The sequence below is a fragment of the Strongylocentrotus purpuratus genome, unplaced genomic scaffold, assembly GCF_000002235.5.
Source record: "Strongylocentrotus purpuratus isolate Spur 01 unplaced genomic scaffold, Spur_5.0 spur5_scaffold_4, whole genome shotgun sequence".
Classification (NCBI taxonomy): domain Eukaryota; kingdom Metazoa; phylum Echinodermata; class Echinoidea; order Camarodonta; family Strongylocentrotidae; genus Strongylocentrotus; species Strongylocentrotus purpuratus.
Genome location: NW_022145610.1, coordinates 32,410,718 through 32,520,452, shown reverse-complemented (window position 1 = coordinate 32,520,452; position 109,735 = coordinate 32,410,718). Strand labels below are relative to the sequence as shown.

At 37.2% G+C, this 109,735-nt stretch overlaps 1 protein-coding gene across 1 annotated transcript; it reads right to left on the bottom strand.

Annotated features, from left to right (window-relative positions):
* Nucleotides 1-19,566: 19,566 nt before the first annotated feature.
* LOC591493 lies at nucleotides 19,567-76,207 on the bottom strand. Its single transcript, XM_030997083.1, has 41 exons — nucleotides 75,921-76,207; nucleotides 74,879-75,093; nucleotides 72,578-72,754; nucleotides 71,040-71,213; nucleotides 68,560-68,778; nucleotides 67,644-67,881; nucleotides 66,787-66,942; nucleotides 65,771-65,887; nucleotides 64,301-64,506; nucleotides 63,614-63,704; nucleotides 62,730-62,933; nucleotides 62,037-62,150; nucleotides 60,142-60,390; nucleotides 58,948-59,136; nucleotides 57,932-58,116; nucleotides 57,005-57,188; nucleotides 56,294-56,419; nucleotides 55,367-55,462; nucleotides 54,389-54,520; nucleotides 52,424-52,552; nucleotides 51,536-51,639; nucleotides 50,526-50,742; nucleotides 49,735-49,857; nucleotides 47,722-47,844; nucleotides 46,904-47,029; nucleotides 45,988-46,119; nucleotides 45,215-45,274; nucleotides 44,965-45,024; nucleotides 44,555-44,614; nucleotides 44,287-44,346; nucleotides 43,712-43,771; nucleotides 43,244-43,303; nucleotides 42,031-42,090; nucleotides 40,986-41,045; nucleotides 39,472-39,578; nucleotides 27,480-27,702; nucleotides 26,981-27,019; nucleotides 25,553-25,688; nucleotides 23,416-23,578; nucleotides 22,677-22,721; nucleotides 19,567-21,154 (listed from the first exon to the last, which is right to left on the bottom strand). The coding sequence occupies exons 1-41, from the start codon at nucleotides 75,925-75,927 to the stop codon at nucleotides 21,122-21,124; spliced, it is 5,259 nt and encodes a 1,752-aa protein (XP_030852943.1). The 5' UTR covers nucleotides 75,928-76,207; the 3' UTR covers nucleotides 19,567-21,121.
* Nucleotides 76,208-109,735: the final 33,528 nt, after the last annotated feature.

The following is a 109,735-nucleotide window of genomic DNA, read 5'->3' as shown; positions in this document are numbered from 1 at the left end:
GTCATTTAGAGTGTGGTATTTAATTAATGGTAAAATAAGAGATTCACTTAGAAATTTTGCTCTGAACTAGCACAGTCTTCATATTAAGTCCATTTTCGCTGCGCGTGTGCTTTCCAAGATCGCTTAGCGCATCGATTTCCCCCACGTCCGCATTATGCCTTTATAACCCGTAACATTTCTGAAACGCAAAGAGTTGGCATTGGGCGCTCGTCGGGATAATATCTATTTAGTCTCTCCCTGGAAATTCCCCCCCCCCCCCAAAGGACTTAACTTGGAATTGGGCGCTCGAATGTCGGAACCACACACAAGCTCTCTCTCCCTCCCTGGAAATTCTCCCATCTAAGGAACTACACGTATTTACAACTGGAATATGAAGGTACAGAACCAAGTCGACGCTGGAATTCAGATGCTGGAATTAATATGCCATTATTATTACGCAGGAATATGCTAAGTCCACCTCTTCCCATATGATGCTATAGAATTAAACTAAGACGGAAAACTCCCAAGTCCCATAAATCCCAATGAATCATTGCCCTTCACTTTATTACATGTATTCGAATATAAGAACGACAATCATATAAATTCATTAAGTATAACTATGAGCACAAGGTATTTGTGACAGTGGTGATATAAAGATGTAAATATTTGAAGTACATGCATTAATAAAAGTTGACCATTTACTTTTGTCTTGAAACTTATGAGTCTATAAACACTTTGTCTTTCTTCTTAACTGGTACTCCGTCATAGTCGTATATTTCGACGAAACGAACTTAAATAAGTATTGTAGCTTCCCCCGTCTTTCCTCTAATAAAATATAAGACCTAATTTACTTTAACCGCTCGGACATCGTAAATAAGATGTCGGCTGACGAATATCCTGACAGATATAAAGAATCAGTTTTCCCAGCTGGGAATGAGAATAATCCCGACGTAGAGGTCGAGGTTAAAGACGGAGGCGGGGGCGGCCGCCACAATAGGTTATACAGTAAACCAATGCGCAAATATTTTAGCCCGCTCAGAAGAGTCAATGGGATTTGTGTGTAATTTGGCGGGCGATATAGGTTATACAGTAATCCAATGGACAAATATTTTAGCCCGCTCAGAAAAGTCAATGGCAAAATGCGTGTTAAACCAATGAGAAATAATATAGTGCCAGTTGTAATTTACATCGCGCATCAGCTATTGTAATTTACATCGAGCATCGTGTATAAGAAATTATTAACCGTATCAGACATCTGAGCAGGGCAATTTTTAAATGGTATTGCCCTCAAGGTTTTGATGGATAAGTCAACAAAATTACAATAAGTTAGTCCGCGCAGAAAAGTCAATGGGATTTTGTGTGTAATTTGGCGGGCAATATAGGTTATATAGAAAACCAATGCGCAAATATTTTACCCCGCTCAGAAGAGTCAATGGGATTTGTGTGTAATTTGGCGGGCAATATAGGTTATACAGTAAGTCAATGGACAAATATTTTAGCCCGCTCTGAAAAGTCAATGGCAAAATGCGTGTTAAACTAGTGCGCAATAATGTAGTGCCAGTTGTAATTTACATCGCGCATCAGCTATTGTAATTTACATCGCGCATCGTGTATTAGAAAATGCGCACTTTGCGCGAACTCCATTGTGACGTAACAATCACACCCTAGGCAAACTGTTTGCAGTGTATCGAAAATCTGTCAAACACTGGATGAACAGTGCTGGTTTGACAATGTTTTTGCAACTTCTAATGCTAGGAAACCCTGTGTAGCCTACATAATTTAAGAGTATAAGATTTTTTTTTCTCTTTAACCTCAATCAGAGGAACTTTATTATTCAAATTGACATTCCTTTTTGTTTCTTTTCCTTCAAATAAACAAATTCAACTCATATACAATCATAAACAAATAAAATATTGCAACGTCCCATTAGTTTGTTCATGAGTACATCTGTTTTCGTTGTCTACAGCATCTCAATTAATTTCTGTACCATATTGTTATTTTCTCTTTTAATACTTTTACAGTTCAAATAAAATGTCAACTCATATTTAAGACTACGATATAGAGTTCTCGCATGTGTTCTATTAAATGATTGTAAATTCTTTATGTGGTTTCTATATATTACATACTCAGCAAAATTTATTATTAAATTTACTAAATGACAAATTGAGTTTTCAACTTCATAACCAAGTATTAAAATCTGTTCAGTCATCTGAATATTTAGACCACATAAATTGAAGATTACACCTGAAACAATTCTCCAAAACAATCTTACGTTTTCACACTCCAACATCATATGCTTAGTGGTTTCTGGCGTATTACATATCTCACATGTATTATAATCTAAGATCTTCCATTTGCATAAATTGTATCGTGATGGTAAAATCATATGCAAAAGTTTAAAGTTAAATTCTCTGATTTTATTATTCCGTACAACATGAAATTTAAACTGTAGAACAGATGACCAATTAAAATCCGCATGTAAGTGTAGTCGTTGTTGCCATGCGTTTAAAATATATGGTTTTTTCTTATTTTTTTGCACAATCAGTGAATATATTATTTTCGTATTAAGTTTTGACAAATCTATCATATCCCCTGTCGAAATCTCAATGGTCTGTAAATCAATTACTTCATCACGTTCTACATCTTGTGATTTACGCAACCATACCAAGGGGAAAGCCCTTTTCAACATAGCAAACTTAAAAGCAAATAACATTTTGGGTAACCCATATCTTTGGGCAGTTTCGTCAGAGTTTTTCCATCGACCGTCATTAAGAACATGGTGTACTCTTTTTATTCCTCCTCTCTCCCACACCTTAAAATGAAGCATTCGGTTCCTTATTTTAATATTACTATTATTCCATAGTATCGTTCTCATTATGTTATTCGTCCCCTCAATATTTACATATTTTAGTTCAGACCATGTACAAAGCAAATCAAAGTAAAAATATGGCAAATTTGCTGTTTTACATAATTTTTCCATGTCTTTCTTGTGACAGTTAAATTCTAAACATAAGGGTATTCCCCCAACCTTGTCAATCCAATAGGAAAACAATGTTTTCCATGAGGTATTTTGACAGTTCAAATATTTCATTATCCATGAAAGACGCAATGCACTAACTCTAGCTTCCAGATCAATCATTCCCAACCCCCCACTTGTAACATCATTAATACAAATATTTCTTCTTATTTTTTCTGTTTTTGAGCGCCACAAAAAGGAGTATAATAACTTATTAATTCTTTTGATGGCATCTTTGGGTGCTGGAACAGCAGTAGCCACATATACTATTTGTGATGCAGCTAGCATCTTTATAACTGTGATTTTCCCGTAGTACGTCAGATGACGCATTTTCCACAAATCTAAAATTCTTTTAATCTTGTCAATTTTTTCTTCCCAATTTAGTGTTTCTACTTCTTTTATATTCATCCCTACATAAATCCCAAGAAATTTAAATGGATCGTTTGAAAAAGCCAATCCTTCAATTTCATTTGCATCACATCTTTGTGAAAGCTGCATTATTTTCGATTTATCCCAATTCACCAAAATACCAGCATATCTGCCAATTTTTTTTATTTCGTCCATTGCATGTCTCACTGACGCAAGTGAACTGAGTGTCATTACCGTGTCGTCTGCATATTGTGCAATTTTAATTTCTGTTTCAAGTCCTTCATGATTTTTATCTAGAACTTGTATACCTTTAATATCTTTATTTTGATTCACCTTTAGCGCTAAGATTTCTGCAGTAATAATAAATAACAATGCTGATAGTGGGCATCCTTGCCTTACACCTTTCTCAATTGTGAAATTTTCTGAGAGCCATCCATAATTCATAACACTACCACATGCATTGTGATATAGTGTGCGAATCCATTTTATATATGTATCTTTGAACCCAAATATTTCCAACGTTTTAAAAAGAAAAGAATGATTAACATTGTCAAAAGCTTAAGAGTATAAGATAGTAAGAGTTTCTTGTTTGCTCTAGATGTCTGATGTGGTTAATAATAGTAATATTGACTGCCTAATTCAGGGCAATACGACTTGTCATATATCACCCTCACCTTCGGTTCGGGCGATATATGTCGTATTGCCCAGAAGGCAGTCAATATTACTTAAATGCGCACTTTGCGCGAACTCTTTGTGACGTAACAATCACACCCTAGGCAAACTGTTTGCAGTGTATCGAAAATCTGTCAAACACTGGATGAACAGTGCTGGTTTGACAATGTTTTTGCAACTTTTAATGCTAGGAGACCCTGTGTAGCCTACATAATTTAAGAGTATAAGATAGTAAGAGTTTCTTGTTTGCTCTAGATGTCTGATGTGGTTAATAATAGTAATACTGACTGCCTAATTCAGGGCAATACGACTTGTCATATATCATCCTCACCTTCGGTTCGGGCGATATATGTCGTATTGCCCAGAAGGCAGTCAATATTACTTAATTGACATGTGAAAAAGGCTAGGTTCTTTGAAAGCAATACCTATTATAGAGTAAACATGTACATCCAATAGTTAAAGTTTGTAGGCCATAGCTGTCACTTTATTATATGTTGCATAATTCTATCATAAAATTGATATTTTCTTCGTTTTTGGTTAATATAAAGCAAGGAAACATTCAATCAAGCCTGATTGGCAAACGAAAAGACTAGCTTCTTCAAAAGCAAAGCTATTGGAGATACAATGTCATCACATAATACAATTGTGTAGGCCAGAGTATTGATGGTCAGATTATGTCCTATATACATGGATCACCAAAATAGATGCTTTTTGCCAAAGTCGTAAGGTTTCCTATTCATGATCTTTGCACTATACTCCTGAAAATATAGGGATATACAATGAATTATTCTCTGTGTTTGTTTAACAAAAATAGTATGAGTTAGCATATGGTAAGTGTTTAGGCCTACTTCAAGTTCGGAGAGGTAAACTACCGATCTTGTCTGTCGCGGCTAGGATTTGAACCCTGAACCATTTGATCCACAGCCCCGGCGACGTAACCACTTGCCCACGATACCTCAAAATTACACTGCCCCATAGTGCGTGGGCGCGTTACGTGGATAGGTAGGGGATGTGTATTTGTGTTTTTAGTGCTTGTAGGAACAAACGTCTGACTGCATCGTTCTGTTATCCACATATATGAGACCGACCTTCCTACATACGGGACTTGGGATCTAATTCGGATCGTTCCATGGACGGACCAGGGAAACGGCCACTAGTCAAGATTGACTTATAGGTTCCTCCTATTTTAAGGCACCCTTTATATAATAAAGCGTATCCGGACACCTACCCCCTGGACATCCACCCCCCTGATAACCACCCCAGTCACCTACCCCCTAGGACAACTAACCCCTATGGCAACCACCCTCCAGGACGACTACCCCCAGGACAACTACCCCCGGACAACTAACCCCAGACAACTACCCCTAGGGCAGCTACCCCCAGACAACTACCCCTAGGATAGTTGTCCGGGGAGTAGTTGTCCTAGAGGATGGTTGTCGTAGGGGGTAGTTGTCCGGGGTAGTTTTCCGGGGGTTAGTTGTCCTATAGGGTGTAGTTGTCCGAGGGGTAGTTGTCCTGGGGTAGTTGTCCGGGATGTACTTGTCCTGGGGGAAGTGGTCCTAGAGGGTGGTTATTAGGGGGTGGATGTCCAGGGGGTAGGTGTCCTAGAACCATAGTAAAGACATTTGTGATAGGAATCTACAGTGCTTCACATTAAAACTTTTTTTATTTTTTTATTTGAGGTCACTACTTGACAACGTGAATTCATCGTAAATTTTTATAAAATAGGTTCAAGATCTCATTTAACTTTTTGAAAGTGAAACGTAGTTTTATTCCTCACCCCAGTCACACCGCCAGACCAACTCCAAACCGACCAAAATCCGACACAATTTTGACCGGGAATTTTGGCCAGTCGGTGTAAGGTCTATTTTGCTGGTGTCGATCTCTTCGGTGGACTTGAATATCTATCCTGCTTAAAGTGTACCAATCACAAGAACAAATGTTGCTCCGTTTGTTAAGTGGTTCTGTCGTTATAATGCCTATTAGCTTTGAATATTTCTTCGATAAAGAGATATTGCAGTTCAAATAACACTCTCAATTTACAAGCAAAGAATGACACACAAATATCCCCCTTTTGACACAGGGGTAAAATTCTTTAAAGCTCGTTAGTTTAAATTAAGAGCTTTAAACTAATCAGCTTTAGATACAACATCATTCACACACAGGAAATTTCGGTGCGGTCGTTCGAGATTCACTGCTAAACGCTCAGTAGGGTGTAGTGATCATAATTTGTTTTCTCGTATTTGACCTCGAAAATGTGAAAATCGTGCCGACCAATATCTCGCTCAGGGGGGGGGGGGGGGGGGGGGTAGTGGAGCATCACTTTTATGGGTATATGACCCCTAAAATGTGGAAATCGAGCCTACCGATATCTCGTTCAGTGGGGGGGGGGGGGGGGGGGGGGGGTAGTATGCATAATTGTTTTTGGTATTTGACCCCGAAAACCTTTTTTTTAATTTTTGTTTTATTAACCCCCCAAAAAAAAACCCAGGGGGGGGCCCGGGCCTGTCGGCCCCCCCCCCCCCCCCCCGTGGATCCGCGCCTGTTCGTATCTGCAGCCTGCTCTGACCGGCGTACTCTGTCCGAACATCGTATAAACGACGTTCACAAAGGTAACATTTTCTTTAAAGCTGTTTAGTAAAACAGCTTTAAACTAATCAGCTCTAGATAGTCTACGATGAATTTTATCCCTGTGTGAAAAGGCTGAATGTCATGTAAGGGTTAGGAAATCAACCTGTAGCAACCAACCTGTAGTAGAGGGCGGAGTGCTGAGACAAGCCGGTACTATATTTGCTTGTCCCTCTTAGTCTTACAGGTGAGTCGACCAAACTTGAGCCACTTTTATGATTAGTATTATAAGTATTGATATTGTTATGCTAAATATTTGTTATGTACATAATTATTTGCATTGTGTCAGAACGATTTCAGTGATTATTTTGATGTATCATGTGGGTTGATATGATTATATCGAAAGCAAGGATTTAATGTTAACATGAGTGATGATTAGCGTTATGATTTGGTATATGCATTTACATTGTAGTACATGGTCATTGAATGCGGTACCAAAATTGGGTGTAGTGCGTGCGCGCTAATGGTCTGGTCCCAGGACGAGGACCAGGACCAGGGTTAATAAGCTCTAATTTATGTGATTGAGTATAGGTCTTGGTTCAGGAACGAGGTCAGTGAGAAATATAGGGAGCATAGAAAAGAAGTGCTTATAATAGAAGTTGAGTGTTTAAAAGCATTGCATATTGATTGTATTTTGGTTGCTATTAAAAAGGATATTAATTATGTCACGTTTAACTAGTAACAGTGATGATTGAACTTTGGAATTTAGCCATTAGTGGTTTTCTAGCGCCCTCTATCATTGTACGCCTTATTTCTCATTTTGCAGATTGCTATGAAAAAATAATATTGTTGCATGTTAAATTGATATGGAATAATAAGAGTAAGAGCAGTGTTTAGGGTTAGACCAGGAGATTATTGGAGTTTGTTTGGAAGCAAGAAAAGTATGGAAGATAAATTTTTGGATTGGATTGGTTGATGAAAGTTGTATTTGATGCAGATCTAAAGAGATTTATAGTTTCCAGGATTTATCAATGTCTCTGGTCTTGGGATATTTTAAAGCAGAGGTATTTTTTCTTTGTTCCATTGTTATTATATTGTTAGTTTCATTATTCATTCTATAATATGTGCTTACTTTGAAAAGGGGGAACCAGGATAGCCCTATTTAAGTTTATGTTATTAGGATATTTGCATTGTCCTTTGTCTTAATATTACAATGTAAAAGTTAAAGGTATAGTTTATTGAACAGGAATTAAGTATTGATATATAGGTCAAGGTCATTAAACCTAGCTTGGTGTGTTGGTTTATCCAACTTTGTGAATTAGTTGCTTTACATGAGTTTTATATTGACTGTTACTTATTTGTTTAAGTATTTGGGTCAGGTATTTACCTGTGTTAAATGTTGAGAGTTTCAGCTACATTGTACTGTGGGCTGTGGCAGTTGGTTTTTAAAGGGCAAATTTACTTGTTTTATATTTTATAAATTGACATGTTAAAGATAATACAAAGTTTTGGTATGGGGTCATGAATTTGGTTCAAATGAACATATTGGAAGCATATGCGATCCTACAATATTCAGTGATCGTTGTCGTTGAAATCGAGTTTAAAGTAATGAAATTGTAAATAATACACTCTTTTTGTTGTATAGCTCCCTCTCAAGGTCAAGATATTAATTAAGCTATACAACAATATTTCTTGACTAAAATCGACCAATTTGCTATTCTCGTTTGGAAGTTATATATCACATCTACATATTCTGAGATTGTCATGGTTGCAGCTACCACTGTACGGCTGTGGGCGCTATTTGAAATTTATCAAAATTTACCGGGAGCACCGGTAAATTTTTAAATTCAATTTTTCTCGAAAGCAGAAGTGTTTTAGAGGCTAAATTTTCTAGTGCTTATAATACATCCACAGGGGCATCCAAATCTTTCCAAATTGTAAAGAATCACTATCCACCCAATTTTCAAAATTTCCCAAAACTTTGTATTACCTTTAAGGGGAATGCATGATCTCCATGATTATCAGCATTATTATGTGTCAGTTATGTGTACTGTGTCAGTTACTGGTTAATACTAATAAAGAGACTCTTTGCTTGTCCATTTACAGGATGTGTGTCATTGATTCCGAGTTCTCGACCACCTCACAGTCAGGTAAGTTTTTAAAGCTTAATTTCATACATTAATTATAGCTGTACACAAATTGTACGTCTGTGATTGGTTAATACCCTTGTAATGTAATTAAGTCATTTAATGATATCAAATAAGATATAAATTATTACAAAGAGACTACCTCGCTGCCTGAATATTCTTTTCTTTCATTTTTGTTGTTGATGAATCTCTTTGCTTTGAAATATAGAAAATCATTGATGCTATAAAAAACAATATCGTATATTGAAGTAAATACACATTACATTGGGTTTTTCGACAGCACATGCTTCTGATAACCCACGGGCATCTGCCCAATAATATAAAATAGTTTCCATTATTTCGATGGGGAATGAGTCTTTATTCCCTCTAGTCTCCGCCTCTTACGGTCGTGGGTTCATATTCAGAAGCATACGCTGTCCAAAACCCGGGAAATTCGTCGAAGAAAACGAAAGGCTTGATGCATGACTGATCGTCAACGAAGCGGAGTTAAGTCTTTTGTCAACTCTATTTGTTGCTACGGCAGGCATCCAGCGAAAACGAATTCGTTTATTCAAATTATGGAAATGCAAGCATCACTTTAAACAAACAGAACTTTGTTATTCCTTGCTCATTTGCCCTGATTAAGGTGTCAATAAACCGTGTCATATGAAAGGGCAGAAACTGAACTTTCTAGAAATGTGATTTTCTCTTTGGAATTCAGATACCGTCCGCCAAATGACTTTTTGGTTCCCTCTCTTCGAATTGCTTTTAATCACTCATGCGTGAAATATGCATCATATGAATTTTGCATCAAATGAAAGAGGAGGCACTAAGCTTTACAAATATGTGTCCTTTATTAATTATAATTGTGATGATTAAGTTATGATAAAACATCGATAATTCTCGGTTTCGTTTTTTCCGGGACGCACTGTATTATAATAACAATACCATAATGGCATTCGTAATAAGGCCCGTCTGCACTAGTTTGGCCAGGGGTATTAGACCTTCCTGCAAGGTCACCGACAGGTTATTATCTCATCAAATCAGCTCTCGATTAACGAAAGAAAAGGGGGATCATGATGGGGGACCAACATGCAACGATTAAGCATTGTCTGCTATATAGAGGGAGCAAGTAGCTATAAGTATATAAGTAGTGCAGAGGGGGCTTCAATGTTTAATTTTACTTTTTTCGTATTATGTGCATTTTTTAAATTTTTTACAATGCTTGACAAGTCTGAATCAACTCAATTCTCGTTCCTTTGCTTACATTGTTTTGTCATGAATTGAAGTCCCTTTCCTTTTTTCTCTCTTTCTCTCACCTCTCATCTTTCTCATCCCTATTTTCCCTTTTCACTCTCTTTCAAATTTTGTCTATCTTTCTCCTTTCCCTCTCCCCTCTTTCTCTATTTCACTCTTTCTTTTTCTTTCTCAATTTACTGACAAAGTGATAATCACCATGATTTTCTTTAAATATAAGGTAAGTTCATCCTTCACATTAATATATCAATTTTCAATTTTAATCGATATCATTATAATGTCTTATTTATATTAATATAACATTTTATAATTTACAATCATGTTTTTTTCCTGATGGTTTTCCTACTTTAACTTATAACTGAATATTTAAATCTACGGTTTTAATGCATTTTTATATGATACAATGTGCATTAAGTATTGTTAGTCTTCGGACTTTTTATTTGGTATATTTTTGATGAAACCAAAATCAAATTTTAAATTGATCATATTAATCACTTGAAATACCGATATTGATCGTAAGACGACAATGCGTGAATTTGAATGCACTTTAATTGAATAGAGTGATAAAATATGTAATTCAGCGGGAAAACCTATATTATCCTTATTGAATTTTGATGTGGGTAGGGTCCGTCCCAGTGTTACAAAATAACAGTTCAAAATAATACATAGAATCGTGATCTTTGCATCCTTAATTTAGGATCAAGATCTTTATTAAGAATAAGATTTGTCACATCTTTTATTTCATTCTCATCATGTTCATATCAGACCTTTGGCAGCTAGTAAGTAAAGATAAATGAGCGACCGTGCGAAGAGACGAATAAAGCAAACGAAGTGTTAAGAGAACAATGTCACAATTTACCGACATGCATACAAACAACAAACAGCAAGGTATTTTCATATCATTACTTTATTCCTCGAAATACTTGGGAATTTAATGGATTGGTTTTGAGTTGCAAACTAGCAGAATAATAACCTTTTGTGACCAAGTACTAGTAAATTTAGCCTTTGAATAAGTTTTATCCTAAGAAAGTGAAAACCAATCTCTTAAATTTACACATAAACTAGCAAATTACATCTAGACATTTATCGAATATTGAAAAGTAAAATAACAACTTTTAACTAGTATGGGTGCCTTATCTGTTTCAATGTGTATATAAATGTTATAAGCCCTTTCAAAAAGTGAACGGTACACTGTTCTATTACCTAAACCCCAAATAGATATTTAAAACTTACTTATACTTAAAGTAAGTAAGTAAAGTATACTTTACTTTAAATTAAAGTAAAGTATACATGTATAATATCAAATACAAACATATCGCACTCACTTATGGTAATATATACTCATGTATTCCAATTGCATCTGATAAGATTGTGAGGATAGTACATCATAGGTCATAGCATGTACTTCTTGGAAACTTCATCCAAATAATATAAATCCCTAGACCATCAATAGCAACCAGTTCTTTTGTTCATATATCCCAACCAGATCAATTTTTTTCACTTCAAGTTGTTGTGAGGATACAGTGCAACCTTTTTAATTAATAACACTGTTTTAACAAATTGTTAGGACATAAATGTCATTTTGCTGGTGTCCGCTTTTTTAGATTCTACTCGTTTTTAACCCTGATATAACAATGTTTCAATGTAATTCGGTTCCTGTGTACTGACTATAGCTCCCACTTCTAGTAATGCATATTCACCCAAAATATATCTTCCAACACCCATCTCTTCCATGACATACCCCTCCCCCCCCCCAATTTTTTTTTAAAAGATATATATATATATATATATATATATATATATATATAAATAAAGCAATCAATCAATAAATAAACAAAAAAATATATATCGACCATTACCTTTTATGATAGTATGTACAGATTACAATAGCACCCACTTCCAGTAATATATGTATATAATACATACATCAAATAATAAATGTTAGTCACACATTTGTAAAGCGCTTAATACTATTCTGCTATAGGAGCACTTTACATTGTAATTCACATAACACCAGTCATTGATTCAATTGCTAATCCGAACATGATGGTTCACATGCTCCACAAGTACACAATGCCAAATCTGAACCATTGAACAATTGGGTGGACAGTGGCAAATTAGTGTTTTGCCACTGGACATTAGTGCCGGACACAGTCCAGTGACGTATTCACCAGACAATGACTTTGTAATACTTGATGTGTTGAGTAAATATATGCAATTCTGGAAAAATTTGCTCCACATGACACACTGTACATTGACATATGTGATGAAACCATCTCATCCGTTCAGAGTCAAAAGGACACATAGTTGAGAGTGAAGGTGTTTTGATACATGATATATGATAGTTGAGAGTGTAGGTGTTAACACCCATTTGGCTTTCAACAAACAATGATAGGTGGGCGCTATGTACAAGGAAACTTTTGTTCAAATAAATGATATGAGAGATACAATTTTTTGTAGCATAGATATTATTCTAAATATACCAAATATACTTATTACATGTAAAATACAGCACCCAATTTCATTACGCATAATTCAGTAACAGAAGTATATAATTTATATAGCGTCTTTTCCTCTGGATAGAAGCGCTTTACTTGATGCATGTTCAATAACAATTTAGCACGAAATCATCTCAATGAATTTGATTTCAAATTCAGTCTGAATAAACAGGCAATGACAGATTTTGTTTTTGTTTTTTGGACGAGTCCTGTTCATCAACTTTGATTTCTGTCCATGTATTTAAAAGTTGTGTCAGAGCTTTTGATGATATCAGTAGTATTGGTCGTGTACCTATAAACAATTTAAAATATAGAGAGATATGGGGAGAGAGGGAGAGAGAAGGAGATAAAGAGAGGTAGAGAGAGAGAGAGAGAGGGGAGCAGTTAGTTCAAGGGCTATAAACAATTTAAAATATAGAGAGATATGGGGAGAGAGGGTGGAGAGAGAGAGAAAAGGAGAGATAGAGGGAGAGAGAGAGAAGGAGAGATATAGGGGAGAGAGAGAGAGAGAAGGAGATAAAGAGAGGTAGAGAGAGAGAGAGAGGGGAGCAGTTAGTTCAAATTTCCATGATAGAGAAAACATATAATCGAAGCCAATGTAAAACTGCTGGCATTGCATTAATTATTTTTGGCATTACTAATTCATTCAAGTTGAAGTCCCTATACGGATAGTGATTATAACTTTCAAAACAAAAATCTTTCTTTCTTAATTTTAGATTGATTTCATTCAAACTTTCACCAGTCTGCTTTAATGTTTTTTCTACTTTCTTTTAGAGTCTATTAAGTTTGGATTTTCCTCTTCTTATTTGTTCTGTAAGTCAGGTTTTTATGTAATCCTTTATTTTTTTCCATAGTACTGAATAAACCGTTAACCCATTGGATGTAAGGTTAAGTTTTTGAGGTTGACTTCATCCTAGCTATACACAAATTACATGTATTTTTTTAAAGTGATTTGTACACTTTAATTCAAAAGATAGGAAATAGATTATGACTTACCAATTCACTATTCCCTGATGGTGCCATATAAGGTCGAGTAAACCCTTCATTATAAGTTGTCTAAAATGAGAAAAAAGTGCCACAATGATTATAACAATAATAGTTATAATAATGATAATATTAATAATAATAAATATTAATGATGATATTAATACCTGTTCCCCTACCATGGCATTGACTGACCAAAGCACTAACACTATTTTCTGTCATGAGACATCATCTGACGCATTCTGATGAACAATGCCACGAAGAGGAAGAATATGAGGAAGATGATTACCACACCCCCGATGACAATGCCGGCTAGGGCTCCGTCGCTGAGGCCTGCTGACCCAACTGTGTAATGTGTGAAATAAATATCAGACTGGTTAAACTAAGAAAACTCTGCATTATGTAAAGTAATATATATAGGTTACTAAAGTGTAACAGTTATGAAAAGAAAGTTTCAACTGCATTAATGGAAGTGATTTGCTGAAGAATAAGAAACCCCCAATGCTATAATATAATACAAAAGACTTGCATAACAGTTACCTGATTGTAAAAATGCCCGTCATTTGCATACTTGGGGTAATCTAGACAGATTTACTGTAAGATTGAGAAAGTTGCATCAATATAACATATTTTGTTTTAGTACAGAAACAATTTCGGAGCGTACTGAGTTGAAAGGGCTACGAAACTTTTGTCTGGCTCCCAGTTGAAAAGGGTACCCCCCTCCCCACATACAGACACATACCACATACATCCCTCATTCATATGGAAGTTTAGACTCAATGCTCTGATATGAAATCATTTTCCTCTTAATGCCTTTTTGGATAAAGATATGATTGTGTCTGATTTGAATGAGAAACAATCCCCTTTACACTATTTAATTTCTTCTACATACATGTTTGAAAGGAAAAAAGTAATATTGAAGTTAAAAGATAGACCTACCTGAAGTGCATGTTCTTCCATCGCCGGTGTAGCCCGCGAGACATGAACACGAATAGCTGCCCACAGAGTTCGAACAAGTAGCAGATTGGGCACAAATACTTGCATCACTACACTCGTTCATATCTGACAACAGAAAGGTTAATGCATGAAGATTAATGATGGCTGGACTGACAAGACACATGGCAAAGATTCATAGAGATAGCTTTAAATACAAGATTATAGCATAGCTCTGTAACAAACCTTCCCATCGACAGTTGATTTCTTCATCATTCCTTCAGTAAAGATTGTATATTTATCAAATCTCTGATTTTTTAAATTGTCAACAAAATACATTGTCTCCCCTTTTCTCAGAAGTTGAGTTTGTTCTGTATTTGAATTAAAATCTGATTGACACAGAACACGCTATTACTATATACATAATTGGTATTAAATGATTGGATCATTTTAATGAAAATATGAATAAGGGAGTCCTATACTCTTAATGGACCTAAACAATGCCACATAATAAAAATAAATAATGAGGCGGGGATGGCTGCATCCCCCTTCAATTTGGACCAAAATTTATTTTGCCCTGTTAAAATTCAAGAGTAGCAGATCCAATGCCCTGAGAGAATGAGGCACTATTCACCCAGGAAATGAATTTATTGATGAAAATTCCTTACAAGAAGAAGAAGGAGACAGTAAGAGAGAGAGAGAGAGGGGGGGTCTTTTTCTTTTCTTTACCCCCCCCCCCCCCCATCCTTATGCGGAATGTTACTACGTCAGATCTGAACAGTCCTTAACCGGTGATCAAACTTACCTTCACATTGTCTTCCGCTATCTGGTGCAGGAGTGGTGTCTATGAACCCCTCTTGACATGCACATGAAAAACTACCCTGGGTGTTAGTGCACTCTGCATACGAGCTACAGTCGTTCAATGTGCTATTGGAGCACTCGTCAAAATCTGGAGGAAAAAAAGGCATAATTGTTATTTTAACAAACGTAATTGAGAAATTTCTAGAAACTTTAGGTAATTCATTGCTCGGCAGTCTTGACCGTATTTGAAACAGAGCATCCAGTATACCTGATATTTAATAAAATACTGTCAATTAAAACAAATAACTAAATAAACAAACAATTAATGAACCTCTTTACCCAAGACTGTGGGTCTTTATTGTTGACCACTAAATGATTCTGCTCGGTCATACAGGCTAGGTGGGGGATGCTTTCAATAGACTTAAATTTGAAAGGCCCTTTGTATCACCTCAAGCAAGAATTTATAGGGCGCTTCTATTAGATTTATAGAAGTAAAAGTTGTTTCCAGACTGAAAAGGGCTAGTACGGGACAGTAGAGAGTGAATAAAACTAGGAAGAAAATAATTGAGAATGTAAAAAAACGTTGTAAACCTGGCAATAAGAGGTTCTTGAATCCAGTTTTAAAAATGGACATGGCTTTGTGGCTACCCGCTATCGGCCGCCAGGCTACGCTGACGATTGCCAGCTACCCCCCCCCCCCAGGGTCCAGGGGGAGGGGGAAAAAACGTATAAAAACACGCCTTATTTTTTCTTTTTTGGAGATGGGCCCCCCCCCCTGGCTTTTCAAATTTTCGAAAGCCAAAAAAAAAATGAGTGCCCACTAATTAAGAGAATAGCAATAAATATGGACTTTGAGTGAGATGAAAATGGGTTTAACATCAGTTTTTCATTTTCAAAGATTTACAACAAAAAAGCAGTTGCTGGGTGTCGAACCCGATTCCTTCCAGTTACAGGGCGATTGCTTATCCACTAGACTAAAGTGTCACATTGCTAATTCCTGTATTTTTTCATACTTATACTAATTGTTGTAGATGTAGCAAAAGAAGAAAAAAAAAGCACTAGCTGGGGGTCGAACTCGATACCTTCCAGTTACCAGGCAATTGCCTATCCACTAGACTAAAGTGTCACATTGCTAATCTCAATGTATTTTTGTCATACTTATACTAATTGTTGTAGATGTAGCACAAAAAAAAAGAAAAGAGCTAGCTGGCAATAGGCCACTGCCCTCACATAGCATAATGAATAGAACACAGGTCTATTCAATTCAGTATATGCTACGAATTCTATAACGGGGCACCAATGAATAGGGAAGCTTGGCTATTCGACTTTGTTTTCAATAGCTTGCACCTGCAATGTTTGAATAGTTACGTAACAAACTACTCAGCTCTTTCTGACATGGCATCCATTAATGAATTGAAAGAAACCCCGAACCTCCCTTCATTGAGCGAATATTTTTGTCAAATGCGAAGATTACCAAAGAGGTAATAATAGCATTCCTGACATTGCGACAATGAACGCATTATGTTGATGTATTGTCCCTAAACCTACTGAAGAGGCTCTTTGTCTGGGAGGACAAGCTCTTTCAACATCCCCATAGAAAAAAATAGACTGGGGCTGCATGTAGTCTCATTTAAAGAAACGAAAACAATTTCGGGACAGTTCAAAATAATGTTGGGAAATGAAAATTAATTCAAATGATACCGTTTTAAAATGGTTTGAGGAAAAGAACCAGTAGGTAATTCATTGCTCGGCAGTCTTGACCGTATTTGAAACAGAGCATCCAGTATACCTGATATTTAATAGAATACTGTCAATTAAAACAAATAACTAAATAAACAAACAATTAATGGACCTCTTTACCCAAGACTGTGGGTCTTTATTGTTGACCACTAAATGATTCTGCTCGGTCACCCAGGCTAGCTGGGGGATGCTTTCAATAGACTTAAATTTGAAAGGCCCTTTGTATCACCTCAAGCAAGAATTTATAGGGCGCTTCTATTAGATTTATAGAAGTAAAAGTTGTTTCCAGACTGAAAAGGGCTAGTACGGGACAGTAGAGAGTGAATAAAACTAGGAAGAAAATAATTGAAAATGTAAAAAAACGTTGTAAACCTGGCAATAAGAGGTTCTTGAATCCAGTTTTAAAAATGGACATGGCTTTGTGATTGCCAGCTAGCTGACGATTGCCAGCTACCCCCCCCCCCCCCCCTAAGGGTCCAGGGGGAGGGGGGGGGCGGAAGTCCCGCCCCCTGGGAAAAAACGTATAAAAACACGCCTTATTTTTTCTTTTTTGGAGATCCCCCCCCCCTTGGCTTTTCAAATTTTCGAGGGCCAAACAAAAAATGAGTGCCCACTAATTAAGAGAATAGCAATAAATATGGACTTTGAGTGAGATGAAAATGGGTTTAACATCAGTTTTTCATTTTCAAAGATTTACAACAAAAAAGCAGTTGCTGGGTGTCGAACCCGATTCCTTCCAGTTACATGGCGATTGCCTATCCACTAGACTAAAGTGTCACATCGCTAATCTCAATGTATTTTTGTCATACTTGTACTCATTGTTGTATATGTAGCAAAAGAAAAAAAGCACTAGCTGGCAATAGGCCACTGCCCTTACATAGCATAATGAATAGAACACAGGTCTATTCAATTCAGTATATGCTACGAATTCTATAACAGGGCACCAATGAATAGGGAAGCTTGGCTATTCGACTTTGTTTTCAATAGCTTTCACCTGCAATGTTTGAATAGTTACGTAACAAACTACTCAGCTCTTTCTGACATGGCATCAATTAATAAATTGAAAGATAACCTGACCCTCCCTTCATTGAGCGAATATTTTTGTCAAATGCGAAGATTACCAAATGAGGTAATAAAAGCATTCCTGACATTGCGACAATGAACGCATTATGTTGATGTATTGTCCCTAAACCTACTGAAGAGGCTCTTTGTCCTTGTCTGGGAGGACAAGCCCCCCCCCCCCCTGGATCCGCCACTGATCTGTCACCACCTTAACCGACTACTGTGTCTTTTGTTCTGTATGCTTTCACACAATTGTCATGTTTATCTCGCCTGTAGTTAATTGAGTCTGACGTTTTGATTGGCATATTTTTCATCTGTTCTTCATTTCGTAAAAGGTAAAATGTTTGGTGACGGAAGGATTTATAGCCGGTAAACTCTTTTTCATCTCAACATCCTATGTATCTATATCCCATCCCCTCCCTCTCTCTTCCTTCTTCCCTCTAATTTCTGTCTGTCTCTATCTCTCTCTACTCGTCTCCTTTATATACCCCTCTCTCATTCTATTTTAAATCTCCCCACCTCCCCATACCACCTCTCCATCTTTCTCTCCCAATTCTTTTCGTTTTCTCTCTCTATTACACCCACTCTCAGTACCATCTCTCCCTTTCTCTCATTAAGTAATAGCTGAATTCATAAATGAACTTTTCTTTGTAACGATTTCTTTCCTCTCTCGAATATATCTTCATTCGCTGTAAATAATAATAATTTGATATGCTTGTCCGAACTGTCACACCTTTCGATTAATAAAACCGCCCTTTCCCCCAATTTCTTTTCTTCTCTCTTCACTAAAATATTTCTCTTCAAATCTTCATGACAAATTCTAACCATTAACTGTAACAACTCGCACGTTTACATGGTTAATAGCTGTTTATAATGCGCAATCAGTTTGATTTAAAATTGGCACTTTCCTAGCCAACGGTTCGCTTTAATGTATAACGTATTAAAGCGTATATGGCACCTTTGTTTGAATTATCGCGAGGATTCAAATCGAAAAGTCTTTTAATTGCAAGTTATTCTTGGTAAAAGGGTTTATTTGAAACGATGTAAGAACAAATGTAGTGACGTCACCAAGAATAATCATGAATGAAATATAGAATATCTTAGCCGAATGGGAGGATTGAAAGGATTGCTTTTTGTCTGTTAACCATGATAATGCATGACTTTGTATAATATCAACGGGACAGTGTTGAAAGAGCTTTGAGAAAATAGTGACTGATTTGGTACCACCCAAAATTAGCATTTTGTAAATCATTAAAGTTGTACAATTACACACACGCAGTCACTCACAACAACATTACTGTGGATCACTTTTACACTATAATCTGAAACACGTGCATCCTGATGCTAAATGAGTGCATTTCGACCAGGTAAGTCTGCTCCTGATCTATTCAGTGTAAAACAATGACACTTACAGAGAATGTGGAGAAATATACGTGAATGCTCTATAAATTGACTTCCTGATACATTGCATAGTCGTGAAAAATTATCAATGTCTGTATAACCATGACAACCATTCCGTAGTACAAAACTCACGTTGGAGCACAAACCAGACAATACCATATTTTAAGTATGATGCAAAATATAATCCTTTATTCGTAATCGGGAGGTCCCGGGTTCGATATGAAGTCGATGCACTGGTGCTCTTTGGTCACAAATACAAGCATACACATGCTTTCTTAGAAGTCAGGTAAAAATAAACCATCAACCTATATTAAAAAGACCATTTGTGGCAAATATAATTAGTGAAGACTGGTTGCCAAACAAAAATAAAAAATAACATCAACGACTTTCGTCCTTCTTAGGTTCTGTGCGAAGGCATTTTCTAAAGTTGTCCTGTATAATGTTTATCTTTATATTCCTGAAAAATTCAATCATAGACTACTGGATAACAACTTTCTTTGTTTAAAGTGATTAAAAATAAACAGCTGCATTTCAACTACTAATGAATCTGTAAGCCCGGTGCATTAACATTATACATGTACTACCAGATTATAAATATATATAACATGACTAGACATCGATCGTCATAGTTTTCATCCGATTATAAATATGTTAAATAAAAAAAGACAAAACCCTGTCTATCCCAAAAGCAAATATTCATTGCCTTACACATAATTATAGCAATATATATATATGAAATAAATGAATTAATTAATTATTCAGTGGAAGGTGATTTGATAATCAGATTACCCCCAAAATGCTAAAGTTAAATGACGCAAAATGAGTGTTATAAATAACAAAATAGCGCTACTTCTAGATAAAGAACAACAACAACGACTTATATACGTCTTAGGTGCTGTGCGAAGGCATTTTCTAAAGTTGTCCTAAAATATTATCTTTATACTTCTGAACCATTCATTTGTAGAATACTCGGTAACTACTTACTTTTTTTCAAAGTGTTTAAAAATAAACAGCTGCACTTAAATTACTAATACCACTGTAAGCCCAGTACATTAACATTATACACATACTACCAGATTATATGTAAATAACATAACTAGACATCGTCATAGTTTTCATCTGATTATAAATTTCTTAGCCAAAAAACAGACAAAACCCTGTCTCTCCCGAAAGTAAGTATTCATTGCCTTACATATAATTATAGTAACATATATATATATATATATATATATGAAAGAATAAATCGTTCAGTGGAAGCTGATTTGATAATCAGATTAATAAAAAAAAATGCAAATGCAAAATGAGCGATACAAGTAACAACATTACGCTACTTAAAGATAAAGTTCTGTTCTAGTCATGTGACTGGATTGTGAAAGAAAGTGTTTGATAGCGATTGGAAAAAAAAGTTATGCAGTTAGCATATAAGAATGTTATGCAGTTAGCATATAAGAATGGTGTTTTCTGTTAAGTTTTAGAATCATCAAAATGATAACAGATTGCCTCAGTATTGCTGAAAGTCCCAAAACTTTTGATTTTTTTGGTCAAAATTAGGTTGAATATTTAGGCATTTTAAATGGAATTTGTTTCAGGAGGCAATTTTTTCCATAGAATATTCCTACATACAGCTAATTAACAATTTCTTAATCTTTCCAAGAGTCTTCTGAAAAAGAAAAAAAAATCATTGATTTCCTGATTCCAGCGTCTGAAACTTTTCTTCAGTAGTAGAAAGGGTTCCGTTCAACACCGCGCTGTTAGACATGAAGGAGAAGAGATATTTAAGAACGAGAAGAAAAAAAGAAAAAGATGAAGATGAAGAAAAGGTGAAAGACGAAAAGAAAGAAGAACAAAAAAGATAAAGAGAACAAGAAGGAGAAAAATAAAAAATGGTTTAAGCACATTTAAGGTTTTTCAATTTTGTGCCATGATTACTTCTATGCCTAAAATTACTCTGCAAGTGGAAATATCCTCATAAATGATACAGACTTAAACACAGCCATTTAATAGGTTAGTTTGAAGTCAAAGTAATTTCTGCCATTGATTTTAAGTATTTTTATTACATTTTAAGATTCATGTATGCAAGGTACATGTAATTCAAGTTCATGTGCAAATTTGAATTCCAACTAATGAGTGTGTTTTTAAACTAAAATTCTATGCAACTCAGATAGTTTATCTTTGAAATAACCTATCCCAAGAACTTCAATGCCATAATTAGTGCATTCAGCCGAAAAACAATCTACTGTGAGTTGTTATGGCATTTTCATGACTGCTTGACAGCCGTTTCATCTGGAGAGACCCCAAACTTACAGCACAGTACACTTGAAAAGTCCTGGAATGATATCATCTAGCTAATGTAAAGTAAGTTAAACCTGCTTACGTTGATTTAGGCGCTTATTTTACACCAGTGCACCAGTCAATAGTCTACGTTGTCCCACATAGCTATCCGCCTATGACTATGCTATTGTCCAATTATTGCTTTGCATTGCACCTCGTTGAACCTTTAACATGATCGCGAAAAATTGAAAAAATCTACGCAAGGGCAAATTTCAATACCATTTTGTTATCCCCAATATGTCATGTTCAAATCCTTTATTGTAATGTTGGCACATTTACTGAGGGAGTCCACCCTGATATCAAGTTGGTTTTAAATAAAACAGAAACATGAGAGATACAAATTAGTGCAAGCGTGAGCAATATCTGATTAGAAATAGGAAAGTTTTTGATTTTTGAAGTTGACATCAGTGAAACACACCTTGGTAACACTGTGACGTATCTAGTGGGCCCCTCTCCAATCTTTAAAGTATAGAAAATGTTGTAAACTTTCACTTTCTTAGTTATTGATTACAGAATGGATTTGTTTTATACTGAGGATGAAAGAAAACATATTTTCAATAATTACATTTAGAATTTTCTTATAGGCAAATATAGATTCTTTTAATTTTTTAGTACAGGGCAAATAGTAGGGGAGCTCGCAAGACACTTCACAGAGTTGCCCATTTGTGTTTGATTGATCCCAGCTTCAAAATATATACATTTCTTACTTTGAATGGGAATGCGCTCAAACTTTCACTGACCTATTTCTCACGTTTTTCTGCTTCTATTAAAACCAACTTACTATCAGGGTGGACTACCCCTTCACTAGGTGATAGATAAGGCTATCGAAAAGGATGATTTTGTACAAAATTATTTGCGATCGTGTTACAGTTTACACGCAATTAGCCTCTACCAGATGATTTTTATGTAACAAGTCGATGGTGTTTCTAAGATACTCACATTGTCATCTCCTCCTACGACGTATGGTGTCTGGAATTGAATGTTCTGAAAAAAAGAAAATCACATGAAAACTTAGAAACGGCCAATCAAAGAAAAAGTAATGATCTTAAGCCTATTCTATTTACAGCTTAATGAACGTTATATTAACCATATTTCCCCCAAAACATTTAATTTTCTAGCCTATAATTTTATCCAAGGATTTGAATTCATTTTTGAATTCATTGTTTTTTATATCAATTTTCAGAGAGGTTTGCATGTATATGAAGGTAAATTTGAAATACAATTTTTTCTAGTACAGTACCGGTATACGTAATTTGAAAATGTGAAATAAAGTCAACATTCTGAATCCATAATATATATAACGTAGATAAACAGGGTAGAGCCTTAGCCTGGAGCGTGATATTCATGCAGCCCTATTTTGTATACCGACAAAAATAAGAAGAGTCAGAGCAACTTGCAATGAAGGAGTCAGAGACTAGGGGAAAGAGCATAGATTTTCTAAATTCGTTAATAATCCTATTTGTTGGTTACTTAATAAGGACTAAAGTGACTTGCATGTTATCGGCATTCACGGCCACAGTCATATGACTTGTCAGCCTATCTGCTGCTTTCACAATCTTTCCACCCAAACATTTAATTATTTAGTAAAATGTTATCCAAGTCACCCACAAGAAAAAAAAACACCTGCCATTTTCCTCTAAATTTAATTTTCTAGGAAAGAATTATCCAAGTAACTAACCTCTTGTCTGCGTTCACGGTCATGTGTGAGTCTTTCTACCACTCGGCTAACTGCAAATTCATGGCGATCGAGAGAATTATAGCTCCCCGAATCCTCCCATGGATCATCACCGTAGAAAAAAGGGGCAGGGGTTTGCCTGCTGTATGGACCATGGTACGCCTCTCTGTGAAAGGATAACAAATTGCAATAATGATAATAAAAAATAAAAATAGTAATAATAATAATAAAACTAATACTAATAATGAGAATAAAAATAATTATAATAATGATAAAACTAATACTAATAATGATGATAATAATAATAATAATAATGATAATGATAATAATATTAGATTTGTCATTTTTGGCCATTCTGAAAATAGAAAGACAAAAAAAAAAAAAATGTTATATAAATTTCCCCTAGTCCATCCCCAAGTGTGCAGGCACAGTCATAATAATAATAATAATAATAATAATAACTTTTTCTTATATAGCGCTTTTCATAAGACATTTATATCAAAGCGCTTTATAATATTGATACAATTAAAACTAGACAGAGTAATGTCAAGAGAACAAATATGAAGTGAAATTATGAAACATAAGATAACAAGGTAAGGTAACACTTTAAGAACTAGGTAACAATTTAAAAACTAGGTTGAATATGCATTTTCCATTAGGTAGGTTTTTAATTTTGATCTAAACAGAGTAATATCAGAGATGCAACGAATGGAGGCTGGAAGAGAATTCCACAAACGTGGAGCAGAGCATGAAAAGGACCTATCACCAAAGTATTTTGTTTTTGCTTTTTTAACGGTCAAGAGAGTTTGATTTCCAGAACGAAGGGGCCTATTGGGTGTGTATAATTGAATCAGTTCAGAAAGATAATTTAGGGCATGACCATGTAGAGACTTGAGGGTTAAAAGAAGAGCTTTGAACTGGACGCGAAATTGAATGGGGAGCCAATGCAATTGTTTGTTTGTTTTATTTCCGTATAAAAGACATCATGCATTCAGTAATATAATAACAAATAGAATAATGAATAACAAGATAAAATAAACGGCTGGATAGCCCATATGCCCATATGTTTAAGGGTTGGTGTAATATGGTCATGTTTTTTTGGTGAGAGAAACTAGACGTGCTGCAGAGTTTTGGATTCTTTGGAGCTTGGCCATATCTTTTTCCGGAATTCCATGGAGCAGGCTATTACAACTGTCAAGGAGTGAACTGATAAATGCGTGGACGAGGATTTCAGTGGATGACTTGGAGAGGAATTTACGAATTTTATCAATTTTTCTCAGGGCGAAGGATGCTTTACGACAGATACTATTGACATGGGGGCGCATTGAAAGGTTTTGATCAAACTTAACACCTAAGTTAACAACTGTTTTGGAGGAATTTACAACACCATTTGTTATTTGAATCGGAGGGAGTTCTATTGTATTTCTTCTTCGGTGAGAAAACAGGTGTAGCACTTCCATCTTGTTGTCGTTCAAGAGCAGAAATTTTTCAGTCAACCAGGAGCGAATGGCATGTAGAAAATTTTCCAGCTTCGGTAACATTTGAAGAATTTGCCCAGACTTAACAGTAATATATAGTTGGGTGTCGTCGGCATATATCATTGAGGAGAAACCGTGGGAATGAATGATGTCCTCTAAGGGTGACAACCCCTTGTCAACCGCTGTGCGTTACAGTGTCTGCACTGTCAGACTAGGCTGACGGCATACTGCGTAGATTCCGTACTTTAGCTGCTCCAGATCTTATTTGACAGAGTCAGAGACTAACGGAGCTAGGCTCTACGCAAGGCTCTAAGAATTGTGGTAAAGTATCACTGTGCCTGCACTGTCAGACTAGGTCGACGTCATACAGCATAGACTCCGTACTTTAGCTGCTCGGGATTGTATTTGACAGAGTCAGAGACTGGCGGAGCTAGGCTCTACTCAAGGCTCTAAGAACTGTGGTAAAGTATCACTGTGCCTGCACTGTCAGACTAGGTTGACGTCATACTGCATAGACTCCGTACTTTAACTGCTCAGGATTGTATTTGACAGAGTCAGAGACTGGCGGAGCTAGGCTCTACTCAAGGCTCTACGCACTGCGGTAAAGTATCACTGTGCCTGCAGTCCCCCACCCCCTGGATTCACAGTGGTAATTGGCTTACCCTACAGCAAACTTAGCTGCGTTCCTCCGCGATGCCTGTATCAAGAAACCACACGTGAAGACGATGATGACAAGAAGACCTGCTAACACACCTAGCACGATAGCGATAATCGCTCCATTAGACAGTCCTCGTGGCTCTGCAGCATGAGATGAAGAAATGAATAAAACTAGTTGGTGTTAATGTTTATCTTTAGATAAATTTATGAATTGTGAGTTTAAAATATCATCTTTGGATGAATTTGTCACTTCTACATGCTTTTTATGGATGAATTTGTTAGTCTTAAATCTTAATTTGAGATGAATTTATGCCCATTTTTTCATAAGATTTCTGAACAATAAAATTTTGTTTGGAAGGTTTTTTTTTACATATTTACATAGTAAACAAACAAATAAAATGGGATAGTTTCAAATTTAAATTTTTAGATGAATTTATGACCATTTTGATCAGATTTCTACACAATAAAATTAATTGTTCACGAATCAGGTGCATGGTAAATAAATAAATGAATTAATTGGAATATACAGTTTCAAAAGAGATAAATTTATGCCTATTTTGTAAAGAGTTGTTAGTTTTATTTGTATTTTAATACACAGGTTTCAATAGGATGTCCATAAATTTGTACTTAGGACAGTTTCCCTAAACGCTGCCCTATCAATAATAAGATACAATAATTGTTATAAGCTACTGAAATCCCAATGTTTGATTGGCTAAGAGCAAAATTGTCATAGAACTGAAGAATATGTTATTGATAACAATTACTAATGCTACTACTATTACTCTACTGCTACTACTAATACTACTACTGCTACTACTACATCTACTATCAATGCTACTATTACCACTTCTAACTCACTACTACTGCTACTGCTAAGACTACTACCACTACTGTTACTGTTACTAATTCTATACCAATACTACTATACTACTATTACTACTACTATATTATACTACTATTGCACTATACTATTACTACTCCTACTATACTACTACTACTAGACTACTACTGCTGCCTACTACTATCACTTTTCTCATCACCCACCTCAACTACTCCTACTGCTACTTGTACTACTACTTCTGTTTATTCTTCTTCTACTACTACTACTACTACTACCAGTTGGACTAGTAATATTGCTACTACTTCTAATACTACTACTACTGCTATGGAATGAACCCTAACATGACTCATAGAATAGTGAAAAGATGGATGTAAAAAAGAAAATAGAAGAAGAAGAAAAAGTTTAAAAAGAGGAATTGAAAAAGAGAGGATGAAATTAAGAAAAGGTAGCACAGGAAGAAGAAGGAAAATGAGGAGAAGAAGAAAAATGAGAAGGAGAAGAAGAAAATGAAGAATATGATGAAGAAGAAGAAAAATAAAAAGAAGAAAAATAGGAAGAAGAAAGCAACAACAAAAAGATGTAGAGTGCCTACCTGTTGTTGTCTCTGTTTGCATTGTAGTAGGCTCAGGAGCTGTTGAATGAAAAGAAAAAAAGGAGAAATACAATGTTTAGCATCCCCTAAGAAGCCAAGGTTCAGATAAGCTTATATATACATAAAGTTTGCTTTTTCCTTCCCTGACACAGGTGAAAAATACTTACAACACAAATAATAATAATAATAACTACTAAATAAATTTTGGCTCAAACTGGGCATTGAAATTGTCATAAGTAAAAGGTCAATGGAATCCCATTGAAACGTAACATGTGTATCTAATATCAACAGGCATTTCAATAGGATGTCGGCGAACTTGTTCTTAATTATGACGGTTTCGTGACACAATGCCCTGGCTGTTAAAGGTTCGTTCAGATATGAAGAGGTAAACCGTGGCAGTGTCTCTCAATACCATGTAAATGAATGGCAACTGCGCCCATATAGAAAGGGTAACTCCCCCAACACCATAAAGTGATGAAAAGGTACAATTCGATCTTACCATTTGAGTTGATGGCGGTTGGGAAGTATATTTCATTGTTGACTATAATGTTTCCTATATCCACCGCGGTAACGCTTCCGACATTATCCATGATGTTCTGTGCCTGGGAGGCGTCGTTAGCAGGGAAGGTCAAGTTAACATCTGCCACTACACTGCCGTTTCTGAACCGTATTACTTCGCATCTGATATCGTCACTCGTCAGCCTCCTGAAATACTCGGTCAACTGTTTAGAGAAAAGAAGAAGAAAAAACGAAAGCCATACCATAGTCAGTTAGTCACTAGCGTTTGCATTACCGATATCTCAGCAAAAAAAAAAGAAAAAAAGTATCATATTTGTTTTTACATGTATTTACTACACAGGTTGAGCTATCTTTGTCAGGGAGGAAAATCAGCTAGTTGTTTTGTTTCAATACCCTGGTTACCTAACAAGTTTTCATTTGGTCTACATGCAATTCGTCTGTAATAATAATTTTGTCAAATTATCATTTGTTCTATTGACAATTTAGGCTAATAATCATCTAGTCTAATTAGGTGATCTGTCGATATCGACAGATCACCTATTGATTTTGTTAGAATTTTCTTTATTCTTTATTTATTTTTATTTCTTCCGTACACTTTTTTGTGCACACGTTTACTCGAAATCGACATGGTCAATTTCCTTTGAATTTCTGTCAGTCATCAGGCCTTATAATTTCAAGTCTATTCAACTTTTTCAAGGTCATGGGGTCATCGTGACGTCATCCAGGCGCCATTTTGTAAAAATCAGGTCATTATCATATCTCAATAACGAGTAATAAAAAATGAACCATATTTAGTGTACACCAAAGGTCAACTAAAAATGTCAACAAAATCCGTGCGCGCACCTCGACGCGCACATACGCGCGCATCAACATTTTAAAATGCTCAAATTCGTTCCAAATTTGAGAATTCCATTTTCCGTTTACTTGTAATCTCTAAGGGAAATGTTTTGGTATATCGGTAACGCACTTGACTTCCGACCTCGAGGTCCCTGGTTCGAGTCCGGGCGTCTCCAACAATTTTTTTTCTTCACTTTTTTGCTTTTTGAACTTTCACTGTACCATCTCCTCTGAATATTAAAACACGTACAATCGCAAATAATGTAATAAACAAACATATTTACTTTATTATTACCCTATTATCACTTGATCCATTACTTTTTGCGTGTATCCTTATGGGAGATGACTTTTTCTCAAATCTGGATTCTACATTCTTGTCTTTTGCGAGCAATATCGGCGTTATTTCGCCTTGATTTTTGTTGATTTTTGACTATGTTGTAGCTGAGACTATATACTATCTAAATGTTCTCTCATTTTTTTCAGTCTGATGTCATCATGGTCTGTTGATGATAATCATCAACATCATCATGATCATGATCATCATCATCATCGTCATCACCATTACTATCAAGATCATCATCATCATGATCATCATCATGATAATCATTGTTTACATGTCTATATAACTTCTCCCTTTCTCAATATAGTTAATATTATAATCTATCATAAGACTTGAAGACAGACCACCTTATTCGTCCTCGTGACGAATTAAATTCTAGTTTTAATTTGGTTTTATGTTCCTTTTGTTTCATAACCGGTATTAAGTCTAGTTCCTAGTTTGTCTAATGCCCGGCTTATCTATCGTCTATGAGGTATACTAATCATTTTATGATAATCATTATTCATGATTGAACGGAGTATGCAGCAAGGTGCCATAGGCACATTTCTCAAGTATGACTATGGTAGCAAAATACCAAATCGTGCCAAAGTTAACATTGCCCTTAAAAAAGTGCCGTAGTAAAAAATTGCCTTAACAAATAGAAATTCGTGGTATCAGTAAATAACTTAAATTTTTTTACCACCCAATAAGACTAAAAACAATGAAATTGTGTAGTTAAAATTGTAGATCACATGTGCTTTATTTATTTTATTTTTTTTTTGGGGGGGGGGAGATGAGTCATACTATTTAATGTCATTTGACTTTTTAAATATGATGATAAATATGGACATAGATAAACATTAATTCAATTCAAATCAAATCCAATTACATCAGGTAAGTTCTGATGCAATCAAGTATCATGTACAGGTAATACAAATGTATGTAGGTAATGCAAGTTTGTATAGGTAATGCAAAAATCATTAACATAATGCAATATGCTACATTGTTTTAACCTTAATCCCATTGGGGGGGGGGCCTTTTAGGCCCCTCTCCTGTCGTTTCTTTTGCCGTGCATCTAGACCGATTAAAATTTCACGTTGAAACTTCATGACTTTTTTCTCTCAAGTTTCCCGCATATTTTGATATAAAATTCACCCGGTCGGACATGTAGAACTGATTTTAGAGGTCGATAATCGCTTGACCGTCACAAAAAACTGCAGATTTTGTACACGTTTCTATGTGATTCATACATCCAATGCCATGTAAACTCCAGATCTGTTATAATTGTTACATTGAATTATAATCAGGTGGGCTGTATCTAATACAGACCACCTTATAATTTTGTTAAAATTGCCTTTATTATCAGGTGGGCTGTATCTAATACAGACCACCTTATATTTTTGTAAAAATTGCCTTTATTATTATTTATTTATTTATCAGGTGGGCTGTATCTAATACAGACCACATTATATTTTTGTTAAAATCGCCTTTATTTATTTATTTTTCTTAGTTCGACCCACTTTTTGTTAGCAAGATAACTTTAAAATGATTCAATCAAATGCTTTGAAATTTGGCACACATATGTATATGCATATGGACAAAACACGGTGAGGTTTTCAACCTTGACCTTGACTGATGACGTCATCTAGGCGCCATTTTGTGAAATTTTCTGAAAATCAACTCATGATCATATCTTCATAACCAAAAGGTATTTCTCATTCATATTTATCATGATCAAGGTCAATATCAGGTCAAAAAACGTGCGCGTACGTCCGTGCGTCATTGCGCGCGCAAAATTTTTAAATGCTCAAAATCGTCTCAAATTTATTTAGTTTCAGGTCATTTTAAGCATTTTATAAAAAATCGCGCATGCGCGCTCGTTTTCGCGCGTAACACCATAACAAAACATAGAATCACCATTTTTTTTCTTTCATGATATTTCTCATATTTCTTCGAGGAATTTGATACCATGTTTATCTCTTTATGACCATTAATAACAAGATGAGCATCAATTCAAGATAAATGTCCGTGCGCGCGAGCTCTTTTAATACATAACATATATTAGTACAGCCTGTAATGTCACAATATTGAATCCCGTGAGATAATTGTGCCAAAATTGATTTTTTTTTTTTTCAAATCAAGATAAATGTCCGTGCGCGCGAGCTCTTTTAATACATAACATATATTAGTACAGCCTGTAATGTCACAATATTGAATCCCGTGAGATAATTGTGCCAAAATTGATTTTTTTTTTTGGCTAACTTTGTCAATTTGGGGGTGCTGAATCCAAAAAACTTTGGTACCATTTTTTTCGACCACGTCTTAGGCGGCCATTTTGAATTTCAAAATGGCCACCATAAAAAATGCATTTTTTTTCATTATTATTTTATATTATAGACATTGGAGAAGGTGCAAATGTGGGATAAAATGTATGCTTATGATGTCTGATATATCAATACACATTTTTATAAAATTTTGCTTTATTTCGATTGGCCGCCATCTTGAAATTCAAAATGGCCGCCATTGCTAATCCTATTTTATCTCATGTCTCAAGTTATAAGCACCTGGAAAGGTTTGTACCGTAACAGTATCATAATATTGATGCTATGTGTGTTTTCAAACAAAACACAAGCTCCCAGTAACTGACCATTCGAATTGGCCACCATTTTGAAATTCAAAATGGCCGCCATGGAATAACATTTGTTATATTAATTCATTTGAAAGTACCTTAGAATCATCCATTTTGAGAGATCATCTGTATTTAAAGCTTGCAGGACCTGGTACATAGAATACCGGCTGTCATCTTGATCATCGTACATATGCCTAAACGCATCACCCCCCCCCCCCTTCTTCCACCCGGGGGGGGGGGGGGGGCTTAATTATAACATATAACAGTTACTGAATGTGGTGTTAAAGAAAAACTAGAAAAATAAATGCCTTGGACTGGACGTATTAAAACTTCAGTGTGCAAATACAGGCCTGTTATTCCAGAGATAAGACATGATGAGACACGCATCACATCAGAATGCAGTATCACGTGTCTATGCAGATTGCCAGCATACATCTTTGATATGACATGTGCTCCCCATGTGCTCTCACCCACGTGGATGTATGTGTATAGATACACTATGTAAGTCTGTGTCCCATACAGATTACACACAACTGACAGATTGTTTTACTGTCCCACTAAACCTATTTACTTGTGTAAAGACTCAAGACCTCTACAATGTTCTTCTATGCATTCTGATTTTGTCAGAGCAGCTGTCACCATACCACATGATTTGAGAGGTAGGCCTTTTAAACTATTAAATTTGCCTACAATGTACATTTACCTTTGTTGATAAACAGATGTCAGTTGCTGTTGTTTTATAAGAATGTTTAAATAGACATTTGAATATGTGTAATGTGAAGTATTCTCTTTGCTCAAAGTCAATGATGTTACCATCTCGCACATACGTACTGTACAGTAGCTATTTGTATCTGTGTTATTTCCTATGAGTGCTGGGTGTTGAACAGTTTATCAAAGTTATTATAATTAACCCAAAATGATCGGAATAGGCTCCAAGGGAAGCAAATTTATCAATGATGTATTTGTGATCCCTAGAATAACAGTGTTTATCAATATGGAATCTAGGGGAAAATTTTTATGCCAACATGTACATCTTAATTCACTACAAACTAGTAACAGATTAGTGAATCTGTAACCAATTGATGCATAATCTTTGCTGTTTTTCCCCTTCACTCCCTTCAGGGTCTGATTCAGATCTTAAAGATGAAGTTGAGTTCTGGTATGCGGTTGCATTGTGAAAGAAACGGTGTGGAACCGACCAGAAAAGGTTGATCATCTAGCATATAAGAATTTGTGTGTATTGCAAGGTTCTGGAATCATCAAAATGATAAGAAATGTGGCCAAGTCTTGGTAAAGTTACAAACACTTGCACAGAAAGATGTATATGGGACTACACGAACACGTGGCGTAAAAAGCCGACCCCCCGATTTTTACGATGCTACATGCATATTTAGAATATGAAGGCATTTGAAGAGCCATGCTTTTCAGGTAACATGTCTTAACTGATGTTCTTCCACACTTGCATAATAAGAATGAGTAATGCTCACAAATTATTTTTCACCTCTTCCCAGAACTCAACCTTCTCTTTAAATGATGAAAGAGTGGATATGAGGAAACAAAACTGTCACATGTGTGTCAATTTCCAGGTTAGCCAAGAGAGAACATAAATGATTTATTATTTTTTTATCTTTTCAATACAAAAGTGAGTGATGCATTAATGAATGAATCAAAAATATATTGAAATCTTACTGAAATTAGATTTTGTGAATAAACGTCAACAATACATTACAAACGATTTACACTCCACCTTTATGCTGTCATTGTTATGACTTCATTAATTTGCTCGAAATGAAAGAAAATCTAAAGCTCATTCAGTCATCCGGTCTCTTTCCAGACTGAACGAGCAGACAAGATGGAGACCTCCGGCCGAAGTTCAAATAAGTGTATCGTATGTTTGCAAGCTGATGAATCAACGCAAATGAACTTGACACCATCCAAATCATCCCTAGAAAAACTCAAAGACTTTGCAAAAAAACGCTCTTCTTTGGGGGAAACTACGATTTCTCCTGTTTGGGAAAGGATAGTAAGTCTCAAGTTCAGGAGATGTACCAGGGCGACTAAGAAGATCAAGCTCTGCACCGAATGCCAAAAATTGTGTGTTTCAATGCAAAAATGCACATAGTGGTGAACTACATAGAGTAGAAACAGAGTCTATGGGGAGAAGATTAATGTTCATCAAATCAAACACAAAAGATGAAAAATTACGTGTGGCATTAGCTCATGTTAATGAGCCTACAGATTGTTCTGCATTTGACTTGATGTATCACAGAAATTGTCTAAAGGATCATGAGCGAAAGGTACAGGGCTACTCCAACTCAGAGATGAGGTCCAAATTAAACATTGGCAAACATATTGCTGATATTGACATATTGAATGCTGTGAAATGTTCTTTGAATGAAGGGTTTACTGTGACGATGAATGAAGTTAATGAGTTGTACGTTTCATTCCTTGCTGACAATGACATCGACCCCGGACCTTATCACCACAAAAAACACCTGAAAGCAATAATATCAGAAAACATTGAAGGAGTAAATTTCATAAAATCACATCGTGCCAATGAAAGTGAACTTCTCGTAGGTGAAAAGCTGCTTGGAAAAACTGTTTCTGAACTTCATGAGCAACAAACAGAAGAAGCTGATGTTGAATGTCTTCAGGAAGCAGCTACGATACTAAGAAAGGCACTTGCATCTTCATCTGCTAAATGGAAATTTACAGGTATCCAGTCGATGTCAGAATTTCAGCATCCTCCTCTACTGACCAGTTTCCTTCGTTGGGTTCTCTTTGGCACAAAATGCGTAGGCATTAAGGGAAGACGTAGCCAATCATCAAGAAAAGCAGTCAATCTTATGGTGCAGCAAATGTTGCTTAACTTCAAGACTGACCGTCAAGCAGCATATTCACCAGAATCAGATGCCGAATTCAGAAGGAGGCATGAAACGCCGTTATCAGTAGGATTGGCACTCACAGTACACAAGAAGACAAGAAGTAAAGATCTAGTTGATCTTCTATCCCATTTGAACATTGGATGCTCGTATGATAAGGTGCTGCAAATTGAAATGCGGATTGCCAGTGGAGTTGCAGAAAGGATGGAGACATCTGGTGGGTTTTGTTTGCCACCTTTCATTGAGAAAGGAAAGTCTCTATTTTTCGCAGCGGACAATATTGACTTCCTTGAAAACACTGCCGATGGTCAGAACACTCTCCATGGTACCATTCTGGTAATCAATCAGAACTAGGGTGGGGATAGTGACTCAACCACAGGTCTCCCGGTCAGTGAACCACTCCGGATTCCAGACGATGTCAAACCCATTGATGTAGACATCAAACTACAGCATCCAACATCTCTTGAAGTCAAAACAATCACTGCCAGTTCATTTGAGTTTGGCTCCTTTCAGCATGCCATCAGCGAAAATGAGATGTATGACAAGGCGTGGTTCATGGCATCCTTTTCTACAAGGTCAAATACAACTTCAAGTGCAACACACCCTGTAGCTGCAAATGAATCTCTACACATTGATATTTCTCAACTGACTGAGCCTCTTGATAGTCAATCACCGCTTACAGAACAATCAAGTGATGATGAGACTAGCCTCCACGTCCATTCTGATCAGAACAGTGATACACAACCTGAGGACGAGCAATCTTTGGAGTCGGTTACTTCAGGTGCAACTTTTGAACATTACCTTGTTTCGGATATTGAACAGCCTATGGCAATGACAACTCCTAGTCTAGACAATTCAGGTGGGAATTCCAGAGTCCATGGAATTGAACAAAGTGAAGGAAGCACTAAAACTTCTGAAGGACCTGGTGTACACTCATCAGCCAAAGCACTGAAGAAGACAGTAGTGCCAACCTGGGCAGCCACCAATTCCTTACTCGTTCAGGCACAGCAGAAAGGAAATCAATCCTTGACAAAGAGTGCGATTGTTGCTCCTCTGTTACGCCGACCTCCCACTGACTATTCATCTCTCTTTACAATCTTAAGTCTTGCTCAAGGGATATCAGCTGCTGTGGTTGGTCCTCATAAGAAAACAGTCATCACCCTTGATCTTGATTTGTATGAGAGAGCAACCAAACTTCAATCTTCCACAGGGAACAAGAACTGGATTCTTCGAATTGGTGAACTCCATGCCTGCTTCGCATCACTGCATGCAATTGCAAAATATCTCGAGGACAGTGGCTTGGAATCTATTAGCATTGAAGCAGGCCTCTTTTCCCCTTCAACGATCTGCCAAATATTCACTGGAAAGTGGTTCAAACGTGGTATTGAATTCCACATGACCAACATCATGGCGTGCTATGATCTCCTGTTTGAAGCATCAGTACATCATGAGCACTTGGACAGCATGATTAAGAAATGCGAAGAGCTTCGTAAGAAGTTACACGAGAGAGATAGTGACATTAAACAGGTTTTTGAGGAGGTAACTTCGATGATTAAAGAGCATTATCAAACCACAATCATCCAAGAGAATGACGAGATGGCAACATTCTTACTCAACTACATGAAGCAAGTTGAGAGTTTACTGCATGTGATTCGAGCTAGCAGACAGGGGAACTGGGAGCTGCATCTCGCTTCCATGGAAGAGCAGGTCAAGTACTACTTTGCACATGACTTATACAAGTATGCTAGGCTCGTGCCAATCTACCTTCTTCAAATGCATTCGCTGAAGACATCTGATCCTACTACTTGGGATGCACTAAAGGCAGGGGACTTCATGGTCACTAAATCTGGCATCCCATTCACGAACCTATTTGTTGACCAAACATTGGAACAGCTGATCAGGGAAGTGAAAGTAGCTGGCGGCATCACTGGAATAACACAAAATGAAGAAGCACTGGGTAGGTTTTTCCTGATTGCCCCTGAATTGGTCATCCTCATTCAAGACTTCCAAGATGCTTACTGTTGTACCACCAATGACTCTCAAACTACGAAGGAGCACTATCAGCTCAGAGGTTCTGTGGCTCTTCGCATGCACAGAAATTCCTCAACAATCAAGAAAGCAATCATACGACACTGCGAGGGCAATCCATTTGAAATCAGGTCAATGAAGCTGATGAATATGGTATCTAACATGCAAGTTCCTGAAGCTTTCAAGGAGGACATTCTTGAAAGAGATGTAAAGGTAAAGATCATGTTCCAAGAATTTGTATCTGACAGAATAGTTGAGTCATCGGCCAAGAAATCTATCTGGGACCCAATGAGGAAGGCCAAACTGAAGACATTCAGCTCTTGCAGAAAGAAGACACAGTGTAAGATTGGAGCCAAGCTCGTCAAGCTAAGAGAGGATCGCCAACTTCTTGCAAGATTTCTCGTTGTTCAGCAGTCCAGACCTGGAATGATACATTCACTGGGTGACACAATTGGAAAATATGAATTTTCTGTCATTCCTAGGTCGCTATTTACCTCAGATGGCCTTCTCCTTATCCCATCAGACAAAAGCTCTTTCATCCATGCCATAGAAACCTATGGAACTGAACCGAATAGTCAGTCTGAAGACCAGATCAATGAGCAGCAAGATTCACCCAACATAGAGACATCAGGAGAAGACAAGAAAACAGACAAACTGTGCATCATCGATGCCATGGCAGTTGTCCAGGGGCGGTATTCTGAACCCTGTGTTATCTCTAATATTGTTGTATCTTCGAAGATAAGATAAAGTTGGTATTCTGAACATTGTTGTAACTTTTGTGTTATCTTTTGTTGTATCTTTTCTCTCATCTTATTGGCCGCGCCTGCGCTCATTCTTTGGTGCGCTTGTAATTGTGCGTATTATTAATAAAGTGGCATTTAATTCTCATTTGCATATGCGCACGGGAGATAATATGTCGAGATAATTGGTATTCTGAAAGTTGTTGTATCTTTTATCTTATCTTATCTTGCGTGGTATTTACAACAATATTTACAACAGGTAGGGGGTTGTTGTATCTTTCGTGGTGATATAATGGCGGCAATATTTTTTTGTCCAGAACCAACTTCGTGCCAATAGACGAGTTAGAAGAAGATTGTGTGTTGACCGGAAACATCACAGATGAGAACTTTCTAAGATATTACATGCTAGGATAGGACTATTTTAATGCTCTCATCTTAACCAATACAGTGAAAGCGCGATTTGTCTTCATGATCCACATTCAACAGCGCATAATGATGACGCGCGTAATAAGTGCTCAAATAACTAATTACGCCCAAGATTAATATGCGCTAGGCGCATCTTCAGATATGGCATAAAGTATTCCTATTGGTTGATCTACTTATCAAGCTTATATAAAATAGATTTTGATTGGTAGGGTCCATAAAAATGGGCGTGTCATCAATGGTCAAAGATAAGATAGAGGCGGTCCTTCAAGAGATAACACAGGGATAAAACAATGTTCAGAATACCAACTTACAACAATATTAGCGCTGTGTTATCTCTGGAAGATACAACAAAAGATAACACAAAACTTACAACAATGTTCAGAATACCACCCCTGGCCATAAAGAAGTCCCCATCAATGGTTGACTGCTCCGACTTTGCTGCTGCTTTTGTTAGGAGCATAAGGAAAATTGCATCCCAGTACGATGAAGCACGTGTTATCTTTGATAGATACATTGATGATTCCCTCAAGGCACAGACTAGAGGGAAAAGGACTGCAGGTATTGAACCAGTGAAGTTTGATATCGAGGACAATACCAACATCAAGCTCGTTTCACTGAAGACTCTTCTGTCTCACAACTACACCAAGTCGCAACTGACAGAATATCTTGGAAAGGCTGTTCTGCATGAGTATACAAATAGTAGCAAGAACGTTGTTGTCGTCTACGGAAATGCTACATATTCCAACAAGCCAGATATGTTTGATCCAGAACTCACCCATCACACACATGAGGAAGCGGATACACTCATCCCATTGCATGTACTGGATGCTACCTCAAAAGCAGCAGAGAACATCATAGATATTGATGTTTATTCTCCAGACACTGACGTCTTTGTATATCTGATGGATCTTTGTTCTACACACAATGTCTTAGGTCGCCTTTGCTTCATCACTGGAAAGGGAAATGCGAAACGTACAATTGACATTGCTGAGAGATGTTCTGCAGTTGGTATCGAAAAAAGTTCCAAACAAGTATTATATGTCTAGTTTTGATTATTTCTTTGTTATAAGTTTATTTCAAACACTTCAGAGACAAATTCTTCTAAAATAAACAAAAACAAAAACAAATCAAAACAATAAAATACATAAGAATAAAAACAATGAAATACAAAAGAAATAAGGAAATATCCTGATTCTCGAGCTTTTCTAAAAACACAAAGATATGAAACTTCATATTTATCATCTAGACAGTCAAAGAAATACTGTACTTGTAGTTTTAGTACTTGACAGCTGTTGTATATTCAAAGGATAATTGCATTACCTTTTCTTCCATTCCAAATTATCACAAAATTTCATATCATTTCAATGAGATAATCTTTTTCATTGGGTATATCAGGAAATACTAATTTGCATATTTGCATAATTTATGCACATTAGTGATATATATATATATATATATATATAAGCCTACTATCAAAACATGGATATGAATGAACTACATCATTTGAAAGTATTTTTACAGAAAACTTGAATAAATCCTGTCATTTCTCCTGATTTCAGATGATAATCCAAATTTTTTACCAAAATTCGTCAACAATTTGCATATTCAAAATTTGAATAAATTATTTTAAAAAAAATAAAAGTTTTTTTTATATTTTTTTTACATTTTTATTCTACCCAACTTGTTTTACGACTGTACCAATTTTCAAGTCAATTGGTCCATTATTTGCCGAGATCCGAGGGGGGGGGCAAAAAAGGCCCCCCCCCCCCCCAATGGACTCAAGTGATCAAAATAACCCAATGGGATTAGGGTTAATGAACTTACTCTAATATTGGCCTTTTTTAAACGAATTATATTGCTGTGATTGACATTAATTACTCGTCCCTTTAGAAGGAAAGCCTTTCGTAAAATTAACTATAAAACAGGCATAGTATTCTCCATATTAAAGCCACTCCATATTTCACTAATTTTTTTTTGTCTCTGTAATTAAGATTTATTTTTATTTGGACCATTTGATTTTTGAAATTATTGTTAAATGTAAAATGTATGTGAAATATAAAACAATACAATTAAACTGAAATTGAGATGCTAAACTGTTGTAAAAGACTTACACGGTTGCAGAGAGCATTTGCCAAATTCATGAACGCAGTAGACAATGGGTCTGCAAGATCGTTTTGGAATGTGTTCTCGAAGATGATCTCAAGGACAATTCCAACATCTGTGATTGAATGAAGAAATCATTAAACAATATTAAAGGGAAATCCAACCCAAATAGACAACTACCCTAAACAAAAGCAGAAAAATCAGAAAGCAAACTGATGAAAGTTTCAATTAAAACTGACCAACTATAAGAAAGTTATGATTTTTGAAAGTTGTAATCACTATACGTAAGGGCGCTTCAAATTGACTAAAGCGTTAATGTCAATGTGAGATAGTACCGTACTACTTTCCAATTTGTTCCTACGTATATAATGAATGAATCTTATTTCTTTCAAAAGGTCATGGTTTAGGGGGGTCTAATCTTTTTAGAGGATCTATAACAATATGCTAGCTATAATATATTTTGACTAGTGCCCCAAGACAGAAGGAACTTATGAGAAAAACAGAAGTTAGTGATATTTTTGGTCAATGGTAAATTGAGAGTTATCCACGTCCTACGTCACAATCTAATTACCAAAATAACAAAGCTCTTTGCAGTTGATTTAAATCTTGAATACATTACAATCGACCCACCAAAAATAAAAACACCAAACTGAGATTTGCATAGATTTAGTGATCTCAAATTTTAAACATTCAAAACTTTCTTACTATTGGTCCGATTTATTTCAAACTTGTGCCATTCTGTTTCTGTTATTTTACTGCTTGTTTACGAATACAATTATTACAAGGGTTGGATTGCCCATTAAAAATATGAATAATGATGATTTTAGGGGAAATAATGATAACAATAATAATAATTATAATCACAATCATCAACATCATAATAATTGCCCCCAAACCTTAACTGCAACCTTAACCATAGCCCATCCTTTATTATAAACCTAACCTGAAACCAAATTGTAGCCAAGACCATAACCCCAGACCCAACCGACCAAGCTAGGCGCTTACAGTATCATTACCCCAGTCACTGGATGCAATTACTCTTTCACAAATTATAGTGCACATCGTCCACTCTCTTAGAATCATTTCGGATATAGTCGCCTTTTTACATTGACCTTTACAAACTACCCTTTAGCAACTGGGTGAAAGGGAGCGATGCAGATGTAATACCTTGCTCTGGGCCAAAAATACTGGCCGGGGATTGAACCCATGACCTTCAGACTTCAAGTCAAGTGATTGGACCACTCGACTACAACATCAATACAATCTCCCCCATTAGTCAGTTAGTGCATATTAACTAAGTTCCGGTTCAAGGTCATTTTCATTTCAATAAAAAAAAAAGAGCAGATGCAAATTATTATACATTGAATCAAAGTACCATATTCAATTATAACTGTAATCACCCCTGTTGATTTTACAACTTGTTGTTCCAATAAAAAGACATTCATTTTTTATTGTAATTTTTGGTACGAATCGGTCAAGACACTGGTAATGTGAAATAAATTTACTGAACCTATTCATTTACCAAATTGCGTGGTGGCACTGGATGTTGTTTCTGGCTGCATGGTTGTGGCACTTGATGACACTGGAAAAGAGACACAAAAGGAATACTTGTATTCAACATAATAGAATACTAAATTGTAAATAATCAACACCGGAATTTTGCAATATCATACTCCTCGATTTTTCAATGATTTATGTTCTTGAGTTGCAGCGCGTTGTTGTCCGACATCGAATTTTAAATCCTCCCCCCCCCCTTGAGTTTTTTATGTGTATGATTTTCAGAAGAAAAACAAAACTTTTGATTTTTTTTGTTGTTGTTGAAATACAAAAAAAAAAGTTGATAGGGTCAAATTTTCAAATTTCGGGACCCCCCAATAAAATATGTCCTCTTACCGAGTCATTTTTTCGGACCAAATTTCAAAATGTTAACCCCCCCCCCCCTCCGCTTATTCAGCGGCTGGCTGAGTCATTGCGAAGTTTTTGGGACCAAATTTCAAAATGTTAAACCCCCCCCCCCCCCTTGAAAAAAATCCTGCGTACGCCACTTACGCCACTGATTATATAGCAATATAAAGTAAGACTTAGATATTAAGAATGCTTCATTAAATGGTCCAAATAATTTATATTAATGTATATATGTCCAATTTTCCTTCAAAAGGGATATTTATTTCGCTCACATGCAGATTAAGGGCTGAGACAAAGTTTACACAAAATATATATGATACCAAACATCAACGTTTTACATTACTAGGCTCTCATAAGTGTTTCATCGGCAAGTAAAGAGTTAAAACTCCTTTGATATTACTGCAAGGCACAACAGATCACGAAAGACAAACAATCTAAACGAAACCAAACAAGCACGTATTTCTTTTTTTTCTCATGCAAAAATAGAAAACTGTGTGTAGACAGCTTGTCTGGCCCCTTCTACGATCTCTGTAAATCAATTCAAATTCATTACATCCTTACCAATCCCCCGAATGCAATCATTACTTGAATCATTTGTTGTACTAATTAGTCAAGACACCCGTAATTATGAAATTTGTTTAGTACTAAACCTATTCATTTACCAGGTTGTGAGGTGGCACTAGGTGTTGGTTCTGGCTGCATGGTTATGGCACTTGATGACACTGGAAAAGAAACACAAAAGGGTATACTTATTCTACATAATACAATAGTACATTGTTACATAATCAACATCTGAATTTCGCAATATTGTAATCCACGATGACTTCATTTCTATTACACAGGTAAGCTATGATATTCTGCCTCGCAAAACAGGCCATTATCATATATTTAAATGATGGCTTTCTGTGACAAATAAGCTGTAAACTGCCGTGCGAGAATTAGAGTCTCGTTTTTTTAAATGCTTTTTTCGCAAGTTTCAGCGCATTCTTGTCCGACATCGAATTCTTAGATCGCGATAATTTCGTATTTTTTTCACGAAACATTTCCTAATTACACCAATTTTTAGTAAGAAAATTTGAAGACCATTAGGCAAAGATTGAACTACATAAATGTGTGTAGAAAAAAAAACACATTTCTTAATATGATTTATCTTTGCGAACTTTGGTAACTCCACCATGCTTCATGTACTATGTCTTATATTATAAAATTATGTGTGCAAAAGTAGTAAAGATATTTTACCATTCTAATGAAAACCACACTAAATATCATTATTGTGAAAAAGTGAGTATCTGTTTAGTGCTTTTCATGTTAATTTATCATTTGTTTACAAGTAATAAATGATACCGTTGAGGATAACCAAAAGCAAAGTTTGCAGTTTGCACGACAACAAAATTATATATCACAATATAATAAATCTTAGATATTAAGAACGCTTCATTTATTTCCTAAACGATCTAATTCAATGTATTATTTGTCCAATTTTCCTTCAGCAGGGATATTTGTTTAGTTTACATGTAGATTGAGGCCTGAGACAAAGTTTACAAAACATCAATAATATACATTACTAGGCTCTCATAAATGTAACATCAAGAGTTAAAACTCCTATGATATTCATGCAAGCACATTATATCTTGAGAGACAAAGAATCTAAAATAATTCAAAAAAGCATGGTTTCTTAAATTTATGAATGCAAAAATGGTAAACTGTGTGGAGACAGCTTTTTTGGCCTCTTTTAAAATCTCTGTAAATCAATTCAAATTCATTTCATCCTTACTAATCCCCCGAATGCCATCATTACTTGAATCATTTGTTGTACAAATTAGTCAAGACACCCGTAATTGTGAAATTTGTTTAATACTAAACCTATTCCTTTACCAGGTTGTGAGGTTGCACTGGGTGTTGCTTGTGGCTGCATGGTTATGGCACTTGATGACACTGAAAAACAAACACAAAGGGTATAGTTATTTTACATTATATACACCTATAATTATTCACATGATTTCAAATTCAAATTCTTACATCCTAAATGATGGCAAGAATGCCATCATTACTTGATGTATTATTTGTACTGATCAGTTATACACCACTATATATTCACATGATTTCAAATTCAAATTCATTAAAACCTTAGTGATGGCAAGAATGCCATCATTACCGTGTGGAGACAGCTTGTTTGGCCTCTTCTACAATCTCTGTAAATCAATTCAAATTCATTTCATCCTAACTGATGCCAAGAATACCATCATTACTTGATTTATTTGCGGGACTGATCAGTCAAGGCGCTGATAATTGTGATAGTTGTTTATTAAACCTATTCCTTTAGTTTACTGATCAGTCCTTTACCAAGTTGTGAGGTGGCACCAGGTGTTGTTTCAGGTTGCATGGATGTGGCACTTGATGGAACTGGAAAACAGACAAAGAAGGTATATTTATTTTACATTATACACAACTATATATTCATATGATTTCAAATTCATTACATCCTTACTGATGGCAAGAATGCCATCAATACTTAATATATTATTTGTACTGATCAGTTATACACCACTATATATTCACATGATTTCAAATTAAAATTCACTACATCATTACTGATGGCAATAATGCCATCAATACCTGATTTATTACTTGTACTGCTCAGTTATACACCACTATATATTCACATGATTTCAAATTAAAATTCATTACATCATTACTGATGGCAATAATGCCATCAATACCTGATTTATTATTTGTACTGATCAGTTATACACCACTATATATTCACATGATTTCAAATTCAAATTCATTACATCTTTACTGATGGCAAGAATGCCATCATTACTTGATTTATTTGCGGGACTGATCAGTCAAGGCGCTGATAATTGTGATAGTTTTTTATTAAACCTATTCCTTTAGTTTACTGATCAGTCCTTTACCAAGTTGTGAGGTGGCACCAGGTGTTGTTTCAGGTTGCATGGATGTGGCACTTGATGGAACTGGAAAACAGACAAAGAAGGTATAGTTATTTTACATTATACCACCATATATTCACATGGTTTCAAATTCATATTCATTAAAACCTTTACTGATGGCAAGAATGCCATCATTACTTGATTTATTTGCGGGACTGATCAGTCAAGGCGCTGATAATTGTGATAGTTTTTTATTAAACCTATTCCTTTAGTTTACTGATCAGTCCTTTACCAAGTTGTGAGGTGGCACCAGGTGTTGTTTCAGGTTGCATGGATGTGGCACTTGATGGAACTGGAAAACAGACAAAGAAGGTATAGTTATTTTACATTATACACAACTATATATTCATATGATTTCAAATTCATTACATCCTTACTGATGGCAAGAATGCCATCAATACTTAATTTATTATTTGTACTGAACAGTTATACACCACTATATATTCACATGATTTCAAATTAAAATTCATTACATCATTACTGATGGCAATAATGCCATCAATACCTGATTTATTATTTGTACTGATCAGTTATACACCACTATATATTCACATGATTTCAAATTCAAATTCATTACATCTTTACTGATGGCAAGAATGCCATCATTACTTGATTTATTATATGTACTGATCAGTCATTTACCAAATTGTGAGGTGGCACCAGGTGTTGTTTCAGGCTGCATGGATGTGGCACTTGGTGAAACTGGAAAACAGACAAAGAAGGTATAGTTATTCTACAGTATATACCACCATATATTCACATGGTTTCAAATTCATATTCATTAAAACCTTTACTGACGGCAAGAATGCCATCATTACTTGATTCATTTTTTGTACTAATCATTTAAGACACTGGTTATTGTGAAATGTGTTTACTAAACTTATTCTTTTACCAAGCTGTGAGGTGGCACTAGGTGTTGTTTCTGGCTGCATGGTTGTGGCACCTGATGTCACTGGAAAAGAGACCCCCAAAATATAATTATTCTACATAATACAAAACTATTTATTCACATCATTTACATCTGAATTATACAGTATCGTTTTCCACGATAAATACATTTTATTACACAATTGTAAGTTAGCTTTTGAAGCAACATTGTCCTGTAAGGACAAAGCTCTTTGCAGTTGATTGTAAATCTTGAATACATCACAATCCACCGACCAAATGGCCAATTTGAGGTTTGCATAGACTTAGTGATCTCATATTTCAAACATTCATAATTTTCTCAATATCTCTCCAATACTTTTCACACAAATGGGGTAAAGTCCCATTGTCAAATCGCCCTCTTACTCTTGCCGTGCCAAGTTTTTTTACTTAAACTTGAACAATCCTTCTAATTCTTAATCAAACACCTGTAAGTGGTGTGGCCAAAGTTCACAAATCTTGAGAGACAACAAATTTAACAAAATCTTTAAAAATATTATCTTTCTTTATTTTCTGAATGCAGAAATGATAGTCTGTGTGGAAACAACTTTGTTGAACCCCTCTACAATCTCTGTAAATCAATTCAAATTCTTTACATCCCTACCGACATTGCTAATTTAGGAAATTAAATGATTACTTTTAATTAAATTGCTCTTTTTCATGAACGACAACATGAACAGAATTGGATCTAAATTCCCAGTATCTCCAAAAGGTGACTCTGATTTGAAATTGCATCCTTACCATTGCACGTAATACCATCAGTGCTTAATTCATATCCAGGGGTACATGAACAGTTGTAAGAGCCCATTGAGTTCGTACACACTCCATTTTCAGAATCACAGACAGATGGACTTGCAGAGCATTCATTAATATCTAGGAAAAGCAAACATTTTTTTCCTTCACCAACAACAGTTAAGAGTTTTATAAAGATCTACATAAATCAGCTTTTCTGTTTAAATTGGCAACATTTACTTTTATCTAAATAATAATAAATAATAATAATTAGATTTATATAGCGCCTTTTCCAAAGGTTACAAGGCGCTGCTCTCCTAGACTTTCGACAATTTAAGAGGAGTTGTACAGGTAAGTTTTCAGATGTTTTTTGGAAGAAATCTAGTGAAGTACTGTTTCTTAAGAAAAAGGGGAGTTTGTTCCAGAGACGTGGGGCTAAGGACTGAAAGGATTTGAAACCCAGCCTGTTTACGGGATTTGGGAATGACAAAGGTAGGAGCTGATGAAGACCTAAGGGAATAGGATGTTCTCTGTTGCTGAAAGAGTGAGGAAATGTATACAGGAAGGGTGGTCGACATAGATTTGAAAGAAATAGTTTTAAAAAAAAAGTTAAATGAAATTTTGTGAAATTTGTTAACGAAAAATCAACAAGAAATTGCAGATTTGTTCACGAAAATAGTGCTAATAAGTTTCACTCTGCTTTACTAATTTAGAGAGAGTGTAATGATTGGTTTTAATCAAATCGGTCTTTATTATAAATGCACAACGTAACAGAAGCGAATCAAATGTTCCGGCTTCTCCTAAAGGTGACATTAATGTAATATTACATCCTTACCTTTTCACGCAAAACCGTCAGTGTTCATTTCATATCCAGATTTTGAATATGCGATGAAAAGGTGACACTAATTTTATATTAAATCCTTACCACTGCAAGTAATGTTGTCATTGCTTATTTCATATCCAGAGTTACATGAACAGTTGAAAGAGCCGATCAGGTTCATACACATTCCATTTCCACAGGCCGATGAATTCCTGGAGCATTCGTCAATATCTAAGAGAAGTAAACATTCTTGTTTTGAATTTGGCAATCTGACATTTGCGTGTTGTGATTTCAAGATCACAAAGACTTTTACAAAATCACCCCAAGATGATTTCAATAGCTTTGATCATCACTAGCTCTTGCAACGTGCGACCTTTACAATGAGTTATATATTTAAAGGTAAAGACCAGTAATGGTCATGCGATTGCATTGTGAAAGAAACGTTGTGGAATCGATCAGAAAAGGTTGATCATCTAGCATCTAGCATCTGCAAGGTTCTGGAATCATCAAAATGATAAGAAATTTGGCCCATTCTTCGTAAAGTTACAAGCACTATACACAGAAAGATGTATATGGGACTACCCTATCTCTCTCACACGACCATGAGAGAGATAAATTTACCAAATATATGAATTAGTAGGCGGTTTCCCGGCAAATTTTTTATCATCATGTATTAGTCAAAACATATTCTTTCACATGATTGGTAATGAGAGCTTCCATTTCATTTTTTGAAATTGGGGCGTTACCAATACTGGTCTTTACCTTTAAGAGTGTATTTCAACTTGGGAAATCTCTTAACAAAAGTAATAATGGTGAATATATTATGACCATAATACTGATACTTTTAAAACACAGAAAATTTCATTTTTAGTAATGGAGCATGTTAACACTTTTACAGTAAATTTTTGCTTGATCGAACCTACCCGTGCAATTCAACCCGCCTTCGTCAAACTCGTATCCATCCCAGCACGCACATGAGTATCCACCCTCCTCGTTCGAACATATTTGCTGGCAGTCATCCGCCCCCTGCAGACATTCGTTTATATCTGTTCATCAAAACACAAAGTATAACAAAGGCATTTGCAAAAATTGTTATAGATTTAAAAAGAAGATTGATTTTTGATAAAGATTCAAATTAATTTGTGAGTTTCTTATTATTTAGTTGGAAGAATATCATTGAAGAAATATCCATTGACAAGGATTGATCTTCTGATGCCTTCATTTTATTACCATATGACAAGAAAAAGCTTAGAATGTTTGGACCAAACTTTCGTTCTGGACCACATTTCATAACAAATACATATAAATAAATGCTAAATTTCTATGACAATTTTGCTCTCAACCAATAAAATAGCATGATTTAAATAGATTTTAACAACTATTTGTAACTTGCTCTTGATAATTAATTTCATGAAACGGGGCTCTGCTTGGACACGTGCATGATTTGTGTTGGACCTTTAGCTAGATTTTAGTCGATTATTCATCATTTTGATTCTGAAACATTAAAGTATACATCAATTTCCCATGCTTTTCTCATGTGCTGTGCTTATCTTTTACTCAGTCCTCATAATAAAGCTAATGTACACTATATATATATATTTATAAATAATACTAATACTAAAACTAATTACCCAACTAAAATAAACTAAATTAAATAGTTACATACTAAAATATAACTTGTATACCATCACGAACATCATAACATATAGGTACACAAACACTATTAGAAGAACATACTATCAAAATGTAGGTATTCAACTAGACATTTGGGGAGTTGGGTAAAATCATATAATTGTACTTTGGATTTAAAGAAACACTGAAATAATAAAATGCAGCTTTACAAACAGGAACTAATTGGGAAAAATATAATCTGTAATCAATTAATTGGTTGATATAATACTACATATATATTTACATTATTCTATTATTAAAAATTATCATACAAAAGTGTTAGCAAAAAAACTTTAGTTCTTTAACCCTATTTTAACTGGGCTATTTCAGACCAGGTTTTTACTGGGGGGGGGGGGTCAATTTGACCCCCCCCTAAGATCTCGGCCGTTTCACCGCCGATCGCCGCGAAAATTTGCATATACGTCAAGTGAAGTGTAAAGAATACTATGGTAATTTCAAATTTTTTAAAAATTCACTCATTTGCATATTTATGGTAATTTATGCAAATAAGGTCATCAAATTCATATTTCTGCCCATAAATCATAGATTATTCATGTTTACATATTCTTTTTCACTACATATATTTATTAGACCATTTGGAATAATAATACGACACAAAAAATTGGAAGAGCCAGGTTATTCCTTATGTTATCTCTTGTTTTTATAATTTCTTATGTATTTTATTGTTTTTTTAACTTATGTATTTTATTGTTTTTGTTGTTTTATTTCATTTATAACTACAATTCAACTATTTTGACCCCAAAACAAACATCTAAACTTCAAACAAGACTGAATAACCAATGTTTTATCTATTTTTAGGAAAAATGACTTTTACATATGTTTTGTACACAAATCACGAAAATGAGCGATTTTCGGGGTGACATGCAAAGACAAAAGGTCACGTGACCTTGTAACCGTAGGTCCGATTTTCATAAAAATCGTTTTAAAAGATGCGTAAGACTTGAAAGTAAAAAGTCATGAAAGGAAAATTTTATATCTGCCGCGGTTTCGGAGTAGTCGCGAAATTTCTACAGGGGGGGGTCAAATTGACCCCCCCCCCCAGTTAACATAGGGTTAAGCGAAGCCAATAAGTAAAAATGCAAATTCAAATAGCATGGGAAACAAGGGATGTATAATTGAGTAATCATGACAAGCAAGATGCAAGATGCAAGATAAGAGATAAAGGATTTCATTTTTAAGGGCTTCAATTGAAGGAAATTAATTCTCATTATACCTCCAGTAATAATTATAAAAAAATGTTCTACCTTCGCAAGAATCTGTTCCAGTTCCTAGGAAGCCTTCGTTACACGTGCAGTAGAAACTCCCGTAGGTGTTCATACAATTCCCATTACGGCAAGCATCGGAAAACACTAAGCACTCGTTGACGTCTACAACATCCGTGTGAGATGAAAAAAGTATCAAGAATATACATTATAATAATATGGTTTTCTCTACCGTTTGTAAGTACATTTCTAAGTACCGGTAGTATTGGCAATTACAGTGTTCAAATGTATAAACGGGATAAGAACTACTTTTAAAAATTCAATCTACCGTATTACAATAAATGCAATTTCAAAAGCCTGTTTGTCAACTATTTAAACATGATAATGTTGTATTACAAATCCGAACATGATTTCTGAGGGACATACAATTGGGTTCTGAAATCGCTTTTACTCGGCAAAGATGTGATGGTCTTGCATCTTAGAGTTGCGGGGGATAACATTGACCAATCAAAACGAGTTTCATATGGTTGGAAAGATAAAATTCCTTAGAAAAATGACCTTAAACCAAAAATTAGGAGAGGGCGGTATGCCATATTGTGACATGTTAATAAAGCTCTGTTGCCAGACCCGTTGATTTTTTTACACAGAAAACGAGCCGAAAATGGTTATACATACATACTCTCACAAAGTTTTGCTATGATCGATACTTTGCTTCGTTCTTAAGTTTAATACCGGTACCGCATTCACAAGAATAATTATGGACGGACGGACAACCCAAACATAATGTCTCTGGTGCTCACTATGTGTGGCGGAGGCATAATAACATATCTCACCTGCTTCAACGATCCGGTTATTCAAACCAAATACTCGGTTAGGCGGAAGGGAGTCAGTGAACACAGACACTAAGAAAGTAGCGTTCAGTTCAGAGTTGAACGAGTCGATCCGGAACTCTACGAAAGCGTTGCCACCGACAACGGTATTATTAGTCACAATAACATCTGCGAGGTTCCCATCTCCTATAACAGATGTACTGTTAAGCTGGTCAAACACCTGTAATGGGTCAAGTATTTCGAGTCCAGACATATTCTAAGGGTTTCTTCTTGAACAAGTTTAATTTAAACCACCAAGTTCATAACTTTAATACTCATAGAAATTTCACAGAAGGAAATAAACATCCAGTCATCCAAAAAAATAAAAAATAATTTTGCCATTTTTGAAGTGTTTGTATGGAATTCTTTGTCCTCCTCGTTAAAAGAAATCTCATTTCTAAATTATTTAAAAAGAAAGCTTAAATTATACCTGTTATTTTCTTTTCAATAGGTTAACATTATTTCATAGGTTGGTTTAATTCATTTTTTTAATTAAAAACCATTATCAATTTAATAAAGATTACTAGGCCATATTTTTTCATAAAACTTGTTATCAATAATAATTAACTTACAATAATTCTTATAATTATAAGCTACTGAAGTCATGGTATTTGATTGCATGAAAGCAAATTTGTCAAAGAAATTTCACATTTGGCATTTATCATTGTTTAAAAAAAGAAACGAAGGAAGGTGTGTAGAAAATATCCTTTAATATGACAGGATAAAGATTGGCGTTGGTCTAGTGGTATATTCACTTGGTCAGCTCTCATTTTTTCACCTAAAATCTGGTTCAAAACTGAGTCACGTCTTCCAGCTGGTGACGTTAAAAGTTGGTCTCCAGACGAAAAAAATCATATCTGATTTATTTGCGTCCGCAAAAATCCTAATACAAACACACTAACATTGCTTGGCGCCTGCAACAAGTTTAGCAATTGGGTAGATGCCAAGAACTACTATGTGATAATGTGTCTTACCTGTTCGGCTAGTCGGTTCCGGTTTTGTTCAGTGTCTGTATAATGCTGGATTGCTATGTCGTTGATGAAGTCAAACCTCAGTTCCAGAGTGTAGGAGTAAGCAGCTATCAGTAAAAAGTTATATGAAATACATTTTAAAGCAGTCAGCTCACCCTCATTAGTTGATATCAAATCGAAAGCATTATTGGAAATACACAAGAAATATCAAATGAAAGCTGAATGAATTTAAGATAGATTAGCAAAACGTTGTGGTGCGAAAAGCTGCAACTTGTTGAACTAAGAACGGGGTAGTCAAATGAATGAGCGCACTTCATGCACGCAGGTTATACCCCTGAGGGACCTGAAGCTCGGAGTCCAAAAGACGGAAAGTTTTTTTTTTTACAGGAATCTCGCGATCTACGTTTTTCTATTCTCCACCTCATGCACACACACTAATGCTACTCTACGGCTATATTCCTTTTTGTAACGTGTCAAACGTTCTTTAGACATGGTACTATAATATTACGAAGCATGGCCGGGAGATATTTTGGAAAGGACGGCAATTTACAGGTGCTCTAACATTTTTTCCATCAGGAATGTGTTTCTTTGATACCCGCCTCCCGATTAAATGGTGAGATTTAAATTTCTATGCAGACAATAAACACACTTGACAGGAAGTTGACTCACTAACAAAATCTATGATAAATAAGCACTGACATTGTATCACTCCTTGATTTTTTGTTTAACTCCTGGAATCTGACCTATGTTTCTAGCCTTTTTTTGTTTGCATGAATTCAATTACATGGTTAATATATAAAAGTTTTTTTTTTAAATATGTGTAAACTGAGCCAGAATCTAAATATTTGTACCTAAATAAATGGGAAAATATTGTACTATATCAAAGCTTACATTCGCATGATCCGTCGACAAGGGCATAACTCGTATTACAGATGCAGGTGTGGTTCCCCACAGTGTTCATGCACACACGATTCAAACTTCTGTTGCACATGTGGTTGCTAGTTGCACACTCATCGATATCTAATGGGGACAAATCAAATGTTACATTTATTCAAAAACATTTATTTAGCCTGAAGATCAGTTGCCGCACTGTTTCGAATCTTGGTCTTGTAGTTAAACGACATGATCGTATCAATACCAGATTAAAAAACAAATGTGAATTATATACAAAATAATAATCAAGGGATGAAAATTTAATAAATAAAACACGACTAAAATAGTCAAAGCTATGTAGATAATGCTGGTATGATTATCAGATAGGGAACAGCAAATAGCCTAACTACTACAAAGCAACATGTAGGCTAACCCCTATAATCATTCACTTTATTAACTCGTCTCATTATATCAACAGGTGTTATTATTGTTGTAGTTAGAAAACAAGCGTTTATCCCCCTTTTTTATATTTTCATTATAACAGCAAGTCACTCTCTACCTTTTATATCTAATTTTTAGTTTAACTGAAGGCTGCGAGCTCATCAAGATTCATGCTCATGCTGTAGCCCTGCAATAGCATGTTCATCTTGTTCATATATGAATTAAGCGTGTAATTTAATTTCATTCCTTTTCTAAACAATGTCATGTATTACATTGTATGTAAATGAATCAAATGTAAATGTAATATTAACCCTATATAGTCCGGGCTATTTTGAAACTGCATAGCCCGGGGGGGGGGGGGGGGGGGGGGGGGGGGCTTCTAAGGCCCCCCCCCCCCCATGATCTCGGCCGTGAAACGACCTATGGCCGCAAAAATTTGCATGCATGTCAAGTGAAGTGTATAGAATACTATGGTAATTTCAATTTTTTCGAAAATTCACTCATTTTGCATATTTATGGTAATTTATTCAATTATGGTAATAACATTCACACATTTATCCATAAATCATATATTCTTCATATTTAAACATTAATTTTCACTACATATATTATTTAGACCATTTGGGATAATAATACAGCAAAAAAACATGGAAGAGCCAGGTTATTCCTTATGTTATCTATTGTTTTGATAATTTCTTATGTATTTCTTTGTTTTTTTAACTTATGTATTTCATTGTTTTTGTTGTTTTATTTCATTTCCAGCTATTATTCAACTATTTTGACCCCAAAATAAACACCTTAACTATAAACAAGACCAAATAACCAATGTTTTATCTCTTTATTTGAAAAATTAGATTTCCATATGTTTTGTACACAAATCACAAAAATGAGCGATTTTTTTGGGCTGACATGCAAAGACAAAAGGACACGTGACTTTGTAATGGTAGGTCCGATTTTCAAAAAAAAATTGATGCGCAAGACTCGAAAGAAAAAAGTCACAAAATTTTAGTGCAAGATTCTCATGCGTTAAAAAATTATCGCAAAAAATATTGGGCTAGATAGGGTTAATGCACATGAATTTGTTTGTTTGAAAACATGCTATCGCGGGGCTACAGCATGAGCATCTTGCCATATATAAATCAAGCATATATTTTAATTGCTTTCCTTTTCTACACAATGTTATGTATTGCATTGTATCAATTGTATCAAATGTAAATGAATCAAATGTAAATGTAATATTAATGCACATGAATTTGTTTGTTTGAAAAGATGATATAAAAATCAATAACTTAATCATCAATTATCTTCAATCGATATGAAAATTCATATTTTTTTTTATACAGAACAGGAAACCAATTCTACTCCTACTACTACTACTTCTAATTATAATCAATGTTGCCAAACCCTCATGACCATAGCATGTTGAAAGATAAAGTTGTGACGAACGCACGCTACTCAAGGACCATATGCGTGCAGGCGTGTCACAACTATCTCTTTCAATACGCTATGTTCATGATATGTAATGGTATAGTATTATTTTACCGGCGCATGACTTTGTTTCGTTGACTGTATTATATCCATCCATGCAGTCACAAAAGTAGTCCCCATCTGTATTTATACATGTTGAAACTTCAGGGCAGTCATTCTGAACTCCTTCCGAACATTCATCAAAATCTGCATAAACATAAAAATATTTATAGGTTTATGGGTTCCACCATGTGAGAGAGAGGGGGAGGATTGGGGAGTCTTGAAAAGGATTGTCTGTAATCTTTCTTTCTTGACTGTATATCTACATCACTATGCATGCAAATACTTGTAAGCAGCATCTAATACAAATATATGTTTCTTTTTACAATATCTAACTCCAGGCATATTGTAATAATAACAGTGATAGTAAAGTCTTGTATAGTGTTCATGTCCGGCACTTTGCCACTCCTGGCGCTCAAATGTTATTACCTCGGGTTTAGCATGGATACCATTACAGCGCTTGAGCATTATGAAGAATTACAGGATGATGAAGCGGATCCTAATCAAGTGATTGGTTAAGGGCGTACACATGTTTTTGCCTGACATATAATTTTACTAATGACCGGTCATCAGTAAAATCATGTTATAAAATATCATCTTATAAAACAAATAATACACATCTCTTTGTTCGGACATTAATAAAATTACCCACACTCGTAGTATTTGAAGGTTATAGTACAGTTATATTTTAAAAATATATGGTTTTTAGATACATGTCCTACTTCAGATACTTTGCATCAGTTTTGCATGAATAAGGATTGGCTAAAGGTATTTTGCTTTGAAGTATTAAGATGTGATTTCAATACCTTATTGTATGTCCCTTTATAGAAATCATGTTTGGAATATATGTTGGTTGCTATCGTGTTTGTAACTTATGGTTTTATAACATGTGGATGATGAAGCAGGTATTTGCATGTATGTGATATATATATATATATATAATATTACAATGTATATAACTTATGTATAAACATGTACTTCAAGAAATCTCACCTGAACAGGTTCCATTATCAAACTCGTAACCAGGGTCACAAGTACAATTGGGAGAACCAGTGTTGTCCATTGCAGTAGGTGTACAACCTGCGTTGTCTGTTAAAAAAATAAAAATAAAATAAATACAATATATGTTATAACAACGCTAACAAATTAGTTTCATCAGGATTTTGAAGAGGCATACATATGCTTCAAAAAGATAAGAAGACTTATGACAACTTTTATCACTTAATTTCATTCTGATTTTCGCGGATAGATCATTAACAATTTCCTGTGAATTCGAAAAAGTGTATACATCATGCACATGAACATCAGTTAATGTTTGACATGCCTATGATAATGTTTCTTGAGAATGTTACATATTAAAGCTTTCATCTATTAAAACTAAAAGTATTCAACAATGGCCCTAACTCAACTAGTCCACCTTCCTTACTTGAGTTACGAATAAAATATTATAAACATCAAATATACAAGGGGTATGAATAATATAGTTCTTATATAAGATAAGAAGTGATACTGTGTACTTAGTACCTGTTGTACCCCCGTCTTGCAAGTTTTGAAGAACGCTGGATTTAAAAAAAATTGTCATTTTTTGACAAATGCTTTAAGCTAAAAATTTATATATTTTGTATACGTATCTCCTATGGTTGTTTTATTGTTTCTTCTTCTTTTGTCTATTTTTCATCAACCGCTAAACAACTATATTTACTTGTATAATTATGGTTTGCTCGGAACAGGGCCCAATTTCATAAAACTTGTTATCAATGACATGTTACAATAGCTGTAATATAAGCTACTGAAATTAGTGCGATTGATCGACTGAGAGCAAATACACCATAGAAATTTTGCATTTGTTATTGATAATAAATGTTAATGAATCAGGGCCCTGAAGGAGCCCTGGTTTCTAGGCCCCTCCTGCATTCATACCTATACACGAATGTGTATCCAGAGAAAGAGTAAATCCATCGTCGCAAGAACAGTAGTATCCATAGAGGATGTTGTGGCAGGTCTGATCACAGTCGTTGGTTGTGTTGCTTTGGCATTCGTTGACATCTTAAAAATCCGAAGGAGAAATCGTGATAAGGATGAAAATAAACTGTTCTTGAGTAGCGCCTATCCTATTGATATTGAAATACCATCCCTATGTGCTTCCAAAGAAGTTTGGATGGTGGCTTTAGCACTGGCAGCCGTAATGACAATTAGTACTCCTGAGAGGTACCCATTTAACAATTGGGTTGAGAGATGCAAATGTGGACTAATGAAATACATGTGTTTGCTAATATTTAGTTTTTACCAATAAAAATATCTAAGTTTACACATCTTATAAAGTAAAATGAAAGCTTACAGAGGTCCAGTCACTAGCTATCATATTCTTCTGTTTCGTCTACTTCTTCTTCCACTACCGTTTCCTCCTCCTCCTCCTCCTCTTCTTCTTCTTTCTCTTCAGTTTCCTCCTCTTTTTTTCTTTTCTTATTCCTCTTCATCTTCCTCTATCTCCCTCTTCTCTGATTTTGTTTCAGGCATATGTTCTAATTATTATTATTTATTTTTTTTGGTTGGGGAGGGAGTAATTTTTGTTTTAATTGGTTCACCGTATCAAAATTATTATCAAAGCTATAGTGATTTGGTACCGCTTACCATAGCATGTTTCTCCGTTACCCTGCAGGCCTGGCGGGCAGTCACCACACTGAAATTCAGGCGTCACCCCAGCGGGTTTGTCCATACATAGTACCGCCTCGTAGCATGGAGACCCTGCGCAGGCGTCAAATTCTACATCACAATGGTCACCTGACCACCCAACGGTACAATTGCACGTAACAACCTGAATGTTTAACAAATATAAATAAGTGTATACGTTCCTACATTATTTAGTCCTCAAACTTGTATGTTTCATGTGTAACAAATGATTTGTTACTTCTGTTTTTTAGTAGATTAATGAAACATTAAGCATTATCTGAGCTGCAGAGAACCAATTTGATTGGTGTCTTCGGGACTCTCCTTCCAAGAACTTACAAGGATCAAAAATTTGTTGATACCTGAAATGGCTGTTGTTAATATTTACAATTGCATGTGACAACCTTAAAGGTAAAGACCAGTTTTGGAAAATGCCTCCCTCTCAAAATATGAAATGAAAGCCCTTATTACCAATCATGTGAAAGAATATGTTTTGACTAATACATGATGACAACAATTTTGCCGGGAAAACCGCCTAATAATTGATATATTTGGTACATTAGTTTATCTATTGGGACCAAATAGATAATACACACGTGTTGCGCACGTGTGCGTAGTCCCATATACATCTTTTTGTGTACAGTGCTTGTAACTTTACAAAAACTGGGCCAAATTTCTTATCATTTTGATGATTCCAGAACCTTGCAGTACACACCAATACTTATATGCTAGATGATCAACCTTTTCTGATCTATTCCACAATGTTTCTTTCACAATGCAATCGCATGACCAGAACTGGTCTTATCTTTAAAAATTAACATAATCTGGACGACAAGCTAATATGACGTTAGCACTTTGGTTTTAAGTGTATGCAAATACCAATCAACTCACCGCGTATCCATTAGCGTTGAGATTCTGGCCTACGGCTTGGGTCTGGAAGTCACATACGCCCTCGTTCATGCATTCGCAGATCTTGACCTTAAAGGAGACCACTGTTTGCGCACCTCGGTCATCGCTGACCATGACCTCAATCCTTGATACATTGAGACTCGATGGTGTCCACTCGAAAGAGCCATCTGAAAGATAAGACAAGATGGTTGTTAATTACAGCCATACTGTAAGATCCCCTCTGGCGCCATCTCAGGTCAGCTGTAGCAGTATGGTCCTGTAATTCGCTGCTTCCCTGTTAATTATTACTATCATTATTAAGTATCTGGTGTTACCTGTACCTTGAAGGCGAACAGCATACTGGATAACTGTAATCCTCTGGTCTCTCCTCCTGGTATAACTGATTGGGGATGTGCAGGTGGGCCAGCTAGTTCACTGGTATACAAAATGTGCAGTGGGTTCCTCTATGAAACAGGGGAGGGGCATGCTAATTAACTCACAACACAGGCTTCATTCACCCGCCTGGGTTTGATTTGAAGCAACGATCTTTGGTTTGACAGGCAGATGCTTTACCGACTGAGCCAACTCGCTTCCTCTAATTGGTTCTCGCATCGAGACCTCTGCTTGCGAAGTGGGAATTTAACATTGGGTTACGCACTGTCGGCAAGTTGACCATGAAATGGTACTGTGCAATAAACAGTATGCTAGGGCAATATTTTTTTTAGTTCAGTATTTCTTCAAAGGGCGACCCAAGCTTTGTAATAAGTTCATAAAACAGAAAATAATAGAAACAGAAATGAGTGCAATAAATCTGACTAATAATAAGCTGATAAGAAAGTTTAAAACGTTAGAAATTTGAGATTACTATGAAATCTGTGAATCTCAAAGTGGCAAAATGGTCAGTGGATTAATTGTAACATAGCTATAGAGAACTCTCCCGTATATGGTGTACAAAAATAAAATAATTATTTCTCTTAAGTTACTTATCCTTACAATTATTCAAAATATTTTGTATTTACCAGAACTGATAGTTGCACCATCTGGAACAGAGTCAGCTAAAGTAAAATTGACCATATCTCCGTCATTAGGATCTTCAGCCGTAAACATCAGCTGAACAGTTTCGTTAACTGTGACACATAGTACTTTCTCTTTTTCCTGAAGAACATTGTTGGTATCAGTGATCATAGTTACGTTCGGTGGGAAATTTTCTGAATTAGGAAGATAACAAAAGAAGTGGACACTTTAATTTTTTATTAACTCCACCACCACGATCTCCCCCAAATTTGCTGCAAGCCAAAGGCATGTTCCCAAAATGTTTATATGGAATGTGGTGTGAAACCGTCCAATAGAAAGGACACAATGGGCATATGAAAGGTTGGGTTTGGAAGATACAGTGGTAGAAGTGGTAAAGAGAAGTGGATTAATGAGATGGATGGGTCATGTGTTGAAAAGAAATGATGATGAACCTGTGAAAAGAGCATGGGATCTGAAAGTGGATGGAAAGGTAAACCGAAGATATCACGGACAGATGCGGTGAAGAAAGAAAACAGTACTAAAGGTTGGTCTAAATGAGGAGGATGCTTGAGACAAGAAGTGGAGGGAAGGAGTGTCATCATGGCGCCAAAATCAGTTAATCCTTTGTAAGAGAGAACATGTCGATTTCAATAAATGATGATGATGATGAACCCTACACGTTATGTCAGGTGCCAACGAGGCATGAATTTTCAGATGTAGGACTATAGCCTACTATGAAAATTATATCATCGTGCAACAAATTATACAGAAATCATCTACTTATAGAAAGGCTTTTAAACATCCTGCTGCTCACAGATCTATGCTTATCATGCTAACCAAGACTTCAGCTCAATATTTATTGTATTCAATACCTTCTTGGCCTAGACTGATTCAATGGATATTACCAAATCTTAGAAGCTTGATCACATATGCTGTTGTAAACATGGCAGTTTACCGCGTTTGAAGGTTTTTGTTTTGTAATTTTAAGCGCATACTGCATTGTATTTGCATATTTCATTGTACAACATACAGAAACTCATTGGACATTTGTTTTGTGAATCTACAAATTAATTTATTCCCATTTGCAATTCATCATTTAGTACGTAAAAATAAAACCCGCCTTGGGATAAGCTGCTGCGGTTTACTGCACCAAACTTATGTAAATGAGACGAAATGAAAGGCAAAGCTTGAATCGATACCTAGGTTGGCAAGGTTGTCATCAAATGTATTCCCGGCCTCCATAGTCATTGCTCCCAATTCTGGGCTTACGGCAAGGTAGTCAAACAAGCACATTTCATCGTCACCACATGCCTCCTCTGCAGCACGTGTCCGCTCGGGGTCTTGTGCCTTAAGATCACTCAGGAAAATCGGTGTGTAGTTTGCGGGGTTGTAATAGGTCCAGTTCCTCTCGCCGTACTCGAACAGGGACTCGGCCTCTCTGACTTGCCCTGGGGATTGCAATGAAGAAATAAGAGGATTTGGGATAAGGTCATTAAATGCTATTTTGGCGATAGTTTGAGAGGTGATCATTGACCAATTGTAGTAGGACCCATGAGGATAATTTGACAACAGGGAAAAAGGTGAAAATCATATAAATGAGTAAAAACAAGTATGGTTAGGACAACAGGGATTAATCCTCGTTTATTTGTTCTGAGGTTTGCAAAAAGAAATAATAAGAGTCCATTTTTTTTAGGAAAGACAGATTTTCAACTCCTGTTTTAGTAATGACGTAACCACATGCATAATTATAAAAATGAAAAAAAATTATCCTCGGTTATTTACCCTGGAGTTCCTATTAACTATATATGGAATAATTCAAGTGAATACGTGAAGGACGTTTGTTGCGCTGTTTCCAATTTTACATGTTAAAGGTAAAGACCAGTATTGGAAACGCCCAAATTTCAAAAAATGAAATGGAAGCTCTTATTGCCAATCATGCCTGTGAAAGAATATGTTTTGAATAATACATGATGATAAAAAAATTCCCGGGAAACCGCCTAATAATTGATATACTTGGTAAAGTAGTTTATCTATCATCATGTGAGAGAGAAAAACGCACGTGTCGTGCATGTGGGCGTAGTCCCATATACATCTTTCTGTGTACAGTGCTTGTAACTTTATGAAGACTGGGCCAAATTTCTTGTCATTTTGATGAATCCAGAACCTTGCAGTACATCTATGCTAGATTATCAACTTTTTCTGATCGATTCCCTAACGTTTCTTTCACAATGCAATCGCATGACCATAACTGGTCTTTATCTTTAACAAAATTCCTGCGGTTAACCGCTACATATCTGCACGAGGCTTAACCCTATGTTAACTCGTGGGGGGGGGGGCTCAATTTGACCCTCCTGTAGTAATTTAGCGACTACTCCGGAACCACGGCAGATATAAAGTTTTCCTTTCGAGTCTTACGCATCTTTTCAAACAATTTTTTTGAATAGTAACAAAGTCACGTGACCTTTTGTCTTTGCATGTCAGCCTCAAAATCGCTGATTTTTGTGATTTGTGTACAAAACATATGGAAGTATCATTTTTCCTAAAAAGAGATAAAACATTGGTTATTTGGTCTTGTTTAAAGATTAGGTGTTGGTTTTGGGGTCAAAATAGTTGAATTGTAGTAAGAAATGAAATAAAAACAACAAAAACAATAAAATACATAGATTACAAAACAGTGAAATACATAAGAAATTATCATAACAACAGATAACATGGAGAATTACCTGGCTCTTCAAAAAAAAATTGTTGTATTATTATTCCAAATGGTCTAACAAATATGTGTAGTGAAGAAGAATGCTAAAATATGAAAAATATATGATTCATGGGGAAAAATGTATGACCGTATTTGCATAAAATACCATATATTAGCAAATGAGTGAATGTTTCAAAAGCTTGAAATTCCCATAGTATTCTATACACTTCACTTGACATGCATGCACATTTTTTGCGGCGATCGGCTGTGAAACGGCTGAGATCTTTGGGGAGGGGTCAAATTGACCCCCCCCCCCCAGTAAAAACCTGGTCTGAAATAGCCCAGTCAAAATAGGGTTAAGTCTGAGAATTTTCAATCGTAACGCAGTAAAGATCAACTTACATGACTGTCCGAAGTCAAATATCTCCTTGTCCGTGAGGTTTGTGGCTAGCGAATCCTCAAGAGTGGTGCCATCTCGGAGCAAGAAATCATCTGAACTATCGCCATTCATATTGCCTGGAGAAATGAAATGAAATAAATGAAATTGACAATTTTCTTAATATTTAATAAAAAATTGAATGCTTTCGTCTTTGTCTTTTGCCTCTTTTTATAATTATTTCACTCACCTGTTACTGGAATGTATCGCCCGTGTGATGATAACATTTTACATGTGCCCAAAAGACCTTGGACATTAGGAGTGACCTCGTTCTTAACTTTAATATGCTTTGCGCAACATTGGTTTGAGATCCAGCATTAGATAAAGTTAGATAAACATGATTGCAAAACACCTGAGGCAACTTCAATAGCCAGGTGCATCCCCATCACCTGTTCATTGAAATATGCGAACAGTTCCTTCATTTATCACATGACCAGGCACTTATTCACCTGGCCATAATAGAATATTTCTCTCTACGAAAATTCAAAAATTGTAGAGGCTGTTGGCCATCCAAAAACTGTCTAGAATTCTAGAATTTCAGTCGACTTGTTATGCATGTCTACAAATTGTTCCCCTCCCGCTACACCCGATTTAAAATGGTTTGGCGACAGCTCTGTGTAAACGCTCTAGTTTTTAGAGTGTAAAAACTGACTACTTACCTAGAAGACCTCTGCCAGGTCCATCTTCAACGTATTCCGGCGGTGCTTCGATGGTCACGAGCAGAATCCCGTTAGAAAAGGTCACGGTGAAAGACGTAGCGGGCGTGTCACCAACTTGAAAGTAAGCATTGACCTTGATTTCGTCCGCAGTGGTTCCATTCTCACGCGTTAATGAAAATGAAGAATCTGCAGAGGCATAGCCGTCTTAGTCACGACGGAGAGAATAATAATAATATATAAGTAAAGCACCATTTTTTATATATTAAAAGCTATTTAAGCCCAAAATATTAGTTTTTATTAGTTTTAATGAACACAAAATAACTATATGTTACTACTACTACTAATAATAATAATAATAATGAAAAAATAAAAGTAATACTAATATAAGTAACAGTACTACTACTACTTCTACTGCTGCTACTGCTGTTGCTACTTCTACTACTTCTACTACTACTATCTATAAGAATAGTGATAATAATATTTATACTTATGCAACTGCAATAATGAATCCCTTTGTTTGTGCTTTTCCTAGACAAGGGAGGACTGTTTTTAGATAGTAGGGGTGCCTAAAAGACCTCAAGACAAGACCTCAAGACAAACAAGATAAAAGACTTGCCAAAATAACAACACTGATAATATTTATGACCCCCCCCCCTGCCTTTGGAATGGTTGAGGGTACCACCCATCAATTATTCTGGAGTTTGTTAGGGACGATCCTATTAGCTGAGAAGATATCACGTGACACCCAATATTCCTTTGTTTCACAAGTGTGCACTACCACAATCTTTGTTTGTACGGAGACACGTATACAAAAGTAAATTGGATTGTGCACTTCTCTTCCCTGAACACTCTTTATGGGTTAAAAAAAAAATGTCAGTGTATACCTCCTTCTAACTCAGTCAAGTCAGTTATCTCGTCGGTTCTGTTAACGAAAATCCTCATGTCAGTTCTGTTGTCATTTAGGGAAAACTCCACCTGTTTATTAAAGCATAAAGAGGAGAACACATTCAGCATGCACACACATATCACCCAAAAAAAGAATAAATAAGAAAAGATATAAAATGAAGTGTGTACTTTATTTTTCAACAGTAATAAGAATTATTTATCACAATTTTCAAGGGATTTTAAGAATCGATCATTACCAAAAAAGTATAAAAGTATTGTTTTACATACTAACAAAAAGATATTCTGAAAGTTTGATGGGCAAGAGCAAGTAGAAGCATAGAAATAACAACATCAAATTTATTGGTTGTGTTCACACATGTACAAGCATTGCTTTTTAGTGGACCCCTCTGTTTCCAACATGTATTTCTTACATTTGTTTTGAATGCTTAATTATAATTGATTTGTAATGTTTTGTTGGAAACATGAATAAAGTGAAATTGGCAAGTGCAAAAACTTGTCTAAAATACTAACAGACGGGACTACAATATAGTTAGGGTTCCTTGGATCAATTTGGTAGGGTACGCATATTCTTAAGTTACGAGAATGGCCTTCCATTGTTTTATTTAATCTGGTCAAACGATGCAGTTTACTGCTGCATCTATGAACAAGTGTTAACCGAGATTTACCACTGTGATGCCCTGTGTAGCAGCGAAACCGGTAAAAACAGTTCCTGTTTCGACAGGCTCGCTATTGTTGAAGGCTTTGCCAGTCCTGGCCTGCAGAACGAATGTATCGTTATTGTTGTACTCCAACATAGTGTACTCCCCAAGACCATTGAAAGAATACATTCTTCCATCCAATGTGTTGATGTGGGGGTCGCCCCAGAACCATGCTGTTCATATGACAAGGATAGAAGCAATCTTGCAGTAATTCTTGACAATCATCATCATCATCATCACTATAATTATTATTAATGCCCATAACACCTGACGTTTCTTTTTGACCTGGTTAATATCATGCATGTTAAAGACACTCAGTAGTTATAGCTCTCATGGGAAACTCAACACTGTTCGGGTGTTACCCAATAAGAGGTGCTGTCAGTCACCAGAATTAGCCTTCAGTTTTATGACCAGCAGGCCTTATGTAGCGTACTGCGTTTTCCACCTATTCCCCCACATGGTAAAGTCATTATATCACTTTTCCACACCCAGAGATCTCTGAGACGAGGGGGTATATTTCTTGATTGGCCTACGGGTTCGCTGTGTGCAGACCTAATACCTGTACACACGTTAATGATTTTTATCCACCAAATCTGATGTCAGCAAATTATGGCCTTCGATCTGCACATGGAAACTGACGAGTGACTCCCTTTCATCTAATCAACTCACAGTCATTAGCGACTGCACTATTCATTTTACGTTCCGATATCTCATTATGGTCATGCCGCGTAAACAACCGTGGCAATTGCTACAGTGATCCTACATCAGGCAAACGACATCTTGTGCAAAATAATATAGCTGATAGTATACAAATGATGCATGCAATTGTCATTATATACTATATATCCACACTCAAGTTGAGGAATGGCTACTTTAGACGAAAGGTGCATACAGCCTTAACAAGAGCGACTAGATCCTTTAATGAACAAATAAAAACATTCATCATTTACTTTACAACGAAGCTCCAAATTCCTTATTGAATTATTGAACCATTGAATCATCATCCAGATAGCAACACCTCAACATTTACAATTACAATGTTATATTGCCGAGACTTTAATACCTGATCAGGTTTTCAGATATGTAAATGACAAAAAAAGTAAGCTAAAATCAGTTGTTCTTGCCACTCAGTATTTTGTCCTTGCTTTCTAGCCGTTTTCTAGCTATTTTCTTGCCATTTATGACTATTTTTGGCAATCCATGATTTAGACTCGCTGTTTATTTTGGTGAAATATCTATTTATAGCTGTTTTGTAGCAGCTTGAATTGGTGACTTTTGTGCATTTCTTATTTATTACACATATAAATGCATATATGGAACGACAACAAAACTCCTATTTTTATGCACTTTAGAAACTTTGTTTACCATGAAGCTTTAATACTTACTAATTATGATTTTCAACATAAGACATATAAAATAAAAATAAAAAAAACTTACCAGATCGCGGAGGTCTATATCGTGAGCATGTCGAAGGAGGGCGTCTTTCCTCGTACAAATCACAGAAATCTCCACCAGCTACCTGGCAGCAGTGATACCTTGGGAGCACATCATTTGCTGTATGAACAAAATAAGATAAATCTTGATCAGAACTGCTTATTCATTTCAACATATATTATTCATCACATCGTTGTGTTTCGTTGTGTTGCTACATTGTTCTTGTCAAATATAATGTCTCTGAAAACAATATACATGGGTAAAATTGTTGTCTCATTCTTGAACCCAAGCAGCTATCAATGCGTCACTAATTTGAGAGTTAAGGACAGTTTTCCTTTTGAAAATTCCCTGCATCAACAAAATATGGTCATGCAACAAAATTGATGCAGTATGTCCAGAAATGTTGCCCTTTTCTACCCATGCCCCTGGTATAAACTTTAAGGGCTCTGAAGTTATGAAGCCAAACCAAGTAGTACGTAGTAGTAGCAGAATTTAGTCGTAGGAGTAGTAATTGTAGTATAAGTAGTAGTATTAGTATTAGTAGTAGTAGTATTAGTAGTAGTAGTAGTAGTAGTAGAGTATAGTATTGGAAGTGGGAATAGTAGTAGGAGTATGGTAGTAGTAGAAGTAGTAGTAGACGGTCGTAGCAGTAGTACGAGTGTAGCAGTAGTAATTGCAGTAGTAGTAGTATTAGGAATTAGTAGTAGCAGTAGTAATATAGTATTCGTCTAATTCCATTACTACTATTATCATCACTAACATAGCATGAGCACAAATAGTCCAGAGGTAACCCAGGTTTTTTTGATGTATTATTTCAAATTTATTCATTTTTCTTTTTTATTTGTAATTTTTACAACCTGGAAATATTAATCTACAACTACGGTATGCATGTCCACTGAGCTACAAAATGCAAAGCTTATTTACGCTTACTTAATTAATACCGCCTCATATCTGGACGAGGCTTAAAGGTGATTTTCTTTTGAAATCATATAAAATACAACTGTGTGATTCGTCCTTACCAAGCCACCGTTGATAATCGTAGGTATACGCCTCATAATGAGAACTCCACCATAAGTCGATTATGTAGCCAGGTAGAAGCCCAAAAAAGTACGTACATCGGTAGCTACCCCCGAAAGGCAGCCATCGGCTTTGTTGGCAGTATGGGAACAAGCGACCTTGATGAAGATAAAGTGTAGTTCCGATCATGCATAAAAATGATAATAATAGTTATAATGACAATAGTTTCAGTAGTAGTAGTATCAATATCAATGATATAAATACTGATAATAACAATAATAATAATAACACTGATAATGACAATAATAATACACAATATTTATTAGGCGCTTAATACTGGTGTCTCTAAGCGCACCATTGTCTGACTAAAAAATTATTTACCAAAACTTATAAAAAACACACAACTTATACATCTGTTCTTTATTCAATAAATCATGTATATATAATAATAGAAATAAGAGTGAGGTCAAACATATGATCAAACCTAAGATCGAACAAACAAGAAATAAGACGGTGTGCACCTCCTTTGACTGACTCACAACTGCACAATATCATTCATGAATAACAATTGTGACAATAAAGACAATGTACAATAATAGTAGGTCCTAATAACAATAACTATAATAACAATAATGATGCTCGGTACCTAGTTGAAAAACGTTGGCCAAGCCTAAACGAGGCTTACATGAATGGGTATTTCAGTTAAAATTTTAATTGAAAATCTTGTATTTGTTATCGATGTATCGGTGAAGTTTGAAAGAGCTTGAATACGCCGGTTTCAAAGTGTTGTTTGCGAGCGACGTGAAAAAAATTGCACCTCTGATAGCAAATGGACAGTAGAGGACTTGTCCAAACTTACCAAACAAAATACTATTCCACACAGACAACTCTGATTGGTCGAACAGGTAATTGCAGAAACTATATCTTCGATCAGATACGGCCTGCCAAACAGTACACGGACATGGAGGTGTAAATAAAAGTCGTATCCACAACGATGGCCACAGGGTGGCTTGGTCTTCCGTGTACCAGTTAGAGCAGAACAGACCTGAGTTAACGAACGTGCTTGGGTTGTTGTCGAGTCTGTAAATCAATATTCCCTGCAATTACAAAGGCGAAAGAAATTGGATATGTAAACAGGCTCATTCAGATATTACGATTCTAATCAGCACCAACAAAAAGAGACAAAAATAAATTAAACAACCCCATCCCCCAAACCAATAAAACAAAAAACAGCCACAATATTTGTATTGTTTTTTAAGGGGGAAGGTATAAAATGTGAAAAGGCAACTGCGTGTTACATAAGGTCCTATGCATACTAACTTTGCTGTGGGCTATGATATACAGAAATATGAAGCATAGCCATAGGCCTGTCGTGTGTAATTCTACTGTGTTCAATTCAAACCAAATCAAGGGTCACTTTAAACTTATGTTTATGGCAAACCATTTTCTGTATATACAATGTCATTATCATACATCTAAAATCCTAAGATTGTAACTGTAAGTATGTTCATGTATAATGAGTAAATAGATATCAAATCAAATAGATGCATGTGCACAAAACCTTGCAAAATGCTCGGCTATATAAGCTAGGACAAAATATGTTTTGCTCTCTGGTGTTAATGTCTAAGTCAATACAAAAACAGAGGAATGTGATGGGCAAAATTGAGAAATTAGATTCCATACAATGATAATAATAATATTGAATAACCCTCTTTTGTGAGCTTTACCCTGGACCTATTAAAGGCCATTCAATATCATTTCATTACTGCACATACCTGAGTCCCCGACTGTGATCCAATAGACTGGTCTGGTTTGTAGCTTGAAATAAGATCGGATTCTAGTAACCGGTTCACCCATGTATACTTAGAATTGTAACCAATCCTAACTGGAACCGCCTTGGATTGGGGATTCCAGCTGAAACTACCTTGCTCATAGAACATCAGTACGCCTGTTCTTGCTCCGTTAGTAAATACTATTGCCTGGTACGTCGCCATCTGCAATGCCGAGTGAATTGGAAGGAGGTAGCCAGAATAGAGAGAGAAAAATAGGTCATTGGGTCAATAAATATAAAATCGATTTTTCTCAATGTCACCTACATTCTATTTACGGGTAAACGTATTTGACGCAATGACATAGATGTGATATGTCTAAGACAAAAAGTTGTTTCAGAAAAGAAAGATAAACTTGTATCAACTTTTGATAACGTATGGACTTTGCATGGAATTTGTAACATTTTAGTTTAATGAACTTACCTTGTAAGGCGCCTTGAGCATCTCTTGGGGTGGATATGTGCGCATTATAAATGTTGTTATTAGGTGGTCTGTCGTTTTCGACAGATCACCTATTGTTTTCGTCAGAATTTTCTTTCTTATTATTATTATTATTATTATTATTATTTATTTTTATTTCTCCGCACTTTTTTGTGTAGAGGATAACTCAAGATCAGTTTGGTCAATTTCGTTCAATTTTGGCACAGTCATGGGTCATTGTCATGAAACGTGACAGGAACATTTTCAAGGTGATCAAGTCTTCATGACGTCATCTAGGCGCCATTCTGTGTTTTTTTTTGGTACTTTCAACTCATGATCATATCTTCATAACGGAAAGGCATTTCTTATTCATATTTATCATGATTAAGGTCAATATCCGTCAGTTCAATTTCAGGTCAAAAAACGCGCGCGCATACGTCAGCGGGCGCGCAAAAAATAAAAATGCTCCAAATCGTCTCAAATTCATTTTGCATATGTTCTAGGCCCTTTTAAGCATTTTGCAAAAAAACGCGCACACGCGCATGCGTTTTCGCGCGTACTGGTGTTTTCCAACATAAAATCGCCAAATTTTCTCTGTCATCATATTTGGCACATTTTTCCAGGCATTTTGATACCTTGTTCATCTTTTTCTGCCAATTAATAACGGAATGAGGGTCCGTTTAAGATAATTTCTGTGCGTGCGAGCCCTTGTAATACATAGCATAAATGGGCAAAAACATACCTATACAAAATCCATTGTAGCGCTTTAGGATGGAAGGTGAACCTAATTTTTTCTCCATATTTTGATAGAGTATGAATTGGAGATATGATTTCATGTCTCATTTGACCCTCAATTAACTCATGACGTCATCATAATGGCCTCCGAACTCAAATATTCAATTTGCATAATATGACGTCAGAATATTTTTGGAAAATTGATTGTATCTCTGTAAATATTGATCGATTTTCTTCCAAATTTTGATATGTTCTAGCTGAGACAATTCTCTATAAATAAAGATTGACGTTTGTTTCATTTTGACAAAGGTATCATGGCGTATTTTTGCAATCAAAGGAGGCATGTCATTTTTTCACATTTTGCGTGTATTCTCTATGGGACATGACTTTTTCCAAAAACTGGATTCTACATTCCCGTCTTTCGCGAGCAATATCTCCGTCGTTTTATCTTTGTTTACGCTGAGTTTTGAGTATGTTGTAGCTGAGACAATAAGCTATCACAAATAGGCCCTCTATTTTTTGATCAGATGCCGGGATCATGCTCATATTTCACTTGCAAGGTGGAATTTGAGAATTCCATTTTCCGTTTACGTGTAGTCTCTATGGGAAATGTTTTGGTATATCGGTAACGCACTTGACTTCCGACCTCGAGGTCCCTGGTTCGAGTCCGGGCGTCTCCAACAATTTTTTTTCTTCACTTTTTTTTCTTTTTGACCTTTCACTGTACCATCTCATTTGAAAATTAAAACACATAGAATCGCAAATAATGTAATAGACAACTATATTTAATTTATTATTACCCTATTATCACTTGATCCATTACTTTTTGCGTGTAATCCTTATGGGAGATGACTTTTTCTTAAATCTGGATTCTATATTCTTGTCTGTTGCGAGCAATATCGTCATTATTTCTGCTTGGTTTTTGTTGATTTTTGAGTATGTTTTAGCTGAGACTATATGTTATCTAAATGTCCCCTCATTTTTTCAATCAGATGTCAGGATCATGCTCACGATCATGATCATGATCATCAATATCATCGTGATCATCATTGTCTGATGATGATCATGATCACCATTACTATCATGATCATCATGTTCATCATCATGATCATTGTTTACATGTCTATATAACTTCTCCCTTTCTCTATATAATAAATATTCAAATTGATTGAATATCTATTGGGTATTGAACACAGACCACCTAATTCGTCCCCATGACGAATTAAATTTCTAGTTATTATTATTATTATTTTATGATTGAATCATCTCACCTCTTCCCCAGGAATTGAACCGGGAGGTTGAAAGTCCTTCCAGGTAAACATCACAGCAGTGCTAAGCGTATCAATGACGTCATTGTTATCCGCGCCCCATGGGCTTGCCTCTAATGTTCTTAGTCTGTTCCTCAGGGCTGAAAAAAATCCTGCATGGGTCCTGCTTTCGAACACCTTGAAAAACATGAAAATTAATGTTAACATTTTAGATATACGACTCATGACAAACAGACTAGGTATTTTCGATCACAGTAGAAATAGGTTTAATTTATGCCAATTAATGTTTATAAACATGCTTTATAAATATATAACACTATAAATGCTACCTCAGTAATTTGAAGATTTTGTACAGGATCTCCAATTTACTTTATGGTAACAAATAAAATTAGGAACTGAAACGTGAAGAAAAAATGGAAACTCAACCATTTCAATTTTTTTTTAAATAATTTCATACATAAAATTTGGCATTGTAGATATCATTAGCAATGGTGATAAATTACCTACACCTTTTTTTACTCACATTTGGTGATAATAAGTGATAACATGCAGCTGTTTGAGAATAAGCATTGTTCATGTTTTGGTAAAATTTCGAAATGAGAAAAAACCACTTGGCACATAAAGTGTTAAAAATGGGGTCGCATAGTGTGCTTTCTATGCCTCATATACACAGTTGCTGGTTTGACACATGTGCTATTCCGAACAAAATTGAGAGAAGGATTGCCTTTTGCAACATAATGGCTTTGCAATTCCATAATGACAGTTAAAAAATCTACAAGCCTTTTGGTATGACTGTCTCATGATATCTGTGTTGAAGGGAGCTTATATGTGTGGAACAAAGAATTACCTGATAATATACCTGATAATATGTACTCGGGCTGCATACATACTTCATGATAAATACTTGGGCTGCATACATACCTCATGATATATACTCGTGCCGCATACATACCTCATGATATATACTCGTGCCGCATACATACCTCATGATATATACTCGTGCCGCATACATACCTGATAATATATACTCGGGCTGCATACATACCTGATAATATATACTCGAGCTGCATACATACCTGATAATATATACTCGTGCTGCATACATACCTGATAATATATACTTGAGCTGCATACGTACCTGATAAAATATACTCGTGCTGCATACATACCTGATAATATATACTTGAGCTGCATACATACCTGATAATATATACTCGTGCTGCATACATACCTGATAATATATACTCGTGCTGCGTACATACCTGATAATATATACTTGAGCTGCATACATACCTGATAATATATACTCGTGCTGCGTACATACCTGATAATATATACTCGTGCTGCATACATACCTGATAATATATACTCGTGCTGCGTACATACCTGATAATATATACTTGAGCTGCATACATACCTGATAATATATACTCGTGCTGCATACATACCTGATAATATATACTTGAGCTGCATACCTGATAAAATATACTCGTGCTGCATACATACATACCTCATGATAAATACTCTGGCTGCATTCATACCTCATGATATAAACTTGGGCTGCCAATATAAGCGTCGACAGGTGCCCCAAACACGGCAATAGCAGGATCTGATACGTATAGATCTCTTAACTCGAATCTGGAAGGATTTGTAAATTGAGTCAGCATCATTCTTGTAGGACGTTGCTTGGAAAAATGGATAATTCCTGTTGTTGTGGCCTAAAATTGTCAAAATAAAAAAGAATTAGAAAATGAAAGAGATGGTCTATACTACAAAATTGAAGAATATAGCAGCAAATACAGTATATACTGAAGCTTCAGGTCTTCCACTCATCTGACTAAAACTCAAGGATGGACAGAAGACAGAAATCAGACAATAATTAAAGAAATAAAACCCAATATTTTGGGTTTCATCTATACATTGAAAACAAACTACATGTTCCTTTAAATGTCAAAAACTGTCAGATTGTTAACCAATTGAAAACTTGTTTAAGACACATTTATTCAAAACTGCTTTTGATGAAAAAATTACTCTGCATGTTCACACTCATATATATTTCGTATTGTAATTTGTAGGTTTATTTGCACTGTTTTGTTTTATTTAATATGCTATTGTTTATCATATTGTATTTTGTTTGTTATTGTGCTTAGAGACTTCCATGGTAAGCGCTTTATAAGCACCATTTTTTTATTATTATTATTGAGGTACTTCATCAAGCAACTTTGATTATTCTAAATTACACAAAGTTTGACTTCTCAATTTTAAAAGATCTGTGGATATTTTAGTAATATGTTTTAAACATGAACTATCTCCGAGCTGGTTTATACCCTTAATAATCAGCCCAGTTCAGTGTTGATTCTGAGTTATACAATAAATTTGAAAACAACCAGCGAATACAAGAAGAAAAAGAATGACAAAGCATGGAGGTATTATTCAAAAAAAGAATCTGTTTCATGACAAGTATAAGCTCCCAGTTTAAGGATAGGAAATCATACGTGTTCAATACCCAATAGTAAGCAAATAATTACCGTTGGTGAAGGTGATGGGACAAACTATCACTTCCAAGGCGATCACGATGTAGCGTATACATTCAGATCGCCGAGGAAGTGATAGTTTGCCATCGCCTGAAACAAAAAGGTGATTATTGCTTTATATTCCACATTGGAAACATTTCACTTCTTCCGTCATTTTAGAGCAACAAGTCATCAAAAACAGCTAGGAAACGGTGTACGATACGTAGTGCATGCAGTATTGTGACGTGTGACCATAGTTCCTGCGTGAGCAAAGTCCGCATACTAACGCTGAAAGCGCTTAAAGAGCAGAGCAATACGCAGCGTATACAATTAAAGTGTAACAAACTTTTCTTCTCCCATCAATGATATGGGCGAACAGTCTTTCATCACATGATTTACTTTTGACCAATCGTAGAGCAAGATTCTTAGTATGTGGAATATGACGATTAATATTATTTTATTCACGATAAAGTTAGTTCATTCTGATCATCACCAATGACCACAAAATTACCTTTTATTTGTCTATACAATAAGAGCGCATGCACAAATGCCTTAAATACTCCATCTTATTTTTGATAGACAAGATGAAACCTTGGGATTCATGATTAAAATCAGCAATATTTTCATGACATTTCCAGTTCGCTCACATAACTTTGTTTAAAGATTTCTTTTTTGAACCCTGTAAAATATACAAACACAGCGATCAACATAACGTATTTACATTACAAAGTAAATTAGGCTCGTTAAGATACGGTGGGGTAAACCCACTCAAAATTGACTGCCGCATGTTTTTTTAAAACAAGTTATTGAACGACAATAATGGTCATACAGGAATTAACTTAGCCCTGTGTCAAAGCATACAGTTGTTTAAAGGTAAAGACCAGTATTGGCAACGCCCCAATTTCAAAAAATGAAATGGAAGCTCTCATTACCAATCATGTGAAAGAATATGTTTTGACTAATACATGATGATAAAAAATTTGCCGGGAAACCGCCTACTAATTCATATATTTGGTAAATTTATTTCTCTCATGGTCTGGTGAGAGAGATAGGGTAGTCCCATATACATCTTTCTGTGTATAGTGCTTGTAACTTTACGAAGAATGAGCCAAATTTCTTATCATTTTGATGATTCCAGAACCTTGCAGATGCTAGATGCTAGATGATCGACCTTTTCTGATCGATTCCACAACGTTTCTTTCACAATGCAATCGCATGACCATTACTGGTCTTTACCTTTAAAGCGCGGATTACAATTTACATGCGTCATCACAACCGCTTCATATTTGGACGCGGCTTGATAAAAGAGGAATGAGAAGTTGAGCTTACTGTCAGGAAGGAGTACAATGAATTCTCGCCTATAGGTATTCCAGTTTCTATTTCCACAGTCATGAAATCGAGTGGAGCTGCCTGAAAAGATGTTTCCTGGATAGAATCTCTATATGGAAAATAGAGTTCTGGTGGAGGAGTGGTTGGTGTGGTTCCCAATGTTGTAGATGGTGTTGTAGCTGGCGTTGTCACAGGTGTTGTTCCAGGTGTTGTTCCTTTGGAAAAAAATAAATTTTATATTCATTACTAAAGAACATTACACCTATATTCAAGATTTCTGCGCTTAGTTTACTTGAATATCAGTTGCTGTTTGGCATTGGAAATGATAAATTTTCAAACTTCTTACAGAGGCACTGGCCACATGACATTCAGCTTGCTTACCAGCTTGGCGACCTTGAGCACCTTTCTTAAAAGCTAAAAGAGGTAAAAGAGGTAAAACGTTGAGAAAAAAGTTCCTTGAACTTAGATGAAGGCAAAGTAACTACACAACCGATTGTAGTAAACAAACTAATAGATTATTTTGAACTATGTTTGAAATATGACTACTTTGCCTGTCAATGTGGTTAAATGTTACATGAATTTGAAAGAATATTCATACTAGAAACTTCTGTCCGAATTATTTGTCTAGATGGACAGACTATTAATAGATTGAGTGATCTCCTCTGAAGATTTCCAATTAAACCTTTATCTTGCAATGAAGAAGGAATCTGGTTTAAGATTTGAATGGTTACAGCGACTGTAAAAACTTATTCCTGACAATTATCCTAGAAATTAAAAAACTAAAGTATTTTTGTGACAAATCAAGCGTTCCAACACAATATATTTGAAGTGTGTGCTTTACTCTATTCTGTATGTACATGATAATTTTTTTAAAGGACTGACATTGCATTCCCCTTTTATATTTCAGTTTTTGATTAATCAAAGATTTATCTAAATCGATTCCCTCCCAAACCATCCTAAATACAATTCAAATGAACTTTTGAACACAGAAACACTTGTTTTGTCACTTTTTAGGATTGGCCTGTTTATCATTCTAAATTACCTGGCATTGGGGTTGCAGTAGGCTCACTCGTGGTTGCAGTAGGCTCACTCGTAGTTGCAGTAGGCCCAGTCGTAGTTACAGTAGGCTCACTCGTGGTTGCAGTAGGCTCACTCGTGGTTGCGGTAGGCACACTCGTGGTTGCAGTAGGCTCACTCGTGGTTTCAGTAGGCCCAGTCGTGGTTGCAGTAAGCCTAGTCGTGGTTGCAGTGGACTCACTCGTGGTTGCAGTAGGCTCACTCGTGGTTGCAGTAGGCTCACTCGTGGTAGCAGTAGGCTCACTCGTGGTTGCAGTAGGCTCACTCGTGGTTGCAGTAGGCCCAGTCGTGGTTGCAGTAGGCTCACTCGTGGTTGCAGTAGGCTCACTCGTGGTTGCAGTAGACTCACTCATGGTTGCAGTAGGCTCACTCTTGGTTGCGGTAGGCTCACTCGTGGTTGCAGTAGGCTCATTCGTGGTTGCAGTAGGCTCACTCGTGGTTGCAGTAGACTCACTCATGGTTGCAGTAGGCTCACTCGTGGTTGCGGTAGGCTCACTCGTGGTTGCAGTAGGCTCATTCGTGGTTGCAGTAGGCTCACTCGTGGTTGCAGTAGGCTCACTCGTGGTTGCAGTAGGCTCACTCGTGGTTGCAGTAGGCCCAGTCGTGGTTGCTGTAGGCTCACTCGTGGTTGCAGTAGGCTCACTCGTGGTTGCAGAAGACTCACTCGTGGTTGCAGTAGACTCACTCATGGTTGCAGTAGGCTCACTCGTGGTTGCGGTAGGCTCACTCGTGGTTGCGGTAGGCTCATTTGTGGTTGCAGTAGGCTCACTCGTGGTTGCAGTAGGCTCACTCGTGGTTGCAGTAGACTCACTCGTGGTTGCAGTAGGCTCACTCGTGGTTGCAGTAGACCCAGTCGTGGTTGCGGTAGGCTCACTCGTGGTTGCGGTAGGCTCATTCGTGGTTGCAGTAGGCTCACTCGTGGTTGCAGTAGGCTCACTCGTGGTTGCAGTAGGCTCACTCGTGGTTGCAGTAGACCCAGTCGTGGTTGCAGTAGGCTCACTCGTGGTTGCGGTAGGCTCATTCGTGGTTGCAGTAGGCTCACTCGTGGTTGCAGTAGGCTCACTCGTGGTTGCAGTAGGCTCACTCGTGGTTGCAGTAGGCTCACTCGTGGTTGCAGTAGACCCAGTCGTGGTTGCAGTAGGCTCACTCGTGGTTGCAGTAGGCTCACTTGTGGTTGCAGTGGGCTCACTCATGGTTGCAGTGGGCTCACTCGTGGTTGCAGTAGGCTCACTCGTGATAGCAGTAGGCTCACTCGTGGTTGCAGTAGACTCACTCGTGGTTGTAGTAGGTTCACTCGTGGTTGCAGTAGGCTCACTCGTGGTTGTAGTAGGCTCACTGGTGGTTGCAGTAGGCCCAGTCGTGGTTGCAGTAGGCTCACTCGTGGTTGCAGTAGGCTCACTTGTGGTTGCAGTAGGCTCACTCGTGATAGCAGTAGGCTCACTCGTGGTTGCAGTAGGCCCAGTCTTGGTTGCAGTAGGCTCACTCGTGGTTGCAGTAGGCTCACTCGTGGTTGCAGTAGGCTCACTCGTGGTTGCAGTAGGCCCAGTCGTGGTTGCAGTAGGCTCACTCGTGGTTGCAGTGGGCTCACTCATGGTTGCAGTGGGCTCACTCGTGGTTTCAGTAGGCCCAGTCGTGGTTGCAGTAGGCCCAGTCGTGGTTGCAGTGGACTCACTCGTGGTTGCAGTAGGCTCACTCGTGGTTGCAGTAGGCTCACTCGTGGTAGCAGTAGGCTCACTCGTGGTTGCAGTAGGCTCACTCGTGGTTGCAGTAGGCCCAGTCGTGGTTGCTGTAGGCTCACTCGTGGTTGCAGTAGGCTCACTCGTGGTTGCAGTAGGCTCACTCGTGGTTGCAGTAGACTCACTCGTGGTTGCAGTAGGCTCACTCGTGGTTGCGGTAGGCTCACTCGTGGTTGCAGTAGGCTCATTCGTGGTTGCAGTAGGCTCACTCGTGGTTGCAGTAGGCTCATTCGTGGTTGCAGTAGGCTCACTCGTGGTTGCAGTAGGCTCACTCGTGGTTGCAGTAGGCTCACTCGTGGTTGCAGTAGGCTCACTCGTGGTTGCAGTAGGCCCAGTCGTGGTTGCTGTAGGCTCACTCGTGGTTGCAGTAGGCTCACTCGTGGTTGCAGAAGACTCACTCGTGGTTGCAGTAGACTCACTCATGGTTGCAGTAGGCTCACTCGTGGTTGCGGTAGGCTCACTCGTGGTTGCGGTAGGCTCATTTGTGGTTGCAGTAGGCTCACTCGTGGTTGCAGTAGGCTCACTCGTGGTTGCAGTAGACTCACTCGTGGTTGCAGTAGGCTCACTCGTGGTTGCAGTAGACCCAGTCGTGGTTGCGGTAGGCTCACTCGTGGTTGCGGTAGGCTTATTCGTGGTTGCAGTAGGCTCACTCGTGGTTGCAGTAGGCTCACTCGTGGTTGCAGTAGGCTCACTCGTGGTTGCAGTAGGCTCACTCGTGGTTGCAGTAGACCCAGTCGTGGTTGCAGTAGGCTCACTCGTGGTTGCGGTAGGCTCATTCGTGGTTGCAGTAGGCTCACTCGTGGTTGCAGTAGGCTCACTCGTGGTTGCAGTAGGCTCACTCGTGGTTGCAGTAGGCTCACTCGTGGTTGCAGTAGACCCAGTCGTGGTTGCAGTAGGCTCACTCGTGGTTGCAGTAGGCTCACTTGTGGTTGCAGTGGGCTCACTCATGGTTGCAGTGGGCTCACTCGTGGTTGCAGTAGGCTCACTCGTGATAGCAGTAGGCTCACTCGTGGTTGCAGTAGACTCACTCGTGGTTGTAGTAGGTTCACTCGTGGTTGCAGTAGGCTCACTCGTGGTTGTAGTAGGCTCACTGGTGGTTGCAGTAGGCCCAGTCGTGGTTGCAGTAGGCTCACTCGTGGTTGCAGTAGGCTCACTTGTGGTTGCAGTAGGCTCACTCGTGATAGCAGTAGGCTCACTCGTGGTTGCAGTAGGCCCAGTCTTGGTTGCAGTAGGCTCACTCGTGGTTGCAGTAGGCTCACTCGTGGTTGCAGTAGGCTCACTCGTGGTTGCAGTAGGCCCAGTCGTGGTTGCAGTAGGCTCACTCGTGGTTGCAGTGGGCTCACTCATGGTTGCAGTGGGCTCACTCGTGGTTTCAGTAGGCCCAGTCGTGGTTGCAGTAGGCCCAGTCGTGGTTGCAGTGGACTCACTCGTGGTTGCAGTAGGCTCACTCGTGGTTGCAGTAGGCTCACTCGTGGTAGCAGTAGGCTCACTCGTGGTTGCAGTAGGCTCACTCGTGGTTGCAGTAGGCCCAGTCGTGGTTGCTGTAGGCTCACTCGTGGTTGCAGTAGGCTCACTCGTGGTTGCAGTAGGCTCACTCGTGGTTGCAGTAGACTCACTCGTGGTTGCAGTAGGCTCACTCGTGGTTGCGGTAGGCTCACTCGTGGTTGCAGTAGGCTCATTCGTGGTTGCAGTAGGCTCACTCGTGGTTGCAGTAGGCTCATTCGTGGTTGCAGTAGGCTCACTCGTGGTTGCAGTGGGCTTACTCGTGGTTGTAGTGGGCTCACTCGTGGTTGCAGTAGGCTCACTCGTGGTTGCAGTAGGCTCACTCGTGGTTGCAGTAGGCTCACTCGTGGTTGCAGTAGGCCCAGTCGTGGTTGCAGTAGGCTCACTCGTGGTTGCAGTAGGCTCACTCGTGGTTGCAGTAGACCCAGTCGTGGTTGCGGTAGGCTCACTCGTGGTTGCGGTAGGCTCATTCGTGGTTGCAGTAGGCTCACTCGTGGTTGCAGTAGGCTCACTCGTGGTTGCAGTAGGCTCACTCGTGGTTGCAGTAGGCTCACTCGTGGTTGCAGTAGACCCAGTCGTGGTTGCAGTAGACCCAGTCGTGGTTGCAGTAGGCTCACTCGTGGTTGCGGTAGGCTCATTCGTGGTTGCAGTAGGCTCACTCGTGGTTGCAGTAGGCTCACTCGTGGTTGCAGTAGGCTCACTCGTGGTTGCAGTAGGCTCACTCGTGGTTGCAGTAGACCCAGTCGTGGTTGCAGTAGGCTCACTCGTGGTTGCAGTAGGCTCACTTGTAGTTGCAGTGGGCTCACTCATGGTTGCAGTGGGCTCACTCGTGGTTGCAGTAGGCTCACTCGTGATAGCAGTAGGCTCACTCGTGGTTGTAGTAGGTTCACTCGTGGTTGCAGTAGGCTCACTCGTGGTTGTAGTAGGCTCACTGGTGGTTGCAGTAGGCCCAGTCGTGGTTGCAGTAGGCTCACTCGTGGTTGCAGTAGGCTCACTTGTGGTTGCAGTAGGCTCACTCGTGATAGCAGTAGGCTCACTCGTGGTTGCAGTAGGCCCAGTCTTGGTTGCAGTAGGCTCACTCGTGGTTGCAGTAGGCTCACTCGTGGTTGCAGTAGGCTCACTCGTGGTTGCAGTAGGCCCAGTCGTGGTTGCAGTAGGCTCACTCGTGGTTGCAGTGGGCTCACTCATGGTTGCAGTGGGCTCACTCGTGGTTTCAGTAGGCCCAGTCGTGGTTGCAGTAGGCCCAGTCGTGGTTGCAGTGGACTCACTCGTGGTTGCAGTAGGCTCACTCGTGGTTGCAGTAGGCTCACTCGTGGTAGCAGTAGGCTCACTCGTGGTTGCAGTAGGCTCACTCGTGGTTGCAGTAGGCCCAGTCGTGGTTGCTGTAGGCTCACTCGTGGTTGCAGTAGGCTCACTCGTGGTTGCAGTAGGCTCACTCGTGGTTGCAGTAGACTCACTCGTGGTTGCAGTAGGCTCACTCGTGGTTGCGGTAGGCTCACTCGTGGTTGCAGTAGGCTCATTCGTGGTTGCAGTAGGCTCACTCGTGGTTGCAGTAGGCTCATTCGTGGTTGCAGTAGGCTCACTCGTGGTTGCAGTGGGCTTACTCGTGGTTGTAGTGGGCTCACTCGTGGTTGCAGTAGGCTCACTCGTGGTTGCAGTAGGCTCACTCGTGGTTGCAGTAGGCTCACTCGTGGTTGCAGTAGGCCCAGTCGTGGTTGCAGTAGGCTCACTCGTGGTTGCAGTGGGCTCACTCGTGGTTGCAGTGGGCTCACTCGTGGTTGCAATGGGCTCACTCGTGGTTGCAGTGGGCTCTCGTGGTTGCAGTAGGCTCACTCGTGATAGCAGTAGGCTCACTCGTGGTTGCAGTAGACTCACTCGTGGTTGCAGTAGGCTCACTCGTGGTTGCAGTAGGCTCACTCGTGGTTGTAGTAGGCTCACTCGTGGTTGCAGTAGGCTCACTCGTGGTTGCTGTAGACTCACTCGTGGTTGCAGTAGGCTCACTCGTGGTTGCAGTTGGCTCACTTGTGGTTGCAGTAGGCTCACTCGTGGTAGCAGTAGGCCCAGTAGTGGTTGCAGTAGGCTCACTCGTGGTTGCAGTAGACTCACTCGTGGTTGCAGTAGGCTCACTCGTGGTTGCAGTAGGCTCACTCGTGGTTGCAGTGGGCTTACTCGTGGTTGTAGTGGGCTCACTCGTGGTTGCAGTAGGCTCACTCGTGGTTGCAGTAGGCTCACTCGTGGTTGCAGTAGGCTCACTCGTGGTTGCAGTAGGCCCAGTCGTGGTTGCAGTAGGCTCACTCGTGGTTGCAGTGGGCTCACTCGTGGTTGCAGTGGGCTCACTCGTGGTTGCAATGGGCTCACTCGTGGTTGCAGTGGGCTCACTCGTGGTTGCAGTAGGCTCACTCGTGATAGCAGTAGGCTCACTCGTGGTTGCAGTAGACTCACTCGTGGTTGCAGTAGGCTCACTCGTGGTTGCAGTAGGCTCACTCGTGGTTGTAGTAGGCTCACTCGTGGTTGCAGTAGGCTCACTCGTGGTTGCTGTAGACTCACTCGTGGTTGCAGTAGGCTCACTCGTGGTTGCAGTTGGCTCACTTGTGGTTGCAGTAGGCTCACTCGTGGTAGCAGTAGGCCCAGTAGTGGTTGCAGTAGGCTCACTCGTGGTTGCAGTAGACTCACTCGTGGTTGCAGTAGGCTCACTCGTGGTTGCAGTAGGCTCACTCGTGGTTGCAGTAGGCTCACTCGTGGTTGCAGTAGGCTCACTCGTGGTTGCAGTAGGCCCAGTCGTGGTTACAGTAGGCTCACTCGTGGTTGCAGTGGGCTCACTCGTGGTTGCAGTGGGCTCACTCGTGGTTGCAGTGGGCTCACTCGTGGTTGCAGTGGGCTCACTCATGGTTGCAGTAGGCTCACTCGTGGTTGCAGTAGGCTCACTCGTGGTTGCAGTAGGCTCACTCGTGATAGCAGTAGGCTCACTCGTGGTTGCAGTAGACTCACTCGTGGTTGCAGTAGGCTCACTCGTGGTTGCAGTAGGCTCACTCGTGGTTGTAGTAGGCTCACTCGTGGTTGCAGTGGGGACACTCGTGGTTGCAGTAGGCTCACTCGTGGTTGCAGTAGGCTCACTCGTGGTTGCAGTAGGCCCAGTCGTGGTTGCAGTAGGCTGAATGGTTGTGGTACTTGATGAAACTGGATAAGAGACAAAGAAAGTATACTTCTTACAATTTACACAACACTATATATTAACACGATCAACATCTGACTTTTGCAGTAATGTATTCCATCAAATACATGCAAGTTAGCTTTTGAAGCAACATTGTTTTGTCAGGACAAGCCCTTTCCCTAAAAATGACATGCATCACAATCCACCAACCAAATTGCCAATTTGAGGTTTGCATAGACTTAGTGATCTCATATTTCAAAAACTCATAATTTTCTTGATATTTTTCCAATGCTTTCACACAAGTTGTATAAAGTCCAATCGTCGAAATTGCCCCCCCCCCAACTGTAATTGCTGTGCCAAGGGTTTTTAACTAAAACTTGAGAAATGTTTCGTTTTCAAACTGCTGTATGGTGGTCTGACCATAGTTTGTGCGTGACCTCAGTTTACGATCGCAAGCAATTGGTAACATTAAAAAAATTGAATACCTTGATTGGAACGCGGATGAACCTAACATTACCCAGAGACGAAATTTTCTTTGGAATTGGGTGTGAAATTATGACAATATAGTATAAAGTGGTGCGAAATATTCAATTATGTTATGTTTGAATGATAGCTTTTTGTGATAAATCAGCTGTAAACTCTTTTCATGTTAGTTCCTCACTTGTTAACCATTAATAATCTAAGAAAAGAAAACATTTTTTTCACCCATAGCAGTCAAGAGTTTTCTAAAGTTCTACATGAATCAGCCTTTCCTCTCTTAAATTGGCAACAGTCATTTGTTTTCCACTCTTTCATAGAGTTAAATAGTAGAAATGGATGTTCAATGAAAGTGTGAATGAAAATCATCAAGAAATTGCCAATGATACACAAAAGTGGTGATTATAAATTTCACTTTGCATCGCTAATTTAGAGAGTTATTAAAATAATCATTTTCAATTAAATATTTATTATTAATGGTACAGTGTACTGCCTGTAAAAGAAGTGGATTTACATTTTCAAGTGTCTTTTGGACTTGATGATTATGTTCAACTTGTATTTCAGAGCAGTCAGGAAGACATTTAAAGAAGTCACTTAAAGGTGACACTAATTTGACATTACATCCTTACCATTGCAAGTAATGTTATCATTGCTCAATTCATATCCAGGGCTGCATGAACAGTTGTAAGAGCCAGCCGAGTTCATACACACTCCATTTTCAGAATCACAGACAGATGGACTTGCAGAGCATTCGTCAGTATCTAAGAAAAGTCAACATTTGTTCACCCATAGCATCAAAGAGTTTTCTAAAGGTCAAGATGAATCAGCTTTTCCTCTTAAATTGGCAACAATTATTTGTATCCCCACTCTTTCATAGAGTAACAAAGTAAAAATGGATGTTAAATGAAAGTGTGGGAATGAATACTACGAAAATCTTGAAGAAATTGCCAATTTGTACACAGAAACAGTGATTATAAATTTTACTCTCCATTCCTGATTGATTGAAAAAGTTAAATGTCTATTTCAGATTAAATCGTACAGTGTACTGTCTGTAACAGAAGTGGATTTAAATTTTCTAGTGTCTTTTGGACTAGGTGATCATGTATAGCTTGTAATCCAGAGCATTATGGATCAAAAGATGTTTAAAGATGTCTCTAAAAGGTGACAGTAATTTCACATTACATCCTAATTTAGAAAGTTGAATGTCTATTTCACTAGATTCAATCGTTTCTATTAATGGCACAGTGGAGGCTGCTGTCTGTAACTGGATTGGGATTAAATTTTCTAGTGTCTTTTGGACTTGATGATCATGTACAACTGTAATTCAGAGCATTCTGGATTTAAAAAAAGGTTAAAGATGTCACTACTAATTTGACATTACATCCTTACCATTGCAAGTAATATTATCATTGCTCAATTCATATCCAGGGCTGCATGAACAGTTGTAAGAGCCAGCCGAGTTCATACACACTCCATTGTCAGAATCACAGACAGATGGACTTGCAGAGCATTCGTCTGTATCTAAGAAAAGTCAACATATGTTCACCTATAGCATCAAAGAGTTTTCTAAAGGTTAGATAATTATGATTTTCCTCTAATGATTCGCAACAATTATTTGTATCTTCCCTCTTTCATAGAGTTAAAAAAACACAATTGGATGCTATTAAATGAAAGTGTGAATGAAAGCTACAAAAAAATGGACATGAAATTGCTAAATTCTACACGAAAATGGTGATTATGAATGTCAGTTTGCATTACTCGTTTAGAGAGTTAAATAATCACTTTCAATTAAGTTGTTATTATTAATGGCACAGTGTACTGTCTAAAACAGGAGTGGATGTAAATTTTCTAGTGTCTTTTGGACTTGATGATCATGTACATCTTGTATTTCAGAGCATTCTGGATCAATGTTTTTTTAAAGATGTCACTTACATGTGACATTTATTTAACATTACATCCTTACCATTGCAAGTAATGTTATCATTGCTCAATTCATATCCAGGGTTACATAAACAGTTGTAAGAGCCGACCGAGTTCATACACACTCCATTGTCATAATCACAAACAGATGGACTTGCAGAGCATTCGTCAGTATCTAGGAAAAGTAAACATTTGTTCACCAATAGCATTAAAGGTAATACAAAGTTTTGGTATGGGGTCATGAAGTTGGTTCAAATAAACATATTGGAAGCATATGCGATCCTACAATATTCAGTGATCGTTGTCGCGGTTGAAATCGAGTCTAAAGTTATGAAATTTTGAATAATAAAATCTTGATGTTGTAGCTGCCTCTCAAGGTCAAGATATTGATTTAGCTGTAAAACAATATTTCTTGACTGAAATTGACCAATTAGCTCTTCCCGTCTTGAAATTATATATCACAACTACATATTCTGAAATTTTCATGGTCGCAGCTACCATTGTATATCCCGTAGGTGCCATTTGAAATTCATCAAAATTTACCGGGAGCACCGGTAAATTTATATATTCAATTTTTCTCGAAAGCAGAAGTGTTTTAGGGGCTTAATTTTCTAGTGCTTATAATACATCCACAGGGGCATCCAAATATATCAAAATTGTAAAGAATCACTTTCCACCCAATTTTTAAAATTTCCCAAAACTTTGTTTTACCTTTAAAGAGTTTTCAAAAGGTGTGATAAATCAGCTTTTCCTCTTAAATCCGCAACAATTATTTGTATCTCCACTCTTTCATAGAGTAAAACAGTAAAAATGGATTGAAAAGTATGAAAAATCTACAAGAAATTGCTAATTTGTACACAAAAATAGTGATTATAATTAATGCTAATTTAAAAATTTGAATGTCTATATCAGATTCAATCATTATTATTAATGGCACAGTGTACTGTCTGTAACAGGAGTGGATTTAAATTTTCTATTGTCTTTTGGATTTGATGATCATGTACAACTTGTATTTCAGAGCATTCTGGATCAATTTTTTTTTTAAAGATGTCACTTACACGTGACATTTATTTAACATTACATCCTTACCATTGCAAGTAATGTTATCATTGCTCAATTCATATCCAGAGCTGCATGAACAGTTGTAAGAGCCGACCGAGTTCATACACACTCCATTGTCAGAATCACAGACAGATGGAACTGCAGAGCATTCGTCGGTATCTATAGGAAAAGTAAACATTTGTTCACCCATAGCATTAAATAGTTTTCAAAAGGTGTAGATGAATCAGCTGTTCCTCTTAAATTCGCAACAATTATTTATATCTCCACTCTTTAATACAGTAAAAAAGGATAAATGGGAGTTAAATGAAAGCGTTGGCGTAAAAACTACAAAAATCTACAAGAAATTGCTAATTTGTACACAAAAACAGTGATTATAAATTTTACTCTCCGATGCTAATTTAGAGATTTGCATGTCTATTTCAGATTCAATCGTTATTATCAATGGCACAGTTTATTGTCTGTATATAAAAAAGTTTTTTTTAAATTTGATAGTGTCTTTTGGACTTGATAATCATGTTCAACTTGTAATTCAGAGCATTCTGGATCATTTTTAAATTTTTTAATGTCACTTAAATGTGACATTTTTTTAACGTTACATCCTTACCATTGCAAGTAATGTTATCATCGCTCAATTCATATCCAGGGCTGCATAAACAGCTGTAAGAGCCAGCCGAGTTCATACACACTCCATTGTCAGAATCACAGACAGATGGACTAGCAGAGCATTCGTCGGTATCTAGGAAAAGTAAATATTAGTTAAATCACCCATAGCATCAAAGAGTTTTCAAAAGGTGTAGATGACTCGACTTTGCCTCTTAAATTGGCAACAATTATATGTATCTCCACTCTTTCATAAAGTAAACAAATACAAAATTAATATTCAATAAAACTGTGAAAGAAAACTACGAAAAATCTACAAGAAATTTCAAATTTGTACACGAAAATGGTGATTATAAATGTCACTTTGCATTGCTCGTTTGGAGAGTGATATTATCATTTTCAATCAAATACTTATCATTATGGCACAGTTAGTATACAGTCTGTTATAGGAGTGGATTTACATTTTCTCATTACGAAAAGCTCTCGTTAAAACTATACCCTACCTCTTTAACACAGGCATCAATGTAATTCTGGTGGGGTGTCACAACCCGCATCAAAATGTAGCATTTCTGAAATCTGGTTCCAGCTCTCACTAAAGGATAGAAAACTGTTTCACAGGGGATAAAGCATTAGCAAGCACTTACCAGATACAATTACAACGAAGGTGCATGTTTCTGTATTTCCTGCATCATCGGTTGCGGTGTAGGTGACTGTGTTGTTTCCAATTGTAAAGTTTTCCCCAGAATTGTGAGTGGATGTCAGTGTCTGAATACCAGAATTATCTGTTGCTGTAGGTTGCGTCCAGTTTACCAAAGCTGTAGGATAACCAATGTCTGTGGTGACATCCTGGTCACTAGGGCATAGATCGAAGACTGGTTTCTCATTGTCTGTGGGAAAGATTATATGAGATATAAACAAGATGGCTCTTCAACTACACACAGCCGTAAATGGTGCATCTGCCATAGAGCGATTGTACAAACCAAATCAGAAGTCATTTTAAAAACTCAAGTTTGAAAGTTATACATCCGTAGGTTCTAAGGATGTGTTCAAAGGATATAATTGCATACATAATGAGCCCCATGACCTTTTACATTTGGCCTCATGACCCCAAAATGTATTCACTTCATTAGCTGTGCAAGATTCATAAATGACCCAAGTTTGGCTGGATTCCATCAATTGTTTCTTGAGAATATCTGTTAATGAGAACAGGACATACAGATGGACCAACGGACGGACAAATGGACGGACAACCAGCATCAAAATGTAGCATTTCTGAAATCTGGTTCCAGCTCTCACTTAAGGATAGAAAACTGTTTCACACGGGATAAAGCATTAGCAAGCACTTACCAGATACAATTACAAAGAAGGTGCATGTTTCTGTATTTCCTGCATCATCGGTTGCGGTGTAGGTGACTGTGTTGTTTCCAAATGTAAAGTTTTCCCCAGAATTGTGAGTGGATGTCAGTGTCTGAATACCAGAATTATCTGTTGCTGTAGGTGGCGTCCAGTTTACCACAGCTGTAGGATAACCAATGTCTGTGGTGACATCCAGGTCACTAGGGCATAGATTGAAGACTGGTTTCTCATTGTCTGTGGGAAAGATTATATGAGATATAAACAAGATGGCTCTTCAACTACACACAGCCGTAAATGGTGCATCTGCCATAGAACGATTGTACAAACCAAATCAGAAGTCATTTTAAAAAACTCAAGTTTGAAAGTTATACATCCGTAGGTTCTAAGGATGTGTTCAAAGGCTATAATTGCATACATAATGAGCCCCATGACCTTTTACATTTGGCCTCATGACCCCAAAATGTATTCACTTTATTAGCTGTGCAAGATACATAAATGACCCAAGTTTGGCTGGATTCCATCAATTGCATTTTTTAGGTACACCTCAAACAAATTGCAATAAAATATTTTTCACTGCAATGCATTTTAGTAAGGTCCCCCAAATGACATACTAAAAGTCCGACAAAATCCGTGTAGTGGAAGTGACCCTAATTTGCATAAATCCAATATGGCCGCTATTTCGAGGATTGTCACATAGATATGTCATATTGTTCAACTTGTAATGGCTGTTGTGGCATTAAACAAATTTCAAAAAAATATTTTTTACTGCAATGCATTCTAGTAAGGTCCCCCAAATGACATACTAAAAGTCTGACAAAATCCGTGTAGTGGAAGTGACCCTAATTTGCATAAATCCAATATGGCCGCTATTTCGAGGATTTTCACATAGATATGTCATATTGTTCAACTTGTATGGACTGTTGTGGCATTAAACAAATTGCAAACAAATATTTTTTTTACTGCAATGCATTCTAGTAAGGTTCCCCGAAGGACATACTAAAAGCCCGACAAAATCCGTGTAGTGGAAGTAGTGCTGTAGCCGAACCGCCGAACCGAACGGAAGTTCGCCGAACATGGCACTTCCGAACCAAACCGAACCGAACCGAACGCAAAGGCTTGGTTCGGATGTTCGGCAGAAAAATGTAAACGTTTTTGCAAGCTAATAAACTTGTCATTTTGTACCTAATTTTCATGTCATGATTGCTCATTTTATATTTACTTTTTTCCCATTTTCCGCCTTTGTGATTTATGCCTATCCAGTGGTGGGCGCGACTTCACTGGCGCCATTCAAATCCCAAATCCTGACCACGCTACGTCGCGATCACAAGCCATAAACAAGAATACATGTGCGTGATCAAAACATGTTCAGCTCAAGCCCATTCAACAAAAAAATAATATTTTTATTGTAACAATATCGGACAAATTTTGCAGTATAAATAATGAAATAAATATATATTATAGTATGGTATTTATTTATTCAGGAAAAATAGGGATTTTATATTTTTCCTATTGAAAATAAAAACTTATAAAAAACAGTTATTGACGAGCCTGATTTGCTATTCAAGATGGCATTTTTCATGACTCTAACATTAGCAATGATTAGACAACAACCGTCTCGGAAAATCTTTAAAAAATATCATTTATCGACAAATTGAAAACATGATTCTTTTAAAATTGAAAATAAAACACGATTCAAGACGGAAATACGAATGTAAGTAGTAATTTTATTCACAAATAATTACGTTTAGAGCAGTTTTTGAATGTGAAATTCGTGCTGGTCGGAAGCAGTGTGCAGAAGTCCTCCGTGCTGGTCGGGCCCGGCCGGCTAGCCGGCCCGCCCAGTGCCAACCGCCGTGGCTATAACGCTGCTTGCTATTATATTACCGAACCCCGAAACGAACCAAGTTCGGGTGAAAAATTGCCGAACTCTGCCGAACCGAACCGAACACGAACATAGCGTCTGACTTACAGCATTAAGTGGAAGTGTCCCTAATTTGCATAAATCCAATATGGCCGCTATTTCAAGGATTTTCACATATATTTTGTCGTATTGTTCAACTTGTATAGGCTGTTGTGGCAATAAAGGTGTTGGAGAAGTGATCTGCTGTGCATTTTTTTATCAACTAAAATACCCATATACTACAGGTATATCACACACCTGAAACAAATCCCCCTGCACACCCACACCCACACATTCCAACATGTAATTTATGCTCAATTTATCACCTTTAATAGCAGATGATGTTATTTCATTATGCACTAGACAAATATATTGTAATACACAACACAAAAATCATGTCATTTTAGTTTGAAAAAACTCAAACAAAAATCTTCAGAAAAACTGGCCCTTATGAGTATCCGTACAAATACAAGAGCTGCTGGTACGTGGTAGGGCTATGTAGGGATACATTCTGTACCTTACATTATCCTCATGGTCATTGAATTGCTTAAAAGTTGTTCTCATTGCATCAGTTTACTTTAGAGAGGTGACAAACAGAAGCATACATTGCATGCTCATGGCTCATCACAATACAAGAATATTACTGCGGTATTGCGCTCTCTAATCACTATTTTTGTCAAATATTTAACTAAGTTAGACCTGAAAGCCTTTATTAATTGTGTGATATCCAGTGATAAAGCTAAATGCCTCATTCATAGTCATTCATTGTAGAACTTTAAAGTTGAACACCCAATAACAGTTTCATTATAATATCGATGGAAAGCTTATAATGTGCAGAATACAATTTATGTTTTTAATAAAAAATATATGACCCCACATAGGCACAATGACTAATCGAAGTTTGTCACTACACCCCACTTCTTCTAAGGTAATTCAAATGTCAAATTAAGCCTGTAATTCATGACGTCACAGAATGTACACCTTTCTATGCAGTGCTACAAAGACAAGCCTACACATGAGCCTACATCAATAGGAAGGGGGTTTTAGTTGCTGGTGTGGTACTGGTACTGGTTGTCCTATTACTGTAGTTGTATAGTAGGAATATGCATGAAAAGAAATAATACTTGGTCCTAAAATGTGTCTAGAAGACTTGCATCTGTCAACGATCTTCCCGCAGTTGATGCTGTATATCATAAACAATGCATAGTGAACTTTAAAACTGAAAAACAAATACCAATGTTATACTCTGTGAGCACAAGCACTTTCAAAAAGGCTAAAACTGGCCGAACTAAGGATGAGGTGAAATTGACTGCATTCTTAAAGTAGTTAAGTTCCTGGAGGAAAATGATGAGGAACAAACAGCAGTAGTTGATCACTATTAAGATGCAAGTGTTTTACTGGATACACATTATGAGTCCTACAGTGGGGTATACATGAAAAAGAACATACAGGGGCACTTTGGTGAGAGGATTGTTTTAACTGAACTGAACGGAAAGAACAACAAACCAAAGCAGGAGAAAATGAGGATCATAAGGACTGCTGCCTCACCGTATAAAGAATGACGTCAAGCTAAAGAAAATTGCAAGTGACGCGTTTACCCAACTCCTGCTGAAATGTCGTCTACCACTGCTATACTTTCATTTCTCACATATTCACTGTAAGCGCTATAGAGGAACATGTTTGTTGGCAAAAAGGTAGATGTGATGCTGGCATCTATTGGGCACGCCATTATGCACGCAAAACGTCCAAGGGTTCTCCTTGCTCCTCTTCAGCTTGGACTTGGATTACAAATACATCATCAATTCTCATCTCGCTTTCTGATTGACACACCTGCATGCGGCACTTTCTCAAGAGAGCATTCGGTATATTGCAGACAATGCCGACCATAATATCGACACTCGTGAGGTACTTTCCACAGATGGGCACCATAGCCACCAAAACCCCAGTGATAAAGTACTGTAAGCCTATACCTAGATAAACGGTATCCGCTGAGGACATTGCTACTGTTGGACGTAGTAACATTGAATACTTCAATGCATCTACACCTCTGGTTTACCAGCCGATTGGAAATCGGAGAACAGAAGATCCAACATTTAACCTTGATATGTTGTTGAAGACATCTATACTACTGCGGTTCCCAAGGCCCGTCAACGATTCAGATGGTAAACAACGGTAAACAACTTCCCTGGACTGTCATCTTTTTGCTTCTTCCCATGATTGACATGAATCCTAGTGATCAATCCTGTGTTTACTCTACTCAGCGTTTTGTTTGTGCCCGTGCTAAATAGTATAATGTAATTATACCATACACTTGTTCTGACTTTTGATCAGCCGCTATGGTGGAAGGCACTCACAATAATCAGGAGCCAGCCAAGTGTGATCGTTCTGCAGGGCATTTGAAGACGGGCTCAGGACTCCACAAACTTCTTGAAGTAGTGAATGAGAAAAACAACAGTTTGCTCCAATCTCACTGCCTCCGGCTACTTCGTCGCAGGCATAAATCATGTATTTCATTGCTTTGTTTTCCTTTCTTTTTAAAACAAAAGATGTGATCTCAAATGTGAACGAAAGATTCTATTTCATTACAAAAAAAAATCGCCAACAAATGTATGTATATACGCGAAAACCGCTAATCTGGCCGTCATTTTGGCATGACATTTCACATCCAAAAAAACATTTTTCTCATCCATAGATTTTGCTGAAATTTCACCAAAAGCAAATTCACATGTTAACCAATCATCCGAGATACCTTTTTTTCTTATCCTGAATGCGGGATCAGGGTACAGAATGGCACTAAACACAGCTCTTGTGAAACAGTGCAGAAAAAACAAACTGCCAAAAACATATATCATAGGAAGTTTAGTATGAAATGAAAGATAACAATGTCATTCTTCTCATCCAATAGAAATCATGAAACAAAAATCTAATCAGCCAATCAAAAGATCACATTTGCGTAGGCTTTCAAAATGGTCTCCAATAGTGCATAACAGCCCCATGGCAGAAACCTTCATGGCGAAAGAGCACACATTGTAACTTACCTACAATTACAAAGAAGGTGCATGTTTCTGTATTTCCTGCATCATCTGTTGCGGTGTAGGTTACTGTGTTGTTTCCAATTGGAAAGGTATCTCCAGAATTGGGAGTGGATGTCAGTGTCGGAACACCAAAGTTATCTGTTGCTGTAGGTGGCGTCCAGGTTACTACAGCTATAGAAACACCGCTGTCTGTGGTGACACTCTGATCACTTGGGCATACATCGATGACTGGTTTCTCATTATCTGTGAGCAAGATTATATAAGATATAAAAATGTTGCAGTTGTAAAATCTGGTTCCAGCTCTCACTAGACAATACAAAACTGTTTTTTCAGGGGGAGGAGCATTTATCAGATACAATTACAAAGAAGGTGCACATGTTTCTGTATGTATTGAAAATGAATCCCCATGAAAATTTATAGACTACTACTATTAATACATGGCACGTCAACGATAAATTAATATGTTGAGTTAAGTGGGATAGAAAATGCCGCTGACGTTGTCAAAATAATTATGCAGAATGAGAAAAACAACAGTTTGCTCCAATCTCACTGCCTCCGGCTACTTCGTCGCAGGCATAAATCATGTATTTCATTGCTTTGTTTTCCTTTCTTTTTAAAACAAAAGATGTGATCTCAAATGTGAACGAAAGATTCTATTTCATTACAAAAAAAAATCGCCAACAAATGTATGTATATACGCGAAAACCGCTAATCTGGCCGTCATTTTGGCATGACATTTCACATCCAAAAAAACATTTTTCTCATCCATAGATTTTGCTGAAATTTCACCAAAAGCAAATTCACATGTTAACCAATCATCCGAGATACCTTTTTTTCTTATCCTGAATGCGGGATCAGGGTACAGAATGGCACTAAACACAGCTCTTGTGAAACAGTGCAGAAAAAACAAACTGCCAAAAACATATATCATAGGAAGTTTAGTATGAAATGAAAGATAACAATGTCATTCTTCTCATCCAATAGAAATCATGAAACAAAAATCTAATCAGCCAATCAAAAGATCACATTTGCGTAGGCTTTCAAAATGGTCTCCAATAGTGCATAACAGCCCCATGGCAGAAACCTTCATGGCGAAAGAGCACACATTGTAACTTACCTACAATTACAAAGAAGGTGCATGTTTCTGTATTTCCTGCATCATCTGTTGCGGTGTAGGTTACTGTGTTGTTTCCAATTGGAAAGGTATCTCCAGAATTGGGAGTGGATGTCAGTGTCGGAACACCAAAGTTATCTGTTGCTGTAGGTGGCGTCCAGGTTACTACAGCTATAGAAACACCGCTGTCTGTGGTGACACTCTGATCACTTGGGCATACATCGATGACTGGTTTCTCATTATCTGTGAGCAAGATTATATAAGATATAAAAATGTTGCATTTGTAAAATCTGGTTCCAGCTCTCACTAGACAATACAAAACTGTTTTTTCAGGGGGAGGAGCATTTACCAGATACAATTACAAAGAAGGTGCACATGTTTCTGTATGTAATGAAAATGAATCCCCATGAAAATTTATAGACTACTACTATTAATACATGGCACGTCAACGATAAATTAATATGTTGAGTTAAGTGGGATAGAAAATGCCGCTGACGTTGTCAAAATAATTATGCAGAATGAGAAAAACAACAGTTTGCTCCAATCTCACTGCCTCCGGCTACTTCGTCGCAGGCATAAATCATGTATTTCATTGCTTTGTTTTCCTTTCTTTTTAAAACAAAAGATGTGATCTCAAATGTGAACGAAAGATTCTATTTCATTACAAAAAAAAATCGCCAACAAATGTATGTATATACGCGAAAACCGCTAATCTGGCCGTCATTTTGGCATGACATTTCACATCCAAAAAAACATTTTTCTCATCCATAGATTTTGCTGAAATTTCACCAAAAGCAAATTCACATGTTAACCAATCATCCGAGATACCTTTTTTTCTTATCCTGAATGCGGGATCAGGGTACAGAATGGCACTAAACACAGCTCTTGTGAAATAGTGCAGAAAAAACAAACTGCCAAAAACATATATCATAGGAAGTTTAGTATGAAATGAAAGATAACAATGTCATTCTTCTCATCCAATAGAAATCATGAAACAAAAATCTAATCAGCCAATCAAAAGATCACATTTGCGTAGGCTTTCAAAATGGTCTCCAATAGTGCATAACAGCCCCATGGCAGAAACCTTCATGGCGAAAGAGCACACATTGTAACTTACCTACAATTACAAAGAAGGTGCATGTTTCTGTATTTCCTGCATCATCTGTTGCGGTGTAGGTTACTGTGTTGTTTCCAATTGGAAAGGTATCTCCAGAATTGGGAGTGGATGTCAGTGTCGGAACACCAAAGTTATCTGTTGCTGTAGGTGGCGTCCAGGTTACTACAGCTATAGAAACACCGCTGTCTGTGGTGACACTCTGATCACTTGGGCATACATCGATGACTGGTTTCTCATTATCTGTGAGCAAGATTATATAAGATATAACTAGATGGAACTTCGACTGCGCGCAGTCGAAAATGATGCCTCCGTCATAGAGCAATTTTACAAACCAAAACAGAAGAAATTTTTTAAATTCAAGTTCAATTGTAATCCATTAACAGGTTTTCAGAATATTGTGATTACAAGCTATTTTTGCATACATAATGAGCCCATGACCTTTGACCTTATGAACCAAGAATCTACTCAGTTCATTGGCTCTGCAAGAAACATACATGACCTAAGTTGGCAGGAATCCATCAATCGGTTCTTGAGATAATGCGATCACGAGCTGTTTTTGCATACATAATGTGCCCTGTGATCTTTGAACTTTGACCTTGTGACCCCTACATCTAATCAGTTCATCGGCTCTGCAAGTAACATACATGACCTAAGTTTGGCAGCAATCCATCAATCGGTTCTTCAGATAACGCGATCACAAGCTCGTTTTGCATACATAATGAGCCCTGTGGCCTTTGACCTTTGACCTCGTGACCTCAAAATCTAATCAGTTTTTTGGCTTTGCAAGTAACATACATGACCTAAGTTTGGCAGCAATCCATCAATCGGTTCTTCAGATAATGCGATAACGAGCTCGTTTTGCATACATAATGAGCCCTGTGACCTTTGACCTTTGACCTCGTGACCCCAAAATCTAATCAGTTCATCGGCTCTACAAGATACATACATGACCAAAGTTTGGCAGGAATCCATCAACCAGTTCTTCAGATAACGCGATCAAGAGCTCGTTTTGCATACATAATGAGCCCTGTGACCTTTGACCTTTGACCTCGTAACCCCAAAATCTAATCAGTTCATCGGCTCTACAAGATACATACATGACCAAAGTTTGGCAGGAATCCATCAACCAGTTCTTCAGATAACGCGATCACGAGAACGGGACGTACGTACGTACAGACGTACGTACGTACGTACGTACGGACGTACGGACGGACGGACAACCCGAAAACATAATGCCTCCGGCTACTTCGTAACGGAGGCATAAAAATGTTGCATTTGTAAAATCTGGTTCCAGCTCTCACTAGACAATACAAAACTGTTTTTTCAGGGGGAGGAGCATTTACCAGATACAATTACAAAGAAGGTGCACATGTTTCTGTATGTAATGAAAATGAATCCCCATGAAAATTTATAGACTACTACTATTAATACATGGCACGTCAACGATAAATTAATATGTTGAGTTAAGTGGGATAGAAAATGCCGCTGACGTTGTCAAAATAATTATGCAGAATGAAAAAAACAACACTTTGCTCCAATCTCACTGCCTCCGGCTACTTCGTCGCAGGCATAAATCATGTATTTCATTGCTTTGTTTTCCTTTCTTTTTAAAACAAAAGATGTGATCTCAAATGTGAACGAAAGATTCTATTTCATTACAAAAAAAAATCGCCAACAAATGTATGTATATACGCGAAAACCGCTAATCTGGCCGTCATTTTGGCATGACATTTCACATCCAAAAAAACATTTTTCTCATCCATAGATTTTGCTGAAATTTCACCAAAAGCAAATTCACATGTTAACCAATCATCCGAGATACCTTTTTTTCTTATCCTGAATGCGGGATCAGGGTACAGAATGGCACTAAACACAGCTCTTGTGAAACAGTGCAGAAAAAACAAACTGCCAAAAACATATATCATAGGAAGTTTAGTATGAAATGAAAGATAACAATGTCATTCTTCTCATCCAATAGAAATCATGAAACAAAAATCTAATCAGCCAATCAAAAGATCACATTTGCGTAGGCTTTCAAAATGGTCTCCAATAGTGCATAACAGCCCCATGGCAGAAACCTTCATGGCGAAAGAGCACACATTGTAACTTACCTACAATTACAAAGAAGGTGCATGTTTCTGTATTTCCTGCATCATCTGTTGCGGTGTAGGTTACTGTGTTGTTTCCAATTGGAAAGGTATCTCCAGAATTGGGAGTGGATGTCAGTGTCGGAACACCAAAGTTATCTGTTGCTGTAGGTGGCGTCCAGGTTACTACAGCTATAGAAACACCGCTGTCTGTGGTGACACTCTGATCACTTGGGCATACATCGATGACTGGTTTCTCATTATCTGTGAGCAAGATTATATAAGATATAAAAATGTTGCATTTGTAAAATCTGGTTCCAGCTCTCACTAGACAATACAAAACTGTTTTTTCAGGGGGAGGAGCATTTACCAGATACAATTACAAAGAAGGTGCACATGTTTCTGTATGTAATGAAAATGAATCCCCATGAAAATTTATAGACTACTACTATTAATACATGGCACGTCAACGATAAATTAATATGTTGAGTTAAGTGGGATAGAAAATGCCGCTGACGTTGTCAAAATAATTATGCAGAATGAAAAAAACAACACTTTGCTCCAATCTCACTGCCTCCGGCTACTTCGTCGCAGGCATAAATCATGTATTTCATTGCTTTGTTTTCCTTTCTTTTTAAAACAAAAGATGTGATCTCAAATGTGAACGAAAGATTCTATTTCATTACAAAAAAAAATCGCCAACAAATGTATGTATATACGCGAAAACCGCTAATCTGGCCGTCATTTTGGCATGACATTTCACATCCAAAAAAACATTTTTCTCATCCATAGATTTTGCTGAAATTTCACCAAAAGCAAATTCACATGTTAACCAATCATCCGAGATACCTTTTTTTCTTATCCTGAATGCGGGATCAGGGTACAGAATGGCACTAAACACAGCTCTTGTGAAACAGTGCAGAAAAAACAAACTGCCAAAAACATATATCATAGGAAGTTTAGTATGAAATGAAAGATAACAATGTCATTCTTCTCATCCAATAGAAATCATGAAACAAAAATCTAATCAGCCAATCAAAAGATCACATTTGCGTAGGCTTTCAAAATGGTCTCCAATAGTGCATAACAGCCCCATGGCAGAAACCTTCATGGCGAAAGAGCACACATTGTAACTTACCTACAATTACAAAGAAGGTGCATGTTTCTGTATTTCCTGCATCATCTGTTGCGGTGTAGGTTACTGTGTTGTTTCCAATTGGAAAGGTATCTCCAGAATTGGGAGTGGATGTCAGTGTCGGAACACCAAAGTTATCTGTTGCTGTAGGTGGCGTCCAGGTTACTACAGCTATAGAAACACCGCTGTCTGTGGTGACACTCTGATCACTTGGGCATACATCGACGACTGGTTTCTCATTATCTGTGAGCAAGATTATATAAGATATAAAAATGTTGCATTTGTAAAATCTGGTTCCAGCTCTCACTAGACAATACAAAACTGTTTTTTCAGGGGGAGGAGCATTTACCAGATACAATTACAAAGAAGGTGCACATGTTTCTGTATGTAATGAAAATGAATCCCCATGAAAATTTATAGACTACTACTATTAATACATGGCACGTCAACGATAAATTAATATGTTGAGTTAAGTGGGATAGAAAATGCCGCTGACGTTGTCAAAATAATTATGCAGAATGAAAAAAACAACACTTTGCTCCAATCTCACTGCCTCCGGCTACTTCGTCGCAGGCATAAATCATGTATTTCATTGCTTTGTTTTCCTTTCTTTTTAAAACAAAAGATGTGATCTCAAATGTGAACGAAAGATTCTATTTCATTACAAAAAAAAATCGCCAACAAATGTATGTATATACGCGAAAACCGCTAATCTGGCCGTCATTTTGGCATGACATTTCACATCCAAAAAAACATTTTTCTCATCCATAGATTTTGCTGAAATTTCACCAAAAGCAAATTCACATGTTAACCAATCATCCGAGATACCTTTTTTTCTTATCCTGAATGCGGGATCAGGGTACAGAATGGCACTAAACACAGCTCTTGTGAAACAGTGCAGAAAAAACAAACTGCCAAAAACATATATCATAGGAAGTTTAGTATGAAATGAAAGATAACAATGTCATTCTTCTCATCCAATAGAAATCATGAAACAAAAATCTAATCAGCCAATCAAAAGATCACATTTGCGTAGGCTTTCAAAATGGTCTCCAATAGTGCATAACAGCCCCATGGCAGAAACCTTCATGGCGAAAGAGCACACATTGTAACTTACCTACAATTACAAAGAAGGTGCATGTTTCTGTATTTCCTGCATCATCTGTTGCGGTGTAGGTTACTGTGTTGTTTCCAATTGGAAAGGTATCTCCAGAATTGGGAGTGGATGTCAGTGTCGGAACACCAAAGTTATCTGTTGCTGTAGGTGGCGTCCAGGTTACTACAGCTATAGAAACACCGCTGTCTGTGTTGACACTCTGATCACTTGGGCATACATCGATGACTGGTTTCTCGTTATCTGTGAGCAAGATTATATAAGATATAAAAATGTTGCATTTGTAAAATCTGGTTCCAGCTCTCACTAGACAATACAAAACTGTTTTTTCAGGGGGAGGAGCATTTACCAGATACAATTACAAAGAAGGTGCACATGTTTCTGTATGTAATGAAAATGAATCCCCATGAAAATTTATAGACTACTACTATTAATACATGGCACGTCAACGATAAATTAATATGTTGAGTTAAGTGGGATAGAAAATGCCGCTGACGTTGTCAAAATAATTATGCAGAATGAGAAAAACAACAGTTTGCTCCAATTTCACTGCCTCCGGCTACTTCGTCGCAGGCATAAATCATGTATTTCATTGCTTTGTTTTCCTTTCTTTTTAAAACAAAAGATGTGATCTCAAATGTGAACAAAAGATTCTATTTCATTACAAAAAAAAATCGCCAACAAATGTATGTATATACGCGAAAACCGCTAATCTGGCCGTCATTTTGGCATGACATTTCACATCCAAAAAAACATTTTTCTCATCCATAGATTTTGCTGAAATTTCACCAAAAGCAAATTCACATGTTAACCAATCATCCGAGATACCTTTTTTTCTTATCCTGAATGCGGGATCAGGGTACAGAATGGCACTAAACACAGCTCTTGTGAAACAGTGCAGAAAAAACAAACTGCCAAAAACATATATCATAGGAAGTTTAGTATGAAATGAAAGATAACAATGTCATTCTTCTCATCCAATAGAAATCATGAAACAAAAATCTAATCAGCCAATCAAAAGATCACATTTGCGTAGGCTTTCAAAATGGTCTCCAATAGTGCATAACAGCCCCATGGCAGAAACCTTCATGGCGAAAGAGCACACATTGTAACTTACCTACAATTACAAAGAAGGTGCATGTTTCTGTATTTCCTGCATCATCTGTTGCGGTGTAGGTTACTGTGTTGTTTCCAATTGGAAAGGTATCTCCAGAATTGGGAGTGGATGTCAGTGTCGGAACACCAAAGTTATCTGTTGCTGTAGGTGGCGTCCAGGTTACTACAGCTATAGAAACACCGCTGTCTGTGGTGACACTCTGATCACTTGGGCATACATCGATGACTGGTTTCTCATTATCTGTGAGCAAGATTATATAAGATATAAAAATGTTGCATTTGTAAAATCTGGTTCAAGCTCTCACTAGACAATACAAAACTGTTTTTTCAGGGGGAGGAGCATTTACCAGATACAATTACAAAGAAGGTGCACATGTTTCTGTATGTAATGAAAATGAATCCCCATCAAAATTTATAGACTACTACTATTAATACATGGCACGTCAACGATAAATTAATATGTTGAGTTAAGTGGGATAGAAAATGCCGCTGACGTTGTCAAAATAATTATGCAGAATGAGAAAAACAACAGTTTGCTCCAATCTCACTGCCTCCGGCTACTTCGTCGCAGGCATAAATCATGTATTTCATTGCTTTGTTTTCCTTTCTTTTTAAAACAAAAGATGTGATCTCAAATGTGAACGAAAGATTCTATTTCATTACAAAAAAAAATCACCAACAAATGTATGTATATACGCGAAAACCGCTTATCTGGCCGTCATTTTGGCATGACATTTCACATCCAAAAAAAACATTTTTCTCATCCATAGATTTTGCTGAAATTTTACCAAAAGCAAATTCACATGTTAACCAATCATCCGAGATACCTTTTTTTCTTATCCTGAATGCGGGATCAGGGTACAGAATGGCACTAAACACAGCTCTTGTGAAACAGTGCAGAAAAAACAAACTGCCAAAAACATATATCATAGGAAGTTTAGTATGAAATGAAAGATAACAATGTCATTCTTCTCATCCAATAGAAATCATGAAACAAAAATCTAATCAGCCAATCAAAAGATCACATTTGCGTAGGCTTTCAAAATGGTCTCCAATAGTGCATAACAGCCCCATGGCAGAAACCTTCATGGCGAAAGAGCACACATTGTAACTTACCTACAATTACAAAGAAGGTGCATGTTTCTGTATTTCCTGCATCATCTGTTGCGGTGTAGGTTACTGTGTTGTTTCCAATTGGAAAGGTATCTCCAGAATTGGGAGTGGATGTCAGTGTCGGAACACCAAAGTTATCTGTTGCTGTAGGTGGCGTCCAGGTTACTACAGCTATAGAAACACCGCTGTCTGTGGTGACACTCTGATCACTTGGGCATACATCGATGACTGGTTTCTCATTATCTGTGAGCAAGATTATATAAGATATAAAAATGTTGCATTTGTAAAATCTGGTTCCAGCTCTCACTAGACAATACAAAACTGTTTTTTCAGGGGGAGGAGCATTTACCAGATACAATTACAAAGAAGGTGCACATGTTTCTGTATGTAATGAAAATGAATCCCCATGAAAATTTATAGACTACTACTATTAATACATGGCACGTCAACGATAAATTAATATGTTGAGTTAAGTGGGATAGAAAATGCCGCTGACGTTGTCAAAATAATTATGCAGAATGAGAAAAACAACAGTTTGCTCCAATCTCACTGCCTCCGGCTACTTCGTCGCAGGCATAAATCATGTATGTCATTGCTTTGTTTTCCTTTCTTTTTAAAACAAAAGATGTGATCTCAAATGTGAACGAAAGATTCTATTTCATTACAAAAAAAAATCGCCAACAAATGTATGTATATACGCGAAAACCGCTAATCTGGCCGTCATTTTGGCATGACATTTCACATCCAAAAAAACATTTTTCTCATCCATAGATTTTGCTGAAATTTCACCAAAAGCAAATTCACATGTTAACCAATCATCCGAGATACCTTTTTTTCTTATCCTGAATGCGGGATCAGGGTACAGAATGGCACTAAACACAGCTCTTGTGAAACAGTGCAGAAAAAACAAACTGCCAAAAACATATATCATAGGAAGTTTAGTATGAAATGAAAGATAACAATGTCATTCTTCTCATCCAATAGAAATCATGAAACAAAAATCTAATCAGCCAATCAAAAGATCACATTTGCGTAGGCTTTCAAAATGGTCTCCAATAGTGCATAACAGCCCCATGGCAGAAACCTTCATGGCGAAAGAGCACACATTGTAACTTACCTACAATTACAAAGAAGGTGCATGTTTCTGTATTTCCTGCATCATCTGTTGCGGTGTAGGTTACTGTGTTGTTTCCAATTGGAAAGGTATCTCCAGAATTGGGAGTGGATGTCAGTGTCGGAACACCAAAGTTATCTGTTGCTGTAGGTGGCGTCCAGGTTACTACAGCTATAGAAACACCGCTGTCTGTGGTGACACTCTGATCACTTGGGCATACATCGATGACTGGTTTCTCATTATCTGTGAGCAAGATTATATAAGATATAAAAATGTTGCATTTGTAAAATCTGGTTCCAGCTCTCACTAGACAATACAAAACTGTTTTTTCAGGGGGAGGAGCATTTACCAGATACAATTACAAAGAAGGTGCACATGTTTCTGTATGTAATGAAAATGAATCCCCATGAAAATTTATAGACTACTACTATTAATACATGGCACGTCAACGATAAATTAATATGTTGAGTTAAGTGGGATAGAAAATGCCGCTGACGTTGTCAAAATAATTATGCAGAATGAGAAAAACAACAGTTTGCTCCAATCTCACTGCCTCCGGCTACTTCGTCGCAGGCATAAATCATGTATTTCATTGCTTTGTTTTCCTTTCTTTTTAAAACAAAAGATGTGATCTCAAATGTGAACGAAAGATTCTATTTCATTACAAAAAAAAATCGCCAACAAATGTATGTATATACGCGAAAACCGCTAATCTGGCCGTCATTTTGGCATGACATTTCACATCCAAAAAAACATTTTTCTCATCCATAGATTTTGCTGAAATTTCACCAAAAGCAAATTCACATGTTAACCAATCATCCGAGATACCTTTTTTTCTTATCCTGAATGCGGGATCAGGGTACAGAATGGCACTAAACACAGCTCTTGTGAAACAGTGCAGAAAAAACAAACTGCCAAAAACATATATCATAGGAAGTTTAGTATGAAATGAAAGATAACAATGTCATTCTTCTCATCCAATAGAAATCATGAAACAAAAATCTAATCAGCCAATCAAAAGATCACATTTGCGTAGGCTTTCAAAATGGTCTCCAATAGTGCATAACAGCCCCATGGCAGAAACCTTCATGGCGAAAGAGCACACATTGTAACTTACCTACAATTACAAAGAAGGTGCATGTTTCTGTATTTCCTGCATCATCTGTTGCGGTGTAGGTTACTGTGTTGTTTCCAATTGGAAAGGTATCTCCAGAATTGGGAGTGGATGTCAGTGTCGGAACACCAAAGTTATCTGTTGCTGTAGGTGGCGTCCAGGTTACTACAGCTATAGAAACACCGCTGTCTGTGTTGACACTCTGATCACTTGGGCATACATCGATGACTGGTTTCTCGTTATCTGTGAGCAAGATTATATAAGATATAAAAATGTTGCATTTGTAAAATCTGGTTCCAGCTCTCACTAGACAATACAAAACTGTTTTTTCAGGGGGAGGAGCATTTACCAGATACAATTACAAAGAAGGTGCACATGTTTCTGTATGTAATGAAAATGAATCCCCATGAAAATTTATAGACTACTACTATTAATACATGGCACGTCAACGATAAATTAATATGTTGAGTTAAGTGGGATAGAAAATGCCGCTGACGTTGTCAAAATAATTATGCAGAATGAGAAAAACAACAGTTTGCTCCAATTTCACTGCCTCCGGCTACTTCGTCGCAGGCATAAATCATGTATTTCATTGCTTTGTTTTCCTTTCTTTTTAAAACAAAAGATGTGATCTCAAATGTGAACAAAAGATTCTATTTCATTACAAAAAAAAATCGCCAACAAATGTATGTATATACGCGAAAACCGCTAATCTGGCCGTCATTTTGGCATGACATTTCACATCCAAAAAAACATTTTTCTCATCCATAGATTTTGCTGAAATTTCACCAAAAGCAAATTCACATGTTAACCAATCATCCGAGATACCTTTTTTTCTTATCCTGAATGCGGGATCAGGGTACAGAATGGCACTAAACACAGCTCTTGTGAAACAGTGCAGAAAAAACAAACTGCCAAAAACATATATCATAGGAAGTTTAGTATGAAATGAAAGATAACAATGTCATTCTTCTCATCCAATAGAAATCATGAAACAAAAATCTAATCAGCCAATCAAAAGATCACATTTGCGTAGGCTTTCAAAATGGTCTCCAATAGTGCATAACAGCCCCATGGCAGAAACCTTCATGGCGAAAGAGCACACATTGTAACTTACCTACAATTACAAAGAAGGTGCATGTTTCTGTATTTCCTGCATCATCTGTTGCGGTGTAGGTTACTGTGTTGTTTCCAATTGGAAAGGTATCTCCAGAATTGGGAGTGGATGTCAGTGTCGGAACACCAAAGTTATCTGTTGCTGTAGGTGGCGTCCAGGTTACTACAGCTATAGAAACACCGCTGTCTGTGGTGACACTCTGATCACTTGGGCATACATCGATGACTGGTTTCTCATTATCTGTGAGCAAGATTATATAAGATATAAAAATGTTGCATTTGTAAAATCTGGTTCAAGCTCTCACTAGACAATACAAAACTGTTTTTTCAGGGGGAGGAGCATTTACCAGATACAATTACAAAGAAGGTGCACATGTTTCTGTATGTAATGAAAATGAATCCCCATGAAAATTTATAGACTACTACTATTAATACATGGCACGTCAACGATAAATTAATATGTTGAGTTAAGTGGGATAGAAAATGCCGCTGACGTTGTCAAAATAATTATGCAGAATGAGAAAAACAACAGTTTGCTCCAATCTCACTGCCTCCGGCTACTTCGTCGCAGGCATAAATCATGTATTTCATTGCTTTGTTTTCCTTTCTTTTTAAAACAAAAGATGTGATCTCAAATGTGAACGAAAGATTCTATTTCATTACAAAAAAAAATCACCAACAAATGTATGTATATACGCGAAAACCGCTTATCTGGCCGTCATTTTGGCATGACATTTCACATCCAAAAAAAACATTTTTCTCATCCATAGATTTTGCTGAAATTTCACCAAAAGCAAATTCACATGTTAACCAATCATCCGAGATACCTTTTTTTCTTATCCTGAATGCGGGATCAGGGTACAGAATGGCACTAAACACAGCTCTTGTGAAACAGTGCAGAAAAAACAAACTGCCAAAAACATATATCATAGGAAGTTTAGTATGAAATGAAAGATAACAATGTCATTCTTCTCATCCAATAGAAATCATGAAACAAAAATCTAATCAGCCAATCAAAAGATCACATTTGCGTAGGCTTTCAAAATGGTCTCCAATAGTGCATAACAGCCCCATGGCAGAAACCTTCATGGCGAAAGAGCACACATTGTAACTTACCTACAATTACAAAGAAGGTGCATGTTTCTGTATTTCCTGCATCATCTGTTGCGGTGTAGGTTACTGTGTTGTTTCCAATTGGAAAGGTATCTCCAGAATTGGGAGTGGATGTCAGTGTCGGAACACCAAAGTTATCTGTTGCTGTAGGTGGCGTCCAGGTTACTACAGCTATAGAAACACCGCTGTCTGTGGTGACACTCTGATCACTTGGGCATACATCGATGACTGGTTTCTCATTATCTGTGAGCAAGATTATATAAGATATAAAAATGTTGCATTTGTAAAATCTGGTTCCAGCTCTCACTAGACAATACAAAACTGTTTTTTCAGGGGGAGGAGCATTTACCAGATACAATTACAAAGAAGGTGCACATGTTTCTGTATGTAATGAAAATGAATCCCCATGAAAATTTATAGACTACTACTATTAATACATGGCACGTCAACGATAAATTAATATGTTGAGTTGAGTGGGATAGAAAATGCCGCTGACGTTGTCAAAATAATTATGCAGAATGAGAAAAACAACAGTTTGCTCCAATCTCACTGCCTCCGGCTACTTCGTCGCAGGCATAAATCATGTATGTCATTGCTTTGTTTTCCTTTCTTTTTAAAACAAAAGATGTGATCTCAAATGTGAACAAAAGATTCTATTTCATTACAAAAAAAAATCGCCAACAAATGTATGTATATACGCGAAAACCGCTAATCTGGCCGTCATTTTGGCATGACATTTCACATCCAAAAAAACTTTTTTCTCATCCATAGATTTTGCTGAAATTTCACCAAAAGCAAATTCACATGTTAACCAATCATCCGAGATACCTTTTTTTCTTATCCTGAATGCGGGATCAGGGTACAGAATGGCACTAAACACAGCTCTTGTGAAACAGTGCAGAAAAAACAAACTGCCAAAAACATATATCATAGGAAGTTTAGTATGAAATGAAAGATAACAATGTCATTCTTCTCATCCAATAGAAATCATGAAACAAAAATCTAATCAGCCAATCAAAAGATCACATTTGCGTAGGCTTTCAAAATGGTCTCCAATAGTGCATAACAGCCCCATGGCAGAAACCTTCATGGCGAAAGAGCACGCATTGTAACTTACCTACAATTACAAAGAAGGTGCATGTTTCTGTATTTCCTGCATCATCTGTTGCGGTGTAGGTTACTGTGTTGTTTCCAATTGGAAAGGTATCTCCAGAATTGGGAGTGGATGTCAGTGTCGGAACACCAAAGTTATCTGTTGCTGTAGGTGGCGTCCAGGTTACTACAGCTATAGAAACACCGCTGTCTGTGGTGACACTCTGATCACTTGGGCATACATCGATGACTGGTTTCTCATTATCTGTGAGCAAGATTATATAAGATATAAAAATGTTGCATTTGTAAAATCTGGTTCCAGCTCTCACTAGACAATACAAAACTGTTTTTTCAGGGGGAGGAGCATTTACCAGATACAATTACAAAGAAGGTGCACATGTTTCTGTATGTAATGAAAATGAATCCCCATGAAAATTTATAGACTACTACTATTAATACATGGCACGTCAACGATAAATTAATATGTTGAGTTAAGTGGGATAGAAAATGCCGCTGACGTTGTCAAAATAATTATGCAGAATGAGAAAAACAACAGTTTGCTCCAATCTCACTGCCTCCGGCTACTTCGTCGCAGGCATAAATCATGTATTTCATTGCTTTGTTTTCCTTTCTTTTTAAAACAAAAGATGTGATCTCAAATGTGAACGAAAGATTCTATTTCATTACAAAAAAAAATCGCCAACAAATGTATGTATATACGCGAAAACCGCTAATCTGGCCGTCATTTTGGCATGACATTTCATATCCAAAAAAACATTTTTCTCATCCATAGATTTTGCTGAAATTTCACCAAAAGCAAATTCACATGTTAACCAATCATCCGAGATACCTTTTTTTCTTATCCTGAATGCGGGATCAGGGTACAGAATGGCACTAAACACAGCTCTTGTGAAACAGTGCAGAAAAAACAAACTGCCAAAAACATATATCATAGGAAGTTTAGTATGAAATGAAAGATAACAATGTCATTCTTCTCATCCAATAGAAATCATGAAACAAAAATCTAATCAGCCAATCAAAAGATCACATTTGCGTAGGCTTTCAAAATGGTCTCCAATAGTGCATAACAGCCCCATGGCAGAAACCTTCATGGCAAAAGAGCACACATTGTAACTTACCTACAATTACAAAGAAGGTGCATGTTTCTGTATTTCCTGCATCATCTGTTGCGGTGTAGGTTACTGTGTTGTTTCCAATTGGAAAGGTATCTCCAGAATTGGGAGTGGATGTCAGTGTCGGAACACCAAAGTTATCTGTTGCTGTAGGTGGCGTCCAGGTTACTACAGCTATAGAAACACCGCTGTCTGTGGTGACACTCTGATCACTTGGGCATACATCGATGACTGGTTTCTCATTATCTGTGAGCAAGATTATATAAGATATAAAAATGTTGCATTTGTAAAATCTGGTTCCAGCTCTCACTAGACAATACAAAACTGTTTTTTCAGGGGGAGGAGCATTTACCAGATACAATTACAAAGAAGGTGCACATGTTTCTGTATGTAATGAAAATGAATCCCCATGAAAATTTATAGACTACTACTATTAATACATGGCACGTCAACGATAAATTAATATGTTGAGTTAAGTGGGATAGAAAATGCCGCTGACGTTGTCAAAATAATTATGCAGAATGAGAAAAACAACAGTTTGCTCCAATCTCACTGCCTCCGGCTACTTCGTCGCAGGCATAAATCATGTATTTCAATGCTTTGTTTTCCTTTCTTTTTAAAACAAAAGATGTGATCTCAAATGTGAACGAAAGATTCTATTTCATTACAAAAAAAAATCGCCAACAAATGTATGTATATACGCGAAAACCGCTAATCTGGCCGTCATTTTGGCATGACATTTCACATCCAAAAAAACATTTTTCTCATCCATAGATTTTGCTGAAATTTCACCAAAAGCAAATTCACATGTTAACCAATCATCCGAGATACCTTTTTTTCTTATCCTGAATGCGGGATCAGGGTACAGAATGGCACTAAACACAGCTCTTGTGAAACAGTGCAGAAAAAACAAACTGCCAAAAACATATATCATAGGAAGTTTAGTATGAAATGAAAGATAACAATGTCATTCTTCTCATCCAATAGAAATCATGAAACAAAAATCTAATCAGCCAATCAAAAGATCACATTTGCGTAGGCTTTCAAAAGGGTCTCCAATAGTGCATAACAGCCCCATGGCAGAAACCTTCATGGCGAAAGAGCACACATTGTAACTTACCTACAATTACAAAGAAGGTGCATGTTTCTGTATTTCCTGCATCATCTGTTGCGGTGTAGGTTACTGTGTTGTTTCCAATTGGAAAGGTATCTCCAGAATTGGGAGTGGATGTCAGTGTCGGAACACCAAAGTTATCTGTTGCTGTAGGTGGCGTCCAGGTTACTACAGCTATAGAAACACCGCTGTCTGTGGTGACACTCTGATCACTTGGGCATACATCGATGACTGGTTTCTCATTATCTGTGAGCAAGATTATATAAGATATAAAAATGTTGCATTTGTAAAATCTGGTTCCAGCTCTCACTAGACAATACAAAACTGTTTTTTCAGGGGGAGGAGCATTTACCAGATACAATTACAAAGAAGGTGCACATGTTTCTGTATGTAATGAAAATGAATCCCCATGAAAATTTATAGACTACTACTATTAATACATGGCACG

Coding starts and splice junctions, on each gene's coding strand:
- LOC591493 (XM_030997083.1), bottom strand. Junction 59,137..60,141: donor TGACAACCTTGCCAACCTAG/GTATCGATTCAA, acceptor TTCCTAATTCAG/AAAATTTCCCACCGAACGTA. Junction 21,155..22,676: donor TCGTAGGAGGAGATGACAAT/GTGAGTATCTTA, acceptor CATGTCTAACAG/CGCGGTGTTGAACGGAACCC.